Below are 144,179 nucleotides of genomic sequence, written 5' to 3'. Positions count from 1 at the left end.
TCTTTCCAGGCGCGACAAGACAAAGAAGTCCAAAGACGCACTGAAAACGCCTGGAAGAGTTATTGGTCAATGAAACACCTAATGAAGGGAGACCTACCTATGTCACTCAAACGTAGGCTCATGGACATGTGCGTACTTCCAGTTCTCACCTACGGTGCTCAGACCTGGTCTTTGACGAAAGCTCAGAAGTCCAAACTCGGGGTTTGCCAGAGAGCTAAGGAGCGCAGCATATTAGGTGTAAAATTAAGGGATCGGATCCGGAACATCACGCTGCGCTCTAAGACTCAAATAATGGACGTAGCTCGGAAAGCTGCTAAGTTGAAATGGGACTGGGCTGGTCATGTCTGCCGAATGCCGGACGACTTGTGGGCTAAGATAACCACGAAGTGGGAGCCCCACGAGTCAAACCGGGGATCCGGCAGACCACATCGGCGATGGCGAGATAACCTCGACTCATTTTTGAGTGGTTGGTCAGACATAGCACTTAACAGAGACGAATGGAAAAAGAGGGGGGAGGCCTTTGCCCAGCAGTGGGACACAGCAGGCTCCTAATAAATAATAAATATAATTAATTAATAACGTAAATACAAAAAAATAAAAGCAACCTTCCCTAAAACATGGCTAAATTAGGATGTAGAAGCAACCGAAGACCCAATTGAATATTCGAGTGTCGCTTGTCTGGCTTCCCAGAAACATTAGTAATGACATTTAGACTTTTCAAATACGACGCCTCCGCGGCCTACTTACGGAATTTCTTCCAGTCAGTGAGTGACAATTATAAGACCAACCACCGACAATATACAATAACATAATATTTTTTCTTTAATTAAATTGAACAGAGAGGATACGGTAGCGAAAATGCTAAAATGGAAAGGAGCCCCCCTTTCAACTTGGGAATTTTAGTTAAATGTACAAGTGTTATTAACTAGATTTATCGAAAAAAAATTGTCCATTAAGAACAACTCAGTCAAAAGATATTAAAAAAAAAATTATAATCAAGGTTCCGCTCTCGACTCTTTCCTCCTTCAAAACTTAATCAATCGAAACGAAATTTGAGAATCTGAATAACAATGAAATAATCTATGTCGGACCGTTTAGATTTTTTGGTTAATTGTTACCAATCTTGAGTATCACACCTTTTTTTGCGCCACAATGAAAAAAGGCCGCTTTTGGGAATTTTTGATTGGCTCTAGAATCTTTAAAGAATAAGCAGAATATCAAAAAAATCAAAACCCCTTATTTGCCAAGAGTGGCGGTCTGACACAAATAAAAATAATAACAATATGTGTTGAAAAAATCATTGCTCTATCTTCAAAAACCAGGGTGGAAATAGTCGAGAGCGTTTGTATGGAGAATTGACCCCTACCGTATCGTCTTAAGGAGTTATATATAATAATATATTTAATACAAAAACAGAAAATAATCTCTCACGGTATTTTTTGGTAATTTTTATGAGCATTTGCTGATTCTACAGATCATAGAACCATTAGTTAGGTACTTGTAGTTATAAAGTGTGTGTAACTAAAATCTATGTATGTATATCCTAATTATATAATAGCTACATGGAATTGAAAACAAATGAAAACTTATCATTTCAATTTGGTTCATTTGTAAAATTACCAACTGTGCGGAGCACTGAACTTCTTGACATTTACCTAGTTGCCTCCCCCTACCCGCGAGTCAAAGTCACAGACGAATTTGATGAATTACGTAACTAATTCGCAGCACGTAGTACTTTGAAACAACGTAATGACGGCAGGAAAACGCGACCAAATTAATACTGACCACCATTAGAACTCCCGTTTAACATTCTGTAGACTGGGTTACATATTTCATTAGTTAGAGAAATGTTTACTTCACGTTAGAAGTTAGAGTTTAAATCTTAAGGTGAAACTAAGTAAAAACATTAATTACTTTCCCACAATATTCTAATTTATTACAAGCTTGTCAAAAATAATATATTAGAGTAGTTCTCGCGTCATAAAAGGTCTGTTTACGTATATTACCTACACATTGCTATTTTGGTGTTGTCTCGGCATTTGCTCCGATCTGCTTTCCTTCAGATACTTGCTCTCCTACGTTTGTATTCGGTCATATAATTTAGAGGAACAGATTTTCTACTGTACATATTTAAATATTTTGTTTGGAATATCTACTCGTACCAAGATAAGTTGGAAGCGATTTTGATAGCCGTGCCTGTGCTAAGGTTAAGGCATACTGTCCACGGAAGCGTAGCTGCAACTGCATAGACGCGTATTCCTCATTGTAGTTACGCTTGCATGCAGCTTACATACAAACCCGCAGATCTCCGTCCACAGAGCGGTAGCGGTAGCGTGAGCGACTCTGCATGCAATGCAAGCTCCATGCTGCAGGACGTACAGCGTGACATACGCCGCCGCCTGGCTGAATGGCACGGAACAGCAAGTTGTAATTCTTTTTTCCAAGTCGGCGAAAGCGGCTAGCTATAAAATCTATGTAATAGTGTTATGATGTCCAGTAAACACCTCAGCCGAGTTCAAAGATAATACTTAACAGGACGACATCACACGAATAAAAGAATATGCAGGCTACGATACGCTTACGCTAAGCTTCGTGGACGAAGTCAGTAGGTTAGGTACGCCGAGCTGCATAAATGCTGCATGACGAATGCGTGCAGCGTCTATGCAGCTCCGTCTCGTGGACGTGGCCTAAGAAAACGGCAACTTTTGTAGTTTTGAAGATTAAAATAACACACGTACCTACTGGGTATGATTCAGTCGTAATTTTTCCGTTATTTTTGCAGTCACAAAAAGTCAAATGTACACCCGTCCTAAGGAGGAAGGTTAGAGTTTATGCCTTAATAATGAAAGTAAGGCAAAGCCGATGGATGGGCGGGCATTAGGTGCACGGATTACTCGTTAGCATAAGTCAGTCGTATCCCGAGTTCATCGCGGCGGAGATTTACTCCGGGCCGCGATCCTGTCGTCTGACCCCGCGGGAAAGCGCCGCACGTGCTTATGTAACTCTAATATATTGTTCAACGCTGATGTTGCACAGCGACATCAAATGACCTTTGATTTAGGGGCATCTTCACTTCTCCGTTTTACTTATTTACGTGGTCTTATCTTAAATGTAGTACTAAAAGACCCGCCCACGATGACGATTAAATTCAGCAAGCTCGTTTTTCACCAGTATGATGAATGATTCAATTTGCAGTAAACATTGTCAGAACTGGAGGTCCCAGATTAACGATACCCAAATTAATCCAACGCGTAGGTACTCAAGTTGTCAACCTACTCCAATGAACTTTTGTTAAAGAGCCGTTGAGCTTGACCCGAACCTTTGCGCTGGTAAAACTGTTAAGTAAATGAGTAGTAAGTCAGGTGAGATGGTGAAATATTCAATTAACTGTCAAGGCCGAGTCACGGTGACAAAAAGAGACATTTAAAATGTTGAAGGAGTGCGACACTTTTACAATAAAAACAATTTGATATCACGTTTGGGCTCCTGAAAAGGTCTCAATGATATGTGTAATATTTGGTAAGTAATATGAAATGAAATGTCATATTGTGAAAATTAAACTCTCACCAGCTAATTACTTTAACAATCCCGAATTTGTTCCATTATATTAGTCGAAGAAAGAGCAGAATATGCATTTTATTATGCTACCAGTGGCTAGTGGCCCGCCCCGGCCACGCACGGAGATGGTGCACGCATGGTGATAGCAAGATATCCGTAAAATATGCCACTGCGGACTTTTTTGCAGACCCATATAAGAGGTACAAATTACAATGTCACCAAAATTAGTTTTGTTATATCTTAATCGGTATGAGCAATAAAATTAGACAGCATATTCGATGGAGCGCCATTTTTACCTATCGATTCAAAAATATCTTAATTTTTCAATCAATTTAATTTTAAGAAAACCTTAACAAATTATATTCCTCCTTCCTCAAGAATCACTCTATTTATACGTGAAAACCGTATGAAAACTGTATCAAGTAGTTTTGGAGTTTATGCCGAACACACACACAGACACACAAACAGACGCGGCTGGGGACTTTTTATAAGGTGTAGGATACGCAATTTAAGTAAAAGCTAGATAAATCTGCTTCCTCGCATTTAATCAGCTTTTCTAGCGATAATAGCTCTTTCCTGGGTTTTAGATTTCGGTTAAGCGGTAACCTGAATTAATTCAAATAAAGGGGTTAGTTTCTTAACCGGTAAGCATATCAAGGGCTTAAGAATAGCAGTTTTTGAAAGCCAGCATCTATTATATGAGAGAAAGAGATACAAAAGACAGGAGAAAGACACAATGCAGTTGCTGAATTTTAGTAGGTGTATGAATTACATAGTTACTAAATCATAGACGTTAGACGTTAAATAGGCAAAATAGTTGAACGAAATTGTACCTTTTGATATATATTTTATGCAAATATTTAATCAATCGTAGACATATTCAAATATTTAATCAATCTACTGAATCTACGTTACACGTTATTATATCGCTACTGCTGCTACATGTTTCGAGCCAATTTTGGAGGCCCCTCTTCAGGCATATAGGAGGCATATAGGAACATGTCGTGTCGTAGCAGTAGCGATATAATAACGTGAGTACAACCGTAGATTCATTACATAGTTACTAAATCTGGTCTTGACGTTGGAAAACACATTAGGTTACCTAAAAATCTCATGTATATCCGTTCCTAAGTATATGACTCGTACATAACATTGAGAATATTGAGATGCAATAACCAGTACTAATTACATAGGACATTATGTTACTTGATATTTACCGTGATGTTGTACAAATACATATCAGATGTATTTGTACAACATCACGGTAATTACCAAGTGTATGATTAATAGATACAAATTAGGTACTAACATTCTGACAGCAAACCTTTTCAACGTATCAAAAGACCTTTAATTTAAACCTTTTCAACGTTCAAGACCATTTTAATAGAGGTAGTTTACTCGTGTTACTCGTGGTAATTACTTTTAAGACAAATGTGAATAATTTAAAAGCTTTGCGCTGTTATGAAATTAATTTAATTGGACTTTACCTTCGCGCTCAATGGTAGCGGGACCTTCACCGCGGTTGCGCACTCAGCCTTATTCCTACGAGAATCAGTTCAGCACTCACCTACTTTCAATCTCGTTAAACGGCTCGAACAAAGAGTTCAGTTTGCTCCATCACATTATCACACTTAACAATGATTAAATTTTAAGAAAGCAATAACAGCCACGGCGCCGGTCCTTATATGTACACTTGCCGGCATCGGCACTTCCTTCTTGTTGATTATCCTTGATAATTAAGTTTACACAGGCTCGCGTTGATAAGTTTTGACAAAGAAAACCCTCACTCTAACAGTTGGACACCGCAATTTAATAGGTAGCATAAACTATCGCATCGAATTTCAGATAATGGTCACCCAACAATCAATGGATTCACGTCACAGAAATAAAAACGTCACTTGGATCGTAGTAAGCGACTCAGGCGCAGCGGCCACGCTCGGCTGACTTCGGTTCCCGTCGCCCGTAAAAAAGAAAAACAATCTTGTTTCTCCTTCGCACCCGAGGAGCTTACAAGGCTTCACCTTCCTACATGATCAGATCAGTGAACCACAAAGAAACAGAAACGTCTGTCTTTCTCTATCGGCGGGCGGGTTTGAAACCGGTTTGGTATTGTTACTTTTTAGTCCTTAGGAATAAAAACTCATGCATAGATAATCGAGCATCGTGCTGCGCGCGGCACGGAGCTTTACGTAAGGGGCCGCGCCGCGCGCCGTGGAAGGAAGCTGATGTTACTGAGCGGAAATGGACACGGGCACTCATTACACCTAATACACGAATAATTTAATGTAGCTCTTGACGATTTGTAACTCTCTTCAAATTATTCAAAGGACGTTGTTTACATAGCTTTCGCACTTTGTGAAGAGCTTTCTTAGGTGGGCGAATAAGTTTAACTGAAATTGTATTCGGATACCTATTTATAATATACAGTACTTACTACATAAGCTATAAGGCATAGCGGTTAATTAAATTAACTAATCAAGTATTAAGGGCAACGTGCTCCCTGCGCTGGAAAATTGAGGTCGGTCTAGGTATTTTCTAAAGCCCATATCAGGCCAGTCTTTGTTAACGGTTCACTGTAAAATTGTTTTTATGGTATTTTGGCTGGCTTATAAATATCATTGGCTTGAAACATCACCACAAGTGCATACAATACTAATATACTTATCACTGACTGTAGGACCTACTCTTTTCAGCGGGCAACTAGTATTCAACGCGACAATTTCGGATGATGAGGCTCGTAATCATCCTTCGGTGCCAATTCCAAAGTTCTTCATTCTTTGTTGCGAGGGCGTTTCTTAAATGTAGTGTTGCCGGCGTGACATCTTGGCCAAAATTCCTTTGACCCCGTAATGGCCTGAACACCCCCGTTATGTTGTCGAGCTTCCCTAGGTTTTTGCTCCATCCAGAGTTACCCTACTTTAATTACTTATCACTGCTGAACCTACTGCGGGCAACTGTAAACGCGACAATTTGAATAAGCCGTAATCATAATTAGGTTGCGTTTCTTTGTAAAAGACATACGACCGACCTATGTTCGAGGTATTTCGTTTTTTGTGCTGAAACTGAACTGGAAAAGCTCACGGTAAAAAGGTAAGGTAGCCCGTATCCTTAATACCTAAGTTTAAAACTCGCTTAAAAGTTAATACTTATTACGCTGAAATCTTATTTACAAATATAGTTTCGCAAAGCTAGCTTAAACTTATTATAACTTTTATATGAATAGCACCTTGAGCTTATTTCTTTCTCTATCCTCGTAAGGCCCACCATAGTTAGTTTTCCCATTTTGAATTTGAACCTTATTCTGTAAATAAATTAGTAAGATTTTCGTTTGTTTCAAAAATCAATGTAACAATGGAAATTCTACTTTATTCAGTTCATGGAAGGTTCAAATTAGATTGCAACACTATGTACATTGTAATGTACATTGGGCCTTACGAGGCTATACCACTTATTTACTTCTATTATGCTGTTTTTAAACTAATTATCATAATAATTTTATTCGTAAAGCTAATTTACGTATATGTCAGTCAATAGATACTAAAATAAAATAAATAAGTCATTAATAATAATAATAGTCCGATGTAAGGATAAGCAATTTCAAATAAAAAATTTAAATATTTAATTACTATTAACGTCGAATTAATTTATTTCCTAAATATCATGTAACTAACCGTTGATGAACTACGAAGTTTAATCCTTTTCTGCGACCTAGATAAAATTTAGGACGAAGTGCAATTTTGAAGCGTGTAAAAAGGAAAACATCCAAAAAGGAAGTCTCCAAACTACCTTACGACACGTCGTGTATGCTTATTTATTTCAGAAGCGCCCCAGATTTAGAAGCAAGCTCAGAAATATATATGTGCACCGTTTTATTTGTAAAATCTTTGTGCTAGAAACCTTAATTCTGAAATGTTCTAGGTCCAATACAAAATCAATTAGACAACGTGTAATCAGAAAGCTGACCGCGTGCTGTAAAGTGGTGGAGAGTTGCGGCGGCGGCGGCTACGGATGACCTACAAAACTGCTTCCACAAATACTATAAACACTAGCTGTGTAGACACTAACGTCTTACCAACTCGTACGTGTTATTACTTAGAGCGATAACAACATGATAGACTATTAGCGCGCTTTAACATAGTTGACTGGTTTGATCGCTATTTCAGTTAAAAGGCTTTATAAAGTACCCTTGATAAGACTGGATTAACGAAGTTGCATTTCATTAATTTGGTCAGTTCTCTGGCTTGGTACTTAGTAACCATTGGCTGGTTCTCTGGCAAGGTCCATTAAGACCCGAAAAGTTTTGACGGACACAATAGCTGAACTTAAAGTATCCAGGCTTGATAAAACTTTGGCAAAATAGCAGTATATTATTAAGTTTAGTTTAAACCAAGTTAAATTTATATTTTTAATAATAATTCCATTAAAATTATCCTAACATTTTTGGTGTAAAATAATATCTTTCATTTATTATAAACATCTGTACCTATGTGTTAAGTGCACAGACCAACCCCTATAGACATCTATTACAAGACGACTCGCGGTCGCCAGCCTTCCTAGTATTTGCACTGATATAAGCGCGGGCGCTCGCCGTGCCCGATCAGTATCGACCAAGTAACAGACCCGAAAGCAGCGCGTGTTTTTCGCACAAAAAAATTGGAAAAGGGTATTTTGATGCCTTAAAGATGTCCACCTGTAGTGTGAAATGGTGTGGAAAGGTAACAAGAAGCTCAAATTTAAAAACAGACGGCATTACATTCCACAAATAAGTCATATTTATAATTTATTCAGAGCCGGCATAGGTCAACTTACATTGGCCACTTACGCGTCAGTAGAGGGACAGTCATACTTCTGTCCCTTTTCATCTGACGCGACGCCACTCTATAGGAGGTTCTCTGTGGTTAAGTGGCATTTCTGCCGAATGGCATTTCTGCGACGCCAAACGAAAACGAAACACCGTGAAAGGTAGTCTGGCTCTGTCGCGCAAATACGCAAGAGCGATAGAGATAGATATCTACTAGCGTTTCGTTTCGTGAGCGTTCCGTGAGCGTTGTGCCATTCGGCTACGTACCCAGTCACCTAGAGTAGAGCTATAATAAAAACAGGACTTGATTCTTGTTGGATATGCTCTTACCATAATAGGTATGCTTTTTACCGAGGCGCAGAGAGCGAATAAAGTTGTGCATATCAGAAGTCCATATTTGACAGTTTATTTTCAATAAACTGGCGAATAGTAAACAACAAAATGAAGTAGGTACCTATTTTTGAAAAACTAAAAGAATGACAAAAAGACATTGTATATTTTACTTCGCGTGACATTATCTTATTAAGAAATAAAAAGTGTGGTCTGTGGCAGCTGGTATGCCAATATAACCAAACTTGATATGTTTATCTTTAGAGTAGTAGTTGCCGGTTGTATACAACTATACATACATAAAGGTTTTATTAGCACAGGCAATATAAATATTTCGCCTGGTAAGTCGCTTGTTGAAAGAAGCACTAAAGTTATCATAACAAAACTTTCTGTATTGTGAGTCATGCAGCGAAACGTTTTATAATAAATCAGACGTGCACTTTACGACATGTAAACTACATATATGTATTATATCAGTTCACAGAATATTATACAGATTCATATACCGGGTGGATGCTGTAACTCTAACCATAATTAAAAACATAATAATTCTCCTGGTATCCTGGTCTATTTTAAGCTCCACGCTCCACCCTGTATAATAATGGAAGTAATCTTATGATTACAGTATTTCCAAAACTGGACTGACGTAACATGCATTGGGTATTTCATTAAATTTTTAGGTAAGATTATCAGATCTATAGTACATAATTACAAAGAGAAAACTGTATAGTTAACACTCCAAGAGAATATAAGAATATTAAAATAATAATATTGTAACATATCTGGCTCAAAATATGTACATTGAGTGTATGAGCCTCATACATTCAATGTACATATTTTGAGCCAGATATGTTACAATATTATTATTTTAATATTCTTATATTTTAAGGAAAGCAATACCCACGGTTAACTTACTCTTAGCGTTGTTATACGATTAGTTTGAATATCGAAGACGTTTGTATTTGTTGTTCATTAAGTTTAGGTTAGATTTATGTTTATGTTCGCGTCCCGGGGCGAAGTCTCGTTGTTTTTCAATTTCCCTAAGGCGGCCCTCTGAACTTATCAATAACTGGCAACATTGGTTGTTTATAGCTGGGACTGCTAACAATGGAAATTATCTGATAAATGCCTTCAGCGAATGTGTATTAATTATTTAGTAGATACCCTTAAAGGACGGTATCAAAGCTTTGGAGTTTGAATATGTCAAGCAATATCGTTTACTCGGGAGATTGCGTCAGCTTTAATGAAACATTTTTAGCAGTTTTCGGCGCGGTCGCTTTAGATAGCCTAAAATAAACACGAGGGAAAGGGGAGCGCTGAAGGTACTTGAACTACCTAGGGCATTCAAGCGAGGTCGCCTCACTTAGTTGAGGCAAGGGTTTTTTTAGCAACTGCAGTAAGCTATCTCTCTTTACAAGTATTTTGTACTATGGTGCGTGGGTAATAGATACGAAGGAGTAAAATACAAAATCATAGTTTTAACTTATTGTTTAGACCAAATTAGATTAGTTGAACTTTAAATACTTATGGGCTGCGTGATTTCTCTTCTTACATTTACGTATTTTTTTGTTATTTAAGTAGTTATAGTTATTATAATGCAGCAAGTTTGGTCAAAGTTGGTATTATATCCATTTCCATTTAACGCATCAAACTGGATCAACTCAATGACACCATACAACAACTGTAAAAAAAATAATTTTCATTAGGCGTAGGGATGTAACGACCCCATCGCCCATTGGTTTAACCAGTGCAATCAGTCAACGCAGGGCAGCTTGTGGCGAGCTGTTGGGGAACAGCGACCCCTGCACGTACCCGAGTGCTCCTGGGGAGTTCTGTTACCCGTAAGGCGGGTGGGTGGGACAGTACTCTCTTCCTCTGGCTTGCCTTGGCTGGCCGTCCAGAGTGGAGTCGTTAGGGCTATATGCTCCAGGGGTGGAAGTGAAAATTTGCATAAGACGCGAGTTGGTACAGTGGCTTGACAGCCACTGGGCAGAAAGCGGTGTACACCTCTCAACACCCTTGAGTTCTCACACCGGTGTTGCCCTTGAGCCATCTTGAATGTCGCTTTTTGTGGGGGCCCATCTTGTGGGGAGGAGTCACCGTCTGCCGGAAATAAAATTGGATACCATTTTATTAGGCAGGCGTCCGGTTTTTTATCCATAGCCCAGTATTTAGTCCATCACTTTCATCAAAATAGCCCAGGGGGCCGATTTTTGAGTCTCACTCTCACTAAAATACCGCTTGAAAACGGGGAATTGCCTATTATTTTCAGTGACAATTTTCTGAATTCGAACGCCGTGAGACTCAAAAATCGGCCCCCAGTTCATTTTAGATTCCATTAACTCTCAAATAGTCCTTACACCCTGGCGGGTGCTGCCTATGCGTGTGTCCCATGATACGGGCAAGGGCAGCATCCGCTCGGTGTACCCCTTACATTTCATTAAAGTGTCAAAAGGGCCTCTACGCGTTGGCTTCGGCCCCGCGCACGCCTCCCAAAGGTCCGGAACACCATTGTTCCGTGATGGGAAAGACATAAAAATAATAGGTATATAAATTATATAACTAAGTTAACACCTACCTTTGACCGCTAGCCTCGTATGTGATATGTTATTCACAAACAATGTCAAATAATTCGTCAAGTAGTTCAAAACTCTTCCTCCAGCTTTTACACCTACACCTAAAAGTTTAATCGTGTTTCCAACAGAAACTATACACCACAACAATTTCCAAACACTTATCAGTTTTGTTCAAATTCTTCACTTACAGCGGCATTCATAAACATTCATTAAATGTAAATACAGCGCTGAATTATTAATTCAAAAGTTCTGTCAAGTAGTTAAACAATTTCTGCGTTTACAGAGACGGTTAACGTACTCGCCAGTGGCGAAGTCGGTAATGTTCACGATGAGTATACACTCTGTGACGTCATGGAACGTGCGTCGCGTGGGGCGGCCGGCGCGACACTAGGCGGGCGGCTGACGCGACCGCCCGCCCTTGCGCAAAGTTCATGGCAACATAAAGTGACTTTCTGTTTGGTGACATTATTACATTTCTATCGCATGTTTGCAGAATAAATATCATATTTAATTTCTGTTGAAGTACGGATTAACTATGAGTAGTAGAGGAATCGAAGTGGTAGAAAAAACATTTTCGACGTTATAATAATGGGTGAAGTTTTGTAGAAGTAACTGACATTCACTTATTTAAACTTTATTGTACAGTTAAAAACAAAAGGCGAATCTAATGCCCGAAGGTGTACTCTACCAGCTCACCTTTGGGTCAAACACAGATCAGCTTAATAGCAATAACATTCTAAATAACTTTTCTAAATATAGACAAGTCTGTACAGTCCCAGATCAGAAATGTTTGATCCGCTACTTTTGATGTGACTTAATAAGGGATAAGCTCGCCTTTGTACATGACCATTATAATTATTCACTATACTTGTAATTTGTTCTGTGCAATAAAGTGTTTACTACTACTATTACTACTAATATACTTTTATTATTTTTCCCTTTAAAGAATTATCAATTCAGCTGGAATGAAAACATTTTCTAATTAGGTAATCAATGCACAATGCAATAAAATTTAGATTTGATTCAATATAATAGGGACAAGTGGCGTGCTAGAAAAGAAGCCTATGCTCAGCAGTGGGCGATAAAGGGCTGATATGATGATGATGAATAGGTATGTGGTGTATTTTTTATCATAAAAAGAAATCTAATCAAAACATGATGATAATGTTGTCTACCACAGACACCATGGTTGACATAAGTTACGGAATTCATATCTCGCTGCAACTTGAGCGATAGATAAGATACAGCAAAAACAGAGATTATTAAATTAAGTTTGTACCTATTATTATCATTTTATCCGTGAATAAACGATTTCAGCATTTTCAACCCGTTGTTACACGTTCCGGATATTATACCGGACTCGTACCCGTACGCGAACGATATGTACCTCCCGGGCATCTGCAAATATATCTTTTAATATCATCGGGTACATACTGGTACTTTATAATCCTTGACTTCTAAGTAAACAAAACTTTAAAAGAACACATTGATTATAAGAGCCCAGAGCCCCAATACCTTCATTTTTTGCTCAGGGGTTAAATATTGGGATAATGTAAGAGTTAATAGTATCTACGTCTAATGTCTGCATATTTGCTAGTTCGCCTTAAAGGAACTTTTTCCGCTACAAGGTTGAAAAAAAAACTTTAAACTACTAACTGTTCCGAAATAAATTAAATCAATAAATAAATAAATATCGGGGGACACCTTACACAGATCAATCGTTCCGATTGATTAAATTTTGAAGGAGGAAACAGTCGAGAGCGGAACCTCGATTTTAAAGATTTTTTCTCAATATCTTTTAACTGAGTTGTTGGACAATTTTTTTTCGATTAATCTAGTTGATAACACTAGTATATTTAACTAAAATTCCCAAATGGTAAGGGGGGCTCCTTTCCATTTTAGCATTTTCGCTCCTGTAGCGTTTTAATAATATGTAGATAAATCCATACTTATAAATACATAGAAAACATCCCTGACTCAAGAACAAATATATGTGTTCATCGAATACTGTTAGGAATTGATAATAATCATTGCCAGGCCATTTACGCGTCTACGTTTAATCTTCGAGAAAATTAGGAAGGTCTGGCGACTTTGCTCTGGGCTCTTGCTCTAACAGGGAAAGGCAGCGGAAATTTTCTGAAAGTACACAGTGATATGTTGCTTAAAATCATCAATAGACAAAAGTGCTTGGATACTTATTTGTAAAGATGGTATTCAGATGTTACGTTGTATTACAACTCTAGTGGTGTGATAAAATGTGAGCAATATTAAATAAATATCTGGGCGACCGAGCTTCGCTCGGTTCTATTTTAATATATCACGTCTATAGATAAAAAAAACTCTAATAAATACAAAAACAAAAAAAAGACAACAAACAAAAACTTAATTTCTGGCCGGGATTCGAAACCCTGACACCTACGATCTATCTGCGTACATTAGACCGACTGAGCTAAGCGGAATCGATGCGCGCGCGGCGAAATTAACGACCATATTTTACGTTTACTAACGCGAAAGAAAAACTCATGAAAACTCGAAAATTCGCGTTTTCCGGGATCTAAGGCTACGCTAGATCGATTTTTCACCCCCGAAAACCCCCACATAACAAATTTCAGCGAAATCGTTAGAGCGGTTTCCGAGATCGTCGGTATAAATAAATAAATATACAAGAATTGCTCGTTTAAAAGTATAAGATAAAATATGTAGTACATTACGATACAAGTGCGGAAAAAAGGAGTTCGAAATGAGTGACGATAAATTAAACACGAACGAAGGAAGTGTTTTATGTCTATCGACAATAGTTACGAATTTCCTTTTTGAAAGTGTATTGTATGACGTTTTTCAGTACATAATCTCTTTGAAATTTCGAAATTAGTGCGGGAGAAAACACCAGTAGGCCTAGCACATGATGGCCGCGGGAGTATGTCGCCGCGAGATAGATGCCACGTCTTCTTCTAACTGTATTAATGATATAAGGACGGGTAGTCTATCTCGCGGCGACATACTCCCGCGGCCATCATGTGCTAGGCCTACAGGTCGACCTAGCCCCAATTTAATCATAACTTATGTATGAAATAAAACTATGGAAACGGATTATATCGCGTATGATGAATTTACAATAGGCTACTTGACCCTTTTTAGGGTTCCGTAGTCAACTAGGAACCCTTATAGTTTCGCCATGTCTGTCTGTCCGTCCGTCCGTCCGTCCGTCCGTCCGTCCGTCCGTCCGTCCGTCCGTCCGTCCGTCCGCGGATAATCTCAGTAACCGTTAGCACTAGAAAGCTGAAATTTGGTACCAATATGTATATCAATCACGCCAACAAAGTGCAAAAATAAAAAATGGAAAAAAATGTTTTATTAGGGTACCCCCCTACATGTAAAGTGGGGGCTGATTTTTTTTTTTCATTCTAACCCCAACGTGTGATATATCGTTGGATAGGTATTTAAAAATGAATAAGGGTTTTCTAAGATCGTTTTTTGATATTATTAATATTTTCGGAAATAATCGCTCCTAAAGGAAAAAAAAGTGCGTCCCCCCCCTCTAACTTTTGAACCATATGTTTAAAAAATATGAAAAAAATCACAAATGTAGAACTTTATAAAGACTTTTTAGGAAAATTATTTTGAACTTGATAGGTTCAGTAGTTTTTGAGAAAAATACGGAAAACTACGGAACCCTACACTGAGCGTGGCCCGACACGCTCTTGGCCGGTTTTTTAAAGTCTGTCTTATATGATAAAGTACTGTCCAATCAACCGAAATAAAATATGACCATATTTTATTATGACAAAACCAGCAAAAAATATTTTTAAAGTATACTTTTACGTAATCAGGCGAAAACATATGTTAATATATAGATTATCTGGTCATTCTATTCGAAAACAACATTTTCTGACTTTTTAAGTTTGAAGGAATAGAGTTCAATATGTCAGTTATTGTTTTGAAATGCAGTAAGGTTCGAATTCGATGACGTCACTACATCGCTGACAGCGTTTTCGGTGGCCAAAATGAATAAAAATTACACACATTTTGTAATTGAAAATACGTAGTTATCATTTTTAATACCCAATATCTTTAAAAAAATTTTTTTAATGTCAAATATTACAGAAGACAATCATTTATTGTGCCAAATTCGATATATGAGTCTAGTAGCCTATTCATCCCGACGTTTCGAACACTTTACAGCATTATTAACAGTGTGTGAACCTGAACCTGCCTTAAAAATATATATTATTTGTGGTGATGGTTCACTAATATTTCTTGTATGTGAGTAGCTTTTGTACATTGTAATTTTTCCTCAGTCACCCGTTGACCACGAATGCTGTAAAGTGTTCGAAACGTCGGGATGAATTGTAAATTCATTATACGCGATTTAGTCCGTTTCCATAGTTTTACTTCATGAGTAACTATCGCGGTAACCGAAGACAATATCATAACTTATGTGTCTATAATGTTATACATAATAATCCTACAGAAAATCTTACACATTTTCCATCCACTTCTCACCGCACAATGACGTTGTTATAAAGTTTTCCAGTTGGAAAAAACCCATTAGCTTAATAAGACCTTGGAACTCGAAATTGAGTCGGCACCATTTTAGGCTACACTTATTTAAGTAACTTCAAAATATACCCACCAAAATAAGTTACTTAGTACTTTAAGTAACTTATAAATATACCTTGTTTTACTTAGGGTAACATAAAAAGCAATCTTTACTGTCCTGTAAGCTCTAACCTTGACCAAATAATATCTAAAATGTGTCTTACTTGCGGCTGCATCATTCATACAGTAAATAACATTTTCGAACCTAGTTTTGAATGAAAAGTTAAAATAAGCAATAATTCGTAGAACATCATCATCATCAGTGATATACAAACAAGAGACAGTGTTCGTATTCGGTAAATATTTCAGCTATTCGCAATTCGAGTCGTGGCCCGCTGGCCGGAATTTGCAGATAACTAAATACCTGTATGACAAACATTTATTTTCGAGCCCGTTTCGCAGAGTTTAAGTTTCGTTGAATTGTTTCTATGTAGGTACCTGTCAAAATCAACAGGCAATCAAGAAAAAAAAACAGGTTCGCAAGACAAGAGATTATTTTTGGTTATTGATAGGTATTTTCGAGAGACGTTTTAATAGCGATGCAATAAACTTGAAGCGCCTGGCATCCGTTGGCTCGTTGGGTGGATGGCATTCGAAAAACTGCGGGGCACGTCTGGATGAGATTAGCCCAGGACCAGGATAAGTGGCGTACACGAAGGGAGGCCTATGCTCAGCAGTGGGCGATTAATGGCTGAAATGATGATGATGAAACTTGAGTAGCATCGTGGGATTTTTTAAATATTTCATGCCCAAAATGTTTTTACAAACACAGCGGGTTATTTGTACAGGTACAACGTTATATTTGACATTATTAAATCAGTGCAATAGCGACCGGTTCCGGTGAATAATTCAGCAGTTTACGATCGGACGTCCATAAGGAGACGTAAAACGAATCCCACTGATGCTAGTTGCCGCGCTGAAGGATGCTTTCATAGTAACCGGCGCCGTAAACCATTTCGATATTGCAGTTTACACTTTATTACTTCGAAACCGGCTTTCTAAACGTATCTGAGGGTACATGGAAGGAACATCTCTAGGTACTTTAGTGACCATCCATTCTACCCGACTGCGCCAGTAAGGGCGAATGTAGGTTATGTGTGTGCTCATTTCTTTAGCACGAATACTTGATACATTGGCGGTGACGTTAAATTGTCGTCGGAATAGTGGTAATGAGAACGATATATAGACTATATGTGCCACATGAATATGACAGAAAATTAATTGGAGTGAGTCGGTTGTTTCATATAGTTCAGTGGGAGTTCTACCAAGTAACGTAATTTTAAAACTATAATCTCATTTTCTGAAAACATGGTGACTTAAGTACCAAATCTAACTTATTTCATTTATGGATTACCTAGTGCACTGTTATCCTAAATGTCTATAAGGAGTGTAATAGTTACTTTTGAATGAAGTTAGAATCTCAAATGCATCAACTATAGACAAGTCAATTACACATCCCGTCGTTACCATACTAAACTTAGCAGGTAAAATTGTTTGAAGATGGACAACTATATAGAGGTAAATCTACTCGGGTATACTGCGTCTCACTGTCTCCCACGTACATCTTCGTCTCGATAACCTCTGACTGACGTGGCTTCCTGTCCCGTTGCTGCCACCGATCCGGCTATGCTATGTAGACAACTCAATGAGGCAGCCCTTAAATCATGCATTCTCACAACATGGTTCGCTGTCTTCACAACGGTCTAAAAGTTTAGTCGTTTTGATTCTCCATTTTGTCGGTGACATACACTGCAAGATAATCTAGGTACTTACTTAATATGTGCATGTGATGAGTAAGTACCTCAAGTCGATCCTGGTAGTAAATAAATCTTGCTCGCACTAATGAATCATTTTCACAGCGCGTTAACTTTGAGATTGCCTCCGGTCTGCGGGCTTAAACGTTGCCCTGATATAATACTTAATTAGGTACGTGGGTAACATACTGTTAGAGCACTTAACGCGGGAAATAGTATTTAGAAACGTTTAATATTTATAAGATTAAAAAAGCTGACGTACCACAGTTTAAGTTAAAGTGCCTATGCAACATGAATCTCATCTAAAATGGCCTCAAGGTTATTATTCGTATTTATCTTAGTGGATACAAGCTATAGAGCTCGTTACCACACTATAATAATGAACCTGTATGTGAACAAAAAAGCTCTGAATCGAATTGATAATCCGTTCCGACATTCCTGGCGTGATTATAATCTTATGTGGGCCATCGGAAGCCGAAAACAAATTACTTTATATAGAAGAAGCTTCGGAGATTCCAGTCCGAGATGGGATGTGATGCAAGTAATAAAACTATTTGGAATTTTAATAAATTATCTTACACCTTCTCACATTCCTGCGGCAGTGAGCGTGTGTTATTCAATTATATTAAGTGACCATAAGATTTAAAATAAAACAATCCGTGATCCTGTAAATTCTAGCAACTTACAACGGATTTACCTTATAACTATACCTACTTATTTATTTTTAATATCTATTTACGTTAAAGTAAACACAGTCCATACATTGGTATAAGTAAGTAAGTAGGTAATTTATTATAATTTATTGTCTGCGTACCTATTTTTTTAGTTCGTCAACTTTTTATTTTCTCTTAACACTTATTGTACTCGTATTGTTATCTGTTTGGCCCTATGGTTGGCTGGTAGAAAATGCCCTTTGGCATTAAGTTTGCCATTTCTACATTGTTGTCTATATTTTGTGGAATAACGTTTAAATAAATAATTAAAAGGAGAAATAAAAGGAATTTATCTAAAAAACTTTATACATATACCTAATACACGTATTACCACACCATATCGTATAAACTTATAGCGTTGTGCAGTATTTAGATACATGTATCCATCTCCTCAGATTCTATTACTATGCTACCCACGTACAACACAATGCAATCAGTGCGTTCGATGACCATAATATAGCGCTTCTTGCGGACATTCGTTACCCTTTGATTGTATCGTTTATAGACTTCCTAGACTATTTCAAAGAGCACTTATAAAAGTAAACAGGATAGTAGAAGGGATGTGATACCAGTTACGGTCAAAGCCGACAAGGAACTTGTCTACGCCTTAAGAAAGCAGCATTCTAAGAGCTGGGCTATAATTTAAATCAAACTTACACGCAAGTTGGTAGATGTAAACTATTAAAGAGTGATCTCTGCCTGTGCTATTCTTTTAACTTGCGCTGGGGATCAAGTTACAATGGGAACGTGCTATGGTAGAGGCATAATGTGTTGTGAACCGTTTAAGTTGGCCACCGGATACCGATGCGCCGCGCCGCAGGGAAAAACTCATAATTGCTTCTTCGTAGCCGAGTCGCCGAGATTCTGCACTCCGGTTCACAGCCAACCCTGCCATTAGAGGAAATAGCACCCTTCTTACGGACTTATGTGACATCCGACAAGAAACGCATTCAATATCATTAATAAGGACTGTATCGTTAAGTATAAGGACAAAACAAACCTCGTCTAAATGTTGACATGTGCATAATTTTGTATTATTATGTTCCGAGAGTATGATCTTAAGGTATTGGTAAGTACTATTTGATATAAGAAGGTCTGATATTTTTTTTATTTTAGGGACTTTATGGTACTTTCATTAAAGTCTAGCAAATAAATTTCGGACAACCCCTATCTGGCTTAATTTGAGAATATTTCAATGACTCTTTGTACGATTTCAACAAACAAAGGTTAATATGCTGCCAAAATATATTCTTTAAGAGTCGTCTCCATGGTTTTTCCAATTGGGTACTTGTAGAATAAATGCGGCGAATTTATATAATTTAAAAAAACGCAATTTTGAGCAACGTTCCGGATTGCCGTAAATTTTTGATGCTAGCAGGATGAGAGAAACAGATAAAAAAATTAGCCATAGGCCAAAGTCTAATTGACATTCATGGTGTTTGAACAGTGCTTAAACCAGATCGATATAAACAATGTATGATAGTCAAATTCGACATCAAAGTCGGAGTTAGAGTAAGCACCATGCCACATTCTCTAAATGGCCGCCATACACAGATCCTGAACTATATTTTTTAAATAACAGTGGCTAGACTATGTCCAGATATTCTGCTTTGTGGATCATGTGTCGTTGAGGTTCGCACCATACAATTTTTTTTCGCAATCGTATCGTCTTTTACGCACTTTGTGAATTTTCTAGTAGCATTTGTCCGGAATCGTAATTGGTACTCGGGAGGATTAAGTCAATACTGTCTAAACCATATGCTTTACGTCGAGTTTCTAGGACAAAATGTGTACCTTATTATGTGCCTTATTAAGCCCATGGCTTGTTATAAGAAAAAAATATAATAGCAAATAAATACGGCTACTCAAAGTTGTCTTCATACTTAACGATACAGTCTTTACTGGTCTATTAAGGTTTTTCTAATGCAATTGATATCTTCCATGTATTCGAAGACCATTAAATAAAACAGATTTATACTTTACATCTACTGCAAGATAATAATATATGTATAATATTTATGTTACAAATACTTAAAGTACTTATTCCATAAAAAAGCCATAGTATAAATAAATTGTTGTGAAAGGGCAGCACGCTACATAAATTAATTATACCTCGTAACATAGAAGTGGATCAAATTTTAATTAATGATATCGAACTGGAAGCGATCCGTGTTATCTCTGCCGCTGAGCTAAATTATTCAAGTCACGTCAGCTTCGGGCTCCGAGTACAGCCACTAGCACTGTCCCAGCGCCACTCCTGCGGCTCCCATGAATGGCAAATCCCTCTACTATGATCAATAACCATTGTCTATTAGCGGGTACTTGATATTCATGTGAAGTTGCCTGATTGGTTCGACAAACGACAGCCGTTTCGTATCGGTCGACGGTCGCGCGCCAGTTTTACCACAAAGGACATGCAAATCGTACCTCTGTGGCCTTAGTAGATGTACCCTCTAGATTAACATAGGAATAGGGGAGTTGGTGGCAGTTAGGCGCTTCCGTGCGGGTCGCGCGATCGTGGCCAGCGCAGACGCTGCAGCCACCAAATGATTGCAGACGCAAATCTAGAACGCGCATTCATAACTCGAGCAAAACGTTCACGAACTAAATCTGCATAAACGTCCCATTACTGTAATAAAATGTAATTCTACGCTTCAGTCCTGACTATTCCTTAACTAAATCGTGGTAAAGGGCGATTCGCTCATTAAATGTATACAATATTATTATGACTTTTGTAAGTGATGTTGATTTTGAAAAGTTGCTTATTTTTATTGTAATAAGCTTGTGGACTGTGGAGCTTAATAAGGAAAATTACATGTTGCAGCACTTTTAAAACTTTTATGAATTAATCATCAACTTGGCAATGAGCAAAACAGAAGTCGGACTAAAAATTCATAAATAACCTAAAAACTATGTTAATTATAAATGCTATTACACAATAGCTGAATTTATGGAGGATGACCATTATGACTTGTAATTAAATAGTATTTTAACTTAACTATTTTTGTAATTTACTTGCATCATAACAGTATACTGTATTTAGATCCTAAGTATAGTGATAGATAAATAAGAAGTATAAGCTAAGTACTTGTGATACAAGATATTGTAAAGTACCAATTCTTGCTATACCCTTTTCAGGGTCCGTATATGTACCTAATTGTAAAAATTATATGGTATGCAAATAAAGAACTATCTAACTTGTTTTTATAGTGAGGTAGCAATCGAACGATAGTTATTTAGAAACTAATTTTATGTACCTACTTAGTAGGTAAATATGGATAACTAATAATGGGTTAGCCAAGACAAGGTACTTATTAATTTACAGTCACTTAATTCTACTCGCGGATTAAGTTACACTTTTTATGATGTAATAAACCGAAAATAGTAGGCAATCGACGAAGTTTACATCTGTATTAAAAAGTTAATCGAATGGTGGACCGGTTGACTCGAGTGAAAAGACACCCATGGCGACACGGGCCGTGGGTGGTGCAATATCGGGTGACGTATTGCACCCGCCGTGCAGTACTCTGGTTACTTACCAAATGTGGGCAACTCAAGAACCTGTGTAACTGTAACCAAGACAACCACTATAATCAAGCGTAAACGTAGAGCTCGCGTACTTTGGCTAGTCGAAAGATTGGAATACTACACGTGCGCCCGCGCACTGCGCCCAAGTCTCGGACGGAGCTCGAAGCCATGCTTCTTTGTGCATAGTCTCATTTGATAAACGATCGCTCGGAGGCACAATAATCCACCAAGATGAGGGGATATCAAAAACTCCATTAACTTTATCATCTTCCTGAACTTTGTTACGAAGATAATCATCCCTTCTACTTCACGTCATAACCATTTCATGAAGAATTATGCCCTATAAAACTTAAGAATACGAATTGATGTTAATTAACTGGCTGCAAATCAACAAGAAAACCCAATTACACATAATAGACCATGTTAATCATTCCCTTCAAAGAGTTCACAGAGAATTATGTGGACATTATGTCAATAGTTAAGCCTTTGACTTGCGCCATTTGAAGCCGTTTTGACCCGCCCGAACCATTCACTTAATCTCGACAATCAGTCCCCGGTTTAACTGCCCCTATTCAGCAGCGAACAGCAAAACACACAATAGTCGTGATATACATTATTGAGATAGCAATAGTCGTTATTCTTGTATGCCATATTAAGTGTGACCTGTAAAATTTAACTCATGAATTTGATTTCAATAGCCAATGCCATCAGTTAGATTAGATTAGCCATTTTATTGAAATAAAAATTATTCTTGTATTAAGTGTGACCTGTAAAATTTAACTCACCGAAAAAAATCGGCCAAGTGCGAATCGGATTCTCCCTCCGAGGGTTCCGTACAAACTTTCAATAGTTTGACTAGATCCCTCAAGAATCAATTTCCAAGGCACCATAAGGGTTCCTTTTGTACCTTTTTGGTAGGGAACTCTAAAAAGAACCCTTTAAAAATAAACAGACAGACAGACGAACAGAGCGGTACCATAAGGGTTCTTTTTGTACCTTTTTGGTACTGAATTCTAAAAAGAACCCTTTTACAAAATAAACTATGTACCAAATACGAGTACTGTCTACCTAATATTGTGGTGGTAGGAAAATAATGAAAATATTAACCGATTTTAGGAAAATCTACCTATATCCAATGATAAACGGGTGACTAGAAATCGCTTCAATTATAATGTATATTATTAACATAGGAATAAATTTTTTAAATAAACTTGATATACTTTTCAACAAATATGTGTATTAAATAATGAAAAAGCTCAACAATTCCACTCAACAACTTTTCCCACCTGAGGCCGGTTTTATTGAGTAAGATTAAAGATGACCGTTTTAACAGCCAGAAGCAATATAAAGTATCTATAAGATTAGGGTGAATGGTTAAGCAATAAATTTGAACGGACCTTCGGTTAAGCGTGAAGCAGGAAACAGTTGACAGATAATGGAGGCGAGTGGATGGCCGGCCCAGAGAATGTGAGCTTATTGAATATTCATTTTTGATTGGCCAACAAACCAAGCCTTTTATTGGCCGCGATAGGGTATTCAATGAGCACTCCATAAAACAGAATGTTGATGGCAGAGCTAGAAAATTACGTAAACTAGTCGTATGGGGGGGTTAACCAACTTAAACTAGTAAATTTTTAGTAAATCATATCATCATAATTATGTTCTATGAGCTGCAAAAGTGCATGAAGAAATTATGAATGAATTCTTTGATAAATCCGCTTTTGCAGCTGATTTTTAAAAACTATATTTATATAAGGAGTCTTAATTCTGCACTAGTTTTTAAATGTAAATAAGTTGGCAGTCACTGGAGCTTTTAAAACCGGCCAAGAGCGTGTCGGGCCACGCTCAGTATAGGGTTCCGTAGTTTCCCGTATTTTTCTCAAAAACTACTGAACCTATTAAGTTCAAAACAATTTTCCTAGAAAGTCTTTATAAAGTTCTACTTTTGTGATTTTTTAAATATTTTTTAAACATATGGTTCAAAAGTTAGTGTGGGGGGGGGGGGGGGGGACACACACACACACACTTGTTTTCCTTTAGGAGAGATTATTTCCGAAAATATTAATATTATCAAAAAACGATTTTAGTAAACCCCTATTCATTTTTAAATACCTAACCAACAATATATCACACGTTGGGGTTGGAATGAAAAAATCAGTCCCCACTTTACATGTAGGGGCGGTACCCTTTTTTTTCAAACATTTTTTTCCACGTGATTGATATACATATTGGTACCAAATTTCAGCTTTCTAGTGCTAACGGCCACTGAGATTATCCGCGGACGGACGAACGGACGGACGGACGGACGGACAGACGGACGGACAGACATAGCGAAACTATAAGAGTTCCTAGTTGACTACGGAACCCTAAAAACACGACAAATTATCAAAGTTCAGCATAAATTTCGACACCGGCCTAAGCCCGTTTTCACATTATCCGATCCGATATCGGATGTCGGAAGGATTTCAATGGAAAAATCCAAGATGACGCCTGTAATGTATGGGATATCGGTCCGACATCCGATATCGGATCGGATAATGTGAAAACGCACTTAGAATCAATTTATCATACATTGGGTCATGTACGAGTATATAGACTATAATATATAGTTATAGTACCTTTCTAAATCGTTAATTTTGGCTAGCTATTTACTAATTAAATAACAGCCTAAAACGAACATAGTTTAAATTTGTTTTCATTGAATACAGAAATATGATACTAAGTAACTAAATTATTGCAACTTTCAGAGTCATTTTAGCAACCAAAAAAGTTACACTGAAACAAACCAAAGCTATCAGGTCGACGGCCCGTTGTTTTCAAAACCAACAAACTTTCGTGACGGTAATTCACGCGAAAATTATACGGTCGATGACTGGCGCACGAACAAGCCTAAATAAAAAGTCGGTACTCGGGGTTCTTTAACTACCTAAATCTAGGCTTCTTTTAGGCCTAATTTCATAATTACAATATACCTACCGATATTTTAACTTTCCTGTACGAGTGAAATGCTACTAAGCAAGGCTTCATATTTATATTCCCAGCACAGAAAACATCAGTGTCCTTATATTTGAAAGTGCTTTGACTACTCAAATAATATAAACACGTTGTGTGTGTTTTCTTTAGATGCCTAGTTGCGACATAATCCCAAGATATAAGTTTGTATCGCTCCTCTGGGTACGGAAGTGCTCGGCGTGATGACTAACAGAATTTCACGCACGAAGAGGCCTTATTGGTTTTAGAAGAGGGCCCTGTTGACGCGATCACGTCCGCTATCCCCGCTCACCGTTGCTCTGGCCTGTAGGCATCGTGGCCACTTTATTATTTTCTTTCTTCTTTTGAACTTTACAATATAAAAAGAAAAAATAATGTAACATTTGCATAAATACATAATTTGTGCAAATGTTACATAAGTCTCGGGACAAGGGCTGATGCCGCCTCGCTTTTCACCATGAAGCTCGATAAAAATGCCAGGGGAAACAATATCGTACACTTCATCGTCTGTGATTTTAAAAAAGAACACGCAGATAGGTGAAAAAACAAGCTTGTTATCTTCAATTAGTTTCCGAAGAGAGCGGACGGCCAGAATCATAAAGCGGAGTAATATAGTCGGCAGCGGGCGGTTTGAAAAAAAAAAAAAAACACGTTTTGCGGTCCAATGGCGGCGGGTCTCGCAGAGAAAAGGAAAAAGGGTTACCTTACCACGTTCAGGCGAGTTTACTTCTGAACTACCGTTGCACTTGATATTATAATAAATTAATAGTTTAAAAAACACTATAAAACACGCTTTTATAAATGCACGTAAAAGCCAAAAATAAATTATGGATCGTTCAAGTTGTCTCTATTTGTGAGCTGAAGTTTAAAAACTATGTGCTTTTAATTATAATATTTGATTGTAAAAGCGTGGGGCGCTGGAACAGGAAAGACTTTTTGTATAATTTGCTGATAAATCAAATTATGCTATGTTACGGGAAGGAGGTTACACAGATTGACGCGCTAACTGGAGTTGCAGCATGACTAGTAGGTTCTACATTAAACAGTCAAATCAATTAAAAGTCAGTGTTCAAAGTAGGTACCAGTTTGTCGAACTCAGACAAAATATGCGCTAGTAGCGAGGAGAGTCGACAGTAATCAAAGTACAAAAGGGGAAAGTGTCTACAGTGACAGGATGCAGAGTTCTTGTTCGTGGACGAGATATCTTTGGTTCTCTTTGGTAACCCTTAGGCGGCATATGTAAACGTTATGTTCTTATGCAACTTCATTCGCCAGGAAGGTCGGATTAGTATTTGTTTACAAGAAAGTCTTTCCTGTTCCAGCGCCCCACGCTTTTACAATCAAATATTATAATTAAAAGCACATAGTTTTTAAACTTCAGCTCACAAATAGAGACAACTTGAACGATCCATAATTTATTTTTGGCTTTTACGTGCATTTATAAAAGCGTGTTTTATAGTGTTTTTTAAACTATTAATTTATTTTATACTTTTTAGTCATTAATAATGAAATACTTTTAACATTTATACATAAATTTATTTCAAGTAGGCGGATTTTACATGCCATTTGTGGCTTAACGTGTACTTATTGCTAATTGCTACTTAATAATAACTAGCGGCTACCTGTTTTATTACGGTATTATCATAAAAATGTTTATACCTAGTAAGTTATCCGTAAAAGATAGACAATATAGACATGTGCCATCGCGGACTTTTTGAAGACATTAGAGAGACATACTTTCGCCATACATTGTTTTGAAGCTCTCAGCTAGTGGGATTTTGTTTGACTCGATTAGAAAATATTGTCACATTTCAACTAATTCAAACAAAATTTAAGTATTTCTTTTTTGACGAACCCCCCTTTATTTGCTCTTAAGGGTCACAGGAAAACCATTACCCAACTTATTTTAAATACAACGTTGATCTTTCTTTTATGCGGGGGGCTTCGCCCCCCAAGCCCCCCTTTGTTTGCTCTTAAAGGTCACAAGAAAACGCTAACCCAACTTATTTTAAATACTACGTTAATCTTCCTTTTATGCCTTAAGGGTGACAAGAAAACCCTAACCCAACTTATTTTAAATACAACGTTTATCTTTCTTTTATGCGGAAGCCCCCCGAGCACCCCTTTGTTTGCTCTTAAAGGTCACAAGAAAACGCTAACCCAACTTATTCTAAATACTTCGTTGATCTTTCTTTTATGCGGGGGGCCTCGCCCCCCGAGCCCTCCTTTGTTTGCTCTGAAAGGTCACAAGAAAACGCTATCCCAACTTATTTTAAATACTACGTTAATCTTTATTTTATGCGGGGGCTTCGCCCCCGAGCCCCCTTTGTTTGCTCTTAAAGGTCACAAGAAAACGCTAACCTAACTTATCTTAAATACTACGTTGATCTTTCTTTCATGCGGTGGGCTTCGCCCCCGAGCCCCCTTTGTTTGCTCTGAAAGGTCACAAGAAAACGCTATCCCAACTTATTTTAAATACTACGTTAATCTTTCTTTTATGCGGGGCCTCGCCCCCGAGCCCCTTTGTTTGCTCTTAAAGGTCACAAGAAAACGCTAACCCAACTTATCTTAAATACTACGTTGATCTTTCTTTCATGCGGGGGGCTTCGCCCCCCGAGCCCCCCTTTGTTTGCTCTTAAAGGTCACAAGAAAACGCTAACCCAACTTATCTTAAATACTACGTTGATCTTTCTTTCATGCGGGGGCTTCGCCCCCCGAACCCCCCTTTGTTTGCTCTTAAAGGTCACAAGAAAACGCTAACCCAACTTATTCTAAATACTTCGTTGATCTTTCTTTTATTAGAGGGGCTTCGCCCCCCGAGCCTCCCTTTGTTTGCACTTAAAGGTCACAAGAAAACGCTAACCCAACTGATCTTAAATACTACGTTGATCTTTCTTTCATGCGGGGGCTTCGCCCCCGAGCCCCCTTTGTTTGCTCTTAAAGGTCACAAGAAAACGCTAACCCAACTTATTCTAAATACTTCGTTGATCTTTCTTTCATTCGAGGGGCTTCGCCCCCCGAGGCCCCCTTTTCTTTACTCTTAAGGATCACAAGAAAACTTAACCCAACTTATTTTAAATACAACGTTGATCTTTCTTTTATGCGGGGGGCCTCGCCCCCCGAGCCCCCCTTTGTTTGCTCTTAAAGGTCACAAGAAAACGCTAACCCAACTTATCTTAAATACTACGTTGATCTTTCTTTCATGCGGTGGGCTTCGCCCCCCGAGCCCCCCTTTGTTTGCTCTGAAAGGTCACAAGAAAACGCTATCCCAACTTATCTTAAATACTACGTTGATCTTTCTTTCATGCGGTGGGCTTCGCCCCCGAGCCCCCCCTTTGTTTGCTCTGAAAGGTCACAAGAAAACGCTATCCCAACTTATTTTAAATACTACGTTAATCTTTCTTTTATGCGGGGCTTCGCCCCCGAGCCCCCCCTTTGTTTGCTCTTAAAGGTCACAAGAAAACGCTAACCCAACTTATCTTAAATACTACGTTGATCTTTCTTTCATGCGGGGGCTTCGCCCCCGAGCCCCCTTTGTTTGCTCTTAAAGGTCACAAGAAAACGCTAACCCAACTTATTCTAAATACTTCGTTGATCTTTCTTTCATTAGAGGGGCTTCGCCCCCCGAGCCTCCCTTTGTTTGCACTTAAAGGTCACAAGAAAACGCTAACCCAACTGATCTTAAATACTACGTTGATCTTTCTTTCATGCGGGGGCTTCGCCCCCCGAGCCCCCCTTTGTTTGCTCTTAAAGGTCACAAGAAAACGCTAACCCAACTTATCTTAAATACTACGTTGATCTTTCTTTCATGCGGGGGGCTTCGCCCCCCGAGCCCCCCTTTGTTTGCTCTTAAAGGTCACAAGAAAACGCTAACCCAACTTATCTTAAATACTACGTTGATCTTTCTTTCATGCGGTGGGCTTCGCCCCCGAGCCCCCTTTTGTTTGCTCTGAAAGGTCACAAGAAAACGCTATCCCAACTTATTTTAAATACTACGTTAATCTTTCTTTTATGCGGGGGCTTCGCCCCCGAGCCCCTTTGTTTGCTCTTAAAGGTCACAAGAAAACGCTAACCCAACTTATCTTAAATACTACGTTGATCTTTCTTTCATGCGGGGGCTTCGCCCCCGAACCCCCCTTGTTTGCTCTTAAAGGTCACAAGAAAACGCTAACCCAACTTATTCTAAATACTTCGTTGATCTTTCTTTTATTAGAGGGGCTTCGCCCCCGAGCCTCCCTTTGTTTGCACTTAAAGGTCACAAGAAAACGCTAACCCAACTGATCTTAAATACTACGTTGATCTTTCTTTCCTGCGGGGGCTTCGCCCCGGCCCCCTTTGTTTGCTCTTAAAGGTCACAAGAAAACGCTAACCCAACTTATTCTAAATACTTCGTTGATCTTTCTTTCATTCGAGGGGCTTCGCCCCCGAGGCCCCCTTTTCTTTACTCTTAAGGATCACAAGAAAACTTAACCCAACTTATTTTAAATACAACGTTGATCTTTCTTTTATGCGGGGGCCTCGCCCCCGAGCCCCCTTTGTTTGCTCTGAAAGGTCACAAGAAAACGCTATCCCAACTTATTTTAAATACTACGTTAATCTTTATTTCATGCGGGGGCTTCGCCCCGAGCCCCCTTTGTTTGCTCTTAAAGGTCACAAGAAAACGCTAACCCAACTTATCTTAAATACTACGTTGATCTTTCTTTCATGCGGTGGGCTTCGCCCCCCGAGCCCCCCTTTGTTTGCTCTGAAAGGTCACAAGAAAACGCTAATCCAACTTATCTTAAATACTACGTTGATCTTTCTTTCATGCGGGGGGCTTCGCCCCCGAGCCCCCCTTTGTTCGCTCTGAAAGGTCACAAGAAAACGCAATCCCAACTTATTTTAAATACTACGTTAATCTTTCTTTTATATTTATATAATCGTAGTCAAAGTTCATAACAAGACTTTTCTAAGAAGCCCAAAAACAGCTATGATACAATGTTCCATCATGTAGTTCCAGTTCATATCTTCCGGCTCCATCATCAGACCTTGAAACCTAATCGTAGTCAAAGTTCATTACAAGACTTTTCTAAGAAGCCCAAAAACAGCTATGACACGATGTTCCATCATGTAGTTCCAGCTCATATCTTCCGGCTCCATCATCAGACCTTGAAACCTAATTGTAGTCAAAGTTCATTACAAGACTTTCCTAAGAAGCCCAAAAACAGCTATGATACGATGTTCCATCATGTAGTTCCAGTTCATATCTTCCGGCTCCATCATCAGACCTTGAAACCTAATCGTAGTCAAAGTTCATTACAAGACTTTTCTAAGAAACCCAAAAACAGCTATGATACGATGTTCCATCATGTAGTTCCAGTTCATATCTTTCGGCTTCATCATCAGACCTTGAAACCTAATTGTAGTCAAAGTTCATTACAAGACTTTTCTAAGAAACCCAAAAACGGCTATGATACGATGTTCCATCATGTAGTTCCAGTTCATATCTTCCGACTCCATCATCAGATCAGCTCAACAGTACCATATTATTGTATTGTCATCGGAACTACATATAGCTGCCAATTTTCATTACGCTACGATCCTTGGAAGATGGTTAAATTAGCCTCCGCAGATTCCATTACATAGTTAGTTACATACACGACGACCTAATAAAAGCGTGTTAAAAATAGATTGCAATAAAATAGTTTCACGTATTTGAATAGTGAACATTAAAGACTGGAAAAATACGGATCAAGCTTATCAACTTGTAAGAAATATGAATGAATGAATACTTGACAAACGTATACGTAATATCACGCAGTTGCATTGCTCTTGGTTTATATCTGAGATACTAGTAGGTAATGTTGGGTTCTAGACCTGCAACTATAGCTATAGTGGATATATGTTGATGATGAGCAGCTATATATACTTATTATACTTCGTCACTTCCGTAGGCAAACATGTAATTCCAAGCTCTTTAATAGGTGTTTACTATCAGGGTCAGCACTATCAAAGTTTTCAGTTTAGTACAGTGTAATAGATACCTAAGTAATTAGTAATGCACAGTGGATACCAAGACCTTTGACAATAAGTTTAATTACCAACGCCCTGCAGCGCCTATAAAATTATAAAATGTCACAATCGGATGACGAGCACGAAAGTCGGAATTGTATTATTTTAGAGAAATACTCAATATACTCTTGGCCAGTGTTCGTCAGGATTAACCCCTGCCATTCATCCGAAAATTCGCCAGAATAATAATCTGGCTTTGCTGACCAATACCCGTCAAGTGAGATCCGAAATATAATATTATTTCATAACTAATCCGTAATTACTGATTATTAATATTTATTTACCTGTGTGGTGACCGGTTAAGTGCCTGTGTGGTGACGGGTTAAGAATTTCACCACCCCCTTTCTTCCCGTGGGTATCGTAGATGGCGACTATGGGATATGGGTTAAATTGTGGCGTACGCGAGAGGCTGGCAACCTGTCATTGCAATATCACAGTTTCGTTTTCTTTCAACCCCTTATTTGCCAAGAGTGGCACTGAAGCTGTAGTAGTTTCATGTGTTCTGCCTACCCCTTTATGGGATACAGGCGTGATTGTATGTATGTATGTAATATTTATTTACTCATTTTAATTTCAAAAAATGATTTTGATGTTGGTCTTCTCTGACAGGCTTCTAATGGGCATATCACCCTATTAATTACTTTTGTTATTACATACTATATTGAAATGGTTCCATAGGAAATATGTATTAAACAAAAGACACCGAGGAACAATTTTTATTCTTTTATTATTAATATTTAAATTTCCAATATACGAACTTTCGTTACGAACATCAAGGTAAAAAAGTTAAAATATATTACGGACAGTGTCGCAATACAGACAGGGTAATACTTGTGGATTAGGTGGCAGACCGCCGGTCGACTCCCGGACTATTATCAATATTTAAATTGTAAATCTGTTATCGATGGCTGCTGCTCGGAATCAGATGGAATATATTATGATTTCTTTCAGAACTTAGCAACTTTACACGTGACATTTACTTAATGTGTATACCTAAATTATTATTTACTCGTACCTAATTATTAATTACCCGTTCTTCAAATGTTACAATATAAATTACTCTCCCACTGTTGACTTACAGCATTCTTGCTTTTCATTATTACAGACTCTTTCACTTGTCGTTGTATCATGCGACCGTTAGCTCGTCAGAGTCGTGCGAAAGCGACTTCCATTTACCGATCCGAAAGTCGCATCCACTGTTGCTACTGTTCCTAATAGTGTCTTAAAATCGTCCGCTTGTAGCCTGTGTATAGGTAGCAGACACAATAGTACGCCGAGCGTTGCTGCATTCACGGAAACTGGTTAGTTTTCACGATCAAACCTAGTATAATAGCTACCGCTTCTATCGCTTAGTCATCGGACCATGTCTGTACATAGTTAGTTGCTATTTTTAACTCGATTTCCTTTTGCTCTTAACACGACCCATTGTAAAAGCAACCAGTTAATGAAAACCGTTTCAGATCACTGATTCAGACTGCCACTTCGAAGGTTTTAATTACTTAAACGAGAATTAAATACCTATGTGTTTTGAACTGTTTTTAGTAAGTATACCTACCTTTTTCAATGGCTGCGTATTTTTCAGATTCCCGAATTAAAAATACTCTTTGAAACGAATCAACGTCATGCGGGTTTTATATTGGTAAGCGTTTTCTATTTTATTCATTCGCGAACACATTATATAGTATTATAAAATGTAAATACTGTATTTAATTAAATTATGATAAATAATTGCTCACGTAATTTTAAAACTTTCTAGAGCAATAGGGACAGGTTGTATTCCTGGTTGGTCACTATAATAATTTAGGTAAAAATTAAGTTCTATAAATTAAGTACATTAATATAACAATAGGTTGGTACTTAGGCATCATGTACCTTTCACTATCAGTTATATACTATGTAGATGTACCTACTTTGTTCCTTGAATCCCGACGTCGTGCTCGGCTTTCTTCTATCACGCGGAGGTCACTCTACAAATATTAGCTCAAACCTACTTAGTTTACGGAGTGTTGCTGTCTTGTTGACACACTTCCCACGTCGGAAAATTAGTTCACTTCCTACAGGTCAAAGTGTATCCCCAACTTGTTTTATGATGTTGGGTGATAAAGCCTGACAAGATGTTATTTGACCCTGAAAGAGTGTCACTACAAATCCCTTTCATATGACAGTAATGTGCAGACGTTATATGTAATGGGGACAGCTTGTACTGGTTATGGTTACCCGTTAATATTTGTAGAAAATTAAAACATGGTTTTAGAGAATTAAAATTAATAAGCAAGGTTTTAAGACTCGTTACTTCTTTCCGCACAGTCGAAAATCCATGAATCTTGTGCCTTGAAGTCGTCGATTTTTATTTTCTTTTTGCGTGGGACCTTGTTTTATACTGGTGGCAATTATGGAACGGCCTCCTTATTTATATAAATATTTTTAATTTAAATTTTATTTATATAAATATAATTAAAAATAAGAATAAAAAATATACTAGGCTAAATCGAAACCAACTAATCAATACAAGAGAACCCCACTATAAACTGTCAGTACCGGACAAGTCAACAAATCCTTCATCCTTTTTTTAACCGCCGCCCCAAATGTCAAGGAAGGGGGCTCTCAATTCGTCTGTATTTTTTTTAAGGTTTGTTTTCGATATCTTCCTCCTTACTGGATCGATTTTGAAAATGTTTTTTTATTGAATGTATATAGATACAGATTGGTCCCATTTTCATCAAAACCTAGTTCTGATTATGGGATCCTGGAGAAATCGAGGGAACTCCTCAAATCCTAAAATAGTGAATTTTGTGCTTTTATAAGAACGACATGCGTTTAAGTCCAGAACAGTGACATTTGGTGTAGTGGAACCGCTGATGATAATCAGGACGGAACTCCTGAAATCTGAACGGCACACTTATAGTGACTTTGGTATTTTTATAAGAACAGTATGCATATTTGTTCAGAACAGTGAAATTTTGTGCAGTAGAACTGCTGATGATGAGCAGAACGGAACGCCTTAACGACGCGTAGCTCATGTTTTTTCTCTTCGTTATGTTCGTTTAGCATGTTGGGTTTTCATGCCACATTTTGGACCAGCTCAAGTTCTAGTCATGGGACCCATGGGGAAGCACACGTATAGTGACTTTATTTTTATGAGAATATCAAGACGTACTGGACGTACATTACAATTTTTACATTTGATGAAGTGGAACTGCTGATGATGGTCAGCGGAGCATAGCTCATGTTGGGAGATTTCTTCTTTGCTATGTTTATATTGAGTTTTCAAGTCAAATTTTGTCATGCTCGATTTATAATCGGATTCATGAGGAATTGATCCAACTCCTCGGACCTTAACAGTATACATATGTATATTCATATGGATTCTCATCAAATAATCAAAGTTTTACATTGAAAATAGTTAAAAAAAATAACATTTCTACATAATCCAACATTCGCAAGTTTCTTTCACCAGAATCCCAAAAGCGACGATTTCTGTTTCTTAAAAATTATGTTGTAAGTAATTTATCACGTTCAGTATAATTATTTTCACTTTTATTAATATTATTTTGGGCAAAATTGCGATGCAATTTAAGAAAATTTAATAGTTATTTGTTATACAAGGGGGCATAATGGATTGTATTTTAAAAATTAATACAATCCGTACAATACTTCAGGCAAAGGATGTTTCAATCTGCCAAGGATTTTTATTGCACAACCAAAATTTTACTATTAAGCTGTAAAATATATTATACGGTATTAAAAATGCATTTTATTTATGTTTTACAATTTTTTCAGTGTGTTTTGCATTTATTTCGTAAAATTTAACTCAGATAAATTGTTATAATTTACAATCTGACAATATGCTCTCTACTCGCGCTTGACCGCGGGCTTACGCGAGGCACCCACCGTTGCCTAGCAACGGAGAGTACAACAGATCAAAATAAAGTACAATTTTAGTTCAATTATATGATTTATATGCTTTTTTGAACGTTGCATTTAATTTATATGCAGTATTTTCGTGTTTGTTTTCGTTCAAAAAGTGTTTGTTATCAAAAACAATGGATTTAATATGAATATTGAATAATCTGATGTAGATCAAGATACACTACTGGTCGCGCCGCCGGTTGAAGGTTTTGCCTTATGACTGTTTCCTCTGTATTTTTCTCTCAAATGTGATGAAAAACATTGTGTGTAACTCGGGGAGTATGAATATTACTAACTCGAGTCTTTAAATTTCCGGCAAGCCGTCGCGATTTAACTTACTCTCGTTAGTAATGTTCTAATTTCCCACTAGTTGTTGCACAATGTACTATTTTTACTTTGGTATTAATATTATTTTGGGCAAAACACGTTTTCCGAGCTAGTTAGGAAAATTTAAAATATTTACTTCTTGTTTACATCACTGACATCGTCGTCAAAGTTATGGAAATAACTTTGACGACGGGTGTCAAATAGTAATCCTTGCTCCGCAGCGTGGCGAGGGTCAAATAAAAACTTGTCAGGCTATACATTTTTTTTAACCGCCGCCTCAAATCTCTCAAGGAAGGAAGGTTCTCAATTCGTCTGTATGATTTTTTTTTTTTTTTTTTTTTTTATGTTTGTTCCACGATATCTTCGTCGTTACTGGACCGAATTTTTTTTTTAAATTTTTGATTGAATGTATATGCATACAGATTGGTCCCATTTTTCTCAGAACCCAGTTCTGATGATGGGATCCTGGAGAAATCGAGGGAACTCCTCAAATCTGAAAGGCACACGTATGGTGATTTTTGTGTTTTTTAAGGAACAACATGCATTTACGTACGGAACAGTGATATTTGGTGCAGTGGAACTGCTGATGATGGTCAGAACGGAACTCCTCAAATCTGAACGGCACGCTTATAGTGACTTTGGTATTTTTATAAGAACAGCATGCACTTACGTCCAGAACAGTGACATTTGGTGCAGTGGAACTGCTGATGATGGTCAGAACCGAACTCCTCAAATCTGAACGGCATACTTATAGTAACTATGGTATTTTTATAAGAACAGCATGCACTTACGTCCAGAACAGTGACATTTGGTGCAGTGGAACTGCTGATGAAGATCAGAACGGAACTCTTTAAATCTGAACGGGACACTTATAGTGACTTTGGTATTTTTATGAGAATGCATGCATTTAATTTCAGAACAGTGACATTTATTTAGTTATGTTTGTTAAGAATATTGAGTTTTCAAGTCAAATTTTGTCAAGCTTCGATTTTTTATAATCGGATTCATGAGGGATTGAGGAAACTCCTCAAACCTTAACGGTATGCGTATATTTATTTGTGTTGCCATCAAATATTTAAAGCATTAAAAGCAGTTTTAAAAAATACCTACATATTTCTACATAATCCAATATCGCAAGTAGCTTTCACCAGAACCCCAAATGCGGCGGTTTTTTTTTCTTAAAAATTATCAGTAGGTACAGTCAACCAATTGGAACCCTAGACCACTGTAGAACTGTCATATACGTTACGTTATAAGTATGAAATCTCTTACTACTTGTCATTTTGACATGGTTGTACATTGGCCTAGGGTTCTAATTGGTTGACTGTACATATTGTGATTTTTTCCCTTTTTCCCTTATCACGTCGAAACTTCAAAGGGCCATAGGTAAGTACCTACTGAAAATGTCGTTCAATACATAGGCGAAAAGAAAATTCATAACTTGTGTCGGTTTAAAACACTCCTTTCGGTCAGGTTTTAATTTATCGCCACTCGTTTCGAACCTCTTCTTTATCGCACTTGTATCGTACGTAAGGAAAACAATTACTATGCAAATAAGCCAGACGTTATTTACTAAGTTGTAACTAGAAATAGTTTTGCGCGTAGTCCTAAGTCTATTATATTAATAGTTAAATTTATGATATATACAATTTTTGACCACATTTGCTTCTTTCGAGGCTAGGTAAAAATTAGTGATCATTTCGATCCACATTTCAAAAGACACAAAAATGCCGGTGAATGTCATATTTTAAATTAAGTAGCTTATTTAATCGTATGGCGATGTGTTACAAACAGGCAAAATAAGGCAACATCCAAGTTTTGCAACCACTGCACAGCATTGGGCGTCAAGTCCAGTAGATCACCCGGGCTATCCGAGTATGCGCGAAGTGGGCACCGCTGTATGATATGCTCCATAGTCTGGTCATTACTTCAGGTCAGGTGATTACTTATATTTATAATTGTATGAATTGTATTATATTACTATTGTATTGTTTGTTGTACCACAACTTGTACCTAATAATACTGTATTGACGTGTACCTGTATGTTACCAATAAAGATTATCTTATCTTATCTTATCTGGTCTTCGGTGCCGCAGTCGCAAAGCGCGTAGTCTTCCATCCCCACTTATGCCGGAAAAAGTTGCATCGTCTGTGCCCGGTTCTTAGGCGGTTTAATTGACACCATCTTTCATGAAGAGGTTGGTTCCCTTGTTCATGGACGTCGGGTCGGCTGTCGTACCGTATTCCATTCTTGTTTCCAAAGCTGCTGTGCGTCGAAGTTTAAATTAGCTATCTATTCGTTTACATACAATATATTAAATTCCACAAAAATGATGTATAATTCCAATGAGTCTTATGATAGTTATGATGTTTTACGATATTTATGTATTGTATAATATACACGGTTAACATAGCACTGCTTCTCTCATCAAAAACCATTCCACCTTACGTCAACGCACCGTATTCAATTTTCATTCAAATTTAGCGTTCAGAGACAATGGCCCTAGGCCGGTACTATTCTCATAGCATCCACCGTAGCTATGAAACAGTTATAATAATCATATTATGATACTTGGTTAACAATAGCAAGTTAACAAGATATATCATTCGGTTTTTGCTTGAACGTTCAAGCAATATTAACTGGAAACAACTTATTACTGCCCCGGAGGCGTTCACCTGACTATGAACCTGGTACTATTAATTTATTTACCGAAGTAGGGCTAAGCAAATATAGCCTTCGTTTATTGTGGCCTTCAGGCAAAGATAAAAAGGGCAAATTTTTGTCGTAGATTTATTCCATTGTGTTTTTTACGTGTAGTAAGTAACTGTCGTTACTACTGTACAAAACTAGCCGAATTTCGCAAAGATATATGTATAAGAATTTGTTCTTTGCAGCTTCAGCCCGCCTTTTGTGTAATAAGAAGCTGTATTGCAACTGGACATTTTCGCGAAAAAAGATTCAAAAACTTTATTTTGTAAAATAGGTAAATTTAATGTTTTTCCTACTCAGAATCATGAGCCTTTCGATCCTACTAGGCGGAAAAAAGCGTCCCAAATTTAATTTTCCCACTTCGTTACTATCTTAGGCCTAGTTTTAGTGCTCTTAGTTTCCTACTAGTCAAATCAGCTTCTTTTAAGAACTGTCAAATCGATTTGCTAATATGGAATTACTATGAAACACAGGAGTGACGTCACGTTCAATTCTTTATATATTTCTCTTTGACTTATTAAATAGAAATTATGTTTAAACATAACTACTGTCCATATTTTTCTTCGAATTATGTGGTGCTTTATTTCGTGCACTGCATAAAGTATTTTAAGTATAGGAAACTAGCCTATTTTTCAAGCACTTTGTACAGCGGTTACAAAGTGGAAAGAATGCTAAATAATAAAAAAAATTGGGACCATTGTTTTCTCTCTCGTTTTTAGGGTTCCGTAGCCAAAATGGCAAAAACGGAACCCTTATAGTTTCGTCATGTCCGTCTGTCCGTCTGTCCGTCTGTCCGTCTGTCCGTCTGTCACAGCCGATTTACTCGGAAACTATAAGTACTACAGTGATGAAATTTGATGGGAATATGTGTTGTATGAACCGCTACAAAATTATGACACTAAATAGTAAAAAAAAGAATTGGGGGTGGGGCCCCCCATACATGTAACTGAGGGATGAAAATTTTTTTTTCGATGTACATACCCGTGTGGGGTATCAATGGAAAGGTCTTTTAAAATGATATAAAGTTTTCTAAAAAACATTTTTCTTAAAGTGAACGGTTTTTGAGATATCAGCTCTCAAAGTCGTAAAAAGTATGTCCCCCCCCCTCTATTTTTATAACTACGGGGTATAAAATTCTAAAAAAAATAGAGGTGATGCATGCTAATTAACTCTTTCAACGATTTTTGGTTTGATCAAAGTATCTCTTATAGTTTTTGAGATAGGTTGATTTAACTGTAATTTTGGCAGGTGTATAAATTGACATAATAAGTTTATTATATTTGCTGCTACGGAACCCTTTGTGCGCGAGCCCGACTCGCACTTGGCCGGTTTTTTATCCTAGATCGAAAGGGCTCGTGATTCTGAGTAGGAAAAAACATTAAATTTTCCTAAATACGTTAAAAAACATTGTTTTGGTGATTCTTCTCGCGAAAATGCTCAATGCCCAACTCCATGCTGCATCTGAACATTAGACATACAGGACATACTCTACTTTCACACCCCGCCAATGATACGTGCCGCGTTGTTAGCTTACTTAGTCCGATGTAATAATTACATAGTTATATAAACATGTATCTTAAACTTAGTCTATTCGCAAGTTTCTGCCATTGTGTATATTTGACTCGAGTTTCACTTTAGTTTTGTTTTGTTCTGAGCGTCGGCTGGTGAAATCCAACGTTCAAATCACGTGGACTGTTTGAAAACAACATTGACTAATGAAACAATAGCTAACTTCTAATATAAATATGCTAAAATAGAATACATATAGCCATTACCCAAGTTACCGCACATTTTTACGTAACTTTTTAACGCGATTTCGAAATTAGTAATAGATCGCTTATGATTATTTACAGCTAAATTTTTCATTTCACACGTATAATCTGTAACTTCGCTGCCACCGTGCTTGTGAATCTTGTGATCCCACTCATCCGCGCTTTATCACTGCGTACACGCGTACTAAAGTGTTTTCCCCTCACTAACTCGGAAACACGTGTTTTGTCCTTTAATACCAGCGGGTAAAAACGCATTTTATCCACTAGTGGGTAAAGTAATTTGCCCTTGAATAAAGTCAAATTAACTGCTTTAAAATTGATAAAAGTAGGTGAATCTAGTAATAAAGATGATTTACCACCTGTGGAACTACTGGAAGCAGTGATAAACGCATTTTTTGCGTTGTAGTTTCCTCGCTATAGTGAGGGGAAAAGTTTTGTGTTACACTCGGGTGCAAATGTATTTTACTTCTCGTGTGTTAAAAAACTCGCAAGTTCAGGATTCTATTCTCGAATCTTCAACTCAACTATAGAATCCTTTCACTTGCTCGTTTCTCAATTCCACACTCGGCGTTAAAATACAACTTTGCCCCCTTGTATAACAAATAACTATTAAACGGTAGGCAATTAGACATTGTCTGCCTCGAGTTATGAAATTTATAAAAGTGCATGTATATAATATGTATTTAATAAATTAATAAATATTGGGGGACATTTATATTAGGGTACCTAGGTAATATGCGGCGGCGGCGGCTTAACATATATCTACATATAAAAGAACCATGAGTCAAGTCAGGAACAAAATATCTGTATTCATCACATCACCAATAAATGCTCTGACCGTGCTAAGCCCACTCTACCAACTAAACCTGACCGGTCATCAATAATTTAAGTAATCACATAAATCACCATAACCATACATATAGGTAAGTATGAGTACATTATAAACTGAAACCAATATCATATACTACTACTACTAAGTACATCGACGTAACAAATGTCTCCGGCTTCAGCACCGACCACAGGCGGGCTTGATTTACATTCCTTACATTTCCTTAAGATTATCTCGAGAATTTTGTGAAGCTTTTTATCCCTATGTATGAATTGCAACATAGGGATAAAAAGCAAAGGAAATTTTCTGATATGTTTAAAGTTGTATGTACGGAAACAATACCTCAGCAGTTCTCAAAAAGTTTGTACAAAAATTTAAGAAAAAGCTAAATTTCTTTTTATTATTCCTATTTTGTTACCAAATTTTTTTGATGAATTGAGATTTTAGTAAGTTTCATTTCGTCATTAAGGTTCTCTAGTATCTATATTTTCTTAATTATAACAATTATCCTGTATATATCTCACGAAAGTCGACTTATATTACTAAATGTTGGTAACAAAATAGGATCAATTAAAATTTGCTGACGTGGCTATGTACAAACTTTCTGAGAACTGCTCACCTAAGCATTTTTGAATAAAGCACCTAGAACTTAAATAGATATCTCGTAACCAGCTTTCTAACCGAACTCTATGACTTCTATAAAAATTAACTTTTTAACAAATAAAATAAAACCGCCTTCAAAAAAAGCGTGTTACAAAACACGGAGAAACTAAAAAGCCAAAAATAATAAACCTTCGAATTCAGATTTCTTATCAGATAATGCAATAATCTAAACATCCAAATTATAAACAAATCAATTATTTTTGTAGTCGGTACCAGACCTGTTCGTCGCCTTGCTATTTCCTGTTTGCCCCACCCAACCATACGCAGGCTGGCCCCGACTCCAAAAATAATTGATTTGTTTATAATTTGGATGTTTAGATTATTGCAATCCGATAAGAAATCTGAATTCAAAGGTTTATTATTTTTGGCTTTTTAGTTTCTCCGTGTTTTGTAACACGCTTTTTTTGAAGGCGGTTTTATTTTTTTTGTTAAAAAGTTAATTTATTTGTTGATTTTTAGTGGTTCCTAGTGATATTATATGTATCAGTCCGAATATATGTACAGTAGTGAAAGAATTATCCTTTAACTCCTAACCATTGAGGAGTTCGACCTTCCATCATCAGCTCAGCCACATAAAATTATTACCATCAGGCGTAAATACTGGTGTACCTTTGAAAAATACACTAAAATAAAAACATTACATGTGCCTATAACATTTGAAGAGTTCCCTCGATTTCTCCAAGATCCCATCATCAGACCCCGACTTGGTGCCAATGGGACCATCTCGGGGGTATACCCGTTCGATCAAAAAAAAATTTTGAAAATCGGTCCACGATTCTCGGAGATATCGAGTAACATACATACAAAAAAAAAAACATTCAGTCGAATTGAGAACCTCCTCCTTTTTTTTTGAAGTCGGTTAAAAAAGTAGTACATTGAACTTAGCGCGATTCTTAGCAATCTACAGATGTATTTTCTCGACTTTACAACATGTTGGGGGCTAACGAGGGATGACTTTCATTGACTTTTCGATTTTGATACAGTCAGTTTCTAGAATACTTCGTGAACAAAGGGCCGTAGCTGAGGCATGAATGTGGTTTTAACCAAATTGTTAAGGCTGATTAGAGTTTATTGTATAAAGTGGAGTACTTAGCTAATTAAACATATCCAACAAGTTAAACCACAACGATAGTCGGCGGTGAGCCGACGTCGAGGTCAGAGTGAAACTTCAAAACCGACCGACCCGAGGCGCAGGTTTTAGAACTATCGCATAATTCGCTTCGCTACGTCTACGACTGATACGCGCCCTATCTAATCGAATCTAACGGAAAACGTCATTTCACTACTAAACGTCATTTCAACTAAAGTTCTATAAAAAAATTACATAGTATTTGGTACTAGCAAAGCTGTTTAAACGGATACACACTTTTGAACCATAAGTTTAAAAAATATGAAAAAAATCAAAAAAGTAGAACTTTATAAAGACTTTCTAGGAAAATTGTTTTCAACTTGAGGCTGAGCTGAGCTTGAGGTTTAGTAGTTTTTGAGGAAAAATACGGAAAACTACGGAACCCTACACTGAGCGTGGCCCGACACGCTCTTGGCCGGTTTTTATTTATATAACTTATATGAAACATCACTTAGTTCAAATTTTAACAGCATGCGCTGCGATCGCTTTTTAGGGTTCCGTAGTCGACTAGGAACCCTTATAGTTTCGCCATGTCTGTCTGTCCGTCCGTCCGTCCGTCCGTCCGCGGTTAATCTCAGTAACCGTTAGCACTAGAAAGCTGAAATTTGGTACCAATATGTATATCGATCACGCCAACAAAGTGCAAAAATAAAAAATGGAAAAAAATGTTTTATTACGGTACCCCCCCTACATGTAAAGTGGGGGCTGATATTTTTTTTCTTTCCAACCCCAACATGTGATATATTGTTGGATCGGTATTAAAAAATGAATAAGGGTTTTCTGAGATCGTTTTTTGATAATGTTAATATTTTCGGAAATAATCGCTCCTAAAGGAAAAAAAAGTGCGTCCCCCCCCCTCTAACTTTTGAACCATATGTTTAAAAAATATTAAAAAAATCACAAAAGTAGAACTTTATAAAGACTTTCTAGGAAAATTGTTTTGAACTTGATAGGTTCAGTAGTTTTTGAGAAAAATTCGAAAAACTACGGAACCCTACACTGAGCGTGGCCCGACACGCTCTTGGCCGGTTTTGTTACCATGGCTTTTCCAGCGATAAAGACCATACAGAAGTCACAATACAGTAGCGCTGCTGCACTCCAACTAGACACCATTACGTAGCAGCGAGCAAAGCATGTTAGGAATTTACAGTTGATTTCGTCTCGTAAATAAGAGCATTTTCAGAATTTGGGACCTTCCAATTAGCGTAAGTTGTTAACAAAAATTAACTCACTGTCAGCTTTGTGACGATAATTAAGCAAGAAATTTCTATAAAAATATTGTTTTTGTGTTAATTACATAAACTTTAAGCGATAATCTACATTCAGAATGTAAAAAAACGTGTGCATCAGAATGACTGACCAAAGTGGCAGATCGATGTTGGAGTACCATCAGCATTTACTACCTATTTGCTACTATTTACTACCTATATTGACATATTTGCTACCTAAGTGACATATTTGCACAAAAAAACTAAATTTTTAGACAGATTTTAAGGTTAATAATTGTCGTCACAAAACTGACAGCGAGATAATTTTTGTTAACTTACGCTAATTGGGGTGTCCCAAATTTTGAAAATGCCAATAAGATAAGAAAAAAAACATAATATTAAGTAGGTATATTATAGGTACTTACCTATTTTTAGGAGTAACAGAAAATAAATTGTAGATGTTAAAAAGTGCCGAGCGATACTTTCCGTCTGAAAATCGTGTGCTAAATTTTATACATAAATAAGGGTTCACATGAAGGTTGCCTGCCTGGATCCGGGTCGGAGGTTACTTCTATCTGATGTATTTATAAATAGCTTAATTAGCACCTTTCATAATATACCTACGCACCACACATAAGCAATGTATTGTGTTGTTCTGAAGGTATGATTATTTTCTATTTTTATGGGTTAATTATTAATTTTCAATCGAAATTCTTATGTTTTTAAGAAATGGTGCATGTAGTTTGCCTTTTACCGGTCCGAAAACTGCCAAATACAAATTAATCCATGCTAACAAAAGCTTATCCGATAATACATACACCAATCAAACACAACAACCGTCCCAACCGCCGATAATTAATTACGCGTAATGAATGATGTTTCGTTCGGAGAGTGCGGCGAAAGGAGCAGCATTGAGAGCTATTTTCACACTGTGGCGTTGCTTAGGGCGTATAATCGTTGCTATGAACCGTCAGGCTATCCATTGTAACTGGCGCCTCGAAATCTATAACAACTACCTATGTCTAACACAAGAACGAGAACAGTGCCCCGAACCATGGACGACGTTATTGAATATCAAAGTCACGGAAACTGCCGGCCGATTCGCCGAGAGGTACAACTATACTACTAGCCCCGATGCATTGTTTTCGTCTAGTCAGACCATTTTTTGAGGTTCTCCTTTTTGTACAAAAGTAATGACTTAATTCAAAAATCATTAATGTTTAATACGAATACTAATCTAATTTATTTTTTGTGGCAGTATTGTACAATAACTAAATCTAAATACAAGAAATATCATTGATACTGAAAGGGAAAAAATGACGATTTTTATTTTATCTTTTATCGATGGGTATTATAATACATTACTGATGTAAGGCGGCCCAAGGAAAGTAACTAAGTTCTGCTAATAAACTAAAAACAAATTTTAAAGCCTATGCATGCAGAACTGCTATAGGAGAGGAGAACGTGATTAAGACAACATTTTTTTTAAGTTCTTTTTTTTACAATATAAATCACATGCAACTTTATTTTTCAATTAAAATAAACTATATTAGGGTAATTTTACAATTCTCACCACTGAGTCGTGATATACCTACATGTGTAGACGTTATTAGAATAAACATAATTTTTAAGAAAAAAAAACCGTCGCCTTTCGGGTTCTGGTGAAAGCTACTTGCGAATGTTGGATTATGTAGAAATGTGTAAGTATTTTTTAAAACTGCTTTTAATGCTTTAATTATTAGATGGCAACACAAATGAATATACGTATAACGTTAAGGTTTGAGGAGTTTCCTCAATTCCTCATGAATCCGATTATATTATAAGAAATCGAAGCTTGACAAACTTTGACTTGAAAACTCAATATGCTTAACAAACATAACTAAATAAATGTCACTGTTCTGAACTTAAATGCATGCTTTTCTTACAAAAATACCAAAGTCACTATGAGTGTGTCGTTCAGATTTGAGGAGTTCGGTTCTGACTATCATTAGCAGTTCCACTGCACCAAATGTCACTGTTCTGGACGTAAGTGCATGCTGTTCTTATAAAAATACCAAAGTCACTATAAGCGTGCCGTTCAGATTTGAGGAGTTCGGTTCTGACCATCATCAGCAGTTTCACTGTACCAAATGTCACTGTTCTAGACGTAAGCGCATGCTGTTCTTATAAAAATGGCAAAGTCACTATAAGCGTGCCGTTCAGATTTGAGGAGTTTGGTTCTGGCCATCATCAGCAGTTCCACTGCACCAAATGTCTCTGTTCTGGACGAAAGTCACTATAAGCGCATGAGGAGTGTTCTTATAAAAATACCAAAAAAATACCAAAGTCACTATAAGCGTGCCGTTCAGATTTAAAGAGTTCTGTTCTGGCCATCATCAGCAGTTCCACTGCACCAAATGTCACTGTTCTGTACCTAAATGCATGCTGTTCCTTTAAAAACACAAAAATCACCATATGTATGCCTTTCAGATTCGAGGAGTTCCCTCGATTTCTCCAGGATCCCATCATCAGAACTGGGTTCTGAGAAAAATGGGACCAATCTGTATGCATATACATTCAATCAAAAAAAAATTCAAAATCGGTCCAGTAACGACGGAGATATCGAGGAACAAAAAACATACAGACGACTTGATAACCGTCCTTCTTGAGAGATATGAGGCGACGGTTAAAAAAAAAAACATACAGACGACTTGATAACCGTCCTTCTTGAGAGATATGAGGCGACGGTTAAAAATATTTCTGTATTACTAGACGAACTCTTCTGCATCGGGGCTAGTAGTATACCTATATACCGCATCTCGAGATCGACCGACTTCACCGGCTCGATGAAATGATTCTCTATTGTGAACCCCAGAAACTTTATTCCTTTTCAAATTACAATTTACTAGAATAATTTAATCATACATATTAATGAGCTGATAATGAATAATGGAAGGCGTATAAATAGTCCTAGCACTTTTCACAATAAAATATCGTGCAATACTTTGCGAGGCGTTAACTTATAAATATTTAAACCGAATGACGCGCCAGGAAATAAAATTCCGTTGATAACAACAAAAATGCAACGCACTTTTTATATTTTCCAGCTTCCGCTACAAAACTGAGGCAATGTTTTCGTCAGACAATGACAATTTTTCAAAGCTACGCTTTATAAACAACGCCGCAGCGCAATCGCAATGCGTAGCAAATAAATTCAGTGGGCTATCGCACGCAAAAGTACGCGTATTGTGCATTTTTTGTGAATGTAATATGCAACTTTAACACGATAAAATTTTGTTCCACGGCCATTGTTTGAGCTCTATCCATTTCAACATCGCAGAATTATCAAACAATACCTGTAAATGATTTAAGGATAAGTTCATCGACTGATGTAATAAACGATAATTATCAGATACTGAGTGTAATTCTCATGTTTGTTTTTACCTCACGCTCGTAAGTCTGTCTAATAGTGCCACGATAAATGCGGCAGCCAAGCTAATGAATTTGCTATATGTTTTAGATCTGTTCGCGATTTCTTCGCAAAGCTCGAATGTGCACCTAAATAGTGGTAAACGCGAGATACTCTGAGAATCCTTTTAATTAATGATACAGAGAGAAATAGGAATGAACTTAATTAACATGGCTGCACGGATGCGACTGCAACCTGTTCATCGATTGCATAATTACGAGCGTCCGAGAACTTGGACTTCAGATAACTTTTTAAATGAAGCCGGCTAAAGCTTGTGAAACATGATTGTATCAAACTAAAGCTATTAAGGTTCCGCAAACTACTTGAAACAAGTGTTTGTGACCTGACTCTAAGCGGAAAGTCTTTTTACAAATTCAAAGAGTTGTAACATACTATAAAAATTATAAATACAATCACTATGATTTCTTGTGTGTTTGTTAGGGACTTTCAAAGAGCAAAATCGAAATATCTTTTCAGTAATTATGAGGTACCTGTGTATACTAAAACTTAGGTTTCTGTCTCGATGTACCTGTACTAAAATATCGGTTTCCGTCACGAAAGTCCAATGGATTGGTTAGTTAGTTTTTTCTAGAGAAGTGACAAAATTTAATGGGTTCTTAATCTACAAAAAGTGAAACAATCGCAAGGCCTTTCTGGTTAAGTTAGACCAGCCCAGGATCGAGCGATCTCGGTCTATCCCGATGGATAAGTCCCCAAGTACATGAAAAGAGGCCTAGGCTTAGATTGGTCAGTAATGGCCGATTCAAGGATACGCTGATAATGATGATGATGGCGAAGAAGTGTAAATACGATTCATATGAAAATGAAGAAAGAAAAGAACAGGTTTTTTTATCAATTATTTACATGAAATAATAAATGCATAATACCTCATACAAACTGATAATGATAATTCGTCGCTACTTTTAAAAAATCTCGTATCTCACGCTGTTCCTCAAAGTTGAAAGTCTCGCAGTAAGTCTATATGCATTTCATACATACTTACTACAATTTTCTTTTCATTGACAGACGAAGATACAAGTTTTTTTTTAAAGTAGTGACGAATTGTGTAATAAGTACACAAATGTCTATGCAATGTGTGTCTGAAATAAGTGATTATAATTATGTATGTAGGTTGAGTAGATTCGACAAATACATTTCAGATACATTTATATGAGTAGGTTAATAACACTCGTTAATTGACACTACTCCGCCGAAGGAAAGTAATATTTTTAAATTTCGCTTTGTAGGTCAAATAAATATAGTTAACTATAGTCAATTTAAGCGAATCAACGGAACGGGGACATAATATTGTACGGGCACTTATGAGTTATTTTTACTTTGGAGCGTGCATTCGTCTCAGGCAGCCAATATAAGTGTGAGCTTTATATTCATATAATTTAAACAAAGGTCAAGACGTTAGTTAGACTGGATGGTAAAAGGCGATTGTGTAAAAATGATGACGGTCCTAATACGGTTCTAATGTATAATATATCAGCGTGTGTTGTGTGACGTGCCGCACATTCCATTTTTATTGTCCGTTAGTCGAATGCACAAATTAACTTTGCGTATAAACTTTACAATGTGGACTTAACAGTTAGCTAAAAATAACTGCGTATACATACGAGTATTCGTATTGTGGTAAATTACTCACTCAGTAAAGTTAAATAGGGAATGGAAGTTCGTCTTTATAAGCGCGCCCTTCTCTGCTGCGCCTATGCTGCTGAAACTAATCGCCAATAAAATCACAAAAAATATATCTGGTGGGATGTACCTACATCGCAGCAAGTAATCTTGATGTGTTTTTCCAGTGTACTTCCATTTAATTAATCTATATCCTGCTATATTACAATATCCTGCTATATTCATTTTCTTGCACAAAATATATCATATTCAAAAACGTGAACGTAGAAAAATATTTAAAGACGAACCAAACAATTACTACCTGAACAAAAGACTGTTACTTACCTATTTGTAATCAATTAATTTCAAATCAATTTTCTTTCCAGTGTAGCAAAATATTAGAAAGTAAGTTCACGGGTCTCGATCTTGAGGTCGTCGCTATTATTTCAGCTTTTGAACATCGTGTGCTTCTTTCACCTCGGTCCACTCGATCACTTCGGAAGCGGCAAAGTGTCAAGTGTAATTGAAAAATATATTGTACGCGCAAATACACAAGTCACGATGCATTAATACGCTTCTAATGTTCGCTAATTCGTACCGTGATGGCTCGATAACAGCTACAATTTGTGCAAATGAGCATAGGTGTTACTTTTTATTAAGTTTTCCGCTTTCTAGGTCACTGCTGACGCGGTCGTGTGGTTTGCTAGAGAGATACAAATCTGCAAAATGTCCAGTCATCTCTGTAAATTATCTAAGACGTTTCTGGAATTGACCGGTCTCGGCGCCATCTAACCGCAATGTCACTGTCGTCCCGTCGCAAATGAGAACATCTGACTATCTCGAAGCGGAATTCCCTGCATTTATAACTGAGCTCTTGTCTTGTTATTTAGTAGGCTTGTTTCCGAAATAACGTACTTTAGTTTTTAACTAACGTATATGCGGAATGAAATCTGCACAAAATTCAATGTCATATTAAATAAATATAATACAGTATTTTTTACGATCTGTTATGTTTATTTAAGTAATAAAGTATTGAATCATATTAAATGCAAGAGTTTGTTTTCTCCAATGCGAAGATTCTAACAGAAGTTGTGGTACTTTAAGTCCATCGCTGGAGACAACACCAATGTTAGCATTTTTTAAAGTTCCAAATTTATCTTCCATAGGAAAACTTTTTAAGAAAGCTCCGTATGCTCGACATATTTCACAATCATGTCTGCAGGATCATTGGTGTTCTCAAAATAATACTTTCCTTGCCACAAATTTCCATTTAAAACGACATAATTATTATTTGTTATAATATAACTCTAGAAATGAAAAAAAAAACAGCTATTTTTACATTTTTTGACTAAACGACGTAGAAAGTTGTTCAGATTTTTTTATTTCATTTTTTAAGACGATAGGCTTAACTCTTTTTGAATGTATACCGTTGCCTGTGTTCGCAAGATATTTATAACCACTGCTGTTTTGAGTTCTCTTTAAGATTTTTTGTCTCAGCGGGCCGTCATTTTTGTCAATCAACCTCTTTCAGAAAATGCGAAAATGCTGTAATGTATTCCTGAACTAGGCTTTCTTGCGGTAGTTTTTGTGAAGAAAAAAGACGCAAAAATATTATTAATAGACCGTTACCTCGAACTCTTTCCACAAAACTTCATAAGGTCTTCCGCATTGGGCCTTATTTGGGCCATAGGATATTAGTATCCAAGAAATTACATACAGTTTCGCTACGTTGTTCTTCTCGATTGACCATAATTTCAAGAAAAGGAATCGAATAATGCTATGCTAATGAAACTTACTAGTTTAATTGACAGACATGTAAACTTTAAACTTTCATTTGTACATGATTTTAGTTTATTTATTTACTTACTTTGTTCGTGATCAAAACTTTGTGCAGATTTCATTCCGCATACGTTACCTTCCTACAATGAATTAATAATAATTTATCGAAATCTTTCAAGACAGACATACGCTTGATACGCTGCGCTGCATACGCAGTGCGTATTACGCACTATTTAATCTTTATAAATGAAGTGCGTCAAAAGAGGTGGATATGATACCGAAGGAGGAGAGGAGGCGGATATGTACATAAGAAATGATAAGACATGAGAATGAAAACAATACCACGTTATAATAAACATAAAATAAACACTATGTAAAACTGTAATTTGCTTACTGTTCCTAAATGAAGATATAAATATTGTGCAGTGTTAATAAGAACGAAGGTAGCGGACACTTTACTATTGGCAATAAACGACTAAATATGTGCTGCCGGTCCTAGTGGTTAAACTTTCCACAGAGTTAGCACGCCAGCATAGTAAAACAAAACCTGAGTGGCGACCGGAACCGGGACGCAAACAAAGCCCGCCGCTGTGGTCAAGTTCGGCAATTCAGCGCCAACGGGCCGGGGCGCCATATCTCCTCCGCCCACAGAATGCTCTGGCCTGGCCTGGGTGCAACCGCCCATGCGTTTACCAAAACACCTATTATGCATAATAAATCGGTCTCAACATAACTAACGACTGCACTAATTATACTAACGTAACACCCCGCTAAATGTTCCAGCGATATTAAGGCTGCAGTTTACAGTAGTTTCCGAAAATTCGTGCTCATAAACGCGGTTACCTGACGACCGGCAATGCCTCTTGTGGCGGATAACTAATTTATAACATGTGACAATGGTGTAGGCCGAGATTGCTAGGCACCACGCGACGAGGAAATGCGAAAAGTTACAAACTTTGTCGTTATCTGAACGCTCCGCGGAGCATCTGCCTTGAGAACGTGCCAGATGGTTAAAAAGTGAACTTTTTGTAGTAGCTCTGTATAATAATCGTTGTTACATTGAGTTTATAGAGCCGCCGTCGTTCCGGATATCGGGGAAAGACAATTGTGGGAATTTCTATTGCTACGCTTAGTTTGAATCCCTGAAACGAGTCATTTTTTCAAGATGGTTTACACTGTAAACTTTACAGAAACTAAAGCATTTTTGTGTTACTTGTACTGATTCTGAGAATAAATGGAAGTTTTTGTTTCACCAATTCCCACAATCCAACAAAACGCCTAAACCTTGGCTACCGTAGGCCGTAACTCGGGATATTTCTTTCGTAACCGTTACAAATGTGGGAGCTTAAAAGCTTGTTTTTGTTAAAAATTAGGCTGTCAAATAAGAAATTTAAGAGTGCCGCTTTTCTTGTATTATAGCTATCTCTAAGTATCTTATTAAAAGTAATATCCTATCGAAAACAAGCTTAGGAAAACGACCCTTATTATTCAAAAGAGTGAGGGGTATTTTTATGTTTTCGTTTACCGGCGACTTTCAGTAGAAATTAATTTCGTATTGCATTATGCCTCTCATAACCGACGTTTTGCAGATACATAATATTTTTCTTTCTTACATTGAGGCTCCTATACAAGTATACAGCTTATTGCTCAGATCTGGGACACTTAGGCAACGGATGACAGCAATAGGTAACATTACGAACAAAATTCGTTGCCAGTCATGACGTGTAATTATGGCAGTATCAAAGTTACAAAGAAGTTTATGTAAGATATAAGAGTACCAGTATTTACATTATGTCAAAGAGGTATAGTGTCTAAATAATTGGAGAGCAAATGACTAAATTACATATTGGAGTCGTGTGACTTGTGGCTTGTGAGTCAATGTTGTCGTTACGTGTCGATATTTCTTTACTTTATAACGTATATAATGAAAAATGTATATAATGTAAATAGTTAGATTTAAGATTAAAATTTGCATGCCGCCCTTGGCTAAATATGTGATACCGACTGCTGATTTATATTCTGTCCAACTTAATGTACCATATTTAAGCAAATAAATTATATTCTATTCTATTCTATAATGTAACATAAGTAACACGTCCTTTAATTAAATAGTACATAAAGTACATTACGATACAAGTGCGGAATTTTCGGAACGAGTGGCGATAAATTTTAAATCGACACGAGTTACGAATTTTTCAGTACAGGTGGCCCTCCGAAGTTTCGAGCTAACAAGAGTCGTAGGTATATTACGTAATCGTAACAATCTCTTCGGTCGTGTTTTAATTTAATGTTCGTCAGTAGGTACTCGCATTACCTATTTATTAGAGGGCCAGATGATTTACAGGGTTAAAGAAAAATAGTGCGATTCTGTTTAAGGGTAAGTATATTGCGTAAAAAATCATAATTTGTGAGCGTGCACGGAAAAACGTCCCATTTTGTCGATTGCTATAAAGCCTCTTTGTCAGTTTATTCATATAAAAATACAAGTAAATCTCGCCTTAATGGTAACTGACAAAGTGGGATGATTTACTAAATACACTGACATTTTCCTTTTTCGATGATTTTGTATCATCGAAATTACTCGTTCTTACAAAACTTACTAGAGTCAAAAAATGTTAAGGGTCTTTTTTTTTTAAGGGTACGTATAGTGAGTATAGGCAGGTACTCACTATTTTTGTGACACCTTGTACTATAAGTCAACAAAGTCACTTCCAAAACCATTAGCGTAAGTAATATATAAGTTTAACACTGCTGAGACAATCGTAGTACTGGGTGGCTAGCCGAATGGCACAATCGCTCACGAAACGCTCACGAAACGAAGCGCTAGTAGATATCTATCTCTATCGCGCTTGCGTATTGGCGCGACAGAGCCAGCGGCGTATCGCTTTCGTTTGGCGTCGGAGAAATGCCATTCGGCTACGGGGCCAGAAATGGTCTCCCGTTGGGCGTTCACTAAAAGATGGCCCTTAAGTTAGGAGCCACTTAGTTAAATGTCCCGAACCACGGTGGGGAGTCACTGGTTTGGTTTGGTCTTTCACGTCCAAAAACCGGCTATCAAATAAACAATTGGTGGACTGGAAAGTGTTACAGTACTCGTGGTCCTCTTCTTCTTCTCAGTCGTATACCTAGTCTTGTCAGAGTAGCCATGGTCATTGGGGTCATCGTGCTGCCTTTTTTAATGGTTTCCCACCATATTGCTCTATTTGTAACATTCCGCGCACACAAGACTTAACGGCCCAGCCACGACATTGGTCTAAGCGCGACAGCGGCGAGCAGCAGCCATACGTGCGAATGAAAAGTCCCATCGCTGTGTCTCGCTCCAATGTATGGTCGCCGCTCACCGCTGCCGCGCTTAGACCAATGTCGTGGCTGAGCCGTAAAGGTGACCCGGTGAGAGCCCTCACTTGGTCCTCCTCCTCCTACTCCTTGGTCCATCGCATTGAGGGGCGCAGTATGGGTCCTGTACCACCGACACTTCCCTGAACAACAATTCTCTCTATGGCGGAGTTTTCCCTACTAAAGCGGAGCTAAAGGTGCGACTTCCGACAGTCTTTGCTTGACTTTGAGCTCCTGAAGAATAGACACATTAGTGCGACGCGGAGTCCACGACATCCGAAGCATCCCTCTCCAGCACCACATCGCACTCGCACTCTTGGTTTATCTGAAGTTTTTAAAATTTCAAACAGTATAAAAATGTGATATCAATATTCATGTTCATATTCTACGGCATTCGTATGACAGTTGATAAGTAATATTTCTGTTCCGTTTATATCCAGTTTAGTCGTAAGTTATATTTATTGCGATGGTATTCTATACAATATAATATACAACCTATTGCTGTCTTAACATGCGTGAATTGCGTGATCTGACTTTAGTCACAGTAATACGCCTTTTATTGCATAGGTCTACCTTCTGTCATGAAATAATAATGCTGCTATATATAATTTTAGCAATTACCATTACACTTTACTTGTTAATTATGCGGAGATACTTTAAATAATAGGTAATAATAAGAAGGTACTATCAGCTGCAAAAGTACATGGCGAATTTATCAATGAATTCATTCATAATTTCTCCATGCACTTTTGCAGCGGATAGTACGTATGATATTTATAAGACTTATAGGGATAGGTACCTTTAGTAAATCATAATTATAAAATATTGTATCTCTATATCACTAAGACGCTGAAGAAGTTGGGAGGCATCTTGTAGCTATAGGTACTATTACGCGTCAAAATATAATCCGTTCTATGTTCACTGGCAAAAAAAAATTGTACTAATCTATTTACATATGTACTTTATGTAATATATATTTTTCTAAAGCTAAAAGAGGTATTTCTAAATACACTTACGAGTATTTCTAAAATTAATAGAAGGTCTAGTAGATCTTATGTATACTTTACTGATGCAGACTGTACTTACTTAAATTGTTCTGTTCATCCAAAAATAATATTTGAAATGAAATTAAAGTTGTAATCAAAACGTTCGAGATCAATCGTCAGTGGGCCGATGTAAATTCGGTACTCCCACGGTCTAAAAACTTTATTGTCGTTGCGAGCTATTATGTCCAAAATTGGCGTGTTTACAGAATTTCGGCCGCCGGCGTCGTGCCGTGGCGGTTAGCCGGGTTTCCACAGTCGTGGGGTCGATGGAGTATTGAGCAACGATTGACCGTCACGAGTAGGTACCTTAATTAGTTGATCGTTGGCAGTCAACGTTTGATGACATTTGAAAAGCAGCAAAACTTTTTGGCGCCATCTTTGCATCTTGTGTGAATTTTTGCCGTTTCACTTTTTGTTAGTTTGGGGATGCTTTATTTAGGGATGCTTGAAACTAAACGGAATATTTAGAAGTGAGTTTTAACTTTTACCATTATGAAATATTTAAGAACGTCTTCGAGTATATTTGGTTGGTTTGCTGACTGCTCCTAAAAATTAATACTCTGCCACTCCAGTCACCTTAAAATTCAAGCATAAAATTGCCAGTAAAGCCACCTAAAAATGTCTGGTTAGTCGGCTATAACTAACGTCAGCGACAGAGCATATCGGAGCAGTAATTGAGTGCCACCGGGCGCGGTTATCGAACATTTCGAGTCGTGCGAAAAGCGCGCTAAATTTCCCCCTACCGGCTGACTTGACCATTTTAGACTCACTTTATGCCTAACCTACTTTTTTGGAGGCAAAGAGCATTTCTATAAAATATATATTCGCATAATTCGACACTTCTACCGTAAGATCTTTCATCCTGCTTATTCGAGTCCTTATTTACTATAAAATGGCGCCCGAAAAGTAAAGATACATTTTGACTAAATACACTACTATGATAATAAAAGTTTATTACTATAAATCACTTTATTTTTCTTACGTAAGCACGTAATAAAAATTTGTACGAGGGCAATATCCAAGATTCGAGTTTATGTAGGGTGGAGTAAATGGAGTTATTTTTTGCTATGCCACCCGCGGTTTCTCACTTCATCTGATTCGGCGTTTATAGCTGGGATAGTGCGAAAAGAGCCGTAAAATCGCCGATAAAAGCGCTTTATCGCATCCACATTTCAACGAACGTTCAATTTACTTTTTCTAATTTGGTACATAACCCGCACGAGATGGACAGAGTAGCTCGACATTAAATGTATTTTTTAGGCACTGCGTCGCCGGGAAGAAAATTGAATTTGAGAGACAGAAAATAAGCAATAAATATTTCAAAGCAATAAAATCCATTATACTGATAACTCAATATCGTTCATTTCGAGGATAACTCGCACAGGAGCGCTCCCAAAGGCATCCCGAGTCACGACGCGACAACAGACCCGAGTGAGTATCGTCCTTATTCAGATCAATTTATCATGACGCAGGTCGTCTCGTACTTAGTGCGATCTCTCTTTCACTAAGGAAACGGTGCGAAATAATGTTAGTGTGGAGGATATGCGGTTTCTATCGAATTGGTCTTAAATTGTGGATGAGCTAACCTCGTTAGGCGGATAGGATGCCTGGCTAGAATCTGCAAGCAAGCGATGCCTCGGCAATTCATTCTGCAACCTGCGGCGCAAATGATCGCTTGCAGTAATCACAGGGACTCTCAATGGAAGCCGATTTCCTGCCTATAGTTTATCCTCATTCCGCTGCACTTAGCGGACGCGTTATCACGAACTATGGCCGCATTAAACGTCTTTCTAAGATTCTACCGTACCTGACTACTTCTTTTTATACACATAAGCACTGCTGCTCTTTAAGTTAAGCTTTTCTTCTTTTTTATTTAAGAGTTCCTAAACAGGAACAACGTTACGTGACCCTTACCCACACAAAATAAATATAGGGTTACCCTGTGCTTGTCATTACGTAGAATACATACCTATGTATGTAAAAAATTAAAAATGAAATACCAATTACCATCGAACTACCATAATTAAATAAACTCCGAACAATCATAATTTCGTGCTAGCATAAAAACGCAGTACAGCCGTCTGTTAGAAAGTTTTCACATTCATTGCAAGCTACCTCGCCATAAAGCGCTGTCAGGGGGATGAAAAGTGCAGTCCCGACTCGCGGCGGGCGGGGACTGTCAATGCGACTGATTGCAACTGCAACGTACTGGATCTATTCGCGCATGCAATATGTCATTTGCATACAACACGCCTGCACGTAATCGCCGTCCACCAGCACTGAAAAAATGAACGCTGTTTTATCGTTTTCGTGTGATTTAATGACTTTTTTACTTAACAATTAGGGCTTCAGACTTGAAATTTACGTCATTATCAACTATATTTATAGATATATCTGCGAGGCAGATAAGTTTTGATAGTGGATGATGCACGTGAAGTTACATTTGTGGTCAAGCAAGATCTTTAAGCGATGCTAATACACAAACGCTCCGATAGATGGGGAAGTGTTTATGTGGGCCTCTGATATGTAAAAGCGCTATGGTGGCGGCTTACCAACGATCCGTAGGTAATTTAAATTATAGTAATTGTAAATCCAACTATATTTGAATGATCAAAGTATAAATCGAAATAGATCGAGATTTAATCGGGTTGGAAGGTCAGATGGCAGTCGCTTTCGTAAAAACTAGTGCCTACGCCAAATCTGGGGATTAGTTGTCAAAGCGGACCCCAGGCTCCCATGAGCCGTGGCAAATGCCGGGATAACGCAAGGAGGATGATGAAAGTATAAATCGAAATAAGATACAAATGAGAATTATATACGAGCTCTAATTTATTTTGGATACGTTATATTTACACATGGGTAAATAATCAGACGAACAATTAGTTTCAGGGGATCAGGCGTAGGTACTCGGATTAATCGAAGTAATCCCCTAGCACTGAGACCCCTCGTTGATTGCGTCAATCTACGATTCTATCCATACACGGGTCAGCGGTGAAAATATCTATGCTAGTAACTCTTTTAAAATATGCACAAATTTGGACTCTATTTGCATCGAAATAGGGTTGCAGAACATATTCTTGAAGGGGTTACTTGTATGGATATTTTTGCAGCTGATAGTACTGAGCGGATGGAGGCACAGATCAGCTACATACTAGATAAAGCATGTCAACTCGAGCTCAACACACTCCCGCACCCTATTTTTAAATTTGTTCTATACCACGATAGCTAATTGTGGTGTTAACATTTAAGACTAATACAGGAATGAAGTACTAAATAATCATCATCATCACATACCCCAAAGATTTAAAAATATAAATGCACCCAGATCAGTTACAAAGCAATTTAAAAACTACCTGGGACTTACATACATACTAGGAAAAAAATATTTAAATGGTCGCTACACCTACTTGATGCACAGGGCGCAAGTCGCAATGCATACCATTGGTGAGTTTTCGAACTTATTTCATACTGCGTAGTCTACGAGAAAAAATCCAAGGAGCGCGGCCATAACTCACATATTGGATGTTAATACAATAATAGCAGAATCACACCGCTGCAGGCATGATGGACCCACACTGCCGATTATTTTCCTCCATTTGATTGCACGCCACGTTATGCCCATTTAGGAAACAGCATTCACCTTTACACTTTAGATGCACTCGGCAATTCGTTTGGGCAATTGTGATTTTTTAAACGACCACTATTTTAATATATACTCGTGTTACTTTATTAATATACATGAAATATGTAGAAATTACAATTAGGTATCTCACTTTTGTGGGTGTACTTAAAACTTGCTTAACATATTTTAAATTATAAATACTACTAATACTATAAGTGCGAGAATAGAAATCAAACGAAATCCTAGAAATTTCAAAAAATAATACCGCTTTTCAATTTCAAGACGATGAAGTATTTATCTTGCATTTGAGGGTTTATAACCAAAGGCAAACCTTTTCCATCTCAAATTGTATGTGGTAATTGTGGTATAATGGCCATTCGCCATCAAATCTTTATTATACACAAGAAAGTCATAAGATTTTTACGACTTCGGCCGTAAAGTTAATAAATGCAATTGCACTTAGAGCAACTGTTGACGTCTTGGGGGCACTGGTCGAAAACATTTTCTGAGTTTTATTGAAAAACGACTCAACTGGAAACTTATTTTTTATGAAATTAATGACAGATATAATGTGCTTATTTAATTTATGGTGTGAGTAGGTATCCACTCACACCATAAATTAAAAAATAAAAGTCACACTATTCATGAATAATAGGATACAAATTTACGATATTTCCATAATTATTAACTACATATTTATTCAAAGACCAAAATAAATTCCAGACCACTAAAAACCGAAGAAAATATTACAAAACAAATTCTTAAAATATACTCGTATATTTGCTTTTTCTTTAGTGTATGGTAATAGTATCTATTTCTGTCTATAATTTATATATAGTACTTATAGTGCTACTACTTAAAAAAAAAACAAATCAAAAAAATATTTAATAAAATAATTTGATTTGTTCCCTACATCGATACTCGTATATATTTAATATAGGTAATGTGACTGGGTACTACAGCGAACAAGCGAGGCGCACATGTACAAGGTTATAGGCGCATAAAATATATAACTAATTTTACTACCTATGCATAATCTACTATTAGCTTACATAGGTCTAATAAGGAAGAGTGTTAGCTAAAGAGTTTAAAAAACCGGCCAAGTGCGAGTCGGACTCGCCCACCGAGGGTTCCGTACAAACTTTCAATACCTAATAGGTAGTTGAAATATAATTCTTCAGCCTTAACTAAATCCCACAATACAAGACTCAATTTCCCATACTAATAACAAGTAATATTTTAATATACAATTTTATTGTTTAGACAACGTCCAATGAAAATGAAGACTATTCGACTTCAATAGTTTACGACATGTCCTAAGGACGCTCCTGAACCGACATCATTATATCAGGAAAAACGCGATGTAGAAAATGAGCGTACAGCGACATCTATCGGCAAATTAAATAAACTAATGTGCGCGAGCTAGTATCGAAAATTATTTTTATGGGATAATTATTTATTGCGTGAACCGATTTTAACCATTTTTCCTTTATTTGAAAGCAGGTACTTTCATTGTTATTCTGTAAAAAATACAGGTACAATTAATACCTTTAAGGTGTTGAAATTGTAAATGAAAATCTGAAAGGTTTTTTTTAAGTTTTCAAGATACGTGTATGATTTTATTTTTCCTGTAATATTCATTATAATAGCCATGTTTGGTAAAAATTTCATAATTTATGTTGGTAAACTGCGGAGATAGGGGGAAACGGTATTTATTTTTACATTTTCCTTCAAAAACATTTATTTCCACAACTAAAAAATTATAAAAAATAATTTTTAATGTACAGTTTGAGCTCTTTCTAACGATACCCCACTTGACCTAGTAACTTGAAATTTACAGTTTGCCCCCCCCCCCCTTTCATTTTGGCCATTTTCTGTAATTAATATTAAATTTAATAAATTAAAAAAAAAATACTTTCAATTTGTAGAGGTTAACGATGTTTGTAAATATTCCAAATTTCAAAGCGATAGCATAAGTAATTCTCGAGATATTTAATAATGTGACAGACAGACAGACAGACAGACAAATAGACGGACAGAATCGCACCATAAGGGTTCCTTTTGTACCTTTTTGGTACGGAACCCTAAAAATTACAGTTTAATATTGAATGTTGTTGAAAAATCCTAAGTATTCCAGAGTATTGACAAATTTGACAAGTATCGTAATTCGGTACGTAGTTTATTTCTCATACCTACGTCAGATGCACATTCGAGAATGGACCTCTTATGATAGTTATGATTGAGCATTTGGCACGCGCTAGGCGTCGATAAGTAGATGATTGGGGTAAGTTTGAGAATCGCTGGCTTCAGCCCCCAAACACCCGTGCCAAATCTTGCCGCTGCCACTTTGGGTGCCATAATTTTACTCAGTTCTGTAGATGAAAGCAAAGCTTGTGAGCTTATAGATGTCGACCACAAAAATAAATGTTCGAATGCAGAAGAAAGAAAGGCGAGTGTTAATGTTTCTCAAACTAAAATATATACATATACGAGTAGGTATATTAACATAGTCTAACGACACATTACCAACATGCTACAAAGTTAAATGCTTTTTGGACAATAAACAATAAATCTGTCCCCTGGAATATTTACTTAAGAGCTTTTAATTACTCTCGTAGCACGCAAGCATTATAGAACTGTCAGCTCCGCTTTTGCAAAACATACTCATAATGCATTTACAAACTATAATAACGACTTCAAAACGTATTAGCATTTAAAGCAAAGTAGAGGGCAAATAGAGCGTGTGTGGAGGCAATTATTTGTAGTTGGACGACTCCCTCCCAACGAGGGTCGGTATTTGCTTGCGGCATTACGCGCGGGTTAATCCCGCCTTGACTCGTTCAGAGACGAATTCGCATTTAAATTCGCTATTGACAAACTCAAATCTAATGCGTATTACCTACTTCAAAAACGTACCCTTTTTAAAAAAAAAACTATATGATTATTGTAAAAATCAGCGGGGCAAATCTCGACTGGGCGGAAAATGTAACTGGTCTATTTTTGCCATGTTTTACAATGTTTGCATTATTAAATAGAGTGTCCACCGGTTATATATGGTAGGCGTGTTTAGTGGATACATGTAGAACTCAACATCATAGTGTAATAATGGAAAAGATGGATTAGTTACAATTGTCCCCTAGTCGAGATTTGCCCCGCTGTACCTTATATACTTAATGTTCGTAATTTGTAATGAAAAAAAAAACCCCAAAAAACTAAAAAAAAACGGTTACCCGTCACGTCAGTCAAAATACGACTGATTATGTGAACTCTATAGCAGCGTCAAACGCAGTTTTTTTGCTTCGCACCCATTTTTTAAAAGATAAAATGTAATGGACTTTGAGAAGAATCCTCAAAAAATCCCGCGTAATTAATTGACGCCCCGATCAACATGGTAACAAAATAAACATTCGACTTACTACTGTACTTACTTATATACATAACAGGTAAGGCCCACTTGCACCAATCACTTAGTGGGCTGTCAACTGTCAAATTCCTTATATAATGGTGGGTTAACCCTCGGTTTAACTCTCCATTTTCGTTGGTGCAAGTGGCTATAAGTATAATGTAATTTTTAATCAACGATCTTGTTCAAATTAGTTGTTACTTAATTTTGATTGCTTTCAGTGTTAGTAAGTCATACGAAGTATTACAGATTTGCCTTTCAACCGATAAGGTTAACTTTCTATTGCGGTCAATTGATTATTTAATTGTTAAAAGATTTAGGATGTAGTATGTATATCTAAATGTCCCTTTTTAGGGTTCCGTAGTCAACTAGGAACCCTTATAGTTTCGCCATGTCTGTCTGTCCGTCCGTCCGTCCGTCCGTCCGTCCGTCCGTCCGTCCGTCCGTCCGTCCGTCCGTCCGTCCGTCCGTCCGTCCGTCCGTCCGTCCGTCCGTCCGCGGATAATCTCAGTAACCATTAGCACTAGAAAGCTGAAATTTGGTACCAACATGTATGTCAATCATGCCAACAAAGTGCAAAAATAAAAAATAAAAAAAAATGTTTTATTAGGGTACCCCCTACATGTAAAGTGGGGCTGATATTTTTTTCATTCCAACCCCAACGTGTGATATATTGTTGGATAGGTATTTGAAAATGAATAAGGGTTTACTAAGATCGTTTTTCGATAATACTAATATTTTCGGAAATAATCGCTCCTAAAGGAAAAAAAAGTGCGTCCCCCCCCCCTCTAACTTTTGAACCATATGTTTAAAAAATATGAAAAAAATCACAAAAGTAGAACTTTATAAAGACTTTCTAGGAAAATTGTTTTGAACTTGATAGGTTCAGTAGTTTTTGAGAAAAATACGGAAAACTACGGAACCCTACACTGAGCGTGGACCGACACGCTCTTGGCCGGTTTTTTTTTGGATATTTAACCAAACCAGTAAATACATTAATTTAGTTTTATAGATGATTTAATCGACTATTAATACTGCTAAGTTATTGTGTTTATTTCTGCTAATAAATAGGTTTATTGTATTTTTTTTTATACCACGTCGGTGGCAAACAGGTACTTACTCGTATACCTACGGCCCGCCAGATGATTATTTGATAGAATACCAAATACGTTACAATCATGACCTAACTCGTTGCGTTAGTTTGACGAAAAACGACCCAACTAATGTTAAAACACCTAAAGCAAATCAGTTCATTAGATATTTTATTCGGTAGCTTAATTTGAAACTATCTTTAATTTGAAGTCTACACTCGGTTAGGTGACTTGCGCGAGATTGTATCGCCTCGATTAGATGTGTTGGTAGCCTCTACTAATATAATATCGATAACGTATTGCACTTAGATTGGCGCTTGTTTATTTAAGTTATCGTCATTATCGTTACCTACGTTATATGATTGGGTGATAGAATCTTGCTACCGAAAATTGAATTGTAATTGTATTACAGCTACTTACATAATACATACCTATTTCGAAAGTTATACATAAATAATTTTGTCGCGCACATTAAGGCTTTTTAGTACAGATTTAATTTAATTATAGTGCATATTTATTTCATACTTATTCACTATTTGGTACTGACATGTTTTCTTCATACTCGCTTGTTAATGACATTAATGACGGTGAACAGAGTTAGAGTGGATGAACTGGATGGTAGAGGCGCTGTTCTGTAAATTGTGACGAGTTAACCAACTGTAATTCGTTCTAAATATTGAAAATAATATTAAAAATGTCCCAAACTATTACAGCCCAGTATAGTTAGATTAGGCAGGTAGATACACCAGGCACCTCGCAGATTTTCATTACCAACGCAGTAACCGACTTGATGTAAAGAAACAGTAGGCGTTTTGTTATAGCATTTTTAATGTTTAGCAATTGGTAGATGTCCTCCGTTCCAAAGAACTTCAATCAAGCATAATGTCAGGTTATGCAAAGCGACGGAAATGTCAGGCGGGACGCATTGATCGCGGCGCCGGCGCATCGATTGCTCTTTCATACTTGCTATTCTATTTGCGCAATCGGAGAATGGTGTGAACCATTGAAACCATTCTAATTCTTTTTAATAAGTAGATACGAGTATTTTTTTTTATACCACGTCGGTGGCAAACAGGTATACGGCCCGCCTGATGGAAAGCGGTCACCGCAACCTATGGACGCCCGCAACTCAAGGGGTGTCACGTGTGCGTTGCCGACCCATTAGAAACTTGTACACTCCTTTTTTGAAGGACCCCATACTGTAGTTCATCGGGAATACCTCGACAGGGAGCTCATTCCACAGCCGGAGCGTTCGTGGGAGGAAATTCCTCTGAAACCGTACGGTGCGCGACCATTTAGGTTGTAAGGTGTGTGGATGAGCGCCCTGTCGATGGCGAGCGGTGCGATCATGAAAAGTGGCATCATGTCAAACAGTTCTTCAGAACACAACCCATTGTACAGGCGATAGAACACACATAAGGAGGCGAAGTCCCTCCTTAGACTTAAGGGTTCAATACGGCCCGTGAGTTTGGGATCGTCGACAATTCGTACAGCGCGTCTCTGGATCGAGTCAAAGGGTCCAAGCTGGTATCCAGGTGCTCCTGCCCAAAGGTGACAGCAGTACTCCATGTGGGGTCTAACTTGCGACTTGTACAAGAGCAGTCTTTGCCCCGGAGTAAAGTATCCCCTCGCTCTATTGAGTACACCGAGCTTTTTGGATGCCAACGCAGCTTTCCCTTCCAAGTGACACCGGAATTGGACGTCCAAATTTGGAATTGGAGTACCGACGGTTTAGACAGGTAAATAAACTATCTTCTTGATATGTTAGATTGCCTACGTACATTTCTGAACCAAGTATCATTTTATGACAGTCACTTACTCATTGACAACCATAACAACGATAACTTTCTTGTTTTCAGTTCAACTTTGTTGTGTTCAGTGGCAACCTGACACTGCAATATCACAAATTTCATTTTCTTTCAACCCCTTAAATTACCGAGAGTGGCACTGAACCCTGTGCAGTTTCATGTGCTCTGCCCACGGGGTACCATTGGGGACTATACAGACGTATGTATGTATGTTATTATTTCATTTTTATAGGTCAGATAATGTTAAAGAATGCTACCTATATTCTCGTGAGTTTGGTTAAAAATTAGCGCCGTCGTACGAAATCTCAACGCGCGGCCCGGAACGATTATCGGCATCTTTAAAATAAGTAAAATCAACAGTATCTCGTGTTACTGAGCCCGTGCTAACATGTCTCCGTCACCTTTTTACGCCATTATTACTTTTTAAGCAAGAAAATAAATCGTTTCAGCCATGCAAATCCTCAACTATTGTTCATATTATTATATCTGCACACGCTATCAAGATTAAATCACCCTCGCCATAATATGTTGGCAAAGGTAACAAAATGCAAATGAAAGGAAATGAACAATTCCGTTCCCAGGTCCCGACTAAACCTCGAAACTGTGGGAAATCGTGGCGTTCTGTGTTAATTACTTATCACTAAAGCCAGTATAATGAAGTAGATTACGCTCCGTGTTACCCTTGCTGTGAATAACTGCTCTCGTGTTCCATACAAATTAGCAAATAATTTTGCTAATGAAAGTGGTGTAGTTCGGCGCGGTCACTAATTTACACCAAATGCTTCTACATATTTATATAGTCTAACTTATGCACTTGCGGGGTTAATACTGCTGTCGCGCCGCCAGCCAGTGAAAAAAACATATAACCTGTCGTATCGGGTCACTATCAAATTTACCTTATCGCTAAAAGACTATATAGCTGACATGTCTGGATTGTGTTATGTCTTTGTGACTACGTAGACATGAATGCTAAATGTGTCTTTAGCAAAACCTCTGGATCTTAGAACGTAACAATTTAAAATGATCTAACTGCAAAACATCTTCATCTTCGAATGTCTGTATTACAAAACAGACATGAACGCTAAACAGTCAAGGAGCAAAAAATCTGGATTGTTTAATGTTTTTATTGCTAAATAGAATAAACGCCAAACGACCCGTTAGCAAAACGTCTGGTTTTAAAATGCTTAAGTGTCTTAAGAATTCAAACCTTCCCGCACTGTTAATAAGAACTGTTCTGTTACATATTTATAAATTTATAAACCATGGCGTCCATGACACATTATATTTCCGGACGTTTTGCTACTGAATCGTTCTGTGTTGACGTCAATTAACCAACTACACTTTTGGCTTTTTAGATATGCTAATCATACGGACTATGTATATTTCCAGACGTTTAGCTACTCATTCATTCTAAGTCTTAGCTACCCAGTTAAATTGACTTTTTGCTGATTGAGTATTTTACTTTCATGTCATCCCAGCTGAATTGACTTTATGCTGACTGTATATTTAAATTTTCTGACAACTAGCCGAAATAATCGTTTAGCGATAAGGTAAACTTGATAGTGACCCGTCGTATCGCCTCCGCTTTACGAATCGTGCATCGTAATTAATATGTACATATTTGACAGCTTAAATTTAAAGATGGACGAATAAAAGTCAGCATGCGCAGCTAAAAGTTTGAAAACATAATAAGTATAATACTTCGTTAGCCGATTTAGACTAGCACTTTCCAGCGATCAATTGTAATCGCATTATGTAAATGCTGATGCAGTGGACTGGCGAGTGGACAGCACAGTAGACTCGCCCGGCAGTGGAGAGTGATTAGTGCCGTGCCAGCTGCTAATTTACTAATGCAGACTGTCATGCATGTCAACTTTATAACGCACGGTAATGAGATAATACGCCCTAGTTAACGCGCCCCGGTAAATATTTAGTTTTGGGCTGATAACTCCTTCCCGACGACATTCTACGTAGGTCGCTAATCGCTAATTACATTTCTGGTGGCTAACTTGCGTTAAATAGCGTATATAACTTGCATTAAAGTCACAACTTAAGGCATCTAGTATCTAGTACCGATATTTAATTTTGAAAATTAAAATAACAAACATTTGTGATAGCTAATAAGAATTTCCATAGCTGCAGTAAAATTTTCTAGAGCGTTTAAAAAAGTTTTTCATGATCCTGCCTGCCTGTATGCATGATGTACACTTGTACAGCGAAAAAAAGAATCACGATATCTAAATAATATTTTGATAACATAACCAGCAAGGTATGATGATATACAGATTATATAATCGCCATTGTATGATGATATGAACAACCGGTGGTGGCCACTTCAGGTCATCGTTTCATTAAGCTCGCGCAACGCCGCACCCGCAAATGAAATTGTCAGTGAAAGTTGTTGTTTTAACACGTATCGTGTTCGGCGATTGTAACTCATATCGCCTGAGGACACTCACACTTACTCCATTAAGTTTCACGTTGCGTTGAGCCGATTCAGTGAGCAATAACCTCATTACCAGTTTTAAATAGAAGTTTGTGACAGGCCCTCTGAGATTTAAGTTTGAATATATTTCGACAGGGCGTCCAAGCATAAGTGGACGTGTGTAATTGCATTAAGTAACCTACTTAATTAATACTATTAGGAAGCGTTATCTGTAGTTGATGTCAATTAGATATAGCTCAAAACCTGCCGGTAGATGTAACGGGCATTGCCGTTATGGGAACGTGGATTCGAATTAAGTTTTTTTTTGGTTTGGTGCACCATCCTAATGAATTGCAGTATTTAAAGTAGGCGTCTACATATTTAACCCTTTTCTGGGTTATCTTACATAATTATACACCCTTTTTTGTATTTTGTTTTTGCAAGAGGAGCTGAGGCTTTAACTCACTTTTTTTTATTTTGGCCGGAAAAGGGTTTAGGATTGTTTTAAGGAATTATAATCACAATGCGTTCCCTCGCTCAAGTACAAAATATGTATTATAGGTACTTACATTTATATATTTGACAATTGGCTAATGGTTTTAATGTTCAAGTCAAGTAAGATGTTTTTTTTAACGTTTGTCCGTACATGGTTAAGACGCTACATGAGCGAAAATGCTAAAATGGAAAGGAGGCCCCGTTTCAATTTGGGAATTTTAGTTAAATATACTAGTGTTATTATTTATTAACTAGATTTATCGAAAAAAATTGTCCATTCAGAACAACTCAGTTAAAACATATTGCGAAAAAATCTTTAAAATCGAGGTTCCGCTCTCGACTGTTTCCTTCTTCAAACTTCAAAACTTAATCAATTGTAACGAAATTTGAGACTGTGACTAACAATGAAATAATCTGTGTGGGACCGCTTCGTTTTTTTGGCTAATTGTCTTAATTTGGCTTTTTGGTATTCGTACGAATACCACACCTTTTTTTGCGCCATAATCAATAAGGTCGTTTTTTGGAAATTTTTGATGGGCCTAGATAGAGCCCATCAAAAATTTCCAAAAAACAACCTTATTCTCTATAAAAATAAGAAAATATTTAAAAAAATCAAAACGGTCCGACACAGATAAAAATAATAATAATCTGTGTTGAAAAAATCATCGTTCTATCTTCAAAAACCAGGGAGGAAATAGTCGAGAGCAAGTCGAGAGCGTTTGTATGGAGAATTGACCCCTCCTGTATCGTCTTAAGAGTCGGCTCTCATAAACTATACACGATACAATATCTGTTTGAAGTCTGGAAATTTTAAAATCGTTTTAAAACAGGCTAATCCATGCATGGACATGGTCTCGACTTTGACCAATTTTTTAACCGACTTCAAAAAAGGAGGAGGTTCTCAATTCGACTGAATGTTTTTTTTTTTTTTTTTTTTTTTTTTGTATGTATGTTATTCGATATCTCCGAGAATCGTGGACCGATTTTCAAAATTTTTTTTTTGATCGAACCGGTATAACCCCGAGATGGTCCCATTGGCACCAAGTCAGGGTCTGATGATGGGATCCTGGAGAAATCGAGGGAACTCTTCAAATGTTATAGGCACATGTAATGTTTTTAGTCTATTTTTCAAAGGTACACCAGTATTTACGTCTGATGGTAATAATTTTATGTGGCTGAGCTGATGATGGAAGGTCAACTCCTCAATGGTTAGGAGTTAAAGGATAATTCTTTCACTACTGTACATGTATTCGGACTGATACATATAATATCACTAGGAACCACTAAAAATCAACAAATAAATAAACTTTTTAACAAAAAATAAAACCGCCTTCAAAAATAAGCGCGTTACAAAACACAGAGAAACTAAAAAGCCAAAAATAATAAACCTTTCAATTCAGATTTCTTATCGTATTGCAATAAGCTAAACATCCAAATTATAAACAAATCAATTATTTTTGGAGTCGGTACCAACCTGTGTATGGTTGGGTGGGGCAAACAGGCAATAGCAAGGTGACGAACAGGTCTGGTACCGACTACAAAAATAATTGATTTGTTTATAATTTGGATGTTTAGCTTATTGCAATACGATAAGAAATCTGAATTGAAAGGTTTATTATTTTTGGCTTTTTAGTTTCTCTGTGTTTTGTAACGCGCTTATTTTTGAAGGCGGTTTTATTTTTTGTTAATTAAATATTTTTTTTAGTAGGTACCGGGATATTTTTTCAATTCGTTTGCACTACTGCAAATAAATTGGTAGGTAATCTTTGGGCCATTTTTTTCAAAGTTGTCCACCCTACTTTTTTGTAACATGGGTATTTTTTACGCGATTAATACTCAGAATCGCGAGCTCTTTCGATCCTGATAGCAGAAAAAAAATGTCCCAAGATTTCCATACATTTTTTCGAACCTTCCATTCCGTTACCGCCATACAAAATGTATGAAAAAATGGTAACGGAATGGGAAAAAAACCTTGGGACACTTTTTTTCTCCTATTAGAATCGAAAGAGCTCACGATTCTGAGTGGAAACCACATAAAAAATTCCAAATTAAAAAACAAAGTGGGGTGGACAACTTTGAAAAAAATGGCCCCTTTGGATATTGAAGCTTAATAAGGTTATTATGTCAAAACAGGCGATATTACATTACCAGAAGTAAATTACCGTAAATTACCAAAGCTACCATGATCTCACGTTTAGATTGGCATATGGTCGATACGTATCGATCAAGTTTTGCATGAACATAAATAAGCACCTCCATTGTCTGAAAGTGGTTCATTGCCATTAGGACAACTATTGTCGTGCTGTCAATGGCTATGGCTGAATAATGCTCGCTGACACAACTCGAGCAGTTCTTGACATTTAAACCTTTATGGCAAAATTGTTTACTTTGCATCAAATTATTGATTTACACTTACGAAATTTTAAAAAATTTGTAACTAAACACCGATTTAAACTTTAACGATATATATGTATACGACTCGCGACTGTACGTGTTAAGTCCCGTTTGCAATTTTAAGAATTTATTTACAGCCAAAAATCGAGAGTATATCGGGGATGCTGAAAATAAATTAGGTCGTAAGAAGGGTTAAAATTATTAATAAAATACGAGTAGACAACTATTATTACCTACAACGCTCATATTACTTTGCCAACGCTCATATTGTCCAATTATAATTAATGACAAGTCTTTAAAAAAAGTACTCAATACCTACTTACAAAAAAGATCTGAAAAAAGTAATTTCCATTAGACGTAATGAAGAATTTAAGCAGTAACTTTTAATGTTCTTGGTGTTTCTTTCATTATTAATGCACTTATCTCAAGAACAGACAGTTGAAAGTTATTTTACGAGTCGCAGTGGGACTGGCGGCAGATTTACTGCATTTGTCCATGTATCTCGTTAAGGTAATTGTTTCCCAGCGGTTAACTTAACACCGATAGTAAAATAATTTTGTATCAAAGTATCTAATCTCCGCACTGGTCTCCGTCCCGGTCCACGCAATATTGCCAGGTCTATGGAGAAATCTTTAGTTTTACAAATGTAGGTCCACATTATGTACCTTTACAGATTTACGTAATTTGCCTCTACTAAATAAACATGTAAAATACTGGCTGAACCTCGACATCTTATCCAAAAAAATATTATGGATTTAAATGACAGATTTTAATATTATAAATGACTGAAAGTTATTGAATAGAAACTTCATAATTTATTAATTTTATCTGATTGAATCTTACAAATGCGTTGGACAATAGTTAAATAAACTGTCCAAAAATATATTATACAACATACACATTATGTAAAAGTCTACCCACACAATCATTAGGTATCAGTCAAAGCATACTAGGCGCCGACATAAACTAGTAGAAAGCGACAGAGCGTAAAAATGCTATTAATATGGAAATGTTGGAAATATTATGGTGTTATTGGTGTTCTAAGTGATATTGTTATCGAACCACAGTTTTTTTAAATGTGATCTAGCAACACTGGGCCACAGGACCGGGCTTCAGATCCAGTTTTTCTAGCGCTGGGGAATGCAGTCCAACGCACCTGCCGGCCGGCCGGTTGCACATAAATCCTAAATTGATAGATAATCAAAACAATACTCGTAAAATGCTATGTTCTCCGTTAGGCAGAGAGCAATTGTGGGGAGTTGTAATGGGAACACTTTCCAACTGTAACGTAAAGCGGACCAAGTTGGCCATGTTTGAACAGTGTACATTTAGGAACCGGCAGCTAATAAAGACTTGCCAACTCCTCGGTGAATCTGCAGCTCCGATTCAGTATATTTAAATGCAATGCAACGGAAAATAAACACCAAACCGAAAATTATTTAATCGCGTTCCTAAACTTTTTATGGCTCAAAAATAGATTTTTCTCACTTTGGTGGGATTTTGAAAATATGAATGAAATATTTTAGACTTATGGACCGTAATATATCATTGTCTTCCGTTACCACGACGATAGTGTTAGTTAGTGTCCTCCTTGTGCGATCCCAGCGTTCGCTACGACTCATAGGAGCCTGGGCCCGCTTTGACAACTAATCCCAAGATTTGGCGTAGGCACTAGTTTTTACGAAAGCGACTCTCATCGGACCTTCCGACCCGAAATACCTAGCTAGAGTAAATATTTCTATAGACTTCTTTTATCTTAATTGTCAGACTCATAAATCTCTGTATCAATATGAATTTGACACCCCAAAATTGTCTTCATTGTTGTTCTTAATTTTTGTGAAATAGGTACCTAACGAGATTATTGGTCTCTATTATATACTTATCTCTTGTGCCACACAAAGTAGACTAATGTGTTTAAGTTTGTACCGCAATACGTCTGCGTCCAATTTATTTTTTAGTTGAAAAAGTTACGCAGAAACGTGTCCATGTCGTTAGGACGTGAGCTCACCATGTGTATGGCTATATATATGCATACAAGTTTATCCCGACAAAAACAAAAGGGATCATAAGTAATGACGCTGTGCTATACCGGCATAATGCTAACAAAGTCTCATTGTGTATAATGTTGGCTTGCAAAAGGGAGAATTTCCTCTTTGAGAAATAAAAATCCGGTGAGGTTTAAAAAAATACATTTTCATTTCGAGCAAAAATTGAATAAAGCTTGTTGGACGTATTTTATTTTTAATCTAACATGATCGGGCACGAGGTATTGGGTACTTTAATATACGTTAATTATATTGTCTTCGGTTACCGCGATAGTTACTCATGAAATAAAACTATGGAAACGGATTAAATTCTCCCTTTTGTTAGAGGGGTCACAGATAGGATCAGCCACATCTTGAAACGGGCTTCTATTAAAACTTATTTCAAGCCTATGAAGAAGATGTCCCAATTCCTGAGGCCTGTGAAATGTCAAACTCCTCTACAAAGCGCGGGAGTGTACAGGCTAGACTGTGAGTGCGGCCTGTCATATGTGGGACAGACGAAACGAAGCATTTCCACGCGGGTGAAGGAACACATAGCGGATGTCAAGCACCGTCGGCAAAGGTCTGCAGTCTCTGAACATGTCATGGATAAAGTCAATCATGCTATAAAGTTTGACAAGCCTCTGGTTCTCGCTAAGGAGAAGCGATATATACCCAGAATGTTGCGAGAGGCCATTGAGATCAAGAAATATCCAAACTTTAATAGAGAGGATGGCTTTACTTTACCACCGGCTTGGGATCCAGTAGTACATCTGATAATGGAACAAGCACGACGAAGGCTGTGAGGCATTTGTGTTGTATGGTGTTGGACATTTGCAGTTTGTTTCTTTGTCAATTTTGTGTAGATTAATTGGTTAATTTTTTTTTTTTTTTTTTTTTAACAGAGTAATGGTAAAATTTTTTGAATATTGTATAACTAGCTTTATTAATAGTGTGTGAACCTGCCTTAGAAATCTATATTATTTGTGGTCATGGTTCGTTAATATTTCTTGTAAGTGGGTAGCTTTTGCACATTTTAATTTTTCCTCAGTCACCCGTTGACCACGAACGCTGTAAAGAGTTCGAAACGTCGGGATGTATTTTAAATTCATTATACGCGATTTAATCCGTTTCCATAGTTTTATTTCATACGTTAATTACTACTATTTCTGTACCAAATATTTAAAAATCTGTCTAGCGGTTTAAGTGTGAAGAGGTAAAACAGTCAGACAGACAGACTTTTGCATTTATAATATTAATTATGAATTTACGCATCATATTACCCCTGCAGCTTATCCTGCCATCCCTTCGCAAAGAATTTGATCTACTCTACCTTAGGAAATATCGTCTCAATGATAAACCACAAAGCGCCCCCATCTTTATCTGTGTCGTTAAACATTTGCTTTGTGTGTAGCATCGATATGTTATAAATAAAACTGTTAGGGAACTTTTGGAGAACGCATTACCATGATATTGTCGCGCGCGCCCTGAATAGCGATCGTGTCACATATTCGTGACGAGAAACTTGTATTTTATATATATTTTATTGTTTCCCTTTGTAATGACGGATTAGTTTTCGAACACGTTGTTAAAGAATTCAATAAAACGTATCGTTTTAGTAGTTTAGATATCTTCTAACATGCCTATTCAACAGCAATGCCGCCAAAAAAAAAATACAGCCGCAACGCAAGATTAAAGACACCTTTAACATGGCTTTCAGATTTCAACTGCAGCTCCGTTACTGTTGCCGCATTACTGCTATAAAGTGCAGTTTATATTATAGAAATAAGACGTAATAAGTACTTGCAAGTACAGTCACCGGCATAAATAAGTGATGTTTTCTATACCTTGTCACAGTCTTTTTTGAAAGGTCAAACGAAATTGTCAAACGATTAAAAGCGACAAGGTACAGAAATCATCACTTATTTAGTAGTCACCCTGCCTGCTGCGCCGCGGTCCCGGGTTCGAATCCCGGTATGGGCATTTATTTGTGTGATGAGCACAAATATTTGTTCCTGAGTCATGGATGTTTTCTATGTATATAAGTATTTATATATTATATATATCGTTGTCTGAGTACACACAACACAAGCCTTCTTGAGCTTACCGTGGGCCTCAGTCAATCTGTGTAAGAATGTCCTATAATATTTATTTATTTATTTATTTATGACGGTGACTGTACGTACATAGAATAAGGTTTTCCTACTTGTAGGAATATAAAGAGCCATTTTAACATAGTTATATAAACCTAAAACATAGATCTTAAAGGTTGAATTGCGTAATAGTTGTAGAAATAAACGATCCATAGACCACACTAATGGTCAATTTATATTCTTCAGGTGAAACACAAATCACAACTTCCGATGAGACAAATTTCTAAACGACGAGCGGAAAAGGGGCTAATATGATAGTGATTAATTACTGACTATGCAAATTAAGTCATCAAAATGCTAGAGATAAAAACACTGCCCACACGCTAGCAAACATATCGTTTACAGCGCGTGGGCAGAAAGTGAGAATTTCCCACTGCTTTTTATTGTAAGTACGACACAAATTGAAATAAAAATACTTAGGGAAGGCAAGCATTTTTTTTTATTGAGTTGTGATATGCTGAGTAGACTGCCGATACAGTGGCAGTGACACACTTTTGGACAGAATCGTTAATCGCCTCTCGTTAAACTCCCGTCGAGGCAGTTTAAACTCCGCCTTTTTGCCACTGAGGTCACGGCCTAATGGAATTTTAAATATCTTGCAGTTTACTCACGAGCCCATCGCATGCATATTAGAATAGTCTACCCTTTAATCTAAGTAATATTTTTTTACATCTTTTCTTATATCATGACAGCTAAAAATAAAAAATTGTTACAAAAATAAACTATGACATTGACTTCGCCGCGATTATCAGATTTTATTACAATAAATAAAAATCTAACCATATCGTAGAAAAACTATTTGTAAATTTCGTGACAATAAAAAAAATGGAAAATTTCATATTTTTCTTATTATTCGGCCCTCCATCTTTAATTTTTTAAATGATTTTAATATTTATATGAATAAATGTTTTAATACAAACTGATAGCCACCCCAACCATTAAAATCGGTGCAGCCGTTATGATTCCAAATTTTTTTACATCACGTGCAAAAACGTCTTTCAAATCCGCGCGCTCCATTTGAAATGGGTATAGTTCAAAAACTACTCAACGGATTTTCATTATTTTTATTTTATTATGTAGATAATATTATTAGGTTTATTTAAATACATACAAATGTGGCCATATCATAGAAAATTTATTGGTAAATTGCACGAGAATGAAAAAAAAAAAGTTTTAAATTTTCATATTTTTCTTATTATTCGGCCGTCATCTTAAATTTTTTTATGACTAATTTTTTATATTAATAAACGCTTCAATACAAACTGATAGACACCCCAACCATCAAAATCGGTGCAGCCGTTACGATTCTATCATTTTTTTTAAATATGCGGCCGCCATTTTGGAAAATGTCCGCCATTTTGAATTCTAGTGGATGAAAATCTTGTTTCCTCGGATGAAATCATTTGTATTGGTCCCTAGTATCACTGTGCTAAGTGGCTTGCTTTCTGCATAAAGTGCAGCTTTTGACCATAATTTCGCAGTAAGCCTAAGCCTAGACTAAATATGTCAGTGATTGTTTTGACATGCAGTAAGGTTTAAATTCGATGACATCACTACATCGCTGACAGCGTTTTCGGTGGCCAAAATAAATAAATAAATACACACATTTTTAATCGAAAATACGTAGTCATCATACACTTTTAATACCCAAAATCTATCAATATTGTTTTTTTATGTCAAATACTACAGAAGACTACTTATTGAATATATAGAAGTACTATTTATTGTGCCAAATTCGATATGAGTCTAGTAGCCTATTGATATTCGAATTTTCTTAAACATTTTATCTTATACTATTAAACGAGCAATTCTTGTATATTTATTTATTTATTTATTTATTTATTTATTTATTTATTTATATATACCGACGATCTCGGAAACCGCTCTAACGATTTCGCTGAAATTTGTTTTGTGGGGGTTTTCGGGGGTGAAAAATCGATCTAGCGTAGCCTTAGATCCCGGAAAACGCGAATTTTCGAGTTTTCTTGAGTTTTTCTTTCGCATTTGTAAACATAAAATATGGTCCTTAATTTCGCCGCGCGCGCATCGATTCCGCGTAGCTCAGTCGCACGAGGTCGGTCTAATGTACGCGGATAGATCGTAGGTGTCAGGGTTTCGAATCCCGGCCAGAAATTAAGTTTTTGTTTTTTGTCTTTTTTTTTGTTTTTGTATTTATAAGAGTTTTTTTTTATCTAAAGACGTGATATATTAAAATAGAACCGAGCGAAGCTCGGTCGCCCAGATATTGTAAATTAATCTGAGCAACTTGATACTTTTACCTAGTCCCTGGACCTACGTTTTAAGCTTTGTAATATCGATATCTTCATTAACTTTTTCTTAGAATAGCCGTTCCACCTGTTTAGAAAATGAAAAACTTTACAAGGGTTTTACAATTAAAATTACATAATATACTTAAAAAGCTTTTAACGAAGTCACACTTCTGCGACGACGGTCTTATCTACTAATCAAATCGAACCTGTAACCTGTACAAGAAGTAAGGTGCAGGTAAAACCCCCAGCTACTGTCAGAAGGCATTAAACCTATTTTTCTCAAACATGCAATGAAATATTGTCGTTACGTTCCTTAAAATGGGCTGGGAAGTATAGCTTTTTGGGCGCAACAACTCGAGAGGACTGTAAAGGGATTTCATATTATTTTTTAGGCCTAGGCCTGCAAAGTAACTTTTTTTTATAAAATATTGTCCTTTAGAGCATTTTTTTTATTTCATTGTAAAAAAGCACTATACATGCTCGGCGTGAAAACGGATTCCCGGCCTCGTATCCATCCGGCCTCGCTCGCACGCTCGCATATAACTTGGCCGGAAATCCTCATTTTCCCGGCCTCTGATGTAATGTACTATATGTTAAGAAAATATCATAAGTACATATTTTCAATTTACCATCTGCTTCCTACCAAGCTAGTTCTGAATAGGCATCGTTGGCGGCACGTTTGCAGTGATGATAACAGATGGGTACGCATTTAGATAATTCGCGTACGGCTCGCAGAGGTCTTACTTCGCCCTCATGAATTCGGCCGGGCGTGAGCCACATCTCAATATCTGCGGGTGTTAGTACACAGCGCTAACATTCATTTCAAACGCTTACACGAGCTTATTTGTTGCTATTGCTGAGATCCTTTATTGGACGTTTATTTAAATAATGAAACGTTTTCAGAACAGTGTGTGTTTAGGATTTGGGACTGTGAAGCGTGGAGCTTGCTCTTTTGTGATGTGGAAAATTAGGTTCCTACCTCCACAGTCAATACAGCCGAGGCGATAAAAATCCTTCCGGTTCCGGGTATGGTAATTTAATTATCCAGCTATTTCAATTTTAAAATCATCGGGGCTCATGTTACTAAACAGGCCTTGATAACCGAAACATGAGCGTAACTCAGTATAGATGATAAAATATCATCATAAATTGAGAGTAGGTATATGATAAACATAATGCCGACTATAAAATTATCATTATTTGCATAAAATATATTGACCTTTAACAAAGTTAAAGTTATAAAAACTTATTTTTTATAGCTTCACTATTTGTTTAGAGCATAATCGACTGGTATCGATTCATACTATTATAACAGCCTATTCGGAACATCTGGCGACCCACACTATAGGCATTTTAATAATTATATAATAGAATTGCCACATGTGAAGTAGGTCAAAATTGTGCTATTAATATTCTTTTGGCTATTAATAGGCATGTTTTTAAACATCCAATAGCGTTTTCGCGACATCATGCGGGAGACTTTGTATTTAGGTCGCTAACCTTTCTGTAAAAGATTTTTAACTAGGTACCTTATATATTATTATAATTAAAAAAGAAAATCGAACGAAACTAATCGAGTGAAGCAAAATTTTTACATTCAGCTTCAACACTCTACATACAGAATGTAAATCTAATACTGGCGAATCTATTAACGGTGGTGAGTCATCATTAGGCTTAGGACTTTTTATGGCATACCGTGGTTCTAAAATCCGTGGAGTCGCCATATGAAAATTTTTTAATTAATTAGTTAATATTAACTACGTTCGATTAAAATTAACTAGGTAACGTTGTGACAGTATGTATTTCATTTCATTTCAGTTATTTGTTGTAGTCATGTACAATAAAATTAGGATGTTACATAATAAGGTACAAGTAAGGCCATGACACCCTGGAAGGGCATGCAACAGAAACTTAAAACTAGACTAAAAGCTAAACTTTAGTATTATTATATAATAACAATTAATTTAATGATTTAATTTGATTACATTCAATAAATACAATTCATTTAATATTCTAATATTATTTGAAAGATTATGGTATGCTATCCAAACTATTGTCATTAAGGAAATCCTTAACCGAGTAATAGCATTTATCAATTAGTAATTTTTTAAATTTGCTTTAAATAATTCATTTTTTAGGTTCTAATTTGATTGTATTAGGAATTTTATTAAATATCAAAATGCATTTATATTGGGGACTATTTTTACACATTTCTAAATTAGTTTTTGGTAAAAGGAGTTTATTCCTGTATGTCTAGTATTTTCCTTATCTCGTTTTAATACGAATAAATCTGAATTTTCCCGGACAAAAAGCGCAGCCTGTAATATATAAATGCAGGGTAGGGTTAACAGCCTGTATTGGATAAAGTATGGGCGGCAAATGTATAAATACTTATATTTAATATGACATCATACTGTTGGACTTTGACTTTGACTTCGAAAATTTTTCATATGTCGACTCCACGGATTTTAGAACCACGGTATGCCATAAAAAGTCCTAAGCCTAGTCATCATCATTCTCTTGCCCTTATCCCAGTCACTTGGGGTCGGCGCAGCATGTCTTTCTCTTCCATATATCTCTATCACTCGTCATCTCATCATTAACTTATTTTAGTTCCATACCATGTCTCACACAGTCCATCCACCTCGGTTTTCCTCTTCCGTTACTTCCACCACATTCATTCGTAATATCTTTAGGTGGTGAGTACAGGACATAAAAAACGTAATTAGATAACTTTTACTAAAAATAAAAATGTTATCGATACAAATTAATTCAGCCCGCAATGTAATGCCAACACACTCGAGTTAAACACTCGTTGACTGTCGTCATTGACTGTCATCGCAACCACGTTGCAGTACATTGCTGTTTCATTTATCGCCCGTATTACGTTTGACACGCTGTATATTCTGTAGTTTATTTAACTTTAATTTATAGCTTGGTCAACTAGGAATAGGTATCTATTCTAAAGTCGGATCCGGAACGCTTTTGTACAATACACATTCAGCCGGACAGGTCCCTTATTACAGCAAGTCGCTAACTCAAGGATTATCTATCCAATTCCGCATAGTAAAATAAGAATCTGTTGATAAAGCTCGTATTTGAATTTGAGTACCTCACTACAATGAAAAGTGTAAGCCGGAGAATGTACATTCTACACTAAGTTTTTTTTTTTATGTCGTTAGCACTATAAGACACAAACTCAGGCCAATTCAAACCGGTCCAAATAAATGAGAACCCATAAAGATGCTTTTATATTCTGAAAATAAATGATAATTGAAATCTTCGCAGTGTTTTAGAGGTAATGCTATACTTATCGCAAGTTACGAGTATGGCCGCGGCGGGATTAGGGTTACCAGACTCACGATTTTCCGGTATAAGTACTTGGGTGTTTAAAAAATGTTTATTTTTTATGACATATTTCTTTAGATCAAGGACTACCTTTTTTTTTAATATTTTGGTTGCTCATCGTGGGTGTCATTTCAATGAATGAATTTCTTGAACACCCGATACCCGATTTCAAGAGCACGAGCACTGGCTTTAGCAAGCTGCTGGCTTCATGAATATCGTGGATGATATCCACCTATTGTCAGAATAAAGTTGAAAGATCGTATTATTAAATAAAATCTGCTAACAGATTCTTTCAGCAACTTTTGCTGCAGATTTCTCTATCGGAAAGTAACCAATGCCAGGTAACTAATACCGCATCAACTTAATTCCTGGTAAAGTAGATATTTGGAGACACGTCTACATTTGCATTGTTTCACAGGAATCGTAAAAAAATTTCCTTTCAGATATGGTATAATCTTGGTTGCCAGGTAGTGTTGAAAAATATTTAAATGCAAGTTTCGTCAACAGAAATCAAGATTTTGACAGCAGTTTGACGCCGAATTATTTTCAGCGTTCACTTTAATTTTATTTATCTAGTTAGTTAAGATTTGCTTTTAAAAATGATTTTAAATATAATAATTTTGTGATTCTGGCAATTTTAATGGTGGATACAAAGTAAGCTAGAAATTATCCAAGAAAAAGCACTCTGAATTTGTCAAATTTGTTACGAATCAGTCCTTAAATTCGCCATGCTCTTTTGCAGCTGATAGTACTTCTCCAGAATTCATAATTTTCCAAATAATGGCAGAGAACCTGCAGCACACCTCGGACACTGGCGATCAAATATATGAAAGTGGCGCGTTCCTAGCACACAGTCTAAGCTCGTGTAGGTGAACGCGTACTGTGCTTGTATGAGTGAAATATGACAGGTCGACTGTTCGCGTTTTTGATAGGCGGTAACTGTGAGGTAGCCGAGAGGGGGTGTCAGCGGGAAGAGGGAGTGGCCATACTGTACGATAGTACTCTTTATTATACTGTGCCTGCAGTTTGGCACTCAAGTCTTTTGTCAATGAAGGAACCTAATCGTTAGGGTTATTTAGGTGTAACCCTGTGTTATAAAGTACAGCTGTTTTATTTCAGACTTCAGTGTTAGTGACAAGACAAAACCGTTAAAACATATAATAAATTGTCTGCCCTACTATAGCAACCCTCGGGAGGAGTATTGACCCTTTATCGCCAGGCTCGATGCACGCGATGTTTGCACCTGACCGGTTTGAGTTTACCATAACTTTACTTAGCCCGGCAGTTAAACCCGCTCGTTTCCTGCCAGGGTACTTCTCAAGTTCTTAGTATAAGGAAGTAGGTGTTTAGACATCTTAATTGACGGTGTTATTTTTTTTATCACCAACGGTTTGTTATCGTATTTTAAACACCGTCATTTGACATAATAGAACGCAGGATATGGTCCTTATCATACAACCAACATCAGTGTTCTCTACTTAAATGTCATTTTAACATAATTATGATGAGAACGTTTCCATGCTGGTCAAAAGTTCCATTTTCTTATAAGAATTTATCACAAAACTTGGAGTACAGTGAGAGGTGTCATTTGACCATTGCCTTAAAATGAAATTTACGCAATATTATAAATTATTGTGCACATTAATATGCACTGCTAGCACAACAGTTGCGCTAATCGGCTCAGATAAGAAACATTTGGGAGGGGATTATTTGAGTATTATTTTGTAGGATGATGCTCAATGATTCGTTAAGATAGCTTTAAAGTGGGAGCTTTGGGGCCGTGGTATAATCAAATTGTTATCAAACGACCCCACGTCTCCAGGATATCGTTTTAGTTAGGAACAAATTGTGTAAGATAATCTAAGTATTAAGGCAAAAGGATCTAAAACACTTAGGAAAGGACACACGCGGAACTACGTGGTACAGTCAGCATCAATAGTAGCGGATCAAACAACGCTTCAGAAGTGTCTACCATTCTGTAACCTCTAAACAAAAAAAACGAGTTCGATGTGTAGTTTGTATACCTACATAATAATTACACTATGATACTTCTGACCACGAACTATACAGATTTATCTGTATTTAGAAAAGTTATTCAGTATGTCAAGATACTTTTGGCTCGTTGTTTTTCCGCAAGTATCGATACCGACTGTACCACTAAATAGTAATTAAATAATATAGGTAAACATATACACACTTTAAACTGAAATAAATGTCATATACAAAGAAATAATGACCAAGACCTCCAAGTGTCCGATGCTGGATTCGAACCAGCGTACTCCGTTATAGCCACGGATGCTTAAACCACTCACCGTTCAGTGGTTTAACCGGTGATTGGTTTAAGCATCCGTGGCTATAACGGAGTACGCTGGTTCGAATCCAGCATCGGACACTTGGAGGCCTTGGTCATTTTTTTTTCTTTGTAGTTATATGACATTTATTTCAGTTTATAGATTAAAATAATAGTAGTATGTCCACTAAAAAACACAAATTAAAATATTTCCTATGAAATAATTTAATTTGGTCTTAGATATACACACTTCTAAATTTAACCTAACTTGTATTGTCTTAGTCACAATACATTTTAGATCGAATTTTGTGTGGCAAGAATGCAACCAATCAATTGAGTTATAGAATTACTGGATTTCATAAAGTGGAACTTGTGGAAAATCCCTGACTCTGAAGTATTGGGAAATATCTATGCAATGATGCTGGACAATCTCTGAAAATGAGATATCCAGTGAAATGAAATTTGCTCAAAGCAGTTCATCTTTTCTGAAACCACAACGCCATTGGCACATAAAACATGCGATAGAATGAATGTCAATAGCGCTGAGCTTATTTCTATCAATAAAAATGAAATTTTGTATTTTTATGATCTCCTTTTTGGGTAAAGTCAAACCAGGTAAAGGGAACTGATATAGCAGTCTGCATAACACGATAAAGGTTTTTGAACCAGTCAAAACCAGTGAACTGGGGATATTTAGCAGTTGAGTTGGCTTCTAGATAATGCCTTAACCTTAACTATTGTATTATGTAACTCCTTTGTAATCTTCTTTTTGGTTATCTTTTATTTTTATTTTCACCTCATTCATTAGTGTCTTATTGGCCTTCGCACAAATCACGTCAATGGAATATCATGTCTAAAACGGTTACCTACGAGACAGGCTTTGCCGAGTGTAGGAACCAGCAAATCCTAATGATAATGCCTAAATGTACCTACATAACTGTCACTTAGTTGTAAGACCAGATAACTCAATTTCTGTTTAAGTTTTTTTGTGTGTACAATAAATACTTTTTTACTTTACTTTTTACTTTACTTTAGTAAAATAAAAGTTAAATAAATAAATAGGTCATTATAATTATGGGTCAATTAAAGCAACTCTTTTTGCATGGTGGCATTTTTATCGTGTATGTAAAGCTCTTAACTAGACCACTAGCATACCTACAAAGAAAGAGATGTTAACAGGTGATAGGTACGTTAAGTTTACTTGTGTTTAGTCAGTTATTTCAATATGTGCTTGTTTTTGCAAATAGCATTTTCGTTTTGGTCCGAAGCGACGTAGCTAAACCCTCCCTGAAATATAATTACGGCTATGCAAATAGTCTTAATATATTGAAACTCGCACATACAGCATGGCGAATATTTCAAAGACCGAGTTTTGCATAAAATTCGTATAAGACCGCCATGGGTCGTTAGCGGTAGACTATTTTGCATGTCGTAGTTACCCCTTGGATTTATCTACTACGTTTCGTTTTAATAGCATTGCATAAAATTAATAGCATTAGGTAGTATTGAGAGCGTATTTACAGTCTGGCAAAAAAAAGTAGAAACTGAAAGGTGGCAACATTGGCTACCTTGTAAAAAAAACGGGACAACACTTGCCACTTCATTCTTCTTTTTAATATTTTTTGTCGGCTGTACCTTTTTACGAACCATCTCATAAAAATATTCAAACAACAGTCAAATAGCATTTACCTAACGATCCTAACAACGACGTCACTCTGCTCACTCCACCGATTTTTTAACCGCCTTCCAAATCTCAAAGGAAGGGGTTATCAAGTCGTCTGTATGTTTTTTTTTTTTTTTTTTTTAATGTTTGTTCCTCGATATCTCCGTCGTTACTAGACCGATTTTGAAATTTTTTTTTATTGAATGTATATGCATACAGATTGGTCCCATTTTTCTCAGAACCCAGTTCTGATGATGGGATCCTGGAGGAATCGAGGGAACTCCTCAAATCTGAAAGGCATACATATGGTGATTTTTGTGTTTTTAAAGGAAAGCATGCATTTACGTACGGAACAGTGACATTTGGTGCAGTGGAACTCCTGATGATGGTCAGAATGGAACTCCTCAAATCTGAACGGCACACTTATAGTGACTTTGGTATTTTTATAAGAACAGCATGCACTTACGTCCAGAACAGTGATATTTGGTACAGTGGAATTCCTGATGATGGTCAGAACGGAACTCCTCAAATCTGAACGGCACACTTATAGTGACTTTGGTATTTTTATAAGAACAGCATGCACTTATGTCCAGAACAGTGACATTTGGTGCAGTGGAACTGCTAATGAAGAGTGAGCCGCCCCTGGTTAGAGTTCCGTTCTGATAATCATTCTCATCTGTAAGTACTTCAGAATCATCCAGATTTCAAAATTGGTTCAGAAATGACGGAGATATCGAATAACAAACATTAAAAAATATATAGACGAATTGATAACATAATCCAACATTTGAAAGTATTTATCACCAGAACCCCAAAGGAAGGCGGTTTTTTTTCTTAAAAATTATTTTTTATCTATTGTTTAAATTAAGTCCCAAAGTAGTTGGGATTTTCAATGAAATAATGGGATTACGGCAAATTTACATATACATCTTACTAAAACAACATTACGTAGTTACCATTAACCATAATTAACGAAGTGGTAGGTGGGTTACTACGCTTGATTGGTATATTAAAGGCAGGTAAGTATTCAATTAAAATTGTCGGTATGTTTGATCTGTTAATGTATCTATTATTAAGCTTTTACGATCATGCTAAATAAGACCACTTGTACACATATGTTACTTTTTTAAGTACCAGCGTTCTTCTTACATATAGGTATTTATTTTCATGTGTACAATCTGGTACCAGCTTCAATATGCTTACATCAAAAATTTGCTCTAGACAATGTGGATCAATATCTTACGTTGAATAGGGATTTTTGTTCGTAGCATTGGCAGTGCATCAGAAGAGCCAAGTGCATGCAAAGCTTCATTTTAATCGGTTCAGGCAGACACACATTGTAACTATCGCATTTAAAATGTCTAATTTTAATAGAAATAGTAGACTTGGTTTAACCAAATTTACTTCATGAAAGTTATAGTTGGACGGAAATACTCTAATTTTCATAATCTGTAAGACTTTATTTCATCTTCTTCCTTTCTGTGGCATGGTCGCACAAAAACTGAGCACTAAGTGATATGAAGTCGGTAAATATTTACGTGAAGATTATTACGTGAAAGCGTGTAAATTAATTTGAACAGAGATTTCAACGTGAGCGATATATGTACTCAAGTATGCAGCAAAGATATGCAGAGCGTAGCAATCCGTTACCAGTCCTCGACGGCGCATGGCATTTTCAACGGTCGTACAATCTAGAGCTTCCGTTGACGAATTGCTATGTACACTACGTAATCATAATGCCATGTACACAGCTTTAACCGAGGACATAAATAATTCATAAAATAGACCCAAATGCATAATAAACACAAATGCTATAATTCAGCGCTGTCTCCCACGCGTTCCGTTGTTAAAAGTTACGACACCGTTTTACCATGAAATCATAAAAACAGGAACACAATACAATCAGTTTTTCATTAGGTTCTCATTTTAAAAAAAACCTTTGGAGACTTTGTCAGATGAACCTGACATTTTATTTCGCTTTCAAATGGCGATTGGATTTTTTTATGATATGTATAGGCAAACGAGCAAATGGATAGCCCTATGGTAGGCGATTACCGCCGCACATACCTCTAAACATCTCTTTACAGTACGTTGGTACCTACTATAACCATAGTTAGTTTTATATTGTGCAATATTTAAAATGATCGCATCTACACAAATATTATATATTAAATTATCATACATAGTGGCAATAGTATTAAATCGCATTAAAAAAAACATAGCAAATGGACGTGTTTTAATTTACTATTTAAAGATAATTATGTCTTTCTCTAATGGGAACAATGGCGTTCTTGCCTTTGAAAGGCGCGTGCGTGGAGCCAAAGCCAACACGTAGATCCCTTATGATACTTTAATAAAAAGATATACACCGATAATAATTATTATTAACGACGCTCGTACTCTACCGAGAACTCTACCTTATACTCCATAAATCTCGACAAAAACCATATTTCTTTATATTGTATTTAAAGTAAAAGCTTACATTACGCGGTATGAGTATCACATATTGACCAATACGAAGCGGAGAACTAAATCACGTTAAGTCGACATCCTGGATGCTACCAAAGAGAATTGAATGCAGACCAAGAAATGTAGTTAGTCGTTGAAACAATACAATATTCGCAAGTAGCTTCTCTAGTATTTCAATATAGCTCTTGGTAACAAATGGCAGCAGACTGTATGCGACGCCCGAGACTGTGCGACGGCGGGCGGTGATTAATTGAAATACTTAGGTACCTAAGTACATGTTATTATTTAAATGCATGTAGTTGAAATACATTTTCAATAATTAGCTAAAAGATATGAATTAAATATTGAATTGAAGTAACTTTCATAATTCTGCCGATTTTTATGTTTGTACTGTTATATTGTAATGCTTAAAAGTATGCCTCGACTTGTGATATATAAAACCGAATGTCAGCGACATTACACTTGCTAAATTGAAGCTCTTTACGTAACCCCCTGTATGTAAATAGAGAGAACGAGAAGCGACTTAACATTCGTGTGGCAAACGTCTTATAAACCTCTTTATCGACTTGCCTGTTATATAATATTTACATTACAATATGTACATATTTTAGCAAGTGCTAAATCTCACCGACCTTGACACAATGAAATGCTTGATATTATCTGAGATATACATATGATTGACGTGACGCCCACCATAAATTAAATATTTACAGACATACTGCACGGGTAAAATATGATCTACCTAATAGGTATTTACCTAATGCTAAACGAACATTATAATAATTCGGGTGGGCTTCATTTACTCCCCTTTTACGTCTTTCACCTGATTACGGTAAATTAATATTAGATGAGGAGGCGTCGTTTATAAATGTATATTTTCAGTACAGACGGTGGTTTTTGTACGCACTAGTGCGAGTAGTGGTTCATTTCTTGTCATTAAATGTAGTCGAAACTTCGGAGTGCCATCTGTACTGAAAAAACGTCGTACGATACACGTGCGAAAGGAAATTCGTAACTCGTGTCAATTTAAAACACTCCCTTCGGTCGTGTTTTAATTTATCGCCACTCTTTTCGCATTTCCTCTTTTTCGCACTTGTATCGTAAATTAGTAATGTACTATTTTGGGATACTACTGAGAGTACTGAGTGAATAATGAGATTTTGACTTAATGGTAGAATAGGCAAGATGTATTAACTAAAATTCGAACAAATGGATATTCTACGACACTCGATCAAAGTTTTGCACCATTGTTCTCAACTGATTGCGAATGGATAGAGTAAAACAGCTGCTGCCCATGCAGCTGAAAGTTAAACTTGACTGTTTTAGTAGACCGAAGGCTGACTCGAATTTGAAACCTGTTTTGCCTGCGCCTTTTACTAGTCTTGACCAGGGATGTAACGGATGTGGTTTTAACGGAACCGGAAGCGGAAGCGGAAGTTTTGAATTTAGTTTAACGGAAGCAGAAGCGGAACCGGAACCAGAAGCGGAAGTTATAGATGTTAAAAACGAAATGAAAAAATACCACATAGGTATAACATAAACCAAAACTACTTAAATTACCTAGAACTTTTAGGTGTTTACTGTTCAGCCTGTAATCAGCAGTTTGTAATCAGCCTTTAGGCCCACTTAGGTTTTAAAAACGAAAAGAAAAGTTACCTGATATTTTACTTAAGTACATATATCATTCATTACAATCCAAAAATTTAAATCACCTTGAACTTTAAGATGTTTAGTTGTTTAGGTAATCACTAAAAATCACAGAAGAATCCTTTTAAACCTTTATTATGCCGTAAAAGGTTTTAGAAACGAAAAGAAAACTTACTCGTAGGTAGTATAATACAATCCAAAACTAACCAGTAAAAATTATATGTGTAATTGTTAGCACACAATTAAATTTTTAAATTAAATGGAGTGATTATAAAAGAAGTAAACTGTATTTAATAAACAAAAGCTTAGCAGCTTTATCTCCCGGCAGTTTGCTTCTAAGGGGATCGTAGATAAGCCCTGCACCACTGAATAGTTGTTCACTCGCTACTAACTAGGTGGACAGGACAAATATTGGCGCGCAATGGAATGAAGCGATTGATGTTTAGTATCGCAGCACGTGGCAAGCGGAGAGATGAGCGAATGACAGGTATAGACCTGTTGGTCTTTGATGTACGCCGCTCATGTCCCACCGTCGCGCTAGGTTCCGACATCCGCTATAACTTCCGTTTGAAAAATAACAGAACCGGAACAGAAGCGGATGTGTAAAACAAAACGGAAGTTCCGCAGAAACGGAAGCAGAAGCAGAGCTCCGTTACATCCCTGGTCTTGACCTTTTTATTGCAGTTCGTGTACCTACGTGTCATGTGTAAACGTGATTATAACATGTAACAAGTAATTAAGCCACTAGGAAGCGTGGTTGCACTCGATATAAAAGTAGTTTGGTTCTTATTTTAAAACTTTAAAAAATGTTGAGGCTTGCTAGTTTTTTTTTACCATGGAACATTTTATAAATTAGGTACTTTTGATGGTATTAATTCATGCCGTATGTAGGATAGGTACTATAACTGTGATAATGACTTTTCCCCTCACTAGCTCGGAAACACGTGTTTTGTCCTTTAATACCAGCGGGTAAAAACGCATTTTATCCACTAGTGGGTAAAGTAATTTGACCTTGAATAAAGTCTAATTAATAACTGCTTTAAAATTGATAAAAGTAGGTGAATCTAGTAATAAAGATGATTTACCACCTGTGGAACTACTGGAAGCAGTGATAAACGCATTTTTTGCGTTGTAGTTTCCTCGCTATAGTGAGGGGCAAAGTTTTGTGTTACACTCTGGTGCAAATGTATTTTACTACTCGTGTGTTAAAAAACTCGCAAGTTCAGGATTCTATTCTCGAACCACTCGCTTCGCTCGTGGTTCAACTATAAAATCCTTTTACTTGCTCGTTTTTCAATTCCACACTCGACGTTAAAATACAACTTTGCCCCCTTGTATAACAATTAACTATTAACTATAGAGACATATCAGAAGTCAAAGAATTTAAACATTATAAACTGCATGAAAAGTGGCTGGTTCCATATTTATCGGAAAAGTAAAGAAATATAAATAATTTGTACTGTTGTACAAGACGTTCAAAACGATACGTCCACATAAGCTCTTATATGATCAATAACCACACAATGTTCCCTTGGACATGGCCACACAGAAAGCAACAGACAAATTCAAGTAATAAATTAAAACCGTCATTAGTGCCGCTATATCAATTAACGGATTTAATTATCGTGACTGCATGTCTGGGCAGGGCGGCAGTAAATCAGGGTAGTTGTGCATAGGCCGTGCGCCATCGGTTCCGCGGGCGAGGGAGAGTTCACCTTTCGGCCAAACCAATGTAATGTGACTTCGAAAGTGTGCATCATAGACAAGGAATTTTGCTAACGTCCTGAATAAAATTATTTTCTTTCTTTTCTTTCTTTCTTTCTTTCTTCTTACATAGCATTTTTCAATCTAACGCGCTATGTCAATGGACCTCCAGAAGACCTGATCACCCTTAGTGACAAGGCCATCAAATGGCTGATTGGACTTCATTTTAACTTATGAATGTTTCTGTTCTTTGCCATACAACTAAATAAATTTTTCATTCTTAGAGACGTAGGGTGTGTTAAATTTTTTTCAATCTGTTCTATTTTGGGCTTTCTCTGTCTACTTTGGTAGAAGAGCTGCAGCAGCCATTTTCTTTTAGATAACAGTTTGATCTTTTTTTACTAGGCAAGCTTTCAATTACTACCGTGTTTCTATGCACGGGTCACATTTTTGATGTTTTAGATTTTGGGTCAAGATTTTTATAATTATCTTATGTAAGAACTGTATTAGAAGGGTGACCAGATCTGATGGTGATTTTAGACGCAGAATTTGAACTTGAAACTCCTGAAATTTTAACAAGAATCGAATATTTCCGATTTTAAAATTAATAAAAGTATCCTGTCAAAAACTAACATCGTCATTGTGAGTATGAATGACTGTTTCTTTGCATATCTTTGGAAGCTAAGTAAAAATAGCTTTAGATATTTGTATGGCACCTGTCCTCCCGTACCCGTGAACCGACTGGAATATGAGCATAGGTCCGATTGTGCAATCGCTTGTGACCAATCGTGATCAGGCCATTTTTAATGGTCTGTACTGTACTGCCGATGCACAGCACAACGAATGCAATGAAACTGACCTTTTTGCAATTTTCATTGAAGACTGTACGAGTAAGCGTCACCATTATATTGTAATTATTTGTATGGTATACGAGGTTTAGAGGTAAACGAGCAGATGAATCGCTTGATGGTAAGTGATTACCGCTGTCAATGGAAATTTAAATAATGTAATTTTTTCCCGTAAAAAATTAAAAGAATGAGAAAAAACAACTTGAGTAGTATAAATTATAAGGAAATTTAAACGTGAGAAATAAACTTGGGGAAAAGGTCAATACAAGCCTTAAAAAGCCATTCGTTCATGTGCAGGGTCGTAGTTCTAACCTAAACCTACTTTGAAAGCAACATGTTTCTGAGGAGTTGCAGTTCTAACCTAACCTAAACCTATTTTGAAAGCAACTCGTTTCTGCGGAGTTGCAGTTCTAACCTAACCTAAACCTATTTTGAAAGACATTACTTTCTCTGTGATGTCATTGTACACCTCTCATTAATACGTCGATAAAGTAAATTTCGATGTTGAGTAGTTCTGCGAATTAAAGTACTTTTATATAAATCAGGGATGAAGTAATATTTCAATTGATGTAGATAGATGTATGAATTGTTGTCGATGAAAAGTTTGTCGGCAAAACAACGGGACACCAATACACGATGTTACACCATCACTACCAGAAAAAAAAACTTTCCTTCAAGATCCCATTCAAAAGATACCTCACCACACAAACACAACCAAAATGTATACATGTTTTTTTTGGGTTGGTCCCATAGTAAGTTGCCCAGAAAAACCAATACCTATGAAGTGTCACAGGATATAAAAACTAATAATGAAATAGGACTACGCACGCCATCTACCGGCATAAAGCTTCTTTGATTAGCTATATGCATTCAACACAAGACTAAAGAGAGCGAGTGCTAATGAATACAGTCAGTTCAGACAAACATAGATAGATGGCGGTTTAGTTAAAACCGAATTGAACATGTTTCGTTAATAGGACAACGTATAATACGATATACGATTAATGTAATATTGTATAACGTGTAAACTATGTAAAATGTACTAAGTCACAAAACAGTAGCTCTTGAACATTACTGAAACCTATGTTACGTCTGTGGCAAACTAGCATACGGCTCGCTTGAAGAAAATATTTAATCCCATTTTTTCCTAACCTATTCGAGTATCCCACTGCTGGGCCTCTCCTAGATTTCCACGACTCGCAATGCGCTTTAAAATGTTTTAGTTTATTGTACCTACCTAATGAACTATAAAAATGGTCAAGCCTACAGCAGGCGAGTTATTCAAACAAAACGAACTGAACACAATTCGACTGTTAGCGTTCCACTGCTGACTCTACCTTTAGGCGTCGGAGTGTTTTTCATTGAAAGCTAGATGTTCGTTATTTGATAGCTCTCTCATTATTATTACCAGGAGAAACTTAATAAGGTATGACGAGATAGTAGCATGCCAGTGGGAAACGTTGCCACAACGGGGTCACAACGTCCAATCGAGTTTTGTGTCCAGTGAGGCGTGGGCCCTGCTACCTAACCCACAAACTAAGCTCATATTTCATATTTAATGAAAGATCTTCCCGTATAACTTGATATTCCGATTCTTAGGCTATGCGCGTGAATGGAGGTCACTTTTATACTAGGTAGTTAGAATGAGCTGATGTAATGTGAGTGGTGGGAATTAGTCCCGAATGAAACCTAATACCTCTTACTTACGGAAGCCACCGTTAGTATAATCACCCCTACGTGCGGGCGACGACCGGATCTAGACTAGATTCATATTAGGTAGGTAGGTACCTAAACAAACTATCTATATTTTTAAACATATTTTTATCGAACCGCTTCTAACTTTACACGCCTCTAAAAATACATTTACCAGAGATATCAGTAGTAGGTAAGGTACAGTCAGCAAAGCTTTAGCATAATTCTACACAAATATCTAAGCAAAGCTTAGAAGTAGCACAAAACAAAGTCCTCCTATATCTAATAGTGACAAATCATAAAATCAAATAAGTAGAAAAAACGTTCATTTCATTAAATTTATACATCTGAAAAGCATATTTATGTATTATGCTATTATGTACATATATCAACTAACCTAAGCTAACCCGTTCAGCATTGATGATAAAAGTAGTGAATACCTATATCTTACATTGATCAATCGACAATGGTGTCCACATATCTACAATACCTAAAGCGAGTGTGATAAAGCTGCGAAGTTCTTTATTTTTAAACTTGTGAATATGATTATCTTAAAAGCAATAGAAAGGTCTTATATTATTGCACTTGAACTCAATCCATCATTGTATCATCAGTTGATTCCAGACGTCAATTATTATTCGCTCATCCAGCGACGGTAAGGATAGGGAACGCATCAAATTCAAACGCCTATAAGTCTTCTTTGACGACACACGCGCGCGTCGTTTCAGAACTTTCGTTCATTAAATGTAATACGTTAGTTACTTCACTTAACAAACGTTTTATTCTTATTCTATCAAAATGTTTGTAATGATCAAAGATCAAAAGTGAAAGTGCAAATTTTAATAATAGACCACACATTGTTTTTTCTCTCAGTTCACGTCGAAAATGGCCAAAAGCCGTACATTAATTTAAATACAAAGTATACTATAGTTTTAATAAAGAAAGGATGTCTTCCAAATATGGATCAACTGATGTTAATGAGACAATGGTGGAAAACGCGAAGGAGGCGGAAGTTGAAATTGATTTAAGGTAGGTAATTTACGGAGTCGTTCCATTCAGGACATCATCTAATTTAGTGAACCACTATAGTTTCTGTTATTTGACCAATTTTGTGATCTATTCTGTGCAATTTGGCCAATTTATAAATGTACCATTTATTAGGGATCTATCTATCTCTCTTATTATGAATTACAAAGTTTTCTGTGATTAATCGTGTTCCCTTGACAGAGTGGTCGTGGTCATATTTTGGTCGGTTTTTGCACCACGGCAGCTCTCGTGATTATTTGTTTTTGGCGAAGTGGTAGCAATCATTGATATTTTTTTCTTGTGATGGACTTAATGAAGTCTGCCCATCGTGTTGGCGAGTGGCCACGATATCTTAAATTAAAAAGCCTTTGGCAAAAAGCCGCAGGAGTTACGATGTGACCAAAGAACTTGAGGGTGGTCATAAATATTACGCGCCTAATAGGCAGTGTCAAATAACATACAACTGACGTAGTTAGGTGACACACATACTTAAATAGTTTAGTAGTAAATATTTTCCACTATCCACGTATGTACGGTCGAGAAAATTGATTTTTAGCAATTTGCGGTTCAAGTACATTTGGTTGACAAATAGTTATGCTAAGAGCCTGTCAAATATAAAGTGAACCGTTAACTGCTAAAGAATTTCCTCGACCTAACTAGGTTTAAATACAACTACGCTCTACCATGTCTCCTTCGATAACAACACGTACAAAGTATCCGTCGTTTACTACCTATCTGTCGAGTACTTTTTATTTATGGGTTAATTAACACGTAAAGCATTGGTAATTTGGTCATAAATCTTTGATTAAGTAGTTTACTTATTGGAAAAAAAAACAATCGCACTTTGGATGCATGCGTGATAAGTGTAATAGCCTATGTGCATAGACATTGAAATCAGATTAGTATCGCATTTAACGGTTTTATACTCACTACCTTCAGTCGGTATTTATTTTTTATCGAATGGTAGTATACTCGTAGTTAGAATCGTGTGATCTTCTGGAAGGCACAACGGTTGCCAATTTGTTACACTTTTAGGTCACATGAAGTTATATGGTTCGAGACAACTGAGTGCCATACGATACGTTTCATGATTGTGTTTACTTGCAGCCGATCATCGAAAAGACTACAATGGTGGCGGGATCACCAGAACGTTCTATTCGGGCTGGGGCACGTGCACAACGACCTATGCGCCGCCATGTGGTTTTCCTACATGATGCTTTTCTTCCAAGCTGTGCTGGAGATGAGGTCCGCTGTCGCGGGATTTTTGCTTATGACGGGTGAGCTTTCTTTTCATTTCATTTTTCATTGATACATGTTTTACGGTTTTTCGTTTCTAATCATGCTGTTAAGTAGACTACCAAGTCCTAGCTCACAGAGATACACACCTACCGTATAAATATTTTTTTATTATACCTGTTATCTTTTTCATTGTTCTATTTATAAGGTGCGAAGCTAATTTTTAATAAAGCTAGGTAATGATAACTGTCAAATTGTTAAGGAACATTGTTTTCATTTCCAGGACAAATTGTTGATGCTATAGCTACTCCAGTGGTTGGTATTCTGGCAGATAGGTATGGCACGAAGAAGTCCTGGCACTTAACAGGTATGTATCCAATTACATTTCAATGCCGGCATGATAAGCCATTAACAATTTAAGTATTTCACAATTAATTTACACAGGTATGTAAATACCTAAGTATCAATTAATCTTATATGTATATTTTTTTATTATTAGATATACATAAATCTAATACGTATGTCAGTTACCTACTATTGAGGTAGGTATATTATCCTGCCTAATAATAACCGCTTCTAAATACAAGAGACACTTTGTTTCGTGTAACATTCGTGACTAATAAACTTGAATCGTTCGTTTGAATGAATTCATTTAGATAAGCTGTGTTTCCAAAACGTACCTACCATAAACGCGCTGTTCAAAATGAGGCTTACCGAAACGTTTTAGAATTAAATTGACACTAGAGGTACAGAAATGATTTTTTTTTCCACATAGATGATTTTGTTAATACGAAGTGAATGTCTGTTTGTTTGTCTGTCTTTCTCGGAAAAACGGAGCGACGAATTTATGAGATTTTTAAGTGGGGATAGTTGAAGGGGTTGAGAGTGACATAGTCTACTTTTTGTTCCTTTTTAACCTCCCACTTCCCTTAAATTGGGGGTGAACTTTTGTATGGAGCATTCCGCAATTCTCGAATATAACGCGAGCGAAGCCGAGGTCAAAAACTAGTATACATATAAATATGATTAAATTCAATTAGATATTAAAATAAGTTTTCCGGTTGAATAAACGGCTACCGAACAATATTTTACATTATAATTGATATCGTGTCCGTAAACTATGTATTCGTATGTTTCCAGGGAGCATCATGGTGACTTGCACTTTCCCTATGTTATTTATCCGCTGCTGGGGCTGCTGGATCGGCGCGGACGTCGACTACCTCGCATGGTGGATGCCACTCTACTACTCCGTACTCATCACCTTCTTCCAGATCGGCTGGGCCATAGTCCAAATATCGCATCTGGCAATGATACCGAGCATTTCAGACAGCCTGCAAGTTCGATCGGAACTTACTTCCATAAGGTAATTTTTCAATTCTTGTATCCGCTGTTGGGGTTTATGGATCGGCTCTGAGGTCCACTACCTCGCATGGTGGATGCCACTCTACTACTCCGTACTCATCATCTTCTTCCAGATCGGCTGGGCTATAGTCCAAATATTGCATCTGGCAATGATATATGAGCATTTCCGAGAGTCTGGAAGTTCCTTCGGAACCCTTCGGAATTCCATAAGGCAAAAATTCCTTGTGCTAAATTTCACAATCACAATCACAAATCGTTTATTTGCCAAAAAATATCTACATAGGTACATTTTCAAGCAGAACTTTACATAATTACATGGTTGGTTGCTGGATCGATGTTAGACCTTGACTATTTCGTATGGCGGGTGCTATTCTTTTACACCAGGCTTATCTTTTTTATAAATCGTAATTTTTTTAAGCCGTATTCTACTAGATGGGCAGATACGCAATCTAGCAACAAAACTAAGTATCTTCAACAGTACCTATACAATATTTAATAATATGTAGGTAATTGTTAAAACTCATGTCCCTCCAATTTGATCCATTAACACTGCACTGGGTACAAAATGCAAGCCAAAAACTCGTCCGTCAGACCGTGACCGTTTAGTAGCTATCGAATATTTTCGAATAAAATATAATGTGTTAATTGTTTAAGATATATGGCTTCGGTGACGTCAAGCATAACGGTTTACCTGATTACTTGGGTAGTATTACGAGCAACCAACTACAGCACGTTCATCGGACCAACAGACGATTACAAATTACGCGTAAGTTATACCTACTAAAAATTACAAAATGTAATAAGAAAAGGAATATACCTACAGAATTTTTAATAGCATCAGAGCTCAATTTTATGAAGCTGTAAGTAACAATTTTAAAAGCTTCGAACGGGCCGCGATGACAGATTGACCGGTCGTGACACTCGTGACAGATCAAATGCCAGTTTCATCCTAAAAATGTTTTTAAACGGAAGTGTAAACTTATTTTTGTTAATACTTAGATTTAGGTTGGTAATGAACTAATATTAGGGTTCCGTACCTCAAAGAGGAAAAACGGAACCCTTATAGGATCACTCGCGTGTCTGTCTGTCCCTCTGTCACAGCCGATTTCTCCGAAACTACTGGACCGATTTACTTGAAATTTGGCACACGTATGTAAACCTGTGGCCCAAAGACGGACATGCAGTATAATTAAATGAAATTAAACGAAATTTAATCATAAGGGGCACTTTTGGGGGGTAAAATTGAAAATTAAAAATCAAAGTTATTAGAACTATATTGTGATACACATCAAATGAAAGAGCATTTTATAAGCATTTCAAATATATTTTTTTTATAGTTTTTATTTTGGTAATTTAGAAGTTATTTAAGAAAAATGACCATTCCCCCCCCCTTATCCCCGAAACTACTTAGCGTAAAATTTTCAAAAAAATACACGAGGTAGCCTTCTACCTGTAGATTACAGGAAAACCTATTAGAAATCTACAGTCAAGCGTAAGTCGGACTTAAGAGAAAAAAACTCAAATTGAGATTTTCACTCACTGCCGCTGCAAGTACTTACTAAATGTTTTGAAATTTTGTGAGCGCCATGGACAGGTAGAAAGAAATTCATTTCTGTTTAGAAATTGTTAAAAATTTTAATCATTTGCCAAAATGACTTAAGTTCCTACTAAAAAAGAGGCGCTTAAGACTGTTTAGAACTGTACTGACCATAATATTGCCCTAATAGGTCCAAAAAATGGTGTATATATACGAAAACAAAAAAATTGTGCCACCGACAACCAAAATCTGAAGTCTATTTGCTCTATCTCTTATAGTTTCCAAAATATACGCAAAATCTTTAAAGTACAAATCTAGTGTACGTTGCTATCACATGTCGTCAGGCGCTCATGACCTTTTTGTATGGAAATGTCGAAATCCGACTCGCACTTTACCGATTTTCATAGAAAGTTGTGTTTTATTATAGTTTTGAAGGAGGTTTCTTGTTTTTAACCACCAACGCAAAAACGAAGGAGTGTTATAATAATAATAGGTTTGACGCTTGACATGTCTGTCTGGCATCATAGCTCCCGAACGAATCAATCGATTTTGATTTAGTTTTTAATGTTTAAGGTGAATTCGTCGAGATTTTTTTTTGTACCACGTAGGTGGCAAACATGCATACGGTCCGCCTGATGGAAAGCGGTCACTGTTACATATGGACACCTGCCACTCAAGGAGTGGCACATGTGCGTTGCCGAGTCGACTCATTAGAAACTTGTACAAACCTGTACCGACGCACCGAGAAGGGGCCTGGGTGCCGACGACTCAAAGGACCGAAGGAAAGAGGAGGAAGGAAGGAAGGAGGAAGGAGGAAGGATCTATTGTCCTAATTACTTCCGTAGGTCCTCCAGTTGCGATACAGGCTGCCAACATTTTAATTACACTTTGTGCATTTTAATCTTTCGGGCCGCATGACCACGCCGTTGATAGTTCATAATTAATGGGAAAATACTTGAACAAGCATCCACGACTACTTTCCTAGGTTTAAAGATTGATCAGGGCGTAAAATGGGACCAGCAAGTAGATAAACCGTGTGGTAGTCGGGGCAGTGCGTGCTTTGCCTTAGGTCGAGTTGCAAAGTCTGTGGCTCCAGAAGTAGCCCGGACATGCTATTTCGCCACTGTCCATTCATTAATACAGTACGTTGCGGAGGTCTGGTCTGGGGATGTTGTCCTGAATGGGAGAGGGTCTTTCGCTTTCAGAAACGAGCTGTCAGGATCGTTGCTCAGGTACCTGTAGACAGTAGACACTCCGGCCAAAGAACTCTTTAAAAAATAAGAATCCTTAAGCTAGGAACACACTACGCGGACGTCCGTCGTAAATCGACCGCGGACGGGGATCTGGACAATGAATATACACTTAACCGTGCGAACTATCGGTCCACGGACGTGGACGTGGCCTTGAGCGCATGGACGTCCGTTCGAAATCTGGCTCGCTGGATGTTTTGTTCCATGCACACTGTTCGGTCGCGGTCGCGGTCGCGGTCGATTTACGACGGACGTCCGCGTAGTATGTTCCTAGCTTTACACTCATTACACTGCCTGCAAAAGTTATCATGCAGGTAGCCATTTATGTAAGAGAGAACTTGGCAGCATACAAAACCAGGGGCGGCTCACTCCGCGATTCTATCGCCGCGCTACAAGTACATGTCAGCGGCCGCGAGTTCGCGGCCCATTCATTGGCGACGACCTTCGCGCGGCGCAATAATAGTTATTTGTATAATAGTTATTTGAAGAATCATGAACTTGCGAGTTATTTATAGACTCCTGAACTTGCGAGTTTTTTAACACACGAGAAGTAAAATACATTTGCACCCGAGTGTAACACAAAACTTTTCCCCTCACTGTAGCGAGGAAACTACAACGCAAGAAATGCGTTTATCACTGCTTCCAGTAGTTCCACAGGTGGTAAATGATCTTCATTACTAGATTCACCTACTTTTATCAATTTTAAAGCAGTTCATTTGAATTTATTCAAGGTCAAATTACTTTACCCACTCACTAGTGGGTAAAATGCGTTTTTACCCGCTGGTATTAAAGGACAAAACGCGTGTTTCCGAGCTAGTGAGGGGAAAAATTCAATGTTGGCTGCTCGCGTGCGGTCCGTTTGTTAATGTAGGTAAGAATTTAGAATGGCGTCATTTTGTGAACATCAAAGGAGCCTTCTGTACTTGTACTATTATACATAATATATTCTGTGACAAAACTAACAACATGTGTTCCAAGTATAACATTCGAAATGCCGGAAAGTTAGTAGGTATCGACCGTAAATTGGCGAAATCCAATTTACGGTCAAATTAACACATGTGATGGACCCTGCCGTCTATAATAAATTGCCGCAATATGTGGTTGAAGCGCCTAGTGTGTCGAACTTTAAGTACCTATCGCTTAAAAAATTGGCTGGTCGAGCACCCGTTCTACACTAATGACAATTTTTTTATTACCTAATTAGAAAAATATTTTTGTGCATTTTTTATGTGAATATTGCCTAACTTTTTGTAATTTCAATCTTCTGTCTATTTATTCTCTAAGTATTATTGCTGTATAAATATTATTTTTTTAAATCAAATCTTGACGTGTAAAATGGCGTTACAAATATGAATAAATGAATATGAGTATAAGTAGTATGATTATTTTAACCATTGAAAGTTTGTACGGAACCCTCGGTGGGCGAGTCCAACTCGCACTTGGCCGGTTTTTTATTAAAACTTACCTATGTGTTACCCGGACGAATTCATGGCAGGGCCCGTACATTCACATTTAACTCGCAAGCCGCCACCGGCATCTAGACAATCAGAAAATAAGACTAATTAGCCAATATTTATTTAATTTATAAACCTTTTCCAGGACGTGGCACTAATAATAACAGGAATAGGCGTGACGGCATTCACGTTGTTTCACGTCCTGTTTAAGCTGAGAACAGCAAAGGCACCAAAGAGCAATGGCCATACCATAACCAACGGTTCCTCGGCTTTGCTGACTAAGGAAGAACACGACGCTGAGCAGCAGACTGACACTAGATCCAAAATTTACCATTTCCTACGAATGCCACTCTTATATCAGACAAGTTTATTGTAAGTTGGAATTTAAAACCCTAAATGAACTTCCCAATTCTTCTTTATCCGTTGATTTATGGGCCGTCTATCTACCTATACTACTCAAAAACATAGTTATCTATCGGAATTGGAAAATGGCACACATTTTCGTTCTACACGGAACAGACCTATTCACAAGGTGAACGATTGGTCAGATAGGTATTGAGAAAAGAACGCGACAGGCAAGCAACACTAAGCGAATGAGATGTCATCAAAATTAAAGTTATAGTGCAAGAAAATCTAAAAAAAATCTGGTGCTTAAAATCTTTAATTATTTACCTTTTAACACATAACAGTAACTGTGTTAATGGATAATAAACCGTACATTTCAGATACGTTTTCTCACGGCTCTACTGGGCGCTGACATTAGTCTATGTGCCCCTATTTCTGGAAGAGAGGCTTTCAGTCAACCCCAGTGCAGGTTCCGAGCTGGTGGCTAGCGTGCCTCTGGTGCTGTATATATCATCATTTTTCTCATCTCTCCTACTTAAAAGCAAGATCACCAGTTGCGGTAACCAGGTAAAACGAATGGAAACAATTATAATTCTTAGGTACCAAGTAACAGTGTAAGGCTGGCTAATGCCTCCATTTGAAAACATTAACTATGAAAAAGTCAGTAGGCGCTAAAAAGCTAACCCGCGAACAATTTTTCTTTTTACCTTTTCCTGCATAGCAAGACCTTATATGTTATTTCTTATTTAATTTTTCATGTAAGTATCAGAGTTTTTGCATTGACGTTTGCATATTTTAGCTAGCTTTGTACCTACTTTAATGCTGAATAAGCATTAAATACCTAATATATGTCATATAAGTACAATGGCCTAACTGGCAAACAATTACTTAGCAATCTAATATCTATATTTATATTTCAAAATTTACACTTATCATTTAATTGTTTAGGTGGCGTATTTATTAGGGAGTTTTTTGAGTTTCATCAGCTGCCTGTGGATCGCACTAGGAGTGGATCCTCATGCCAACATAGTGCAAATTTATCTAGTTGCAGCTTTGATGGGTGCGTACGATAATACTTTTACTTACCTACTTACAAATAGGCACTTATACGTAGACCTACCTACATTAAGTCATACTTCATATTCGATTTTTCATATCGAAATCCTGTAATCGGCTCTGTATAAGTACCTATATTAGCTGTTGATATCCTTAAATACAAACAGACAGATGGACAGAGCGACGCCATAAGGGTTCCTTTTGTACCTTTTTGGTACGGAACCCTAAAAACAGTCTATTAAAGAGTTCACTTTGACGGATACAGAAATTCAGTTCATGAAAGATTGCGTTTTTTACCTTAAGTTTTTACGCACTTTATCCTGCTCGAAAAAACAACTTTGCAAATTCATAATATCACTTGAATTCAATCCTCTGTTATTCCAGGCGCTGGTAGCTCAATAACACTAGTTTCCAGCCTTTGCGTTACCGCCGACCTCATAGGTCCTCATTCCCACCAGGGTGCTGCTATATACTCCATCGTCACCTTTGCTGACAAGCTGGTGACCGGTATAGCTGTCGTCGCAATTGAAAACTAGTAAGTGCTTCATAAATATTCATTAAAATACATTAAGCAAGATTTCCTGCGTACTGCGATACAGCCTTATGATTTTTGGTGAGACTGATGATTCGGTCAAACTGTTTTTTGAAACAATAAACAACATTTGCAATGATAAACGCGGTACGAATTTGAGCAAAATATTTGATATTCTTGTTCGTACAAAATGATTATTAATCAGGTTAACGATTACCAACACTACCACAGAATACATATTAGTTGGCACTACCTACTGCCAATCTTTATTGTATTTGCAAGCAATCTGCAGAATTCGGTGGTCGCAGTAGGCCCTCACATTTACAGTGACTAAGCTTCGAAATAGTTTAGTACCTATTGACTTCGGTAAATATGAACATCATTGCTGGGTCCCTACAGAAAGTAACTAGAATACTTATGCTCTATCAACGTCATAACTTGTAACTAAAATCATAATTGTATATTTGTCTGCTTTTCAGTAAGTGCAGTAATGCAGAAGACTGCCCTGAATACTACAGGGGAGTGCTAACCTACGCCTGTGGAGGCAGCGCGGTTTTGGGTTCCTTCTCATTAATCTTTGCCCGATTGACAACCAGAAGTAAAGCTGCAACCTAAACCTACGAGTATGTGTATTATATAGAATACGTAATTATAAATCATAGTATTGTAAAAAAATCAAATCAATAAATATTTTAATTCTAAAAGTAAGTATTAACGTTTCTTTTTATTTTTACTATGGGATATGGGTTAAATTGTGGCGTAGGCGAGAGGCTGGCAACCTGTCACTGCAATGTCACAGTTTCGTTTTCTTTCAACCCCTTATTTGCCAAGAGTGGCACTGAAGCTTTAGTAGTTTCATGTGTTCTGCCTACCCCTTTATAGGATACAGGCGTGATTGTATGTTGTTGTTGTTGTTTTTATTTATTTTAATTAGAGATAAATATAATAGGTGAAACCAAAGCAACAATATACAATACTGTCTCCATTGGCTCGACCAAGTGGACGCTGTCCTGTTGATCACTCAATACATTGTGGGGCGGATAGAGTGGAGGTAGACCTCCGTGAGCTAGGCGTTGGCGATAGCTAGCGCGATACTGCTCAAGATCGAGAAAAGTAGTGTGTAGGCCAAAACTCATTTTGGGTTATCACGCCAACCAAGTAAGTATCTATAAGTGTTATAAATACTACCAGCAAAATTAAATAGTTATTATTGCATTTAGACTTGACAACATAAAAAACCTCTCACAGTAGACTATAAAAGGCAATGGAATATTAAATATAAGTGAAATACATCCCTGCCTGCGTAACATAACATTTACCTATGTGGAGCTGGATATAAAGCAATGATTTCTGCAATTCCTACATAAAAACCTTACTTCATTGTCATGGACTGACTTTCTTGTAGTCCTGCAAAATAACTTTACCTGTAATCATTTCACTAAACTTTTTATTAAATAAATACAAGCTTATAATCATACATCCTATACAACTTACTATTATTAGACAATGAAATCCATGTATGGTGAGCACTGTAAATCTAGTCATGTTCATCTAGAGTTGTATTAAGTTAAAGTAAAAAAACAAAAAGTAAAGTAAAGCAACATTCAAAATAAAGGAATGTATATGCCATAGACTTAATGCTTAAGAAATATCAAAAAACTTACATAGTTTGGCAAACCCAATATGCCAATAGCTGTAACACCTGAAAAGAATAAATTTTCACAGTACTTTCAATAAAACTGACTAAATTATTTATAGTTATTATAATTACAGCATACAAATAAAGCATAAATTGCTTTCTTCCTAAGACCAAGTTATGCATCACCCATATAATATATGTATGATTAGAGAAAATATTAATTAATGTATGGAAATTGGAAATAAAAAGACCTTCAAGCCCCCAAAGTTAAAAAGGCCATCTCAAGCAAACTTCAACCCAAACTCCATCAAGCGGTCAAGGCTACGAAAGATAAGCTAATATAATTAAGTTGTGTAATTTTGTGGGTATTGCTTAAAGTGAAATTAAGGACCAATGAAACTAAAGTCAAATATCAGTAGTACCTAAGGTTATAATTCAGCTTTCAATGACTAGTTCGTTATGATCTTAGAAACCAGACAATGCACTAAAAATCGTTTAAATAATTACCTTGCAATACACAACTGCGGAAACATATTTCTTAAATTTCTTGTGTTGCTTACTGCCTGTGAACGCGAAAATTTGAATTTTGCATACGACTTAAAAACGAAACTTCATTCAAACTTCAAACATGATTCCGGCTGTCAAACAAACGGGCCAATTAGATACACACTTGCTAACGGGCCAATGCCAGTTGTCACCGTATCCACATTAGGGTGCGCGCCCCTGGGCGACAAAGTTGCTCGGCGACCACGGGCGTTCATCTACGTTCTAATAGAAACTAGCCATGGCCTGCGGCCGGGTGTATCTAATAGGCCCTGAATGTCAAACCGTCAAAGTCAAAAAGGCCAGTATTGACGACATGATCAAATCGACCGATTCCATCCAAAAAGAAAAATTGCCGTCAATCTAATCCACAATTACTTTTAATAACCAAAAACCATTACAAACACGCAACAATTTAGCCTCCCCACAGACGAGTCTTAATTTTCATAATCTTGAAAAAAACTTGTATGCAAATTGACAGTTCAAACTGACACTGACAGATCTGTCAGTGTCAGTTTGCATACAATTTTTTTTTAAGATTATGAAAATTAAGGCTCCCCACAGACAGTCTTAAAAATTCATAATCTTAAAAAAAACTTGTATGCAATCTGACAGTTCAGATCTGTCAGTGTCTTGTCAGTGTCAGTTTGAACTGTCAGATTGCATACAAGTTTTTTTTAAGATTATGAATTTTTAAGACTGTCTGTGGGGAGCCTAAGACTCGTCTGTGGGGAGGCTAAATTGTGCAGTCACTATCATACTGAACTCTTTGCCTACAATTTAATTAGATTGGTCAGATTGGTGACAAATTGTTCCCGTGTAAGGGCCCCCACAGACGGGAGACAAAACTGTTTTGTCTCCGTCGCTCGGTCTATGGGCTAGTATGAAGGTGGCACACGAGGCGACGTAACTTTTCATACAAATACGACGGAGACAAAACAGTTTTATCTCCCGTCTGTGGAGGCCCTAAACAAACTTTGATATTCGACACCTGTGTTTCGTGGTATTTTAAGTGGTAATTTGCAGAACACAGCAAGATCGCGATCCAATATGCGTTACTAGATATAGAAACAAGCAATTTCCTATACCAATGAGTTGGAACCAGGCTGGCACTTTAATTTGTTTGTTTAGAGTGTTTATTATTTTATTTTAGTATTTAACTTTTTTAAACAGCGGAAGTGGCGTAGTTACAAACTATGGTCACACTGACTTTTTTTTCTACATCTACATTTTCCAGCCAGCCAGGCGGACAGATGGCAATATGGCTGTAGCTTTCAAGTTTCGCTGGTAGTGTGCGGTGCTCACATCGTTTCTAGTGTGATCGAAGCAAATCGGACGACTCAAAGTTTCTGTTTTAATTTTTTTAGCTGTCGTTGCTCATGTTTACATTGGTTTAACCAAATTTTTGTATATAAATTTCTGGTTTTTCAACTCCTTCGTCATCAGATTCATGCGACGACAAAATGGCGTCGCTTGACAAGATTTTACTGCAAATTTATTTTTCATATTTTATTGGTTTAACATAGAAAAATGTTTGAAAACATAATTTCAAGATATTATTTGTGCTTTTTCTCAATGAAATCTCGTATTGAAATTTATTTCATTTATCAATTTTCTTAGTAATAGTGAAATCAACTTATTTTCTTCAAAATGCACCTGGTAAGTGTTATTGAGGCTTATTTAATTAATATTTCGTGTATTTCATTACTTTATTTAACAATTTATGTTTTCAACATTGGTGGAAACTTCTAGAAGTCTTGGGTGTGGCTCTGATTGAAGGTGAATTTTTGAGACGTAATTTCAGTTTTAAGGGTTTTTGTGATTGTTTACAACAGATTTCGCAGTATTTATGTATGAAAATGTTGTTATAGAGTTCAATAATGACCTTTCTTTCGTTCTTTGTTACGTAACCTTTCTATACTGGGAAATAAAAATGGATTTGGATGAGGGTCCCTTTTTGCAATTTGCTTTTGAAAATTGGTCTTGATATTGTGTGCCCATGTAAATAAAGAATAGTTGAGGTTATGTTACAAAAGTCTGCCCTATTCAAGTGCCTTTTATGTACTTAAAATAGCCTAGATTCTGTGGAGTAGTAGGATACAATATTTGTTAAAATTAACCATGCAAATACTGAAATTCATTAACTTTTTACTAAAAACATATAGAATTTGAGGTTATACTTTCATTCATTATGATAATTTTTTGTTATTCTGTGTGTTTTTTGTGCTTTGTGCTTGCTGTCTATATTTTAGTGGATTTTATGGGGCAGAACAGATACACCGCTTTGGACCTTACTGCATCTTCAGTGCAGCGGCCACTCGGTGACTAATGTAGTTCATATATCTACCTCGGTCTTCAGTTAATTTCTTTGTATTTCTTCTAAACTTTAAATTGTAGTCAAAATGATCTGCCAAAAGTATATTGATAAACATAACTCAAATTGTCACCTCGGCTGTCAAATTTTACCATGTACGATTTATTAACCTCCTCCTTTTTTTGAAGTCTGTTAAAAATGGTTTGACTAGACGAAAACTTATGTATCGGGGCTAGTACTCAAGGCTCTCAAAAAGTGTAGCTATTTTGAGTTATTCAAATAAAACAACATAAATAGCAATAAGTTTATTACAAATTGTGTATGTTTTGATTTCGTGGCAAATTGATATAAAATTATATTTCCATTAATCTTATTTCACATAATGATATGCCAAATTAAGGTTGTGAATTTATCCTTTTAGAATGGCTCAATGAAAGAATCTGGGAGTGATTCCGCAAGTGAGAAAGGTGACAAATCTGAATCAAGTGGATCTGGTTCAGGAAGTGACAGGTATGGTAATATTTGATCCCAATTTAAATGATTAAAAATCAGCAGAATTAATAACTTGTTTTGTTTAACAGTGATAGTGGCTCCAGTTCTTCAGGATCTGGTTCAGAAGGCAAGTCAGGGTCTGAAAAATCATCAGCACATGATGGGCATCAAAGTGACTACTCCAAATCTTCACCTAAAAATAGTATCGCAAATTCTACTAAATCAGATCATCATAGTGATAAAGACTCCTCTGATGACTTCCACTCGAAGACTAAAACAACAAATAATCATGATAAAGTGAATTCTGAATTCTGGGAGGATAATCCTGACATTTATGGCATAAGAAGATCAGGTAGATCTCGAAAGAAGCCTGATCGACTTAAAGTAGCAGATAGTGATTCCAGTGATAAAGGGCAAAGTCAGAACAGAAAGAGCAGAAAAAGAAGGTACCAATTCTATTTATTGTTTAATCTTACTGAAATTGTTGTTGTAATTTCTTGAATTGATATAGCTTACATTTTGTGTTGTAGTGACTCATGGAATTCAGATTCATCAGATAGTGATAGTGACATGAAAGGTTCTCCTCCCCCACCTTCAAAACGACCTGGCCAAAGAAGTGTACCTCTTAGAAAAAAGAAGCCAGCTAGAAGAAGAAGGTTGTCTAGTGAAGATGATGAAAGTACTGAAGGCTCTGATGAAGAATCACAAAGGTAAACAACTTTTCTAGTGTCAATTTTTAATAACATCTTTTTTGAAGGGTGAGCTGTGTGAGTTCATGACATGTGGTGTTTTGAGTTTTCTCATAGTTCATAAATCTTATTTTGAAACAGTAGGGGAGCAACACGTCGAGCTGCAGCAGCTGTTAGTTATAAGGAAGCTAGTGATGAACAAACTGATTCATCAGATCTTTTGGATCCTGTAGAAGGTGAAGGTGAAGCTGAAGCGGAACCTGAAGTTGAAGACCACAGTGAAACTATTGAAAGGGTTTTAGGTCACCGAAGAGGAAAAAAGGGAGGTAAGATTTTCTTCAAAAATAATGTTGTTTTATGAACCATAAATATATTTTTATATTATATTTGGTGAGTTGTAATGTGCATATAGGTGCAGATATCCATGTAAAATTTTAGCTAATGTCTTCTTATCATTGTGCAGTCACTGGGAATGTGACTACAATATACTACATAGAAGAAAATGGAGATCCCAATGAAGGGTGCGACCCTACTGATGAAGAGTCAACGGAACCTCAGTACCTGATCAAATGGAAGGGTTGGTCTCACATACATAACACATGGGAGTCAGAAAAATCATTAGCTGAACAAAAAGTTAAAGGCCTTAAGAAATTAGAAAACTATATTAAAAAAGAGTCAGAATTGTCTTGGTGGAGGAAACAAGCTGGCCCTGAAGATATTGATTATTATGAATGTCAAGCCGAATTACAACAAGAATTAGTAAAGACTTACAACAATGTTGAACGAATTATAGGTAAATATTTGTAATTATTGCACAAACAGTCATATAATTTATTTCATACTAGTATGTTTTACCACTGCTTCTAGTAATGACACTTTCAAAAATGTTAAGTCTAAGCTACACTTACGGCATGTATTCATGAAATGATGGTTGACTAAAAACCTTCCCCTATTTCTGTCACAGTCTCATAGGTACCCAAATTATTTACATATATGTGATAAAATTGTAAATTAAATAAATAAATAATAAATAAATATTGGGGACACCTTACACAGATCAACTTAGCCCCAAACTAAGCAAAGCTTGTACTATGGGTGCTAAGCGACGATATACATACTTAAATAGATAATACATACTTATATACATAGAAAACATCCATGACTCAGGAACAAATATCTGTGCTCATCACACAAATAAATGCCCTTACCGGGATTCGAACCCAGGACCGCGGCTCAGCAGGCAGGGTCACTACCGACTGAGCCAGACCGGTCGTTAAAAGTTTAGTGTATTTCATGAAAACATTTAATGTACCATATTTGATTCTTATTAAATTAATTATGTTTATTGTAGCTGAGCAAACTAGAGAAATAGAAGGTGGTGGAACTGCTCATGAATATTTCTGTAAATGGGAATCTCTCCCTTATGCTGACGCAACCTGGGAAGATTCTGCCCTGATAGAGAGAAAATGGCCAGTTCAAGTGGAACAATTTAAGGCTAGAGAAGGAGCTAACACTACTCCCTCAAGACATTGCCCTGTTCTAAGAAGAAGGCCCAAGTTTCATCAAGTCAAATCACAACCAGAGTATTTGGGGTCTGATCAGGTATGTGATTTTACACATTTTGTCTTTGCATGCTTTAAATTGGGTTAGTTGTTTAAATGACTAATATGCACTATTGTATTTTACAGACATACTGTTTAAGGGATTATCAAATGGATGGATTAAACTGGTTAATACATTCCTGGTGTAAAGACAACTCTGTAATTTTAGCTGATGAGATGGGCTTAGGAAAAACTATTCAGGTAATAATTACTCCACATATACATATTATGGAGTTTTTTTTTATTTGTACGTAAGTTATAATAAATACTAAACTCTATTTTTTTTTCAGACAATATCATTTTTATATTACCTATTTAAATCTCAACAACTGTATGGACCATTCCTGTGTGTTGTACCTTTAAGTACTATGACGGCGTGGCAGAGAGAGTTTCAGCAGTGGGCGCCTGATATCAATGTCGTTGTTTACATTGGTGACGTCATAAGCAGAGACATTGTAAGAATCCATAAAACTTATCTTCTGAATACCTGTTACTGTTTATTTTCCACGAAACTTATAAAAAATAGCAATTTAAAATTATTTAAGGTATTGTTGTTTATAGATCAGGCAGTTTGAATGGAGCTTTCATCCTTCGAAGAGATTAAAATTCAATGCCATCCTTACTACCTATGAAATATTGCTAAAAGACCGGCAATTTTTAAGACAATTTAGTTGGGCATGCTTGCTGGTAGATGAGGCTCACAGGTTAAAAAACGATGATTCGTTATTATACAAAGCCTTAAAAGAATTTGACACAAATCACAGACTACTAGTCACAGGTACTCCATTACAAAATTCCCTTAAGGAGCTATGGGCCCTTCTACACTTCATAATGCCTTACAAGTAAGTAGATACAAATTTTCTTTATAACACTTTTCCAAGCACCAATATATAAACTTTTCCCATAAAGTCCAAATTATTATTATAAATACAACTTTTACACAAATCTATTATGAATTTTAAATCCGAATCACAGTTACATTTTTGATGTTCACAAAACGCCGCCATTCTAAATTCTTATAGTGCAATCTATTATGAATTTTAAATCCGAATGCTAACGTTGAAATTGTATTGGCGCATATGTGGTAGATGGAAAAGGGTTAATTTAAAAACTTTTTCAGATCAGTTTTAAAATCATATTATATTTTAGGTTTGAATCATGGGAAGACTTTGAAAAAGACCATGAAGATGCTGCCACAAAGGGATATGAAAAACTACATAAGCAATTGGAACCCTTCATTCTCAGAAGGCAAAAGAAAGATGTAGAGAAATCTTTGCCTGCAAAAGTGGAGCAAATATTGAGGGTTGAAATGACTTCAATACAAAAACAATACTACAAATGGATCCTAACGAAGAATTACAGTGCTTTGCGCAAAGGCGTGAAGGGTTCTATAAACACGTTCATCAATATCGTGATAGAACTTAAAAAATGCTGTAATCATGCGCTTTTGACGAAACCTGAAGATTTCGAATCAAGAGCATCTCTTGCTACAACAGATGCCGTAGAGGTAAAATATCTTGGATAATAAATTAATAATTCATTAAAAAGTTTCTTAAGTTTATTTTTTTAATAAAGTTGCTAATATTTATTTTTGTTACAGAAATTATTGAGAGGATCAGGAAAACTTCTTCTATTGGACAAACTGCTATGTAGGTTAAAAGAGACTGGACATCGGGTGTTAATATTCTCACAAATGGTGCGGATGTTGGACATCTTGGCGGAATATTTACAAAGACGACATTTCCCCTTTCAACGTTTAGATGGCAGCATTAAAGGGGAAATTAGAAAGCAAGCTCTCGATCATTTTAATGCAGAGGGTTCAAACGATTTTTGTTTCCTCCTTTCTACAAGAGCTGGCGGGTTAGGTATTAATTTGGCTACTGCTGATACTGTGATAATATTTGATTCTGATTGGAATCCACAAAACGATTTGCAAGCTCAAGCTCGTGCACATCGAATTGGTCAGAAAAATCAGGTAATTCTTGTAACATTACTTATACATTTAGTAATACTGTTTTTAGCTTTCTCTGATCATCAAATTTTCGGAATTGATTCTTTGAGAGGTACCTTTTTTGCTGTATTTAATGGCTTTCAATTTATTTCTGTCTTACATCACATAAAAATCTCGATTTTATTTGTCATAGGTAAACATTTACCGGTTAGTCACCGCGCGATCCGTGGAAGAGGACATCGTAGAACGCGCGAAACGGAAAATGGTGCTAGATCATCTCGTCATCCAGAGGATGGACACGACTGGCAGGACCGTCCTCAACAAGCGGGACTCCTCCGGCACGACGGCGAATAACCCTTTCAATAAGGAGGACTTGAACGCTATTCTGAAGTTCGGCGCTGAGGAACTGTTCAAGGATGACGATGAAAACGATGAGGAGCCTGTCGTAAGTTACATTTTTTATTGGGAACTACTTAGAGGTGTTAGTAATTACTTGAAACAGATTGTAAAAAAATACCTCTTAGAACTATTAATACCTCTTAGTCAGTTGATTATGACAGGTGAGGGAGATATTCTCCACAGTTACAAGCACATTCTGTTATTTGTAATATTTGTAGTACATATTTAGGGAAGATTACCTATACCTGTTTATTATAGTCTTATTCTTTGGTTTCAGTGTGATATAGATGAGATTTTGCAACGCGCCGAAACTCGTGATGAGGGCCCGGCTATGGTAGGAGATGAACTCTTGTCAGCATTCAAAGTCGCCAGTTTCGCATTTGATGAAGAGAAAGCTGTTATGGAGGTCAAAAAAGAAGCTACGGAAGAGGAAAGCAAAGACTGGGTATGTTTAATAAATCATCAGACACCAAACCTTCAGGCAGGCACTCTGTCAGTCGCTTTCGCTGCCTACGGAATTTCGAATGTAATATAGCAGAGAGAGCGCGCTATATTGAATGTGTTAGAATGTGAAATAATGTTGAGATGACTTATTTTAAATATTTTTGTATAACTTATATGTAGAAAAATACATGGTATGGTTTACTTTTTAGGATGATATAATCCCCGAAAACGTGCGAAAGACAATTGCGGAGGAAGAAAAGAACAAGGAAATGGAAGATTTATACTTACCACCCAGAAGAAAGAATTTACAAAACAATAGCGCAGAAAGCAGTAAGTTGCGAATATTTCTCTCAATGATGATAATATATGTATAATTATGTTCTTATGAATGAGCTTTCTGGAGATTGTGTAGGCAGATGCAGAAAAAATTTTCACCTCTGCATCTGACTGTTGTTTAGAATAATAATAAGACGTACACTATTTGTAGGACGTAATCGAAAGCGTGGCGGCCGAGCCTCGGGAGCCGAAGGTGACGGCGAGGGCGAGGCGGACGAGAGCTACGCGTCCGAGGGCGACGCCAGCGCCGACGACGACCGCCCGCGCAAGCGCGGCCGTCCGCCCGCCTCTCACAGGGAGAAGATCAAGGGATTCACGGATCAAGAGGTACCTACATCATTATTCTTTTCAATCCGCACTATTGTGGTTACGTAAATGTAGATGTAGTGTATGGGGCGCCTGGCCGGAAACAGGCGGGGGCTGTTGATCACTGATGCGTTCATTCAGCCCAATTCCCTGGAGTTGGGTTACTGTGGTTACCTAAATTTAATATGTTGCTCGTTAGCGTAAACGTCTCGGATGAAATGTCATTTTTAGGGTTCCGTACCAAAGAGGTACAAAAGGAACCCTTATGGCGCCGATTTGTCCGTCTGTCTGTCCGTCTGTCACAGTACTAAATATGCCGAGAACTGCTTATGCTATCAATATGAAATTTGGAATATTTGTGAACATTGTTAACGACTACAAATTAAAGGTATTTTTTTTAAATTAATCAATTATGAAATAAAACTATGGAAACGGATTAAATCGCGTATAATGAATTTAAAATACATCCCGACGTTTCGAACTCTTTACAGCGTTCGTGGTCAACGGGTGACTGAGGAAAAATTAAAATGTGCAAAAGCTACCCACTTACAAGAAATATTAACGAACCATGACCACAAATAATATAGATTTCTAAGGCAGGTTCACACACTATTAATAAAGCTAGTTATACAATATTCAAAAAATTTTACCATTACTCTGTTAAAAAAAAAAAAAATAATTAACCAATTAATCTACACAAAATTGACAAAGAAACAAACTGCAAATGTCCAACACCATACAACACAAATGCCTCACAGCCTTCGTCGTGCTTGTTCCATTATCAGATGTACTACTGGATCCCAAGCCGGTGGTAAAGTAAAGCCATCCTCTCTATTAAAGTTTGGATATTTCTTGATCTCAATGGCCTCTCGCAACATTCTGGGTATATATCGCTTCTCCTTAGCGAGAACCAGAGGCTTGTCAAACTTTATAGCATGATTGACTTTATCCATGACATGTTCAGAGACTGCAGACCTTTGCCGACGGTGCTTGACATCCGCTATGTGTTCCTTCACCCGTGTGGAAATGCTTCGTTTCGTCTGTCCCACATATGACAGGCCGCACTCACAGTCTAGCCTGTACACTCCCGCGCTTTGTAGAGGAGTTTGACATTTCACAGGCCTCAGGAATTGGGACATCTTCTTCATAGGCTTGAAATAAGTTTTAATAGAAGCCCGTTTCAAGATGTGGCTGATCCTATCTGTGACCCCTCTAACAAAAGGGAGAATTGCAGGCCGGCGCTCGACTGTAGGGATCTTCAAACGGGCCTTCTGCTTGACACGCGGTATCTTGAGCTCGTTCGCCAACAGCGCCTGCCTGGCATGTCGAAGCTCCGTGGTCAAATGTTGGTCGTCACATATCCTTTGGGCTCTCTGAAACAAAGATTTGCCTACAGTAGCTAGTTGACTGGGATGGTGGTGGGATTTGCCATTTAAGTACCTGGGTACTAAGATACCGCGTGTCAAGCAGAAGGCCCGTTTGAAGATCCCTACAGTCGAGCGCCGGCCTGCAATTCTCCCTTTTGTTAGAGGGGTCACAGATAGGATCAGCCACATCTTGAAACGGGCTTCTATTAAAACTTATTTCAAGCCTATGAAGAAGATGTCCCAATTCCTGAGGCCTGTGAAATGTCAAACTCCTCTACAAAGCGCGGGAGTGTACAGGCTAGACTGTGAGTGCGGCCTGTCATATGTGGGACAGACGAAACGAAGCATTTCCACACGGGTGAAGGAACACATAGCGGATGTCAAGCACCGTCGGCAAAGGTCTGCAGTCTCTGAACATGTCATGGATAAAGTCAATCATGCTATAAAGTTTGACAAGCCTCTGGTTCTCGCTAAGGAGAAGCGATATATACCCAGAATGTTGCGAGAGGCCATTGAGATCAAGAAATATCCAAACTTTAATAGAGAGGATGGCTTTACTTTACCACCGGCTTGGGATCCAGTAGTACATCTGATAATGGAACAAGCACGACGAAGGCTGTGAGGCATTTGTGTTGTATGGTGTTGGACATTTGCAGTTTGTTTCTTTGTCAATTTTGTGTAGATTAATTGGTTAATTTTTTTTTTTTTTTTTTTTTTTAACAGAGTAATGGTAAAATTTTTTGAATATTGTATAACTAGCTTTATTAATAGTGTGTGAACCTGCCTTAGAAATCTATATTATTTGTGGTCATGGTTCGTTAATATTTCTTGTAAGTGGGTAGCTTTTGCACATTTTAATTTTTCCTCAGTCACCCGTTGACCACGAACGCTGTAAAGAGTTCGAAACGTCGGGATGTATTTTAAATTCATTATACGCGATTTAATCCGTTTCCATAGTTTTATTTCATGAGTAACTATCGCGGTAACCGAAGACAATATTAATCAATTATATTAATTATAGAAAATGGCCAAAACAAAATGAAAGGGGGGCAAACTGTAAATGTCAAGTTACTAGGTCAAGTGAGCAATCGTTAGAAACAGCTCAAATTGTACATATCAAAACTATTTTTTATAATTTTTTGTAGTGGAGAAAAAAAATAATGAAGGAAAATGTAAAAAAAAATAGCCCCCCCCCCCTTATCTCCGAAGTTTACCAACGAAAAATGAATTTATGCTAATTTAGCGAAATTTTGGTTTTATGCTAAATATTACAGGAAAAATAAAATAGTGTCTGTAATTTGGAAACTTTTTTTATAAAAAAAACTTTCCAGATTTTAACTTTCAATTTAATCACTCTTGCGGATGTATATCTTAATTCTAATTAATACAAGAGTTAACGTAAAAAAAATATATTTTAATTAAAGTAAAAACTGTCGAAATCGGTTAACATCATAAAGAATAACCCCTGAAAAACCAACATACTATACAGGTCGCGCAAATTAGCGAATTCACCGAGAGATGGCGCTATACCTATACTTTCTAGTCAGTTATATGAGAAACATGATTATTTTAATTACTGAAAGTTTATACGGTTACGGAACCCTCGGTGGGCGAGTTTGCACTCGCACTTGGCCGGTTTTTTTATTCTAGTTATTAACATTTGGGAGCGCTGTTTACTTTTACAAAATAAATCTCATTTTCCGTGACGTTTATCCTATTGAGTACAAAGAAAACTATGACATAGGACACCCCAAAATTCAGCAAGAAACTTGATGATGTTCAAATAATGAACATTGGAATAATTGATTTTAGTCCATAATCCATCTCCAATCATTATAACATTTATGACCTGTAGCATCTAAATAATCATATATAAGCTGAAAATATTTGCTTGAGGTGAACCAGTTTAGTAATAAATGTATGATTTCTTGCACAGATAAGAAGATTTGTGAAGAGTTACAAGAAATTTTCTGCGCCTCTGAAACATCTTGATAGTATAGCATGTGATGCTGAACTACAAGAAAAGCCGTTGGCAGAATTAAAGAAGCTCGGCGAGATACTTCAAGAGAGGTGTAAGGCTGTCTTAAATGATACTTCGGAACAGACAAGTAAGTTAGGTTTCTTCATTTTAGTATATAAATTATATTATAAGTAATTATAGAAGACAAGTCGGTATAATACCACAGCACAGATAAAATACAAGTACGAATTTTATTGTGTCTCTCCATTTCTTCATGACACCTTTGGGGCTAAAAGGCAGGTGTCAGGTTGTCTCCACTCATAATACCACAGTGAAATAATTGTAGTCACATATGTTCAGTTTACTAGTGTAGTTTCCGATTAAAATAACATAAGACTAATTAAATCATTGTGAGTTTAGCATTTCTTTAGAATTTTCCCAACCCTCTCATTTATTTCTAATCATGCCTTACGCAATTTATCAATTTCGTTTCAGATGAACCAAGTGACGGGCGTAAAAATGCTAGAAAAACGTTTAAACTCGGAGGTGTACCTGTAAATGCCAAAACAATGGCAGCGTGCCAAGACGAGCTTGCTCCTTTAGACGGATTCTTGCCAGAGACTAAAGAAGAAAGGTTAAAATGGCAATTAGATTTCAGGTGAGATCGAGATCTTAATATATTATTTGCAAAAATAGAATGTGTCAAAATAACATGACTAAAATTTCTTGCTTATTTATTTATTAGGACAAGGCCACCTAATTTTGATGTTGAATGGACAGTAGCAGACGACTCGAAATTGCTTGCCGGTATTTATCAATACGGATTGGGATCTTGGGAGGCTATCAAAATGGATTCCTCCTTTGAGATTGGTGAGAAAATTCTGACCAATGAAGATAAGAAACCTCAAGCAAAGCATTTACAGTCAAGAGCAGATTATTTGCTGAAGCTTATCAAAAAACTTCTCGATCAGAAAAACGGGAAACAAAAACAAAGAAAGCCGCGAACAAAGCGAGGCAATAAAGAACCTGTTACTAAGGATATTATAGAAGATGATATTAGTTCTGCTGATGAAAAGAAACCAAATAAAACTAAAAATGAAAAGGCAGACAAGGTTAGTAATATTAAATTTAGTAACTTCTCAAATAAAGTGATAGTGAGATCCTCTAATTTTTGTTGAGTCAAATGTCAAATATGTAGGCATTTTCAAATCGTACTGTCTTGCGCAACGGCACTACACACTAGGCGTAAATGACTTTTCTTTTGTTTACATTTCTTCTATTTATCTTTTGTTTATATTTCAGAACAAAACAAAAGAAGAAATGTCACATGATGAAGGTAATGACAAGAAGGATAAAAACAAGAAACGCTCAAAGAAAGGCGACAAAGATCGGTTGAAAGGCGACAAAGCCAAAGGTCGTAAGAAACCTACAGCCGTAGGCAGCAGACCCATGCATTTTACTGCCAATCACGAGCCACGTGCCTTAGAGGTATTAGGAGATCTCGACCCTGCAGTTTTTGAAGAGGTAATAATTTACTGTTCTTAATAGCTTCCTGACACCAAAGAGGATCGAGTATTATAGAGAGTTACTGTCGAAGTAAAATGTGTAATCACAGTGCATAGACTGCCATCTCTTGACACAGGCTTAAAACTTTTGAACTTCAGTTTTGACAATTTGGTCCATATTCTTAGCAGCTCGATATGTGTTAAAATGTCAAACATTAATATTAGCGCCATGAGCGTACCCCAAAGGTGTAATGCCATCTAGGCCGCCGTACCTTTTTCTATATGGTACTGAGGTACGTTTTTTCTTAATCTGGCTATACGGAGTTATGTCTTTGCTGGCACTAAAAATTAATTGCTTCTCTACTTAAATAAAGTTCTATTTAAGTTAATAACTATCAGCTTAAGGTCTTTTCTTTTTTCAGTGTAAAGAAAAGATGAGACCAGTAAAGAAAGCTCTAAGAGCATTAGATAACCCAGACCAGACATTAACAGAGTCGGAACAAGTAACGAAAACCAGAACGTGTTTAACACAAATAGGAACTCAAATAGATATATGTTTAGAAGAATATCCAGATCCTGAGAAGAAAGTTGAATGGAGAAGTAATCTCTGGTACTTTGTTTCAAAATTTACAAATTTTGATGCAAAACAGTTGTATAAGTTGTATAAGTATGGTCTTAAGAAATCAGATACACCCACCAAACAAAAGAAAGATGTCAAACACAAAGAAAATGTTAAGGTAAGAAACGTAATGAATCATATGAAATTTTAATTAATTGGGCTACGGATGTTTCGCTAAATTATTGTCGCGATCTAGTAGAGAAACTGTCAATATCATACATAAATGTAAGCTCGACCATCCTTACGGGTCAGCTTTATTAGCCCCCACATCCACATCTAGCGTCTCGCGAGCGTAGCGTCGGCCCAACTGTATCGAAAAAGACGCCGTGTCGTCCCCCGTGTCGTCGCGGCGGCGTCAGGCTTTGCCGTACAGTTTGCCTAGATGTGGGGGGCCCGAAACCTGTTTTACTTAGAGGTATATTTTTAATGTCCTTTCAGAATATTAAAGCTGACTGTTATACAATATTATTCTTGCAGGTTAAGAACAATCACAACGCCAATAATCATGTAAAAAATAGTAAAGAGGCTAAAAATGGTGAAAATAATGTTAAGAAGGAGAAACGGCCCAAAATTGAGAAAAATAAGTCTGGAAAGACAACTGAAAAAATACCACACACATCGGGCGTTAAAAGAAAACTGGAAGAAGGTGAATGCGATCCAGAACCCAACGAAAATAAACGGCACGAAAGGTAATTATTAACGTTGTGACTTAATCGTATCTAATAACGGTAATCAATACTCACGCTCATTTTACATCCGTAGCGGTCACTCGCCTCGCATATATTTCATTTTCATCCACTGCATTCTAGCCTCAAACCTAACCACATAGTTTTACTACTCCTAGTACTTTCATCGCCATCTCGCTTTTTACATCCCTGCAGACATAAACACAAGCACTCGAGCAAGGATAGGAGCCTGAAGCGCGATGATTTGACCTACAGAGAACGTAGTCGATCGGAGCGGGAGCGAGATCGCGAGCGGGACCGAGACCGGGAGCGCGACAGGGAGCGCGATCGGGACCGCGACCGCTCGCGCACGCGGCGCGACAGCGGCGGAGTCACGCCGCGCGCGCGCGCCGCCTACCCGCCGCACGCGCACGCCGAGCACGCCGCGCACCCCGCGCACCCGCCGCACCCCGGCTCCGGCTGGACGCCGCCCGCCTACCCCGGCCCGCGCCAGTACCGCGGCGACCGCAACCCCCGCCCGCATGACAAGAGGAGGTACTATTTTATCTGTTAACGTGATAATTATACATACTCAGGGTGTCCACTTTCTGGAAAGTCAGGGAAAAGTCAGGGAAGCTCATAGTGGTCATGGAAAGTCAGGGAAATGATTTAAGAGGTCAGGGAAAAATTTGGCACCAAGAAAAAAAAACAAAAATTATTGAAAAATGTATATAATTTCTTGGGTTGGCCATATCCATAACAGCAAAGATGGATACAGGTAGTGATTTTAAGGCAACTCAGAATTGTCTCTTTAAACTTTTTATGACAAGTATAGTGCCTGGCCTCCATGCTCCATGCCAGTGATTACTAATGAGGGATATCTTCATGCTCTAGCTGACCTTAATTTATCTATATATATTTGTACAACATTCATAATGGGCGACATGAAAACGACAAAGTTACGTCGCTGTCCAAATTCTAAGTATCTATCCCACGTTCCAAAGCGGAGTTCTTCATAAAGCCAATGGCGTAAAACGTCACATAGAGGCGCAATTTTGTATGAGTCAAAGGAGCATAGGAGGATAATTAGCCTGACGATAAGAATCACTTTGAAACCTAAAGGCATGTCGTGGCAAAACACCTAAATGAGCATCCCGACTCTGACAACAAACAAAAAATTTCGCGCTCGCTTCGCTCGCGTTTACTACTTTTACATAGGTCATATTTTTGTTCTTGGTCAATACTTCGCGCCCACTACGATCGAAATCTCGTTTTCATTTCAAGCCTGCACTCCTGCTCGCTATGTTATGTGCTATCAGCTGCAAAAGTGCATGGCGAATTTGTCAATGAGTTCATTTATACTTTCTCCATGCAATTTTGCAGCTCACTGTATATAATAACTACTATCAGCCCCAAGGACGTATAAAAGTGGAAAATTTTTCGCGCTCGCTGCGCTCGCGATATTTTTTTACTACCACACCGTATCCAAGGGTGCCAAAACTCAAACTCGCTCTACCTTGATAGAGTGCACGGGCCGGCACTGGTATGGCCAAAAGTAAATGGCGATAACTACCAACTACAGATTTCGTTAATGTTAGTTTTATAAAACCAGAAATTAAAGTTTAATAGTTAACATAAAGGTAAAAAAAAAACCGTAGGTATATAAGTATGAACTGCCTTGAAAATTTTAATGTTTCGTACTTTACGTAGGTGTACAAACATATTCCAGAAAAAAATTAGCTGTGACAGACTGACAGACCGACGCACGAGTGATCCTATAAGGGTTCCGTTTTTCTAAAAAAAAACTGCTTTTTTCAGGTTTTTTCTTGTCAAGACAGAAAAAAACCGTTTTTTCCCGACCCTGAGCAAAAGTGGTAAAAATGTCATCATAGAATGAAAATTTGGTCAGGGAAATTTTCTTAAATGGTCATGGAAAGTCAGGGAAAGGTCAGGGAAATTTTTCTGGGTTTAGTAGTGGACACCCTGATACTGCACTATATTACGTAAATATGCTCATATAACAATAAGATGAGACAGTAATAATAATAGCCCTTATTTCTACAGATTTTTTACGATTATTAAAACTTTCAACTTTTTAGTCGGTACGGGTACGGCGGCATGGCGGGCAGCTACGGGGGCTACTACGACGGCGCGGCCATGCCGGGCGGCATGGGCTTCCCGCCCGCGCGCTCCTACCCCGAGGACTGGCGCGGCTACTCGCAGCCCGAGTACTATGACGAGCGCGACTACGAGCGCGAGGTCTACAGGAGGGACTACGACCGCCGCGCCCCTCCCACGTAAAACTTACCACATTGGTGACGCTTAACTGTAAATATAGTGTACATTCTAGTTTTAGTTAGTGATTAGACGTAATCTTTTCCCGTGGACGGCTGAACTGTGAAACTGTAAAGTGTAAGTGACAAATAGTGCTGTGGTTTTTATCTATGTGATAAGCGGAGCGCATAGTGTCTACGGAGACTTTGAATATTTCATTGACTGTGTTTTGTAAGTGAGACTGTATAGTAAATTTATTTATTACTGAATCTGTCTATTGTTAATGTACAGATTATAGATGAATACCATTGATTTTTTTTATATTACTTCAATTTGTTGCCGATTTTATCGCTTTAAAATATTTTACTGTAATCTGATTATCTATTTATTTGATGCCTCATCACGATAAACTTATATTTTAATTAGACAGAAACACAGGTGATATAGTTCATAGTGATTGTACAAAATTAGCGATTGTTAGTAAGCTTGCATATTATTCAAAATCATGTGCAATTTCAGAATGTATAGCTTGATGAAAGGGGCACATAAACTTTGTCATTGCATTTTAGCAGTGGACAGGAAAGAGTGTTTTTTTTGTACATTCGTTTCTCGTTCTACATGCATTTTCGAGTCCCATTGGGTCTCATACAGTCCTATTTTTATACATTATGTAAAGTCTTATTCTCTGTTACATGCAATTTAATTTAATGAGAGCATGGAAGCGTCTTAATGGTATAAACCATGATAATAAACATATTAAAGTTAATTGCGTTTTTTTCTTAAATATCAACCTAGCTGCCACCCTCTTTTCCTGGCCATTCGCCAGGTGCCACACACTTTGCTGTGTGCACCAAACGCACATGTGAGTTCAACGGACTATTACCCAGTGCCTCAAATATAAATTCCGGACTCATATGTGCGTCGAGGGCACTGGGTGAAAGCAAGTGAAAGTCACTAAATAGTATGACCGCATGTGTGCGTCATAATCATAATCATTTATTTTATAATATTAATATTACATGTCAATTATTTCCAAAAAGGCACAGGGAGAAAGTCACGGTGACGCATATATGCGTCGGTGACAGTGAATGAGTAAAGTGCGATATGAGCTAATCAGCAAAATTTAAATATGTAAATTAAAGAAAAGATACAAATAAATTAGACTGAAAACCAGCCGTCGTTTTGAAGCCTAAAAGTGCTCCTTTTTTTAAATGATTTGATTAACTCTGAAAGTAGGCGAAATTCAGAAAAGTTTGTGACATTTTATTCTTCTAATATGATGAGGAACTCGCTCTTAAAATTATTCGGTTTCCTCATGTTGCACCGTGTATATAACTCGGAGTGACAGGGACAGCGCGATGGCATTGACATTACGCCAGTGTGCAACATCAACAGTCAGTGCGGGAGCACCGTTACCTTAACAATATGTTATAAGGAAGGGTACAGTTCTGACGGTATTTCACTTTTCAGAGCTTATAACTGTAGGGTGCTAGGGTGGTAGTGGTAGTAGCGTTTGACCGCCTATCTAGGTCACAAATAAGCTGATGCTGGCTTGGGGTTTAACAGTGTCATTGCCAACATACTAATATTTATAAAAATAATGATGGTGTTCCATTTGACCCCGGTCAATGTGACTGACGTCATAATTATCCACTGCCTATTCCCATGTTTGTGCCCTGCCCGGTGTGGACAAATGGGAACATTAGTCTCATTATTACGTAATACGTTCCCTTTAATTGATACCAAAGGAATAAGGAAATTTTGTCGGTATCTAATACTGTACTGTACGGCTGTAAGTGAACGAGAATGTCATGACAATCATGACATTCTCGTTCACTTGTTAGCTTGGAATTATCCGGTTTTAAGTATACGAATTTTACGAGAACTATAAATGATGCCAACAAGCTCTTTCGGATTTTGGGTTTCACATAGGTACCTAATTACCTACTATTTGGCTACTTGACTAATGCAGGAGCAGGCAGCGGTTATATGCAGTTCTATGTATCATAAAGGATCATCTCCACTGCGCATGTCTACAGTTCATTCAGTCGTAACCCCAGTCGCACCTCGTCTTTCAACCAAACACATTGTTACTGCGATTTCGACCGGTCTACATTGGAGCAGGTAATTGTTTTTATTTTTATCATTATAATTCCCTACGACAGAAATGATACACTACGATATGTAAGCCACCCTATTTGCCTGGAGTAAACGTCACTAGACTATTGCAGGTTCTGCTGTTAATTAAATTGCTACTAACAAAAACAACGTTATCGATTGAAAGAGTTAGTGCTATTTTAATATCGTAACTATTTTATAATGCACTTCAGTGACCTACTTTATATTAAGTTAGTTATAGGTACCAACTTATTTAATTTATTGGAGCGATAATCGTTATCGACTCCCTAATTGAGTATAGATATTTAATTAGCAGCGGTTTATTTTTACAAGGCCGCTGACACGTGTTTTTCGTAGGTATCGTAGGTGCCTACTATTACCTACTCGTAACGGTTCTTTGTAGTCGATGGTTAAGATATTAGTGAGTGTGTACGATTAGTATTTACAAAAAATAATTTAAAAAAACCGGCCAAGAGCGTGTCGGGCCACGCTCAGTGTAGGGTTCCGTAGTTTTCCGTATTTTTCTCAAAAACTACTGAACCTATCAAGTTCGAAACAATTTTCCTAAAAAGTCTTTATAAAGTTCTACTTTTGTGATTTTTTTCATATTTTTTAAACATATGGTTCAAAAGTTAGAGGGGGGGGACGCACTTTTTTTTCCTTTAAGAGCGATTATTTCCGAAAATATTAATATTATCAAAAAACGATCTTAGTAAACCCTTACTCATTTTTAAATACCTATCCAACAGTATACTGTATATCACACGTTGGGGTTGGAATATAAAAAATATATCAGCCCCCACTTTACATGTAGGGGGGGTACCCTAATAAAACATTTTTTTCCATTTTTTATTTTTGCACTTTGTTGGCGTGATTGATATACATATTGGTACCAAATTTCAGCTTTCTAGTGCTTACGGTTACTGAGATTATCCGCGGACGGACGGACGGACGGACGGACGGACGGACAGACAGACATGGCGAAACTATAAGGGTTCCTAGTTGACTACGGAACCCTAAAAATACAGACGAATTGACAACCACCTTCCTTGAGAATTGGGGCGGCGGTTAAAAATACTTAATTAAGTTACCTATACCTAGTCAATTTTGGAATACAATATCGTTTTTTTTTCAGCGTAAACACTTACTAACGATGCAAGAGGAGGATGCGTAATGGTGGCAGAGAGGTTCCATGCCGGCACGGCAGGATGGTGACCATCCGGGCGTCGCTACTGTCTTTACTAGTGGTGGCCGCTAGCGGTTGCTATTTGTTTCCTAGTGGTGAGTACTTACCTAGACGGTGCCTGTTGCGGTACCGTGAGTTAGCATATCGCATGTACCTACATCAGTGCGAGGGAGGTGGACTGATGATTCATAAACTCTGTCGCTAATATTCTAACTGACATCCGCTTTATTTTACATTAGTTGTTAGTTATCATCATCATTGGCGTCACGACATCTTAGCAACTGAAGCTTGGAACAAATTATTGGACGCGGCTGGTGACCTCGACTGATAAGTGTGCACGGTCATAAAATACCTATCCAGCTTCGCCAGATGACGTCCGGATGTCCGTGCGTTCAAAGCCACGTCCACGGCTTACGTCCAAGAGTTTGCACAATTCAGTGTATATTCATTATCTAGATCGCGGCAGTGGACGCGCGTCCACGGACGCGTCCCATAATTTGTTCCTAGCTTGACTGTTGCAATGATTTTATTGTCAATGGCAGCACGACACCTTTTGCCACATCTGACGCAGTTGTTAGTAGGTAGTCAATAATGAATAGATACGTACATAGCACATAAACTTGTACATTAAGATTTCGAAAATGGCCAGATAGAACTTACAATGAAAAAAAAAACATATTTAAATTTTTAATGTCCATCTTACTTTTGTCCAGACGTAACTAACCCCTGCATCGGGGTGACGTGCGGGCCAGGCGCCCAATGTCGGCCGTCGGCTGACGCCCAGTCCTACACCTGCGAGTGCCCGACGTCGTGCCCCAGCTACGGGGACCACGAGGGCTCGCGGCCGCTCTGCGCCAGCGACGCCCACGACTACCCGGGCGAATGTGAGATGCGAAGGGCCGCCTGCGAGACTAACACAAACATTACCTTCAAGTATTACGGCAAATGTGGTACGTATTCTGTACACCCGCGTGTGTCGCAAATGGCAGAGCTATAGCGATCACGAGGGCTCATGGCCGCTCTGTGCCAGGGACGCCCACGACTGCCCGGGCGAATGTGATAGGCCGCCTGCGAATAATACAAACATTCAAGTATCGCGCAAAAAATGTTTCAGAATTAGCCCAAAGCAACCGATCCTATCAATCAATTTTTAATGGCACTTTCATAATTAGGGGATGTTGTTTTGGTTTACCTATAGTTTTACTGCCGGTTACTACCTGATTCCAAGGTTGTGAACTTCTTGGAGAGCGTAGGAGCCGCCATTGAGCTTCTACTTCAAGGTTCTTCCGCCGCCTCAGCAGGAAACTGAGTACCCCAACCAGGATACGCAGAAAACTAGTAGCCTCGATCTACTCCGGTTGCTCCAAAGAAGCCTGCATAGTGGGGTTAGATAACAGAGGTGCCATCTCCGGCCATTTTAGACAGACGACCAAACTTCATCAAACGGGTTAACAAACTCAAAGAAACTACTACTAAAGAAAGCATTGATCCATCTCCTTTAAATCATCTCCTAAAAGAAAAGTCGTGATTCTTGTAGGTACTGATTTAAATAAGGCTTTAAAGTTATCCAAAACCCAGCTTCACCTAGGTGGGTTTTGGATAACTTTTATTATTATTATTGAATTTAGAGATTAATTTCGTTATTGTTGAAAAGGTTGAAACGCACCTATTAATAGTTTGAAACAAAACTGAATCGCTACTGAACGCATCTATTTATATCTGCGCGCGAAATATCTGCCTGTAACCTGTTTCCCTTTTTCCACAGATCCGTGCGCCGGCGTGACCTGCCCAGACCCCGAGCTGTGTCAGCTGGACGAGAACCGCGCGCCGTCCTGCCGCTGCGCAGAGCCGTGCCCGCTAGAGTTCTCCCCCGTGTGCGCGTCCGACGGCAAGACCTACTCCAACGAGTGCCAAATGCACAGGGAGTCTTGTCGCGCTAGGAAACAATTGAGGGTCATCTTCAAAGGGCAGTGTAGTACCGGTGAGTGAATGTACCTAGGCACTTATTGTATACCTAGTCGAGAAGAGTTCTTCTATCATTTAATAGTTTAAACTTTTATCAAAGAGTGCCAATAGGTAGCAATAACAAGTGTACGCAGGAAAGATACTAAGTATGTACGAGTATATGCATAATGCATTAATAAGCACGTCATAGATAAATAAGCCAGCATGGGAAAGAATAATAGCTAAAAGAAGAAATGCATTACATTCTGGTCTAGGTAATTACCAAACGAAGAAGTATTTTGGTCTTTGAACAGAAATCAGACCTAGAATGTAATGCATTTCTTCTTTTAGCTATTATTCTTTCCCATGCTGGCTTATTTACCTATGACGTGCTTATTTTATTCTCTTAACCTTGTAATTTGTTGACAGGAGTGAACCCATGTGCGGAAGTGGAGTGTCGGCACGGAGCCGAGTGCCGAGTAGAGGGCGCCGGCGCCGCGGTGTGCGCGTGCCCGCCGCCGTGCGAGCCGGTGCTGCGTCCCGTGTGCGGCTCCGATGGCACGCACGACAGCGAGTGTGAGCTGCGCCGCGCGGCTTGCCTGCTCGGGAGGGAGCTGCGTGTCCTCCATGCAGGGCCCTGTGGTAAGTTGTATTTCTTGTCGTGTGAACCTGTGCTGCATCCCGTGTGCGACTCGGGTGGCACTGCGAATGTGACCTGCGCTGCGCAGCCTGCCTACTAGGAAAACCTGCAGCGTGTCTTCTATGCTGGACCCTGTGATGACAGCGAGTGTGTGCAGCGCTGCTGAGAGTCTCTATGCTTTGACTTGTGTGTGAATGAAATGGTCTATTTGCCCTCGATGAATGTCAGACATTTCCCAGTAAATGAAGATACACATAGAACATTTCATGAATGATAAATGGCCTATTGTCTTCAGGTTCAAACGGTATCTGCGCGGGCCGAGTATGCCCCCACGGCGGCGAGTGCGTCGCATCAGGCGGCCGCGGGGTGTGCCGCTGCCCGCGCTGCTCCAACGAGTTCGCGCCCGTCTGCGGCTCTGATGGCATCTCGTACGGCAACCGCTGCAAGCTGCAGCTCGCAGGCGTTCGCACCGGCATGGTATCTCGTACGCAGGCTGCATGTCACCGCAGTGCTGTACGACGGACCTTGCAGTAAGAATGTAGTCTGCAGTAAGATATGTTAGCCTTCGCAGGTCCAACGAGTTCGCACCTGTCTGCGGCTCTGATGGTATCTCGTACGGCAACCGCTGCAAGCTGCAGCTCGAGGCGTGCCGGCACCGCAGGGATGTCACCGTGCTGTACGACGGACCTTGCAGTAAGAATGTAGTCTGCAGTAAGATATGTAACCCTTCGCTGCTCCAACGACTTCGTGTCAGTTCGTGGTTCCGAAGGACGCTGCATGCTGTGGCGTGTCGGCACTGCATGGATGTCTCCGTGCTGTACGACGGAGCTTGCAGTGAGATATCTTGTCTGCCCGCTCAATTCCAGCGAGAGGAAATGAGTGGCAGCAATAATTTTAATTCAACAAATCTGAACTCCTATCTTAGTAACTTAGGTATTAGTTTGAAAATAAAGAGATCTCTGATATAAAACTGCTCACGGATGTTGTCTTATTTGCAGATGGATGCGAGAACAAGAAATGCGAGTTCTATGCTGTATGCGAAAGTGATGGAATCTCAGAAGCCAGTTGTGTCTGTCCTAAACACTGCGAGGAAGGAACAGTAAGTATATTTTCAACGTGAGGCACTAAGCCGCATGACATGAATATATAAAACGGATGATTTCCTATTTCTTTACAGGAGACAGAGGAAGTGTGCGGCAATGATAATAAGACCTACAGCAGCGTGTGTTCGCTGCGTGACGTAGCATGCCGTGAAAAGCGGCGACTTCATGTCAAACATATGGGCTCTTGTGGTAAGGCGCTACGTTTCTGTAGGCAGTAAGTGCGTTTTCACATTATCCGATCCGATATCGGATGTCGGACCGATATCCCATACATTGCAGGCGCCATCTTGGATTTTTTCTATTGAAATCCTTCCGACATCCGATATCGGATCGGTTTATGTGAAAACGGACTAATATTTATATGTTACTAGCTTTTGCCCGCGGCTTCGCTCGCGTTAGAAAGAGACAAAAAGTGGCCTATGACACTCTCCATCCCTTCATCAATCATCAATCATCAATCAAGCCAGAGTTCGGCGGACCGCGCTATCTACCGAATTAACGGATTATCTATTAACTTTAACTTTCGTTGTCGGAATGTATCGCTTTAACGATTAACGAAGTTAACTTTTATAGTAACGGATTAGCGATTATCGAAGTTAACTGTTTGATTAACGGTGCCCAGCTATGCACTTACCAGGGTTAGAATCCGGTAAAGTTTGAGTTGAGACTAATTTTATCCTCGTCGTCGTCGCTGAGCAAAGGTTTATATTCTTATAGTATTGTACGCCACTTATGATGTATGCCCAGGCGGACCGTATGCTTGTTTGCCACCGACGTAGAATAAAAAAATAAAAATAAAATGTTTTATGTAACTACAAAACGATTTCAGAGTCCTGCATAGGCGTGGAATGTCCAAGCGGCACCTGGTGCGCGCGCGGGCAGTGCGCGTGTTCCAACCCATGCGCCGAAGTGCCGCGCGAGCCCGTGTGCTCGAACACGCGCAGTACATTCGTGCACGAGTGCGCTTTGCAGCGCGCTGCCTGCGAGGCGCGCATGCGCGGCGAGCCGCCTCTGCGCGTCGCTTACTATGGCGAGTGTGCTGAGGAGGAACACACCACGGCAGGTGCGTACCTACCGTTGTCGTTATGCTAGTATTCGGGCTGTGCGCAAACGGGGTCAGTCGAAGCAGCCCCGGCGAGCCCGTCAGCCCGAACACTCGCAGTACGTTCCTGCACGCCTCGTGACGTGTTGCGTACTACTGCGAGTGAGCGGAGGAGGAAGAAAAAACGTAGGTACGTAGGAGGTGTAAATAATATTGCTATACTTGTCAATAGTTGTCATGCTTTCTAAATTTATTTTTCTCACTGCACCCACATTCGCGAATTTCTGTTTGGCCCTATGGTTGACTGGTAGAGAATGCCTTAAGGCATTAAGTCCGCCATTTGTACTTTATTTCCAATTGTGCAATAAAGTTTAAATAAGTACCCACCTACTAAAGGTATTCACATAAAAGTTTGATAGTGGACAAGGGTCGAAGCGTGTTGTCCCCTTCTAATGCACCAGCACCACATCATCCCTTTCCGAAATTTAGGGTTCTTAAAAATCAAATATGTAGGTATAATTACTTATCTTATTTGTAGCTAGTTAGTTTGTAGGTAGCGCACGCAAAGGGACGTTGAGTTGTGCCTCTGCTAACTTTAATAATTGCTACGTAGCAATGTTGAGTCCAGGACTAGCTCAGGACCGGGATACATGGCGTATTAGAAGAGAGGCCTATGCTCAGCAGTGGGCGATAAAGGGCTGACATGCTGCTGCTGATGATGAATGTTGAGTCCATAGAAGCACGTTCGCTTCATGCCCAACAGTGTCCGACTAACCAACGGCTATTTGTTTATCGTTATGTAACAGTTATCAATAACAGGCTAACAATGACAGTTTATTTTATTTACAGGTGGAAACAAAAGCGTTAAAATCTCAGAAATAACAAATGAGATCTCAAGCGAAAGAGAAGAGGAGAGAACGAGAACTCCAGCGAGCCGACTGGCACGGCGGTATGCGCTCGCGTCCAGTGCGCGTATGAAGCCACTTGCGCTGTTGACTCCAATGGACAACCAAGGTCTGAATAAGTATAAGTACCAATAACCTACATATTTTTTTTTTTTTAGGCTCACAAAACAGGTTACAGTCATTGCAGTTACAAAATATTAAGATTCGGGATGTACAAACAGCATTCTGAACTGGACTCTAACCCTAAATATGTGTGCACAGTAAGAACTAAATTTACATGCAATAAATTTGTGCTTATTATATTATTATATGTGTCAAATATTATTAAGGTATTAATATGACACTTATTATTTACGTTCGTATTTGTTTATAGTACGTATACTTACCTACTCACACCATATATCTACTCACCTGGCGTCGTTCGGTTCAGCAGGAGCTCAGGGTGCTAGGCATGGGGTGGGAGGAGGTTACCCAAATTGCCCAAGACCGGAGTAAATGGTATGATTCGAGCCCTACACCCCAGCAGAGGGTACCAGGTTGTAAAGAAGAAGAAGAAGAAACCTACTCACATAGATCGTACATCAGCATCTTCGTGCATATCTTTTTAGAGATATAATTATACTTAAATCTTAAGGGTACCTTTCCACCAGAGATGTGCTACGTTACGTTGGTATTGGATGCGTCTGATATCCACCAATCGGCTTAGTCGAACTCGTTTGTGGAATAATGAACATGATTGGTGGATATCAAACATCTACGTGGCTTTAGAAGCTTTAGGGTGTCTTTCCACCAGAGATTCTCTGCGATCTCTGGTGGAAAGACACCCTAAAGCTTCTTTATACTTAAAGGCCGTTTAATATTTGGCAGATGCGCGTGCCTATTCGATTGTGCGGCTGCGGCAGCCGCGGCAGCTACGTCGGCGCCTGTGTGCGCGTCCGACCTGCGGCTGTACCCCACACTGTGCCACATGAAGCTGGAGTCGTGCCGCCGGCAGGAGGAGCTGCGGCTGCGGCCGCTGGCGCTGTGTCGCGGGCTAGAGGTACAATAAAAACCGGATTGCGACTTTACCCCACACGAAAACACATTTTGATCTGCAGCTCCCATTAGGCTCCGCTACGTTTGCACTCCTGCTGGCTTTCGGGACCGCATGGTGGATTGGAAAAGGCCTCCTCTAAGTTTTTGCGGTGTCTAGTTTGGCGTAGAAGGGAATGTCACCGTCATACCCTGCGACCCCGTCTTACACACTCTTGCTCTGCCTAAATGCCACCTTAGAAAGACTGGGCTTCTTTGACCAAATGTAAGGGAGAGCAGTAGTTACCGGCACAGCCTATACCTGTCTCTTATGGGATTACATGACAACATGCTACCATTTGTCTATACAGCTTAGGAAATAAATCACATTTTTCTCAAATATTAGGTTATATTTTTGTACTTTTTGTACACAGTTCAGACCATGTGGTGACGACGAGCCGGTGACGGACGCGGAAGGCCGGCCCGTGGACTGCGGCGGCGGCCCGCGTCGCAAAGACTGCCCTGTAGGGAGTTATTGCCATCACACCACTAAAGCAGCACGATGCTGCAGAAAAGGTACCTAATTCACTCGAGGAGACATGCTGAAAGGTTAGGACAAATGTTGCCCAAATTAAAACATTTTTCGAAAAAATGGTGGCACCTCGTTCTTACAATCAGATAGATAGATAGATAGAATACTCTTTATTGGCACACCTCAGCAAGAGATACAGAAAAAAGATACAGCGGAGACAAAACAAATGATTATAAATAGAGGCAGACAACAGGCGGTCTTATCGCTAAAGAGCGATCTCTACCAGACAACCTTTGGGTAGCGGAAATAAAAAAACATAATCAGAAAGAGTAGGCGCTTCGAAATGAAAAATCATACTTATTCAGATGGGGCAAGCTACGAATAGTTTTTCTCGAGCAGAATTATTTGCTATCTTATCTATCAGATACTCTTAAAATCGGCTTTGCGTAAATGCAATGGAAATACCTACATTGGTGATCGTCAGAATGGCGGGTGTACATCAAGCAATCCTGGTGCGGTATACTTATGCGGAGTTAGTGCTAGCAATGTGCCAAATGTGCGCCAAAATTCAAGCAATGTGCTCTTTAAACTCCAGAGATATTTAAAAAAATTAATGATACCCGCCATTCTGACGTCAGGTCGGCGGGTGCACTTCCAGTTCTTTAGCTAATGGCTACCTACTCAAGGTTGAAAGTACTGCCTAAGGTTAGTGCTCGCAATGTGCTTCCACATGTATGAAGCACAAACTAATTCAGAGAGCCGTTCAAGAGTAATATGAAATTGAATAAATATGTCTATAAACGCCTGCTGAAATAAAAATAGCAATACGCGTTTTACACAAAAAAGTGATCTATTTGAATGTGTATAATTGTATTAATTGTATACTATAGGTACCTGTGGACTAAGGTTGTCTGCAATAAATGATTTTTTATATTATTATTATAAAAAAACTGTATTTATAGGCAGGTTAGTCTTGCTACGACCTATATTTAGTCTAAAAATAATCACAGTTCTAAATATAAATACTTACACAAATAAAAATTGATATCTTTATTTGAATCTTAAGTGTAATTAATGAGAGTCATATTATAGACAAAAGTCAACCCGAGAAAAAGACCTGTCAAGAATCTTGGCACGGCTGCTGCGCCGACGGGGTGACGGCAGCGCTTGGGCCCGGCGGCAGCGGCTGTCCGTCGCAGTGCGGCTGCCACCGGCTCGGCGCCGTGGCCGAGCACTGCGACGCCGCCGGCCAGTGCGCCTGCCGGCCCGGCGTCGGCGGGCTCAAGTGCGACCGCTGCGAGCCCGGCTACTGGGGCCTGCCGAGGATCGGCACCGGACACATGGGCTGCATACGTGAGTCGCTTTAAGAGGGCTTTCGTGTTAAAAATAGTGAAATCGCAACCGAGCGCTCGATCATACCGTGTGTGGTATCAAATTAAAGGGCTTTGCGAGTAGTTTATAAATATATATCACATTATAGGACTTTTTCTACATGGTCTAACAAAATATGAGAAAATGTCCAAAAGTGGTAATAATTGTACCGGTGAAGGCCCGTTTTCAAAAAATTGGCAAAAATCAATAATAGCAATTTATAATCACTAAGACATAACAGCAATTTAAGTTAACGTTACAGATTTATTTAGTACAAAAGTTACTTCGATGTGATGTAGATTTTCAAAGAAATTGTCACTTAATTTTAGGTAATTTCTGAAAAAAATTGAATTCGCCTTAGGCTAGTTTACTCTTTTTCAAAAACTTAAAATAAAAATCTAGTCTGAAATGATTGTGGTACAGGATATACGAATTATAAATTTACCCGTTTTAATATTCAAAATTGTCCAAATTTTACAAATCAGATCGACTGATTCAGCTCTATACGTGCGTTTTTCTAAACGTGCATTAGAGAAAAATTCATAATTAATTTAGTAAGTTAGTTTTCAAAAATCCAGTCTTATAAAAATCAAGATAATAAGATGCTCTAACTGGAACTTGAATTAAATAAATCTATTGGATAACGGAAAGTGTAGTATTTCACCGACTAAAACTATCAATTTTACATTCTTTTGACGTTTTTTTTGAAAGCAGCCTTAAGGTTTATTTACTGAAATAATTTTTAAGAAAAAATAAAACCGTCGCCTTTCGGGTTCTGGTGAAAGCTACTTGCGAATGTTGGATTATGTAGAAATGTGTGAGTATTTTTTAAAACTGCTTTTAATGCTTTAATTATTAGATGGCAACACAAATGAATATACGTATAACGTTAAGGTTTGAGGAGTTTCCTCAATTCCTCATGAATCCGATTATATTAATAAGAAATCGAAGCTTGACAAACTTTGACTTCAAAACTCAATATGCTTAACAAACATAACTAAATAAATGTCACTGTTCTGAACTTAAATACATGCTTTTCTTACAAAAATACCAAAGTCACTATGAGTGTGCCGTTCAGGTTTGAGGAGTTTGGTTCTGACTATCATCAGCAGTTCCACTGTACCAAATGTAACTGTTCTAGACGTAAGTGCACGCTGTTCTTATAAAAATGGCAAAGTCACTATAATCGTGCCGTTCAGATTTGAGAAGTTTGGTTCTGGCCATCATCAGCAGTTCCACTGCACCAAATGTCACTGTCTGGACGAAAGTGCATGCTGTTCTTATAAAAATACCAAAGTCACTATAAGCGTGCCGTTCAGATTTGAAGAGTTCGGTTCTGACCATCATCAGAAATTCCACTGCACCAAATGTTACTGTTCTGGACGAAAGTGCATGCTGTTCGTATAAAAATACCAAAGTCACTATAAGCGTGCCGTTCAGATTTGAAGAGTTCCGTTCTGGCCATCATCAGCAGTTCCACTACACCAAATGTCACTGTTCTGGACGAAAGTGCATGCTGTTCGTATAAAAATACCAAAGTCACTATAAGCGTGCCGTTCAGATTTGAAGAGTTCCGTTCTGGCCATCATCAGCAGTTCCACTACACCAAATGTCACTGTTCCGTACCTAAATGCATGCTGTTCCTTTAAAAACACAAAAATCACCATATGTATGCCTTTCAGATTCGAGGAGTTCCCTCGATTTCTCCAGGATCCCATCATCAGAACTGGGTTCTGAGAAAAATGGGACCAATCTGTATGCATATACATTCAATCAAAAAAAAAAAATTTTCAAAATCGGTCCAGTAACGACGGAGATATCGAGGAACAAACATAAAAAAAACCATACAGACGACTTGATAACCGTCCTTCTTGAGATATGAGGCGACGGTTAACAAATGATGATTTTACGAGCGATTGCCACTCAGCTCGGCTCGGTACGACAACTCCGGCAAGTGCAATGTCCCGGTCTGGTAAACTAATTTATAAAAAAAAAAATATTTAAACTAATTTATAAGAATATTGTCTTCGGTTACCGCGATAGTTACTCATGAAATAAAACTTTTAATTTTTCCTCAGTCACCCGTTGACCACGAACGCTGTAAAGAGTTTGAAACGTCGGGATGTATTTTAAATTCATTATACGCGATTTAATCCGTTTCCATAGTTTTATTTCATAATTTATAAGAAATAAAATAAAATAATATAATAATAATTTAATTATTAATTGTAAACTGTAATATTTTAGGCAACAGAATCAATGTTTAATAATTGTTTACACTGTACTTTAATGATATAGCTAATAATTATGTATTTGATGTATTTCTAACTTTCATGACATAACTTACAAATTCAATAATGATCTCCCGCGGTACAGGCCTAGCCTAGTGCGGGGACCCCTGGAAACTTGTGTTAATAATAATTAGGATATGCACAAATGGATGTAAACTTATCCTTCAACAACTGTTTTTGAGTTTATGTGCAATAAACGATTTTTTATCTTTAAACGTTTTTAATTTTCAGCTTGCGGCTGTTCAGCTTTCGGTTCCGTTCGCGAAGACTGCGAACAAATGACGGGGCGCTGCGTGTGCAAGCCTGGCATCCAAGGGCAGAAGTGTACGGTGTGCTCCAACCATGAACACGCACTAGGGCCTAATGGATGTTTCGACCGTATGTAATACCATCTACATACACCCCTGTTTCGCTTCCGGGTCAGTGTGTCAAGACTGGTCAGCGGATCTCATCGCATACTTACCTTTTTTAAATAAAGTTCACTTGTATTTTTCTAACTTCCACTCACAATTGAGGAGTGTCTTTTCAAAAGGACTTATTTCTATAAGTCAACCAGGTTTATTTCTCTAGGAAGACATAGATAAAAATAACCTCTGTTGACTTATGGATAAGTTCTTTTGAAAAGACACTCCTCACTTATTACCATCTGAAAACCATTCGTGTGCAATACCCGTTCTTTTTCATGTAGCGGAATCGACGCAACTGCCAGCGACGAGTTGCGAGCACATGGCTTGCTACTTCGGCGCGTACTGCGTGGTGCGCAGCGGGCTCGCGCAGTGCGAGTGCGGCGGCGGCGACTGCGGCCCCGGCGAGGCGCCCTCAGTCTGCGGTAGCGACGGCCGCACCTACCTGTCCGCTTGCCACCTCCGCACGCACGCCTGTAGGACGCAATCCGACATCGTCGTGCAGGCCTTCGGCCCCTGCGCCGACGACGGCGCGCAGCCGCACGTTAGGCGAGGTAGTCGCTCCACCGCCACCGGCCCGCAGCCGCACGTTAGGCGAGGTAGTCGCTCCACCGCCACCGCCACCGGCCCCCTCACCCTCACGCGCCTCCCCCGCACCCCGCCCGAGCCCGGCGCCTCCACCGACACCACCGACAGCGGCAAGCCCGACAGCCCCGAGCCGGAGCTCGCCTGCCTCGACATACTCCCGCCGCAAGGATATCGTTAGAACGAGCTAGCTCCACTACCATTATTCGCACGACTCTCATTATGTATTCGCTAGAAGCACCCGTGTACCTTAATCTTAATACGTATCGATTGATTAAATTTACAGAAATGAACAGTGATGCACCTTTGCAAACGAATGAGGTCCAGTCCCGATGCGTTCCGAAGCCGACGCCGATGATAGTCGAGGATGTCGAAGAGGAGTTGACGAATGAGATCGGAGAATATTCGATTTATGATGACTTTGAAGATGTGGAGGAAATATATAGAATGCCCCTGTTTGATGGTTACGCTCGGATGATGGCCCGAACGAGGCTGCCCGCCAAACGGTTCGATATCTGGGCTGAAGTCTCGGCAGTTTGTGATGAGGGAACGCTCCTGAGTGCGGCCGGACCCAGGGACAACTTGTGGCTCGGGCTAGCTGAAAACAAAGCTGTCTTACGTTGGAACGCTGGCAGCGGACCGATGGAGTTGCGTGCCGGGAAAGTGAGATTTGACGGCCGGTCAAAGATTTCTGCCAGGCGGTACAAGAAGGATGGGATGTTGCGGATGGGGAAAGCGACCGCGAGAGGCTCAACGCCAGGCCGGATGACTTCGCTGGACGTTGACCCGTTCATCTACATCGGTCGTCCGCCGGAGAACATTACCAAAAGGTAAAACATGTAAAATGTTGTATTTCACAAATTTCATATCCACCTGTTCATGTCAATGCTCGCCGGTCAACGTACGAAACTAATCGTACCTACTTAGCGTCCTTCTGTCCTCTAAGTCAGTGTAATAGAATTGATAAAAATAAAAATAAAACTAAATTGCCTATTACCTTCATAAACTGTGGTTTTACTTTTAAACTCTGGATTTGTTTGACATAAGCAGGATCTGTTTGTGTTCCCAGGTTGCCCGGGGCCCCATCGCTGTCCGGGTTCGTGGGCTGCGTGCACCGGTTGCGCGTGAGCGGGCGCGACGTGATCCCGCCGGCGCGCGGGTTGACGCTGCGCGGGCAGGGGCTGCGCGCTTGCACGCCGCGCAACCTCGCGCAGATCGTGTGCCCCTAGTACCTGTTTTAAAACGCACTACAAAATCCCTGTTGAATTTACGTATATAGCAAAGTTTATATAAGGTCAATATAGGTATGTGTGCTTTACCCCCCGTATGGCTAGTGTGTAACTAAGCTAGTATATAAGTGTGTCAGTCCTTTTTACTCATTGTCACAGGTGTTTTTGCGAGTTCACACTTTGGCTACTTGCTACTCATGATGAGTGGACACTGGACAACGTATGAACTTTTCATTGTTCAAACACGCCAGACACACTTCTCCGTATGACACACTTATCTGTATTGACCTTACCTATCTTGTGGGGCAGATATACGGGTCTGCCGTTTAACCGAGAATGATCCTTTCCGTTGTCTACGTTTTAAACCTAGATTAATTATTTTTAACGGAGCGTTTGTCACATTGAAACAAAAAAATCACGCTTTTGTGATGAAATTAATGGTTAACAATTTCGTGTACCTAATGCTCCAACGTGTTAATATTAGTTTTAGTGGATAATAATTATATTTGTTATTAAACTATTGTTTCTGAAGGTCTCGGAGGAAATAAACCAGAGAAATCTTCACATTACTCCTTTATATAAAAACTAGCGTGAGCCTTAATTAAACGAAGTGTTAATAACATAATGTTCGGTAAAATAAAATGTTATAAACTAGGGACCGAAACAGATATTATTGTGGTGCCAAAAGTGTTTTACAGATTGGGATTTGGCTGGACATGGGATGATAATAATTATAAAATTTTCAAAAGGTACTCTAACCTTCTATTTAATTGGCAATATTATAATGGAGTGACTGTCAAAGTTAGCAATAAATGATAGTAATAAAATTAATATCGTATATCACTCTTTTAAAGTGAATTTTCAAGTTAACTAATTCAAATTATGTATTCTAACTTCTAAATAGATCAATAACGAGAAATGACGTCATGCTCCCCGGCAGAACCACATTGTCTTTCGGAAACATAAACATATCAGAAAATTTGGAAAAATTCTATACGCCTAGTTTTTATGTAAATCTAATTTCAAAGTGGTTCTGCTACGAGCTTCCTCCCAGCAGAACCACCAAGATATTCATCTAACTACACATGCTATTTACACGTATACCACATCAAATAATTATATATTAATTCTATATTTATCTAGTTAACTATATCACTCTTTTTATTCTGAATACACAGATATACGACATGTCAAACTAGAGGTACTATGTATGAAGCGCCTGCACAAGTTATCGTAGCAAATAATGAGTACTATATCTTTGCTAAGCTTTGCATCAAGGCGTTGTTCAGAATATTTAGTTTGACATGTCATAAATTCGTGTATTCAGAATAATCAGAGTGATTTAGTAAACTAGATAAATATAGAGTTCATATAGAATTATTTCATGTGGTATACGTGTAAATAGCATGTGGCGTTAGAAGAATATCTTGGTGGTTCTGCTGGGAGGAAGCTTTGTAGCAGAACCACTTTGAAACTAGGTTTACACAAAAAAACTAGGCATATAGAATTTTTTCAAATGGTCCTAGAATTTTATAGATATCTTATAGATATTTTCTGATATGTTTATGTTTCCGAAAGACCATGTGGTTCTGCCGGGGAGCATGACGTGAGAAATGTGATAAAGGTTATGAATTCATGTAAAATATCAAAATGTGTATCACTATTTTCTATTACATATCTAATACTGTGCATTTGTAATAAAGTCTCTTGTTATATAAAAACCATATTTGCGTATTATTACTATTTTTACAAGGGTAAGCTAACTTCTTTCTCGGCACTCATCAGTCATCATCATCGTGTAATAGATAAGTGGTGAAAATACATTTAAAACGACAACATGAGCATAATTATATTATCGTCACTATTAAAAAAAAACTCTTATTTTCTTCTGTCAATGAAAACAAAAATATTGTAACTATGTATGGGACGTATATAAAGCTACTGCGTTACGACTTTGAGTAGCAGTGTGATCTGTGTGATACACTCGTACGCATAGCTGGGCATTAACTCGTTAATCCGTTAATCGTTAATTAACGAAGTTAACATTTCGATTAACGGATTAACTTTTAAGTTAACTTTAAAAAATGTTAACGGATTCGTTAACTTCCGTTAAATTTCATAGAGTCCGTTAATCGTTAATCCAGCACCCCAAGCGGCTCGCTGCGCCGCGAAAACCACGTTGTTACTGCTACTGAAAAAGCTCATAGTACGGCAAAACCTAGGTTTTATCGGTAAAAGCAGATCCGTCGGTTATAAAACAGTCTAAAGACCAATTGGCGACTTTGGATCACTTATTCGAGATCTTCTAAATCTTATTAGGCGTGCTAGATCGATCACTAACCTGGGAATAAAGTTCAATCATCAGGCATGACAGACAAATCGCGCATTAACCGACGCATCGAGAGTCCGGCGCGGGCCTTATATTACTCTACCAAGTTATCGTGGCCCACAACATCGAGTTGTCATCTCAAATCTCAATCTGAAGAACCAACTCACCACGATCGCGACCGCATGAATGACCCAATAATTACCAATCCGAAGTAAAACCTAGGATTTAGCCAACCAACGGCGGTAAAAGCCCGAAGAGACCGTAATTATTACATTTCGGTTTTTTACCAATTGGCGTCACATGTTTTAATGCTTTTTGGTGGATACTTAGTAAATATAAATACATAATACCTACAGTGGAGTCCTATTTTTATGACGTGTTAACGGATTATCGATTAACTTTAACTTCCGTTAAATCTACCGAAATGTATCGCTTTAACGATTAACGAAGTTAACTTTTTAAGCAACGGATTAACGATTATCGAAGTTAACTATTTGATTAACGGTGCCCAGCTATGCTCGTACGAGATTTTTTCAAAATAATGACGAATGTAGGTACTTTGTGCGAGGACTATATTTATTTCAAAAAAGATTTTCTGGTGAAAGGTATTTGCGAATGTTGGATGATGTAGAAATGTGTAGGTATTTTTTAAAACTGCTTTTAATGTAAATCTTTGATTATTTGATGGAAACACAAATGAATATACGTATACCGTTAAGGTTTGAAGAGTTTCCTCAATTCCTCATGAATCCGATATCCGATTATAAGAAATCGAGCTTGACAAAATTTGAAAACTCAATATGTAAGCATAACAAAGAGAACAAATCTCCTATCAAAAAAATGTGACTGTTCTGAACTTAAAATGCTGTTCCAATAAACTTATTGCAAAAATTTCATTTGGCACAAGCTTTTATCGCCGACTGTACCTTTCTTGCGACAGTCATCTACTGCTCTCCGAGACGTTTTGAAAAGTTACTCGATGGGATACGACGTTTTATGACAGAGTTCCTATGACCACCTTTCCGCTCCATCATCAGATCAGCTCCATGATACCATAATATTGCTTGTCACGTGATTTGCATATGTGTGCAAAATTTCAGCTCAATCGGAAACCGGGAAGTGGGTCAAATTTAGCTTCTACGTTTTGACGCACACTAACATGCTAACAAGGCAAGTTGAATAAAAGCTTGTAAAAAATACGAAAGTCACTATAAGTGTGCCGTACAGATCTGAGGAGTTCCGTTCTGATCATCATCAGAAGTTCCACTGCACCAAATGTCACTGTTCTGAACGTAAACGCAAGCTGTTCTTATAAAAATACCAAAGTCGTTATAAGCGTGCCGTTCAGATTTAAGGAGTTCCGTTCTGATCTTCATCAGCAGTTCCACTACACAAAATGTCACTGTTCCGGACGTAAGTGCATGCTGTTCTTATAAAAATACCAAAGTCACTATAAGTGTGTCGTTCAGATTTGAGGAGTTCCGTTCTGACCATCATCAGCAGTTCCACTGCACCAAATGTCACTGTTCCGGACGTAAGTGCATGCTGTTCTTATAAAAATACCAAAGTCACTATAAGTGTGCCGTTCAGATTTGAGGAATTCCGTTCTGATCTTCTTCAGCAGTTCCACTGCACCAAATGTCACTGTTCTGGACGTTAGTGCATGCTGTTCTTATAAAAATACCAAAGTCACTATATGTATGCCTTTCAGATTTGAGAAGTTCCCTCGATTTCTCCAGGATGCCATCATCAGAACTGGGTTCTGATAAAAATGGGACCAATCTGTATGCATATACATTCAATCAAAAAATAATAATTCAAAATCGGTCCTGTAACGGCGGAGATATAGTGGAACAAACGTGTCGGTTAACTTCAAACCTGGGTAAATCCATTCTACTTTAAGGTTGAATAATATATATTTTTTTTTAAATGACATAAAGTTAATTTTTATTGAACAAAAGAAATCATTAAAAAATACATACGTTTAGATCCACAACGCAGGCTTCGTCATATAACAGAGTATCCATCCACCTAAGGTTTCGTCAAAATAAAACATTACCATAACATACACTATCCGCAACACGCATCGTCAAAACTCAAGCACACACAAAAAAAAAAGCAAACACAATACCCTTAATAAAAACCTTATATCCCAACCCGGTCAGTACCCGGAACAAACGTCCCCAAAATACCAGCTGGAACCGTGCGCGACGACACGCCACGTGACAGGTGACCATTATGGACAATATTGTCGCCGCTGTTAAGCGAGAAGTAAGTAAAAATTGTGAAAAAATTAATGAAATCTTGTGTTATTTTACTATATTAGACAATTTGGACGACGGTGGTTACAACATTATCGCCAATAACATTAAAATTGTTGTTTTCAGTGAGAAATTAACAAACTGGTGACTAAAACGGGGTTTCGTGCCATCGCTCACGAAATCATTTTCCAACCTAAGACGATGAATAAAGACAAGAAATTGGTGCTAGCTGGGCATTTTCTAGAGATTGAAGACTTTTTTACACCATTTGTACCTATGTGCAATAAAGTATAAATAAATCATTGGCTTTTGAAATAGTTGATCAGTTCACTGCTATCCTGTCATTTTCATAGGCTAACTATAGGTATTATTAGGGCATTTATTTGTGTGATGAGCACAGATATTTGTTCCTGAGTCATGGATGTTTTCTAAGTATATAAGTATTTATATATTATATATATCGTTGTCTGAGTACCCACAACACAAGCCTTCTTGAGCTTACCGTGGGCCTCAGTCAATCTGTGTAAGAATGTCCTATAATATTTATTTATTTATTTATTTATTTATTTATTTATTATAAGTATCATTGCAGGGTACAGGGTTTATTGTAAAATAAAAACAAACTAGCTATAATAACGTTTAATTATAATATACATTAGGTACATAAACTTGTTTCATTTACTTGAAAATATTGGAGGTTTACCAGATATCACATCAAATACAATCATGAATGCGATGAAATAAGTTCTCAGGAATTTTATTTAAAATGTGATAAGCCTTCAGTGGATGGACTGCTTCTGCTTCTATTGTTCTCGTGCTCCTTCTTCCCATTGAAACCTCGATATTTACGCATTTTCGTCAATCCGTTTCGATTTGTAAACAGGAGCACAGATGAGGAAACAAATAAAATTATTTCCGAACATAACTGGGATTGGCTTCCACGTCGGCTTTTCTACCTCTAATAAAATTTGCACTATAAATTCACCGTAAATTCAATTCAATACTTGTATCAAATGATTACGCACTTTAAGTAAAACTTCAGAGATTGGACGACACTTTTCTTCTTACGGCAACTATTCACTTAAACGGTGGTTTCGTTTCCACCACGGTCTTGGAAATAGCTAGAATTTAGTCGCTACTTTTCTTGGAGTTATTACAATTCGCCATAACAAATTTTACTGGGCCCGTATTAAATTTATCTCAAAAACGACATGAAAATGTTTACTGCAATCATAGAAATAGGATAAGTAAGCGAAATGATAGGTCTGTGACTGCAATATGGATTTGACAGCGCAAGTCAGCGACTAAGATGTCAATTTTGGCCGTAGTGAGCGCTGTGATCGTTTTAGCTACCCCCTCCACCCGCTTTGCACCCTGCCAATAGCCAACGATATACGTTGTACCAGGTACGAATCCGATCTAGGATCGCAACCCCTATCCCGCAAGCGTCTACCCAGGGCCTTCACAAAATCCTTGGCTTCGGCGCACCAGGGACCAGCCGACTCAACCGCAACAGGGACAAAATCGTACACCGGCTTCAAGTTCGAGTACTTGGTATGCTTTTGCCTTGCCGCGTACTCCGCCGCCCCGCCCGCCGCACGCGTAGTCTGTGCCAGATGTGATGGAGCAAACGTGCTCACACACGTAGCATCCCACAACAGACTACGACCTTTAGCCCACGGAACGAGAGTGAGACCGTCAAGCCTCTTTCCATCCGTACGACTAAAGCCCCATTTAGATGGTACGAGTTTCTCGCCCGTCTTGGTCGAGAAACTCGTATGACATTATCGTATGCGATAATCGCCTGGCGAGTATCGTACGAAAACGATTACATTCGTACGAGAAATAAAAACTTGTATACGAGTATCGTATACGAGACTCGCCAGGCGATTATCGCCAGGCGAAACAGTTTAGACGGAGAGTAGAATTTTCGGGAGATATTTCCATAGCATTTATCGACTCGTCTAAACCGGTTCTCGTATGACATTTTTTCTCGAACGTGCGATTATCGCACGAATCGGAGCGAACCGATTTTCATACGAGTTTTGCCTGTCAACTTGCGTGCTTAATTGCTAATTAATTAGTTATAAACAGATATGTTACATGATTTTTTATAATGTGGGGTAAATTTACCTTGGGTTTATTTGAATTTAAGTTGAATAGTACCTACCCAATAATATTGAAAACAGTATAAATGATTTATGACGGTCTCAATAATATATACAATAGGGAAAAGATTTAATTCGACCGTATCGTTACCTAGCCAATAAAATCTTGGTTGCGAATAGGTTTAGGATATTATT

The 144,179-nt window shown here is 37.8% G+C and overlaps 3 protein-coding genes across 6 annotated transcripts; all 3 read left to right on the top strand.

The window, feature by feature from the left end:
* The first annotated feature begins 32,483 nt into the window (after positions 1–32,483).
* Positions 32,484–102,529, top strand: LOC125225419 (major facilitator superfamily domain-containing protein 12-like). Of its 2 annotated transcripts, none has more exons than XM_048129133.1 (10): positions 32,484–32,540; positions 94,157–94,326; positions 94,569–94,652; positions 95,426–95,648; positions 96,302–96,413; positions 100,034–100,260; positions 100,614–100,800; positions 101,182–101,293; positions 101,674–101,824; positions 102,301–102,529. In XM_048129133.1, the coding sequence occupies exons 1-10, from the start codon at positions 32,524–32,526 to the stop codon at positions 102,434–102,436; spliced, it is 1,419 nt and encodes a 472-aa protein (XP_047985090.1). In that variant the 5' UTR covers positions 32,484–32,523; the 3' UTR covers positions 102,437–102,529. The 2 variants fall into 2 exon arrangements, with proteins under 2 accessions (XP_047985090.1, XP_047985089.1); XM_048129132.1 differs by lacking the exon at positions 32,484–32,540 and adding an exon at positions 92,719–93,052.
* Positions 102,530–105,255: 2,726 nt separating this feature from the next.
* LOC125225285 (chromodomain-helicase-DNA-binding protein 1) lies at positions 105,256–121,691 on the top strand. 3 transcript variants are annotated; one of them, XM_048128919.1, is made up of 24 exons: positions 105,256–105,662; positions 106,739–106,827; positions 106,899–107,255; positions 107,340–107,519; positions 107,643–107,824; positions 107,962–108,291; positions 108,850–109,100; positions 109,187–109,300; positions 109,390–109,554; positions 109,661–109,941; positions 110,249–110,606; positions 110,700–111,074; positions 111,244–111,495; positions 111,727–111,894; positions 112,103–112,223; positions 112,381–112,556; positions 115,839–116,010; positions 116,358–116,520; positions 116,608–116,974; positions 117,165–117,386; positions 117,790–118,104; positions 118,464–118,675; positions 118,868–119,206; positions 120,751–121,691. In XM_048128919.1, exons 1-24 carry the CDS (start codon positions 105,654–105,656, stop codon positions 120,950–120,952), a joined length of 5,400 nt encoding a protein of 1,799 aa, XP_047984876.1. In that variant the 5' UTR covers positions 105,256–105,653; the 3' UTR covers positions 120,953–121,691. The 3 variants fall into 3 exon arrangements, with proteins under 3 accessions (XP_047984876.1, XP_047984877.1, XP_047984875.1); XM_048128920.1 differs by having other exon boundaries at positions 107,640–107,824; positions 118,928–119,206; XM_048128918.1 differs by having other exon boundaries at positions 107,640–107,824.
* Positions 121,692–122,947: 1,256 nt separating this feature from the next.
* On the top strand, positions 122,948–139,010 carry LOC125225208 (agrin-like). The gene is made up of 18 exons (XM_048128809.1): positions 122,948–123,049; positions 124,179–124,324; positions 124,943–125,179; positions 125,995–126,210; positions 126,603–126,815; positions 127,109–127,208; positions 127,385–127,506; positions 127,812–127,912; positions 127,991–128,105; positions 128,746–128,979; positions 129,846–129,972; positions 130,731–130,902; positions 131,309–131,450; positions 132,499–132,759; positions 135,300–135,446; positions 135,757–136,029; positions 136,344–136,887; positions 137,127–139,010. The coding sequence occupies exons 2-18, from the start codon at positions 124,210–124,212 to the stop codon at positions 137,284–137,286; spliced, it is 3,279 nt and encodes a 1,092-aa protein (XP_047984766.1). The 5' UTR covers positions 122,948–123,049; positions 124,179–124,209; the 3' UTR covers positions 137,287–139,010.
* The last annotated feature ends 5,169 nt before the right edge of the window (positions 139,011–144,179 follow it).

This window comes from Leguminivora glycinivorella, chromosome 4, assembly GCF_023078275.1.
Source record: "Leguminivora glycinivorella isolate SPB_JAAS2020 chromosome 4, LegGlyc_1.1, whole genome shotgun sequence".
Lineage (NCBI taxonomy): Eukaryota > Metazoa > Arthropoda > Insecta > Lepidoptera > Tortricidae > Leguminivora > Leguminivora glycinivorella.
Note: the sequence above shows the minus strand (reverse complement) of the source record. Positions and strands in the feature narration are given on the sequence as shown.

Excerpts from the sequence above, each read along its gene's own strand:
- LOC125225419 (XM_048129132.1), top strand. The coding sequence starts at position 92,970 with ATGTCTTCCAAATATGGATCAACTGATGTTAATGAGACAATGGTGGAA. Across the intron at positions 95,649-96,301 it reads TCGGAACTTACTTCCATAAG|ATATATGGCTTCGGTGACGT; the intron begins GTAATTTTTCAA and ends TAATTGTTTAAG. Across the intron at positions 100,801-101,181 it reads TCACCAGTTGCGGTAACCAG|GTGGCGTATTTATTAGGGAG; the intron begins GTAAAACGAATG and ends TTAATTGTTTAG.
- LOC125225208 (XM_048128809.1), top strand. The coding sequence starts at position 124,210 with ATGCGTAATGGTGGCAGAGAGGTTCCATGCCGGCACGGCAGGATGGTG. Across the intron at positions 124,325-124,942 it reads TTGCTATTTGTTTCCTAGTG|ACGTAACTAACCCCTGCATC; the intron begins GTGAGTACTTAC and ends ACTTTTGTCCAG. Across the intron at positions 127,913-127,990 it reads AACACTGCGAGGAAGGAACA|GAGACAGAGGAAGTGTGCGG; the intron begins GTAAGTATATTT and ends ATTTCTTTACAG.
- LOC125225285 (XM_048128918.1), top strand. Across the intron at positions 118,105-118,463 it reads AACACAAAGAAAATGTTAAG|GTTAAGAACAATCACAACGC; the intron begins GTAAGAAACGTA and ends TTATTCTTGCAG. Across the intron at positions 119,207-120,750 it reads CGCCCGCATGACAAGAGGAG|TCGGTACGGGTACGGCGGCA; the intron begins GTACTATTTTAT and ends TCAACTTTTTAG.